Source organism: Balaenoptera ricei, chromosome 8, assembly GCF_028023285.1.
Source record: "Balaenoptera ricei isolate mBalRic1 chromosome 8, mBalRic1.hap2, whole genome shotgun sequence".
NCBI classification, from domain to species: Eukaryota; Metazoa; Chordata; class Mammalia; order Artiodactyla; family Balaenopteridae; genus Balaenoptera; species Balaenoptera ricei.
In genome coordinates, this window is record NC_082646.1 from 60,556,158 (window position 1) to 60,688,309 (window position 132,152).

A 132,152-nucleotide genomic window follows, 5' to 3' on the forward strand; every position below is an offset into this window, starting at 1 on the left:
CATTTGGGTCTGAGGGGGCACAAGAGAAAAAGACCCCAGCACAGCCCTCCAAGAGCTCATAGTCTGTCCGGGAAGATGGGATTCACACAGAACATAATCACCACCGTTTTGGGGAGCACCTACTCTATGCCGACGCTGTGCGGTGGGCTCTATACATGATATTTCATGGAATAAATCAACCCCCTCAGGTGGCTGGTATTATCCTCAGTCCACAGATGAGAAATTGAGATTCCGGGAGGCCGCTGGGAGGCTTGTCCCATGTCGTACTGTTAGTGGCAGAGAAACTGGGCTGAGCCCAGTAGGAGCTGCCTCTGAGTGTGTGGTCTTTGCAGCATCCCTGGCTGCCTGTGGATGTTATCGAGAGGGGTCTGGATGCAGCAGGAGGTGCTGCCCCCTGTCACTCCCTGATGTCTGCTCTGGCCGGGCCTTGTGCCAGGTACTGGTGTCCAGAGCAGAATCTTGAGCTATTAGCCCTGAAGAGCATGTGGCGTGGCCAGAACTGCCTTTCAGCTCCGCACCTCTGGGTGTTCCCTCCCAGGACATCTGCTCCCATTCTGGCACATCTGACCCCTCACCGGTAAGAATCGCAGCTCCTGTGTGTGCACGCAGCTAGCTCCTCAGAAAGACTGAGCTCTGTGTTTGACAGGTTAGAGAGAACGAATCCCCCTCACCTTTGACCCTCCATGGGGTCAAGCCCTCGGTGGGGAGCGCTTAGCAAGGTCCAAGGAATCAGGTGCAGCTCAGGGTCTTGGCAGCAGGAGCCAGTGGGAGCCCAGGCCATCTGCAGAAGTCACACAGGTGCCACTTACTGCAGGCAAGTGTGTGTGGGCCAGGCCCTGCACTGGGTGCTCGCCCTGCACCGTCTTATTTAACCTGCACGTTAAATGTTATTGTTATCCAATTTTACAGATGAGGACATGGAGGCTCAGGGACATTTAGTGACTTGCCCAAGGTCACACAACTAGTAAACGATGGAGCTGGGCCTCCATTCTGTCTCCTGACTCCCTGCATCCCACAGCATCCTTTTGGGTAAAGATCAAGTTCATCTGGTGTTCAAGACTTTTTGCAGAATGACCTCAAAACCATCAAGCAGACTGGTCTCTCTCCTCACTGTACTCAAGCAGAACTGCTCATTCCCACCAACACACATCTGTGTCTCAGAAAACAAGACAGAGGGGACACGTGAACACAGGAGGAGAGGCCATGTCTCCTTGGGGCTTGTGGGTTTCTTTCTCTCTAACTGCATGCCAGTTTGGGCAGACAGTCAGCGGGAATCAGGCGACGGAACGCCACAGACTGCACGTTACCCTGGGCAAAGCAGAGACCCTCTGTGCTCCGGCTTCGTTCCGTCTGGAAGGAGTGGGCTCTGGATGATCTGAGACCCCACCAGCTCTGACCCTCTTCCCCTGAAGAAGGGAAGGTGCCAGGTCTCGGTCCAGCCCTCTCACACCCCTGCTGCAGGTGCTCCGTCACTCCAGATGGAACAGTGGCAGTCACCAGCACTCTACCCCCAACACACAACACACCAGTTCCCTGCAAGCAGGCTTTGGGGAGTGGTCCAGCCCTGGCGGGTGCTACTTAGTAAGAAAGCTTTCAAGAGCACTGGGACAAGAGGCAGGAACCCCCGGTTCTGGTTCTTCTCTGTCGTCCACTCTGCAGAGCGATGTGGGCCGATCAGTTCTCCCCTCTCAGGCTATTTCCTTGGCTGTAAAGTGGGGGGAAGAGGGGATGCTAAATGGCCTCTAAGTGTACTTCCAGCCCTGATAATCAAGAAGCTAGCTTAAGTGGAGGAATTCCAGGCATCAGCGGGGAAGATGGGAGGGACTTTATAACCCTCGGGCAGCAGGGCTTTCACCAGGAAGCAGAGCTGCTCTGTGCACCTGGGCAGCTGCATAGTCTGGTTGAGCATCACAGTAGAGGAGGGGGAGCGGCCTAGATAAGGAGAGGTGCCAGAGACAGGAGGTGGGAAGACAAAGGAAGGGACTGACAGGAGAAGGCAGTGAGGCTGAGAGGGGAGAAAACAGAGAGGTCGAGCCCGAGAAGGAGGATGGAGAGCACAGAGGTCAGACAGGTGGGGAGGGGGTGGGGAAGGGGTCGCACTGAGCCAGGTCCTCAACTGCACACCTGGGGCAGGAACCACCAAGGGTGGCGTGACATCGCTAGGTCACCAAGAGCCAGACGTGTGGAGGTGGAGCCAGTCCAAAGCCACTTTCTATTTTCCATAAGAAAGAAAAAGTAGAACCGCTGACTGAGGGAGGGTTGGGGATCCTCTGATGTTTATTCTGCACTCTTCTGGAACTGAATTGTAAAATCACAGTGACATCAACTAAGTAAAAACAATATGCATAGAGAAAAGCCTGGAAGGACCTCTTGTCAGGGAAGGAAGGAATACAATGGGAAACGGGTGCACCAGACTTCGATTATATACATGACAGCTTATTTCTCAAGATGAAGGGTGGGTACATGGATGTCAATAATATTACTCTTATACTTTTTCATATGTAAAATATTTCACTTTTAAAAGCTCCCTGTAAGGAAATTTGCCAAAATCTTAACAGTGATTCTTTGGGAGTATGGAATTATCATGATTGTTATTTTCTTCTTTTTGCTTTTGGTATTTTCCAAATGTTCTACATTGAGCAGATATGGAAAAAATAGCTAAACCTTTTAAAATAAATAGATACACTCCTCCTGCCACGACCATAATTTTAATCCTCAGTGGAAACTAAACACAGCTATTTGAGCCACCTCATCCTCATGTTCTTTCCCTCGCAGATTCCCAGGCTCAGTAAATCACAAGCGTCCTTTTTCACTCTCCATCTCTGCCCTAAAGCTGATGTTTCTCCAAAGTAAATCTTCCAGTCCTCTTAGTTCCCCAAGCCCAGTAACCCTCTAAGTTGAGAGGGAAGACATTAGGTTTATAATAAGAAAGATATGCGTTTGAAACTTAGCTTCAGTAGCTTCTGGTTGGTCACTTAACTAAATCTCATTTCCCTATTTGTAAAATGATGGAAGATTTCCATGAAGATCAAAGGAGATGATATAGGGACTTCCCTGGTGGTCCAGTTGTTGGGACTCCAAGCTTTCACTGCCGAGGGCCCAGGTTCAATCCCTGGTTGGGGAACTAAGATCCCACAAGCCGCTGGAGTGGCAAAAAAAGGAGATGATACATATAAAATATTCAGCACTAATTAGCAGTGCCTAGAATATAGAAAGTATTTAATAAATTGTCATCATCATCATCTTCATTACCATCATCATTGATGACTGTCTACTGCTTCCTCTAGGAAACCTTGACTTGATGAGAGATTTCAGTCTGAATTGGGCATCAAGCTGGCCTCCTCCTCCTGGCAAAACATCTGGATTCTAGTCTCAACTCTGTCACTAACTGTGTGACAGGGAGGGCAAGTTCCTTCTCTTCCCTGTGTCTTAGTTTCCTCATCTACAAAATGGTAGGATTGGACTTCCTGCTCTAATAGTCTGTGACTGGGGTAACCATACAGTTTATCCTTCAAACCAGGATACTTCTGAGAGTGAAAGGGGGTGCTATCAGTAGTTACCCTGGGATGACAGGTTTAAGCCAGGACAGTTCGGGGAACATTGTCAAGTCCAGTCACTCCACCCTCGACAGATCCATTACCTCCTTGCCCACCAGTGTGGTAGGCAGAATAATGCCCCCCCCCCCCCAACACACACACACAAACAGCCACTTCCTAATCCCTGGAACCTGAGGATTTGTTAGATCACATGGCAAAGAGAATTAAGGTTGCAGATGAGCTGCTTGAGATGGGAGATTATCCTGAATTATCTGGGTGAGCCCAGTGTAATTGTGAGATTCTAACACATTGAAGAGGGAAGCAGAAGAGGGAGTGACAGAGTGACGCAGTGCAAGAAAGGCTTGACCAGCCATTGCTGGCCTTGAGGAAGGAAGACGGCCGTGAGCCAAGGAATATGGGAAGCCTCTAGAAGCTGGAAAAGGTAAGAACATGGATTCTCCCTAGAGCTTTTAGAAAGGAATTCAGAGCTGCCAATGTCTTGATTTTAGCCCAGTGAGACCCATTTTGAACTTCTGACCTCCAGGACTATAAGATAAAATACATGTATTGTTTTAAGCCACTAAGTTTGTGGTGATTTGTTACAGCAGCAATAGGAAACTAATACGCCTAGTATGGCTCAGTGGGTCCATTTGGCTGGCTGTTCCAACAGTGCTGTCCTTGGACCGTAAGAGAACTAGTCTAAGCTCCAGGAGAGCTGGATTCTAGTCCCTGCTCTGATACTAACTCACCCTGGGACCTTGAACAGCTCAGGTAATTCCTCTTGGGCCTCCGTTTTCTCTCTGTAAAATGGGGGTTAACACTCCTGCCTCATCTCTCTTTGTGGGGGAGGGGGAGGTGGGGTTGTCGAACATTCAGTGATCCGTGCTATGCTCAGTTCTGTGCTGGGGGCTCAGCTCTGTGCTGGGGAGGAGGGCACCTAGGTGAACCACACTAATCCCAACCCCATCCCTGCTCCTGAGAAGCTCCCATTCTGGATGGAGGAACAGACAGACACGTAAGTAGATAATTAAAATACAATGCGATGAACACAAAGATAGATCGTTATGAGCATGCAGAGAGGACATATATAGACCCACCTGCTGGGAGGATGGTCAGGGAAGGCTTCCTGGAAAAGGTGACACCAGAGCTGGGCCTTAAAGGATGAATAGGAGTTAGCCAAGTAAAGGAGACAAGGAAATTGGGAAGAAGGGGAAAAGAACAATCCAGACAGAGAAAACGGCAGAAGCAAGACCCCAGCGATGTGAATCAGCACGGCCTGGGGGACAGAGGTACAGACAGCCTGGTGGTGGTGACTTGGAAAGCCTGAGTGTAAACGAGATGCCACAAGGATTAAGTGGGATGATGGGCGAAGGCGTGACATGAGCATAAGGTTGCATTATGGGTCTGTGTGTTCCCCAGACCAGTGCTGGGTCAGGAGATGATTTGTAATGTACAATTCCTCTTGACCTGGCTTGAAGTGATCCCTTCTGGTTGTCTCATCCTCGCCTTTCCCCCAGACATGTGCCAAAGGCCTGGCAGCTTCCCCAGGGGGATGGGGCCATGCAAAATTATAGCCACTGCAAAGAAGCCGGTGTGACCTCAGGAGCTGGGTTTCATCATTCTGAAATCATGCTCCTGGCCTAAACAAGAGCCAGAGAGGAGGGGAGGAGAGGGTGGGAAAGCAGAGTGGGTGGCAGCAGGTTTGGGCAAGGTGCCGGGGCTGGAGGAGAAAGCAGCTGGGACCAGCAGGGGATGAGATTCCAGCTTGGGTGCCATCCGTCATGCTGTGTGACCTCAGGCCAGGTCCTTGCCCATTCTGGGTCTCTCTGGGCAGCACGAGTCCTTGGCGTAGTTCCCAAGGCCCATTCCCACTGAAGCCTCCTTGCAGAGGGCAAGAGCCTTCAGCTTTTCTGGTCATTCCTGTAGATGTGGCTCTTTGTGGGTGAGTAGGAGCCCAAGCCAGGCCCATTAGGCTGTATGGCAGGGCTGTTCTGAAGCATCCACATTTGCAGGAGAGGCATGCCTCTGTGAACCCATGTGAAGCTAATTGACTCCTGTCAGGATCAGACCTATGGCGATATCTCTAAGCTTTGGGTTACCTAGCACACACTGCCCAGATGTCCTTCCCGCTTCCATTCTCCATATTTGGTCAGTTCTTTTTTTTAAAAATTTTATTTATTTTTTTATACAGCAGGTTCTTATTAGTTATCCATTTTATACATATTAGTGTATATGTGTCAATCCCAATCTCCCAGTTGATCACATCACCACCACCACCCCCTCGCCGCTTCCCCCCTTGGTGTCCATACGTTTGTTCTCTACATCTGTGTCTCAATTTCTGCCCAGCACACTGGTTCATCTGTACCATTTTTCTAGGTTCCACATATATGCGTTAATATATGATATCTGTTTTTCTCTTTCTGACTTACTTCACTCTGTATGACAGTCTCAAGATTCATCCACGTCTCTACAAAGGACCCAACTTCGTTCCTTTTTATGACTGAGTAATATTCCATTGTATATATGTACACATCTTTATCCGTTCATCTGTTGATGGGCATTTAGGTTGCTTCCATGACCTGGCTATTGTAAATAGTGCTGCAATGAACACTGGGGTGCATGTGTCTTTTTGAATTATGGTTTTCTCTGGGTATATGCCCAGTAGTGGGATTGCTGGGTCATATGGTAATTCTATTTTTAGTTTTTTAAGGAACCTCCATACTGTTCTCCATAGTGGCTGTATCAATTTACATTCCCACCAACAGTGCAAGAGGGTTCCCTTTTCTCCACACCCTCTCCAGCATTTGTTGTTTGTAGATTTTCTGATGATGCCCATTCTAACTGGTGTGAGGTGATACCTCATTGTACTTTTGATTTGCATTTCTCTAATAATTAGTGATGTTGAGCAGCTTTTCATCTGCTTCTTGGCCATCTGTATGTCTTCTTTGGAGAAATGTCTGTTTAAGTCTTCTGCCCACTTTTAGATTGGGTTGTTTGTTTCTTTAATATTGAGCTGCATGAGCTGTTTATATATTTTGGAGATTAATCCTTTGTCCGCTGATTCGTTTACAAATATTTTCTCCCATTCTGAGGGTTGTCTTTTCATCTTGTTTGTAGTTCCTTTGCTTTGCAAAAGCTTTTAAGTTTCATTAGGTCCCATTTGTTTATTTTTGTTTTTATTTCCATTACTCTAGGAGGTGGATCAGAAAAGATCTTGCTGTGATTTATGTCAAAGAGTGTTCTGCCTATGTTTTCCTCTAAGAGTTTTATAGTGTCTGGTCTTACATTTAGGTCTCTAATCCATTTTGAGTTTATTTTTGTGTATGGTGTTAGGGAGTGCTCTAATTTCATTCTTTTACATGTTGCTGTCCAGTTTTCCCAGCACCACTTATTGAAGAGACTGTCTTTTCTCCATTGTATATCCTTGCCTCCTTTGTCATAGATTAGTTGACCATAGGTGTGTGGGTTTATCTCTGGGCTTTCTATCCTGTTCCATTGATCTATATTTCTGTTTTTGTGCCAGTACCATATTGTCTTGATGACTGTAGCTTTGTAGTATAGTCTGAAGTCAGGGAGTCTGATTCCTCCAGCTCTGTTGTTTTCCCTCAAGACTGCTTTGGCTATTCAGGGTCTTTTGTGTTTCCACACAAATTTTAAGATTTTTTGTTCTAGTTCTGTAAAAAATGCCATTGGTAATTTGATAGGGATTGCATTGAATCTGTAGATTGCTTTGGGTAGTATAGTCATTTTCACAATGTTGATTCTTCCAATCCAAGAACATGGTATATCTCTCCATCTGTTTGTATCATCTTTAATTTCTTTGATCAGTGTCTTATAGTTTTCTGCATACAGGTCTTTTGTCTCCCTAGGTAGGTTTATTCCTAGGTATTTTATTCTTTTTGTTGCAATGGCAAATGGGAGTATCTCCTTAATTTCTCTGTCAGATTTTTCATCATTAGTGTATAGGAATGCAAGAGATTTCTGTGCATTAATTTTGTATCCTGCAACTTTACCAAATTCATTGATTAGCTCTAGTAGTTTTCTGCTGGCATCTTTATGATTCTCTATGTATAGTATCATGTCATCTGCAAATAGTGACAGTTTTACTTCTTCTTTTCCACTTTGTATTCCTTTTATTTCTTTTTCTTCTCTGATTGCCATGGCTAGGACTTCCAAAACTGTGTTGAATAATAGTGATGAGAGTGGACATCCTTGTCTTGTTCCTGATCTTAGAGGAAACGCTTTCAGTTTTTCACCACTGAGAATGATGTTTGCTGTGGGTTTGTCATATATGGCCCTTATTATGTTGAGGTAGGTTCTCTCTATGCCCACTTTCTGGAGAGTTTTTTTATCATAAATGGGTGTTGAATTTTGTCAAAAGCTTTTTCTGCATCTATTGAGATGATCATATATGGTTTTTATTCTTCAATTTGTTAATATGGTGTATCACATTGATTGATTTGCATATATTGAAGAATCCTTGCATCCCTGGGATAAATCCCACTTGATTGTGGTGTATGATCCTTTTAACGTGTTGTTGGATTCTGTTTGCTAGTATTTTGTTGAGGATTTTTGCATCTATATTCATCAGGGATATTGGTCTGTAATTTTCTTTTTTTGTAGTATCTTTGTCTGGTTTTGGTATCAGGGTGATGGTGGCCTCATAGAATGAGTTTGGGAGTGTTCCTTCCTCTGCAATTTTTTGGAAGATGTCTTTTGTTATTTATAACAAGCCCCTTTCAACCACACCTGAATTGTTGCCAGGGGACCCCCACCCTGGATTAGAGGGTTGGAACTTTCAGTCCCACCCCCCCTGCCAGCTGACCTCTGACCTCTGGGGAGGGGCGAGGGGCTGGAGTTTGAATCAATCACCAGTGACCAATGATTCAATCAATTGTGCCTACATAATAAAGCCTGTATAAAAAGCCCTAAACTACAGGGTTTAGGGAGCTCCTGGGTTAGTGAACACATCCACCTGCTGGGAGATGGGGATGGGATACCCCAGTTCCATGGGGACAGGAGCTCCTGCACCTGGGACCCTTTGAGACCCTGCTCTTTGTACCTCTTTATCTGGCTGTTCATTTTTATCCTTTATAATAAACTGGTAAATGTAAGTAACTGTTTCTCTGAGCTCTGTGAGCCACTCTAGCAAATTAACCGAACCTGAGGAGGAGGTTGTGGGAATCACCAATTCGCAGCTAATCAGCCAGCAGCACAGGTGGGGGTGGTCTTGTGCCCAGGTAGAGGACATCAGAATTGCGGTAATTGCTTGGTGATGTTGGAAAACACACTTCTGACCTGCCTTCAGGCACCTTCACCTGTGGCCTCTGCCAACCCCTGAGCCCTACCCCTGCTCAGCCTGCGGGTTAAGGCACGGGAACGCCAGCACTGTCCCCTGAGCCTGTCTCCCTCCTCACCGCAGAGTGGGCTTCCGGGTATGCCTCTCCCCACCTTGTCTGCCCAGGAAATGTCTCCTCAAGTTCCCTTTGAGCTCCAGGCCTTCCCTGACCGGCCCAGGCTGGGGGTGGAGGGGGCATCCCCTGGGCCTCAGGAGTCCCCTCCCCTCGTTTCCCTCCCTCCTATACTGGTCACTCTGGTGGCAGGTGCCCATTCTGGTGTCTCCTCAACCAGACCGGGAGCACCCGAGGGCCAGGCGGAGCTGGTAAGTCGTGTCTGTGCTCTGGCGTGTGCACAGGACATGGTGCCGGGCCTAAGTCCTTAGCCAGGTTTCAGGGAATGAGGATGAATGTTGAAGGGAAGAACAAATGCTCCAGAAGGTTGCGTCAGGAGGGGCAGGAGGAACTCCAACACAGGGCCGCAATGGAAGAGTCGTTTTGCAAAAGGTGACATTCTTTCTGTGCCCGCTGCTACCCATTAGTGGCAGAAGTGGACCTGGCATTGCGGCTGCTGACCCCCTTCCCTCCCCTGTGTCCCTGCCCCCTGCCTAGGGAGTCCGGCACAGAGCAGGGGCAGGAAGCAGAGGCTTAGCCTCAGGTGGAAGCCTCAGGCCGGTAGGGCTGGCCAGGCAGCTCAGGGAGGTGAGAAAGCAGTGGCCTTGAGGGGAAGAGACTGGAAAATAACAGTAATGGGGAGAGGTGGATGGCTGGGAGTCTTGGAGTCCTGATTTCTGCTCTCCGCCCCATCGCTCGGCCTCAGAGAAGCTCCCCTTTCTGACCTTTCAGGTTCTTGTCTCTCCGGGCCTCAGGTTCTTCAACTGAAAATGGGCAAACAGGCTGGACGAGGTAGTGGCTGAGGTTCTCCCTCGCCCTGGCCAAGAAGCTTTGAGAAGACTGTGGCCGCCTCAGAGGTGCTGTATGAGGGGACTGTCTCCAGGCTGGCACACAAATTGCCGGGGCTCACATCTAGCCAGGCACTGGGGAGACGTGTCTCTGGGCGTGGAAAGAACTGGAAGGAGCTTCCCCAAGCCTCCTGTGCTGGACCTTGTCCCGCAATGCTAGCAGGCCCAGTGCGGCCCTCAGCTCTAATGAGGCCCGCCACCTGGAGAGCCATAGAGGCCCAGCTTGGCCTATTTTGTGGTGAAGCCATGGTCACTTCTCTGCCTAACCCTGAGGTGATACTCCCAAACGTGGCCTGGGGGCTGGGCAGCACCCTTCATGGGCCACCTGGGACTCTAAGGGGTACATCTGGTTGGTCAGGGCCTGAAGGAAGCTCCAAGCCACAGGGGCCCAGGGACCAGGTCTCTGATCATGTGGACAACCTCTGTCGGCCCCGCATTCCCTGGGTCCCGCCTGGCCAGGACAGGGCCTGCTGTCCTGGGCCCGTGCCTGCAGCCATTCCCTGGGCCCTGATTTCAGATTCAACTGGTGAAGACAGGCCTCCTGGGATGAGCCAGTTGGCCCCTCCCTGTTATTTGCTTCTCAAAGTTGGAAAAACTACGCTGTGCACCTGGCAGTGCTTGCTGCTGCTGGTTTTTCTTTCTCCCTTTTTTTTAAGAAACAGAAAGTAACCCCTGTGCTTACTGCAACCAAATCCATTTTACTGGTCTTCTGCATCTGCCACTGCAATAATAATAATCCCTTATATCTGGTGAGTCTTTTACAGTTTACAAGCACTTTCTTATGCTTTCTCCTTTTTCAGTCCAGGCAACAGTTTGGGGAGGGAGAGAGAGCTGGCATTATTGTCCCTGATTACAGGTGAGGAAACTGAACCTCAGACAGTAAGATCAGCTGCCCAAAGTCATGAGCAAGATGAAACTAAAGCAAAGAACCTGGGTCCTCAGACCCAAGTCCTCAGTTCTTTCCCTTGCACCACACACCCCTCTTGTCACTTGAATACTCAGGGTCTCAGACAACCTCTTCCAAAAACCAGAAAGGGCAGAAGGCTCAGGTGCACCCCTGCCCCTGGCTCTTTTTATTTCTCAACTTTTTCCCTTGGTAAACTTAACCATCGCCTCACCTTAACTATCACCTCTAAGCCGATGACTCAAATCTGTGCTTCCCTCTGAGACCTGAGATCTTCAGAGCCTACCTGGCCTCTCCAGGTATCTTTAATGTTCCCACCTGCCCCTCGCTCACCCAGTTTAGAAAACTCAGCATTACTTTAGTTTCTTTGTCTTTCACCTTCTAAATCCAGTTGGCCAGGTCCTGGCCATTTAACGTAATTCATTTATTCATCCAACAAATACTGATTGTATGCTACACCTTTCCAGTCTACTCTGCATCCCATTGTTACATAATACGCAGTCTTGTGTGCCTGGCTTCTTTTGCTTAGTATAATTTTTTTAAGGTTCATTCATGTTGTAGCATGTGTCAATACTTCATCCCTTTTTATGGCTAAATAATATTTTGTATAGATATACCACATTTTATTTATCTGTCATCAGTTGATGGACATTTGGGTTGTTTCTACTTTTTGGCTATTACGAATAACTGCTGTGAACATTTGTGTACAAGTTTTTGTGTGGACATATGCTTTATTTCTTTTGGGTATATACCTATGAGTAGAATTTCTGGGTCATGTGGTAACTATATGTTTAACTTCTTGAGGAACTGCCAAACACTTTTCCAAAAGGGCTGCACCATTTTACATTCCCACCGGCAAGGCATGAGGGTTCCAATTTATCCACATCCTCAGCTACACTTACTGTCTTTTTTCATTATAGCTGTTCCAGTGTGTGTAAAGTGGTTTCTCATTGTAATTCTGATCTGCATTTCTCTAATGACTAATGACGCTTAGCATTTTTTCATGTGTTTATTGGCCATTTGTGTATATTCTTTGGAAAAATTGTATTCTGATTCTTTGCCCATTTTTCAGCTAGGTTATTTGTCTTTTTACTGTTGAGTTGTAATAGTTCTTTATATATTCTGGATGAAATTCCCTTATTAGATAAATAATTTGCAAATATTTTCTCCTATTCTGTGGGTGGTCTTTATTTTCGAAAGCATCCTTTGAAGTCCTATTTAACTATCTTTTCTTTTGTAACTTATGCTTTCAGTGTTTTAAGCAGGCTTTGTCTAACCCAAGATCACAAAGTTTTACCCCTGTTTTCTTCTAAGAGTTTTATCTCTCATGTTTAGCTCTATGATCCATGTTGAGTTAAATTTTTTTTTTTTGTAATTTTATTTATTTATTTATTTATTTATGGCTGTGTTGGGTCTTCGTTTCTGTGCGAGGGCCTTCTCTAGTTGCGGCAAGTGGGGTCCACTCTTCATCGCAGTGCGCGGGCCTCTCACTATCGTGGCCTCTCTTTTTGTGGCGCACAGGCTCCAGACGCGCAGGCTCAGCAATTGTGGCTCACGGGCCTAGTTGCTCCGCGGCATGTGGGATCTTCCCAGACCAGCGCTCGAACCCGTGTCCCCTGCATTGGCAGGAAGATTCTCAACCACTGCACCACCAGGGAAGCCCGAGTTAAATATTTTTATTAAAAACTTTTAAATTGTGGTAAAATATCCATAACATAAAATTTACTATCTTAACTCTTTTAAAGTACGCAGTTCAGTAGTGTTAAGTACATTCATATTGTTGTGCAACCAATCTTCAGAAGTTTTCATCTTGTGAAATTGAAATTCTTACTAAAGAACTCCCCATTCCCTCCTACCTCCAACCCCTTGCTTTTATGTATAGTGTAAGAAAGGGGCCCAACTTTATTTCTTTGTGTGTGGATATCCTGCTGTTCCAGCACCATTCGTTGAAAAGACTATTCTTTTCCCATGAAGTGTCTTGGCACCCTTGTCAAACATCAGTTGACCATAAATATAAGGGTTTAATTCTGGACTATCAATTCTGTTCCATTGATATATATGTCTATACTTATGCCAGTATCAGCCTGTCTTGATTACTGTATCTTTGTAGTAAGTTTTGAAATCAAGAAATATGACAAATCCAACCTTCTTCTTTTTGAGACTGTTTTGACAATTTATGGTCCCTTACATATCCATATAAATTTCAGGATTAGCTTGTCAATTTTTGCAAAAAAAAAAAAGCCACCTGGGATTTTGATAGAGATTGCTTTGAATGTGTAGATCAATGTAGAGAGCATTCCCATCTTAACAATATTAAGTTTTTTGATTTATGAACATGAGATGTCTTTCCACTTATTTAGGTCTTTAAATGTATTGTGGTTTTCAGAATACAAGTGTTGCACTTCTTTTTTTAAGTTTATTTCTGAATATTTCTGTTCTTTTTGTTACTATTCTAAATGGAACTATTTTCTAATTTCATTTTCAGATTGTTCATTGCTAGTTTGTAGAAATATAATTGACTTTTGTATATTAATCTTGTATCCTGAAATCTTGCTGAACTAGTTTATTAGGTCTAATAGTTTTTTAGTGAATTCCTTAGGATTTTCTACATAGAAGATTATATCATCTGAATGTAGAGATAGTTTTACGTCTTCCTTTCCAATATGGGTCCCTTTTATTGCTTTTTCTTGCCTAATTGCTCTGGCTAGAACTTCAGTACAATGTTACATAGAAGTGGTAAGAGACATCCTTGTTCTTGATCATATGGGGAAAGCTTTCAGATTTTCACCATTAAATATGCTGTTAGCCATAGGTTTTCATTGATGCCCTTTATCAGGTTGAGGAAGTTCCCTTCTATTCTTAATGTTTTAGTGTTTTTTTTTTTTTATCATGAAAAAGGGTTGGATTTTATCAAATACTTTATCTGACTCTATTGACATGATCATGTAGTTTTTATCCTTTGTTCTGTTGATGTTATATTGAATATTAACTGATTTTCAGATGTTTAACCAATCTTACATTCCTATGATAAATATCACTTGGTCATGGTGCATAATCCTTTTTATATGTTGCTGGATTCAGTTTGGTAGTACTTTGTTGAGGGTTTTTGCATCTATACTCATAAGAGGTATTAGTCTGTAGTTTTCTTATGATGTCTTTGGTTTCTGGTAGGGTAACAATGATCTCATAGAATGAGTTGGAAGTGTCTTCTCTTCTAATTTTTGGAAGAGTTTGGAAAAATTGGTGTGAAGTCTTCTTTAAATGTTTGGTAGAGTTCATTCCTTTCTATTTCTGAGTTGTATTCCATTATGTGAATATAGCATAATTTGTTTATCCATTCACCCGTTGATAGATATTTGGATTGTTTCCAGTTTTGGAATAAAGCTGCTATGAACATTAGTGTACAAATCTTTATATAGACATATGTTTTCATTTTCTTGGGTAAATATTTACAAGTGGAATTGCTGAGTCATTTGGTAGGAACATGTTAACTTTATGAGAAAGTTCCAGACTAATTTTCAAAGTGATTGCATCACTACACTTTACACTCCCACCAGCAATGTATTTTGCTTATTCCGCATCCTCACCATGTTAGGTGTTGCCAGTCTTTTAAATTTTAGCCATTCTAGTGGGCATGTTGTGATATCTCAATGTTTTCACTTATATTTTATTGATAAATAATGATATTAAACACATGAACATGTGTTTATTGGCCATTTGTTTACCTTCCTTTGTTCAGAGTCTGTTTGTATCTTTTGCCCACTTTTAAAAAATTGGATTTTAGTTGGGTCTTCTTACTGTTGCACTGTAGGAGTTGTTTATATATTCTGAATAAAAGTCCTTTGTCAATATGTAGATATAGAGATAGATAGGTAAGTGTATAGTGACTATTTCCTCTGTCTATGGTTTTCCTACTCATTTTCTTAATGGTGTCTTTTGATGAGCAGAAGCTTTCAATTAAACTTTAAATTTTGATGAATTCTATTTTATTGACTTCTCTTTTATGGTTATTTCTTTCTGGGAGTTGTCTAGGAAACCTTTGCCTATCCAAAGATCATTAAAATAACTACATTTTCTTCTAGAAAACATTTTCATAGCCAATTGTTTCAGCACTGTTTGTTGAACAGACTTTTCTTTCCACATTGAATTCCTTTTGCACTTTGGATGAAAATCAATTAACCACTATTTCTGGACTAAGTATTCTGTCCCATTGATCTATTTTTTCCATCTTTATACCAGTACCACACTGTCTTGATTACTATGGCATTACTGTAAGCTTAGAGATCAGGTAATGTAAATTCTTCAACTATGTCCTATTTCAAGACTGCCATTTGTGACAACATGGATGGACCATAGATTATTCTAGATCTTTTAAATTTCCATAGAAATTTTTTCCCAGTTTTACTGAGAAATAATTGACGTATATCACTGTATAAATTTAAAGTGTATGGCATGATGGTTTGACTTACATATATTGTGAAATGATTACATTTCATTAACATCTATCATCTCATATAGATACAATAAAAAGAAAAGAAAAAAGTAAGATTTATTATTTATTTATTTATTTATTTATTTTTGGCTGCGTTGGGTCTTTGTTGCTGTGCGCAGGCTTTCTCTAGTTGTGGCGAGTGGGGGCTACTCTGTGTTGCGGTGCGCAGGCTTCTCATTGCAGTGGCTTCTCTTGTTGCGGAGCACGGGCTCTAGGCGCACAGGCTTCAGTAGTTGTGGCACACAGGCTTCAGTAGTTGTGGCTCGCGGGCTCTAGAGCACAGGCTCAGGAGTTGTGGTGCACGGGCTTAGTTGCTCCGCAGCATGTGGGGTCTTCCTGGAGCAGGGCTTGAACCCATGTCCCCTGCATTGGCAGGTGGACTCTTAACCACTGCACCACCAGGGAAGTCTCTGAAAAAAGTAATTTTTTTTTTTGACATTAAATTTTGCTCTTCATTTTATTGCACTTCTCAGATGATGCATTTTTTACACATTGAAGTTTTATGGCAACCCTGAATCAAGCAAGTCTATTGAGAATATTTTTCCAACAGCATTTGCTCACTTCATGTCTCTGTCACGTGTTAATAATTATCACAATATTTCAAACTTTTTCATTATCGTTATATTTGTTACGGTGATATGTGATCAGTGATCTTTGGTGTTACTACCATGACTTGCTAAAGGCTCAAATGATGGCTAGCGTTTTTTAGCAATAAAGTATTTTTTAATTAAGGTGTGTACATTTTTTTAGACATAATGCTATTACATATGTAATAAACTACAATATAGTATAAACATAATTTTTACATGCACTGGGAAACCAACAATTTTGTGACTTACTTTACTGCAATATTCACTTTATTGTGGTGGTCTGGAACAAAACACACAATATTTCCAAGGTATGCCTGTACTGTGAACAACATTGTGGCCATAAGATCAACAACTTGGATCAGCACACTTTTCCTATAATGCGTCAGATAGTAAATATCTTAGACTTTGGGGGTCCCTATTGGAACTACTCAAAAAAGTAATTTTTAAATTTATAAATGTTATAAGAGATGAAGAATTAATACCTCCACCTCTCCTTCCTCATCCTCTTCCCCAAATTTTATCATACTTTTAATTATATTGATAATTAGCTTTTGCATCATTATAACAATGTTATTGTTCACTGCAGAACATATTAGAAAACTGTGATTACACATCTTTTTTTATTGTTGTTGTTAATTGAAGTGTACTTGACCTACAACACTATGTGAATTCCAGGTATACGCCATATGATTTGATATTTCTATCAAATCATACATTACAAAATGATCATGATAAGTCTAGTTACCATCTGTCACCATACAAAGTTATTACAATATTATTGATTATATTTCCCATGCTGTACATTGAATCTCTATCACTTCTTTATATTGTAACTGAAGTTTGTACCTCTTAATCTCTCTTGCCTATTTCATTCATTCCCCTACTGCCTCCCCTCTGGCAACCACCTTTTTGTTCTCTGTATCTATGAGTCTGTTTCTGTTTTTTAGATTGCACATATAAGTGAAATCATACAGTATTTGTCTCTCTCTGTCTGACTTATTTCACTTAGTATAATACCCTCTAGGTCCATCCATGTTGTCACAAATGGCAAGATTTCATTCTTTTTCATGGCTTAGTATTCTGTTGTGTGTGTGTATTTGTATGTGTGTGTGTATATACATATACACATACACAGACACACACCACATCTTTATCCATATATCTTTCAGTGGACACTTAGATTGCTTCCAAATCCTGGCTATTATAAACAATGCTGCAATGAACATTGGTGTGCATGTATCTTTTTTAATTAGTGTTTTTATTTTCTTTGGAAAACATCCAGAAGTAGAATTGCTAGACCGTATGGTAGTTCTATTTTTAATTTTTTGAGGACCCACCATACTGTTTACCATAGTGGCTGCACCAATTTATAATACCATCAACAGTGCACAAGGGTTCCTGTCTCTCCACATCCTTGCCATCACTTATTATTTGTTGTCTTTCTGATGATAGACATTCTGACAGGTGTGTGGTGGTATCTCGTTGGTATCTCATTTCCCTGATGATTGGTGATGTTGAGCATCTTTTCATGTGTCTGTTGGCCATCTGTATGTCTTTGGAAAAATGTCTATTCAGATTCTCTGCCCATTTTTTAATTGGGTGGTTTGGTTTTTTTGATGTTGAGTTGTATGAGTTCTTTGTATATTTTGGATATTAATCCCTTGTCAGATATATCATTTGCAAATATCTTCTCCCATTCAGTAGGCTGCCTTTTCATTTTGTTGATAGTTTCCTTTGCTGTGCAAAAGCTTTTTAGTTTCATGTATTCCCATTTGTAATGGTAATGTAAATTCTTTACCTCTGTTCTATTTCAAGATGGATTTATTCTAGGTCTATTATATTTCCATATAAATTTTAGAACCAACTTGTCAATTTCTTAAAAGAGGACTACTAGAAATCTGATTGGTATTGCTTTGAACCTATTGATCAATCTGGGGAGAATTGGCAACTTAACAATACTGGGTTCTTCCAATTCAGGAACATGATATTTCCCCATTAATTTTGAATCTGTTTAATTTCTCTCTTCAGTGTTTATGGTTTTTGATGTAGAGGTCTTGCACATATTTTGTTATATTTATTCTTAGATATTTTGTTTTCAATACTACTATGAATAGTATTTAAATTAAAATTTTTTTCAGTTCCTTATTGTTAGTGTATATAAATACAGTTGATTCTTATAAGTTAACCTGGTATCTTGTCACTTTACTAAATTCACTTATTAGCTCCAATAGTTTTTTTGTTTTTCTTGTTTGTTCGTTTAGATTTCTTAAGTTTTTCTATGTTTGTGATCATGTTTTTTGGAGAATAAAGACGATTTTACTTCTTCCTTTTTGAAGGCATACTTTCCTTTTGTATGTCTCTTATTTACTTTTCTTGTCTTATTGCATTTGCCAGAACCTCCAGTAATATAATATTGAACAAATAATGGCAGATATCACTGCCTTGTTACTAAACTTAATGGGAAATGTTCAGTATTTCACCATTAAGTATATAATTAGCCATAGGTTTTTCATAGATTCTGCTTTACAGATTTAGAATATTTAGTTCTATTTCTAGTTTTTGGAAAATTGTGTTTTTTCCTTTTCATCAAGAATATGTGTTGAATTGTGTAAAAATATGCGTGGTTTATTTTCCACATGCACTTGAAAAGAACAGGTATTCTGCAGTTACTGAGTGCAGTGTTCTGTAAATGGCAATCAGGTAAAATTGGTTGATAAGATTTTTCAAATCTTGTGTATTATTATATTGACTGCTTTTTCCCCCTGAATATGGGTCACACTTTCCCATTTCTTCACATATCTCATTTCTTGTATTTGTTAGATAATCTATTCTAGCAATTTGGAAATCTGTTCTTTCTTCTTTTAGGGGTTGTTGTTGCATTTGGTTGTTTAGTAACTTGCCTGGAATAAATCTGTGGAGCCTGTAGTGTGCAGCCACTAGTGTCTTTCTTATTATTTTTTAAAAATTTATTATTATTATTATTATTATTATTTTTGGCTGTGTTGGGTCTTTGTTGCTGTGTGCTGGCTTTCTCTAGTTGTGGCAAGCGGGGGCTACTCTTCATTGCGGTGCACAGGCTTCTCATTGCAGTGGCTTCTCTTGTTGCGGAGCACGGGCTCTAGGCACACGGGCTTCAGTAGTTGCAGCACGTGGGCTCAGTAGTTGCGGCACACTGGCCCTAGCGTATGCAGGCTTCAGTAATTGTGGTGCATGGGCTCAGTAGTTGTGGCCTGTGGGCTCTAGGGCTCACGCAGGCCTCAGTAGTTGTGGTGCACAGGCTCATTTGTTCTGTGGCATGTGGGATCTTCCCGGACCAGGGATCGAACCTATATCCCCTGCATTGGCAGGTGGATTCTTAACCACTGCGCCACCAAGGAAGTCCCGCCACTGGTGATTTTCTTATTTTTTGTTTTGTTTCTTGAATTCTTGTCTTTATTTTTAAGCCTTGCTTCCTAGGGATTGCCTCCGTGTCAGCATTGCTAAGTAGTCAACCAGTGACTGGTTAGAGTTTGCACTCAAACACCTTAAGCCCATAAGATTTTTCTTTTCTTCAATGGCTCTGTGATGAATCTAATGTATGGGTTAGAGAGCACATTCAAAATCCTGGCAGTTTACAAGTCTGTTGGGCACTCTCACGTCCCCTGTACCTGCATACATGGCCTCAAGTTCTACCAGGAATATGTAGATAGCCAGAGCACTCTTTGGTATCTCCTGCACATGTGCTTTGCTGAAACTGTTTGGGAGCTTATCAAGACCCACAATAGCTGGCTCATTCCTGGTATATCCCTGTTAAATTTCTTTGCTTGCCCCAACCAACACCTCAAAATCAGGCTACCTGAGTTGTTGGCCTTCCTTGTTTGTTTGTTTGTCACCAAGATTGCTACTGTTTCTCTCAATGCCCCAGGCATGGGGTTTTTCAAGCTGTGCTCCAAATCAAGTGAGACCCTTCCTGAAACAAAGCTGCAGTTTTTCATGGCTTGCCTCTCCCTGTAGAACAATTACCACAATGACTGAGCTGGGGCAGTGATGTGAGGGGAAAGGGTTAGGAGCAGCCACAGGCTAAGATGTCACAGACTGCTTACGTTTCTTACCAAAGGTTCAGAAATATTTCATGAATCAACACTTCTCAGTTTGTTGTAAGCCTTTGATCATTTTCGTTTTTGCCAATTTTGTCCAGTTTGATGTTTTGGTTTTTTGGTTTTTTTAAGAGCATCTTCTGAGTTTCTTACTTTGCCATTCCAGAAGGCCTGTCCTCATCATTCTATATCCTTCTAAATTGTGGATTTATCTCTTTTTTCAGTTCTATTAGGTTTTTTTTAATATAAATTTATTTATTTTATTTATTTATTTTTGACTGTGTTGGGCCTTTGTTGCTGCAGGTGGGTTTTCTCTAGCTGCAGTGAGCGGGGGCTACTCTTTGTTGTAGTGTGTGGGCTTCTCATTGTGGTGGCTTCTCTTGTTGCAGAGCACGGGTTCTAGGCATGCGGGCTTCAGTAGTTGTGGTGCGCGGGCTCAGTAGTTGTGGCTCGCAGGCTTAGCTGCTCCGTGGCATGTGGGATCTTCCCAGACCAGGGATCGAACCCATGTACCCTGCATTGGCAGGCGGATTCTTAACCACTGCACCACCAGGGAAGTTCCAGTTCTGTTAGTTTTTACTTCATGTGTGAGTAAAGCTGCCCTAAACATCCATGTACAGGTTTTTGTGTGGACATAAGATTTTCATGTGTGGGCATAAGTTTTCAACTGATTTGGGTAAATATCAAAGAGCACCATTGTTGGCTCGTTATGGTAAGACTGTTTAGTTTTGTAAGAAACTGCCAGACACTGTCCAAAGTGGCTTTACCATTTTGCATTCCCACCAGCAATGAATGAGAATTCCTATTGCTCCCCATCATTGCCAGAATTTGGTATTGTCAGTGTTTTGGATTTTGGCATTTCTAATAGGTGTGTAGTAGTATCTCATTGTTTAATTTGTAAATCCCTAATGACATATGATATAGAGCATCTTTTCATATGTTTATTTCAATGCATATTTCTTCTTTGGTGAGGTGTCTGTTTAAATCTTTTGTCCACTTTTTTAAAAAATTGGGTTGTTCATTTTCTTACTGTTGAGTTTTTTTTTTTTCTTACTGTTGAGTTTTAAGAGTTCTTTGTATATTTTGGATAACAGTCTTGTATCATATATATCTAGTGCAAATGTTTTCTCCCAGTTTGTGACTTGTCTTCTCATTCTCTTAACAGTGTGTTTCACAGAGCAGAAACTTTTCATTTAAATTAAGTCTAGCTTATCAATTCTTTCTTTCATGGATTGTGTTTTTGATGTTGTGTCTACAAAGTCATCCCCATACCCATAATCATCTAGGTTTTCTCCTATGTTATCTTCTAGGAGTTCTACAGTTTTGCGTTTTATATTTAGGTCTATGATCCATTTTGAGATAGTTTTTGTGAAGGGTGTAAAGTCTGTGTCTAGATCCATTTTTTTGTGTGTGGATGTCCAGTTGTTCCAGCACCATTTGTTTAAATGACTGTTTTTGCTCCATCGTATTGTCTTTGCTCCTCTGTCAAATATCAGTTAACTATATTTATATGGATCTACTTCTGGGCTCTCTATTCTGTTCCATTGATTTTTTGTCTATTCTTTTGTCAACATCACATTGTCTTGATTACTATAGCTTTATAGTAAGTCTTGAAGTCAGATAGTGACTTTGAACTTTGTTCTTCTCTTTCAATATTGTTGGCTGTTCTGGATCTTATAAGCCTCCAAATAAACTTTAAAATCTGTTTGTCTATGTCCACAAGATAACTTGCTGGGATTTTGATTGGGATTGCATTGAATCCATAGATCAAGCAGTGACATTTAAAAAAATTATTATATTTTCCAGTCTATCATTTCTATTTGTCTTTTTTATAACTTTCAGTTCTCTTTTGAGGTTCCTTACTTTCCCTCATTATGTTTATACTTTTCTCTAATGCCTTGAACACGTTCATAACTATTTTAAGCTCCTTGTCTGCTAATTCCAACATTAATATCATTTACAGATCTGTTTCTATTACATTATTTTCTTTTGGTTATGAGTCATATTTTTCTGCTTCTTTGCATGTCTACTAATATTTTATTTTATGCTGGACATTATGGATGCTACATTGTTGGGTGTCTGGATTTTGTTGTCTTCTTTAATGGGGTGTTGAGTTTTGCTCTGGCAGGCAGATAATTTACTTGTGGATGAGCTTGATCCTCTTGAGGCTGGTGTTTGTTAGGGTGCATCCAGAGTAGCCTTTACTCTAGGGCTAGATTAGCCCTGACCTTAAGGCTTGGCCCTTCTGAGAGTTCTATTGAATGTGCGGAGTACCCAGTGAGACCTCTATATTCTGACTAGTTACAACTCAACCATATCTTAGCTCTCTGCATGCAGTGGTAGTTGTTCAGCTCACAGTTCTCCAGTAGTTGTTCCCTGCCTGGACTTATGGCGCGTCTTCCTCTGCATGTGTCAGGGACACCTAGGCATACTTCTGGAGCTCCTTTGCTATGCAGCTCCAGTCTCTCTGAAACACTGCCCTGCAAATTTCAGCTGCCACAGTAACCCTGAACTTCACTTTCTGTTTCTTCTTCTTAGCAAATGTTCTGTTTAGCAACCCCTTCCCTGCATCAGGGTCTAGAAAATGCCTCCAAATTGGGTGATAATGAGGCACATCATATTTGTTTTCTTTCTATTAGGGATAATATTCCTACTTTGCCTGTTGTCCAATGTCTGAAAACAATTTTTTCATATGTTGTATCCAGTTTTGTAGTTGTTCATGATGGGGCAGCTAATTCAGTACCAGTTACTCTGTGTGACCAGAAGCAGAAATCTGCCATTTTTTAACTGTGTGATCTTGGGCAAGTCAATCTCTCTTAGCCTGATTTTGACATGAGAAAATTGTGGCTTATAATAGCTAAATCAAAATGTTGTTGCATAAACAAATGGGACCTAATGAAACTTAAAAGCTTTTGCACAGCAAAGGAAACCATAAACAAGACCAAAAGACAACCCTCAGAATGGGAGAAAATATTTGCAAGTGAAGCAACTGACAAAGGATTAATCTCCAAAATTTACAAGCAGCTCATTCAGCTCAATAACACAAAAACAAACAACCCAATCCAAAAATGGGCAGAAGACCTAAATAGACATTTCTCCAAAGAAGACATACAGATTGCCAACAAACACATGAAAGAATGCTCAACATCATTAATCATTAGAGAAATGCAAATCAAAACTACAATGAGATATCATCTCACACCGGTCAGAATGGCCATCATCAAAAAATCTAGAAACAATAAATGCTGGAGAGGGTGTGGAGAAAAGGGAACCCTCTTGCACTGTTGGTGGGAATGTAAATTGATACAGCCACTATGGAGAACAGTATGGAGGTTCCTTAAAAAACTAAAAATAGAACTACCATACGACCCAGCAATCCCACTACTGGGCATATACCCTGAGAAAACCATAATTCAAAAAGAGTCATGTACCAAAATGTTCATTGCAGCTCTATTTACAATAGCCAGGACATGGAAGCAACCTAAGTGTCCATCATCGGATGAATGGATAAAGAAGATGTGGCACATATATACAATGGAATATTACTCAGCCATAAAAACAAACGAAATGGAGTTATTTGTAGTGAGGTGGATGGAGTTAGAGTCTGTCATACAGAGTGAAGTAAGTCAGAAAGAGAAAAACAAATACAGTATGCTAACACATATATATGGAATCTAAGGGGAAAAAAAAAAAGGTCATGAAGAACCTAGTGGCAAGATGGGAATAAAGACACAGACCTACTAGAGAATGGACTTGAGGATATGGGGAGGGGGAAGGGTAAGATATGACAAAGTGAGAGACTGGCATGGACATATATACACTACCAAACGTAAAATAGATAGCTAGTGGGAAGCAACCGCATAGCACAGGGAGATCAACTCTGTGCTTTGTGACCACCTAGAGGGGTGGGATAGGGAGGGTGGGAGGGAGGGAGACGCAAGAGGGAAGAGATATGGGAACATATGTATATGTATAACTGATTCACTTTGTTATAAAGCAGAAACTAACACACCATTGTAAAGCAATTATACTCCAATAAAGATGTTAAAAAAAAATGTTGTTGTTAAGATGAAAAGAAGTAATACATATCAATTCCTGATCTTAGTGCGTAGAGCATTTGCAGAAGCGTCACAAATGATTGTTGTTTATCACTGCAGTTATGCTACAGTGTGTTAAAATCTCTGTTGGACAGATGTGATGGAAAAGGCGAACAGATCAACAGACAGGTGAAGAATCATATCTGAAGCCACAAGCTCTCACCATCCCACACAGTAATGGCCCAGCCTGTAGGCTTGGGGTTGTCCTAACCAGCTAGTGACATGCTTGGCTAAAGGATGGTGTTCCTGGCACCAAGGACCAGGTGAAGGCCACTGTCCATAACAAGAAATGAAAGTGAGAACATCAGACACAACGGAGGCAGTGGGATATATGGGAAGAATACACAGGCTTTGGAGTCAGACAGGCATGGATTTCAATCCCACATGTGTTATTTGACTTTAGGTAAACCACATAATCTCATCTATAAAATAGGGGATAATATATTTTGTAAGGTTGTTCTGAAAATAAGAGATGCTATATGTAAAGTCTCTGATATACAGCTGACGCATAATAACTATCATCTGATTATATCACTTCCTTGCTTAATAACTTTCCTTGATTTCTTATTTCCTTTAAGAAAAAAATCCAAACTCCTTAGTATAAGACCTCCTTTTACCTCTTCAGCCTTGAATCTTGCCACTCTGAGCTTCTTTGACTTTCTTCGGCCACATTGAACTATTTTCTTAATCTATCCAGGCCTTTACACTGCCTTTATCTCTATATGGAACATTATTTCTATCCTTGACTTGGACTTCTATCCTTTCTGTCTTACCAATTTAGATATCGGCATAACTTTATTCACTCATTCTTTTGTTCATTCATTCATCAAACATTTATGGAGGAACCATCATGTAGCAGGTACTGTGATCCAGCAGTGAACAAGGTATACATGGTCCCTGTCCTCATTGGAATTCACCCTGCACCCTTACCATATCCACCAGGTCTGGACTTGGGGCCCCTTCTGATATATTTTTATGATGTCCTGTACTTCTCTCTCATAGCCCTTCTCTTAAATATTATAATTAGTTCTTACCTATAGTTAACCCTCACTAGATTGTAAACTCTGCAGGATCACAAACCATGGTCATCCTAATCTTCACTTTATTTCCACTTCCTAACACATTAAATATTTGTTGAATTAACAGCAAATTACTGAAAAGTCCCCTTGGCCCTGAAACATACCCAGAGCACGGACTCTGTGCAAGGCCCTGTAGGAGATAAAGATACAGGTCTATCACACCAGCCAAGTGAGGGAAATGACCGGCAAGATCTCTGACTCTTGGGGTCACTCTTGTTAGTGACCCCACTCGGTGAACTAACAAGCCCATTATGATACTCTCTCGAGTCTGCTGGCAGTGATAACTCATGCTGCTCTCCCTACCGACTTAGCTTCTGCTGGAGTTGTTTCTTCCTTCTCAGGACTTTTAATGTCCCCAGTCCACAGGGCTCTATCGGCTTCATAGACCCTCTGCTTACGTCTCCAGGAACCACACCAAGTTCTGAGCAGCAGCAGTTGCACAGGAGTGCCCTGCTGTCAGCAAATGACCCGACCCCATGTGAGGTACCTTTCGGCTTCCTCCTAGGCCTTGGGGAGTTTCCTGCCTCCACTGGACACCATCTCTAACGCTTCATCTTCTTTCCTCATTAAAATTGTCAAAGTCTTGTTGTATTTCCTGTCTCTAAGCGAGAAAATTAAGTATGGCTGGCAACTCAGTTTTTTTTTTTTTTAATTTTTATTGGAGTATGGTTGCTTTACAATGTTGTGTTAGCCTCCACTGCACAACAAAATAGATCAGCCATACACATGGCAACTCAGTTTTATGTTATTTGAAGCAGTGAGAAGGTCATTTTCATGTATTGACAATGAACATCAAATCGGTACAGGCTTTGAGGGGGCAGTCTGCAACGTGTCTTAAAAATGTATATCCTTTGACACAGTAATTCTATTCCTAGGAATCGATCCTAAGGATAACTTAAAATACATCAAAGATTTGGTTGCAGTTACCCCAAATGCAAGCATAATGCTCACAAGAAGTTGGTCTCTATCAGACTTGCTTAAAAGTGGCTTATGAGACATTCAATTTTCAGAAAAGAGTTACTATTACAAGGTATTTAGGTCCAAATCCTAGCCATCTGGAGGATTTTAGAGGGAGAAAAAGCTCTCAGCTCTGTAAAGCGATGATAGGGTATTGAGAGGAGTGGACTGAAATGTCTAAGATGAGGCTCTGCCCCTGACCTGCCCAGTGGTCACCTGCCCTCTCTGGACCTGTTTTCTCACCTCTAAAATGGGGTAAAATCTGCCCATTATCTTGGACAGGCGTATAAGGAGGGCATCCAGTTTTCCCCTTTGTCTGTACTAGGGCTCTCTCTGTAATGACATGGATTGTCTTCCACGGCTTCTCTCTGCCTTTAGAATGACACAATCCTTCCCACAGCCTCAAGCGTCCCAACAGTCTGGCTCAGCCTACTTCTCTGGCCTCATCATGGGTACAACCTCCCTGTCAGTCACTGTGCTCCAGCCACATTCCTCCCCCAGGGTCTTCACGTGTGCTCTTCCCTCTGCCTGAAATCCTGTACACCCTTTGCCTGGCCAACTCCTACTTATCCGTACAGTCTAAGCTTAAATGTCACTCTTACCAGGTTATCTTCCCAGATGATCCCCAACATGGTTAGGTGCCCCCGTTACATCCTGTCATAGTGCCTGCTACAGATCCTTCGTAAGGCTTATCACAATGGTCCTTCAATACCTGTTTACGCCATAATTTATTTGGTTTCCTCTCCCTTTCAAAACTTCAGGAGGGCGGGTTCCATTTCTGACTTGCTCATGACCGTGTAGTGTCAGGGCTTGGCAGAGTGCCCAGCCCAGAGACACAAGGTAATTTTTTTTTTTTTATAAATTTATTTATTTATTTTTGGCTGCATTGGGTCTTCGTCGCTGCACATGGGCTTTTCTCTAGTTGCGGCGAGTGGGGGCTACTCTTGGTTGTGGTGCGCGAGCTTCTCATTGTGGTGGCTTCTCTTGTTGCAGAGCATGGGCTCTAGGTGCGCCGGCTTCAGTAGTTGTGGCTTGCAGGCTCAGTAGTTGTGGCTCGCGGGCTCTAGAGCACAGGCTCAGTAGTTGTGGCACACGGGCTTAGCTGCTCCACGGCATGTGGGATCTTCCCAGACCAGGGCTTGAACCCGTGTCCCCTGCATTGGCAGGCGGATTCTTAACCACTGCGCCACCAGGGAAGTCCCAAGGTAATTTTTTAAATGAATGAATTCTTATCATCTTAGAGCATCAGGGATAGAGATCTAATGGCTTCATTTTACAGCTGACAAAATGAAGCCCCAGAGAAGATAAATGACTTTTCCCAGATCACATGGCCAATGAGTGGAAGAGGCAGTTTTAGAATTCATTCATTCATTCAAAAAATCTTTTCTAAGAGCCTACTATGTTCCAGGCACTGTCCTAGGTGCTGGAGATAGAACGACAGCCAAAGCAGGCCCTGACCTCCTAGGACTTACTACCTGTAGTGGAGGAGATAAGCATATAAACAAATAACACTTATATAACATCTGAGATGGTGATATCTATGAAGAAAGAGATGCTCTAAAGACAAGATCACATAACCGGCGAGGACTCAAACCCATGTTTTCTGCTTCCAAGTGCAGGCTCCTTCCACTACACCACGCTGCCTGCCCTAAGTAAACAAACAAAACCATAATTTATGAGGCTCCTTCAGCTGCCTGTGTGTGTGCTTGGTGGGGTGAAACCCTCATGAAGTCCGTGAAAAAGGGCCAACATCATCAGAAGCAGCAGCTGACTGGCTTGCGTGCTAAAGCAGGTGTCCCAGCATTAGCCAGCCTGGCCTCTACTGCCTTGAAACTTCACATCTGGCGCCCGAAGAGAGAGGGAGTGTGTTTAAATAAGACAGCTATTGACCAAGTGGATTGAGGAGGGTTGGAGTTGGCTTGCGTCTGGGAATGATGCAAACCACAAGGGGACAGTACTCAGGAGGCGGACAGAAAAAACAGATGGGCTCAAACTGCAGGCGTGACTATTGCCTGAGCACCCCACCCCCATCCCTGGGCGAAGCAGAGGGAGGCCTCTTCGTTGCCGAAGATCTGTTTATTTTTTCATTTATAAAGGCGCCCTCTGATGTCTGTACTTGGAGAAATCGAATGTGCACTCAGACCACTGACTTTCCTCTAAACTGTTTCAAGTAGAAATGTGGTTGAAACAAGAGTTCAGAACATATGCAGAATGACACAGCAGCCCACTGAGAGGGAGGGGTGCTGGTGGATCAAGGGGGCCATGGTTTGGACAGGTGAGCAGATCACAAGGCTGCCCACTGAAGCACTCCCTCCTCACTTTGGCAGAGCATCAGTTTTGATAGTCCAAAGTGTTGCTTATAACATAAAGTAGATACTCTAATAAAGATTAGTTGAAAAACAAATAAATGAAGGATGACAACCTATGTTTCTCACATAGAGAAGATTAAAGCCCAAAGCACTGCTTTGAAAATAATGATGATAGTTATCATTTACTGACCAAGCACTATGAACTGGACATTTCATGATCTCTCATCCTCACACTAATCTTGACATAGATATTATCTTCATCTTAGAGATGAGCGAACGGAGGCTCAGGGAAGTTCAGTGACTTGCAAGAAGTCACCCTGGTGGTGAATGGGCACTGAGCTCCAATCTGTCTCTAAAATCCAAGTACTTCCTACAAAACCAAGAAGTGACAACCACTTGCTGGAGAGCAAAAAGCGACCCTGTCTAGCTGCTCTGCTGCTACTCATGTGTTACTGGCTGGGAAGCCACGTAATTCATGTTGTGAGTTATGTACGATTCTAAGTAAGGGTGGGGGGCTTCATGCAGAGGCTTCAGGATAGCGGGTCCCTTATTTTAGGGGTGAGCTTAGGAGTTTGCAGCAAAAACTCACTGCTAGAGTAGAAGCATATCATTGTACAATCCCAAGTATAATGGCTGTTCAGTGAGTACCTGATGTGAACCCTAGTTACAATAAGCAAGACTGCTTACCGCGCTCCACCCCACTGGAAAAGAACTCATGTCAGGAGTGGATGACAACGGGACACTCAGTCTGCCCCTCAAATCCCCCAGCTCTACCGTATGCTAGCCTGGTGGTAGCCTCTCTTAATTTCCTAACTCACAAAATTGGGCTGATATCTACACTTCACAAAATTGTGAGGAATAAATGATAAAGTATACGGAAACACCTGGCATGGAATAGGTGTACAATAAATATGACTTTAGTCATATTTATTCATTATTCATAGGATGAGTTTGGTTGACCAGTGTGGGACTATGGGTCATTGTGGCCCAAAGAATTCCAGGGAGATGCAGTCAGTTCCAGGTCTAAATCAGAGTGTGTGTTCGTGCGTCAGAGAACGGCCTACATGGATCCTTAGTGGAACCGTGGAACCAATCCCATCTCCATGGTTTAACGAGGACCATGGCTCAGGCAAGAGCCAGAGGATTTCCAAGCATGAGATGAACCAGCAAAAGGCTAATCATTCCACATTTGAAGTCACTCCCAATTCTCTCCTGTCCTGAGTTTCCAAGGGGATCAAAGGAATCATTTGCCTAAAACTGAACTAAATCCAACTTCAAGCTTGTTCATCTTGAGATAGAACAAGCTTTTCCCTGGCTTGTTCTGTCTCAAGATGCAGGTGCAATTTGGCCTTTATGACCTATTTCATACTGGTAATTCTCTCTTTAGGCTACAAATGGCGATTTTTCTAATGTACGAATCTGAGATGTTAAACTTCTTCAATGGCTTCCTATTGCCTGTAGAGTGAAGTCCAAACTATTTAGCAAAGAATTCTGTGATCTGGCCCCTACCTACTTATTTGTCTCATAACCCACTATTCCATCTATCAATCACTAAACCACTTATAGCTCCCTAAACACTCTGTGCTTTCTCATGTGTCTATGTCTTTTATGTAGTATGTCCTGTTCCTTTTGCCTGGGGTGCCCTTCACTTTCCCATTTGGCAAACTTCTATTCTCAATTTAAGCACTTCATCCTCTGTGAATCCTTAATCCCTGAGGTAGTCACAGACAACCCTTCCCTGGGCTCACCCTTACGCAGGGAAGGAAGGACATGGTACAGTGGAAAGAATATAGGTTTCAAGTCAGGAAGCCTGGAGTTTAAACTCTGGCCCTCCTCCCAGGCCAGCTGGAACACCAACCAGAGGGAAAGACATAGTCTTCTAGCCTAATGTATAGTCCACTGGTGTGGTTTTCCTTATGTAAAGACAGATGCAGGGGCTTGTAACCAAAAGATTCAGTGACCTGAACCACTGGTGAGATTATCCCTATCTGGGATTGACAATTCTAAAGGTGTAATTCATTTAACTCCTTTTGTTCCAACCTCCATGTTTGCTCACACACCCATATGACGGGAAGTCAGCTTCCTATACAGGTTTGCTAATCACAACCACTTGAGTATTCTAGTTCCTCCAATTTTTTGTTACAAATTTATTATTAAAAATAAATGCGGGGCTTCCCTGGTGGCGCAGTGGTTGAGAATCTGCCTGCCAATGCAGGGGACACGGGTTCGAGCCCTGGTCTGGGAAGATCCCACATGCCGCGGAGCGGCTGGGCCCGTGAGCCACAACTGCTGAGCCTGCGCGTCTGGAGCCTGTGCCCCGCAACGGGAGGGGCCGCGATAGTGAAAGGCCCGCGCACCGCGATGAGGAGCGGTCCCCGCACCGCGATGAAGAGTGGCCCCCACTTGCCGTAACTAGAGAAAGCCCTCGCACGAACCGAAGACCCAACACAGCGAAGAATAAATAAATAAATAAATAAAGTAGCTATAAAAAAAAAAAAAAAAACTGTATAAAAAATAAAAAAAATAAATGCATCTCACCTTTGCCACTTACTGGCCAAATCATTTAAACTCTGAGCCTCTTTTATCTTCATTTGTAGATGAAAAGTGTGGGGATTAGAGAAAATGGATTGAGCACAAATTTGGGCCCATGGTAAGCACTAATATTATTGTATCATTATAGCACATTTAAATTATTTATCTATGTCTCTCCCTCCACTAGATAGTAAATCCCTCAAGGGCAAGAAATTCATCTTTATATCCCCCAGCATCTAGCACAACAGTGCTGGGCACATAGAAACTTCTGGCAAAAGTCTGTGAGATGCATAACATGCACACATTTTGCCTTTCCAATGCCTGTCAGTTGCAGGAAGGCAGAGAACTTGTTGTCTGCTTTTCTTTTATCTTTCACAGCAGCCACCATGGTTGTGGAGCAAATCAGTAAGCAGTCATTCAAGGCAAACTCATGAGTAGACCAACACATTCTTCTTCTTAGCAGTTGCTCTACAGTGGAAAAGTTACATGTTGTGAAGTCTGAAGACCTTGGTTCTAGCCCTGGTCCACTCCCTTAATGTGAGGTGTTAGGCATACTCGTTAAATGACCTATGCTTGTTTTCTGCAAAACAGGGGACAGAAAAACCTTGAGGGTTATCACAAGGATGAAATAAGATGAAGTAAAGCACCATGTAAAGGTGCTTTAAGAGGGACAAAGGAAACACTCCTATCAGGCTTTATGGTTTTCAGGAAAATGGTTCTGCTTCCTGTACATCCCATTCCAGGAGAGAATAAAAAAGCACAATAGGGCTTCCCTGGTGGCGCAGTGGTTGAGAATCTGCCTGCCAATGCAGGGGACACGGGTTCAAGCCCTGGTCTGGGAGGATCCCACATGCCGCGGAGCGACCGGGCCCGTGAGCCACAACTACTGAGTCTGCGCATCTGGAGCCTGTGCTCCGCAACAGGAGAGGCCGCGGCAGTGAGAGGCCCGCGCACTGCGATGAAGAGTGGCCCCCGCTCGCCACAACTAGAGAAAGCCCTCGCACAGAAACGAAGACCCAACACAGCCAAAAATAAAATAAAATAAATAAATAAAAATTTAAAAAAAAAAAAAGCACAATACCATGATTATGCTATATTTATGTAATCTTCACATATCTTTTAGGAAAACCTGGTTTTGAGAAGACTCCCTTGGCCTAATTCAGAGCAATCAGTGGCTAACAAGCATCCTGGGGCCACTTTACTACCTGCATGGCTTAAATAGGGCAAAAAATGCCAAATTTCTTTTTGATTTTCTTACAAAGCTTAAGTCAAAGGCAAGGCCAAGAGTTGGACAATCTTTTCCAAGGAAAAAGTGTTCTTGATTTAAACTAAAAGCAACCAAATGGATTACTTAGGGAACTATGCTCTGTTCAGAAGAGTTTCCTGATGATCTAAAATTAATTATAAAACTTTATTCTAGCCTCTCTTTACCTTCTTCTTAACATTTATTAGTCTACTTATCTAACTTTGTAATTCAGTAAGTATGGTATACTGAACATAATTGAATCTTTGTTTACAGATTCAGGACCACGTGGCGGGGATGCTGTAGAGAGGACTCATGCAGCAGACGGGTGGCTGAGTTAGATAAACATTAAGATCACCTTCAAATCTGACAATCTGGGATCTGAACAACTTAGTTGTACTTTCACTTGTAAAACCGAACATGAATCATCATTGGGCAGTGTAGCAATGTGAACTAATATATAGCCAAGAGCAGTATAGCACAGTGGTTACGACTGCAGGCACTAAAGCCAAGTTGTCAAGACTGATATCCTGGCTCTGTCACTTGCTAACTCTGTGACCTTGAACAAGTTTCGTTATTTCTCTGCTTCAGTTTCCTCATGTGTAAAACGGAAATAAAAGTACCTGTCTCTTAGAGTTGCTGTAAGGATTAAGAGTTAATATATCTGGGGGGAGAGGCAAAATAGGGATAGGGGATTAACAGGTACAGACTACTAATATAAAACAAATAAGCTACAAGGACATAGTGTACAACACAGGGAATATAACCAATATTTTATAACTATAAGTGGACTATAACCTTTAAAAATTGTGAATTAGTGTGTTGTACACCTAATATTGTACATCAACAATACCTCAATTAAAAAAAGAAGCTAGGGGCTTCCCTGGTGGCGCAGTAGTTAAGCATCCGCCTGCCAATGCAGGGGACACGGGTTCCAGCCCTGGTCCGGGAAGATCCCACATGCTGCCACAACTACTGAGCTCATGTGTCACAACTACTGAACCCTGTGCTCCAAAACAAGAGAAGCCACCGCAATGGGAAGCCCTCGGCAACTAGAGAAAGCCCGCGCACAGCCACGGAAGATGCAACGCAGCCAATAAATAAATAAAATCTATTAAAAAAAAAAAAAATGAAGCTAATACCTTTAACATTCTTGGAACAGTGTCTGGTACATAGTAGGTGTGCAAAAAAATATGAGTTATCCTGCTTTCTGTTAGCTTAATATATGTCAGAATACTAGGGACTGACTGCCCGTGCAACATTTCATTAAAGCCTGAAAACAACACTTTAAGGTAGATGGTGTAGCTCATTCTAATGAGGAAACAAGTTCTTGGAGGATGAGTGTCTTACCTGAGGTCAGTGCCTTAAACAGGGTTTGAATCCAGAGCCCTCTGCCTCCCAACTTGTGTTATTTCCATCACAGCACCCTGCTTCCCCAGTATGTCAAAATTGTTGAGTGTGTGCAAAACTGAGTTGAATTCATGCCGATCCAATATACGTAGATCCTGTAAACTGCCTTTTGGAATAATGCTGGGTACCTGCTTGCTATCTTGTCAATACTCTCATTTTTAAGGTAGGGCAGAAATAACCCCATTAAGGATTCACTTTATCATGGTTTACTTATACCATGATTGTATAAATGGTGATGTTCAAACAGCTAGATAAAAATCCACTAAAGGGGGGCTTCCCTGGTAGTGCAGTGGTTGAGAGTCTGCCTGCCAATGCAGGGGACACGGGTTCGAGCCCTGGTCTGGGAGGACCCCACATGCTGCGGAGCAACCGGGCCTGTGAGCCACAACTACTGAGCCTGCATATCTGGAGCCGTGCTCCGCAACGAGAGACCACAACAGTGAGAGGCCCGCGCACCGCGATGAAGAGTGGCCCCCGCTCGCCGCAACTGGAGAAAGCCCTTGCACAGAAATGAAGACCCAACACAGCCAAAAGTAAATAAATTAATTAATTAAAAAAAAAATCCACTAAAGGGACTTCCCTGGTGGTCCAGTGGTTAAAACTCTGCACTCCCAATGCAGGGGGCCTGGGTTTGATCCCTGGTCGGGTAACTAGATCCCACGTGCCGCAACTAAAGGAGCCCGCATTCCACAACTAAAGATCCCACATGCCACAACTAAAAGAGCCCACATGCCGCAACTAAAGATCCCACGTGCCGCAACTAAGACTCAGTGCAGCCAAATAAACATTTTTTTTTAAATCCACTAAAATGGTGAACCTTCCTTAGCCTGTTTCTCGTCTTAAATCCTTTGTTATTCTTTACACAGGACTATAAGTTTTCACCCATTATGATTATCCAGGTTCTCTTCTGAACTAAGTCCCTCTTACCACTCATCTAAGCATCATCTCAGTTGCTATCTAATGCTATTTAGTGTGCCTGTCCTCCACTCCAAAATGATAGCCTCTGAGCTCTTGCAATCCCTCAAGTATCTTATCCAGGACTAAACATAACTAGTATTCAACAACTGTTTGACCCTTTGGATTTGAATGACCCAAAGTAGATGCTAAATAATGTGGTTTTTCCATTCTTCAAGAGCAGTTCAATAAAAGACATAAGAACCTTGAGAAAGAAAGCCTTAAAAGACTGAAAAAAAAAGAAGTTAAAGAAGGACTAGCTGTGAAGAACTTTGAATATTAAAAAAAAAAGAGGGGGAGAAGCCAAAGTGAAGCCTCAAGAAACAAGGAGTCTGGCAAAAGCAAATGAGAAAAAAGAAGGGGAGAGGTGGCAGAGGAGCCACATATTAGGGTTTGAAATGAAGGGGAATTCTAGAGTTAAGGTGGGTTTGGATCAGAAGCCTTTCCAAGTTTCTCAGGCTAAAGAGCCTGGGTGGCAATCTGTGGGTGGCCCACACTTAAGAACACAAAAAACTGGACATAGATACAAGTGGTGAGAAGTGTCATGCAGCAGGGAGTGGCAAGAGTCCATCCTAAATGCAGTCATTTGGGTACAACGTGCCCTTCAGAGAGGGCATAGTGACAGCATGGGCTAATTTACAGAGCCGCCAGGGTAATAACTCAAAAAGCAATACTGCCTTCTCACAACAAAACGAGGCAGCCCCAGAATGTTTTGTGGTGGTAAAAAGCTGCATTACAGCATACTGAGATCCCGGAACCAATGAAAGGAGACAAGTTTACCAAAACGAGTCTTGACACAGAGTACGTTTCTGGCAAATACATTATTATGCACTCACTCTACTCAGGTCCTGGAGCAACTATTTCGTTTCCTTATATGGCCCTTCTCTTCAGCTCTCTCCTGTATAATAACTAATGTCTTCTTAGAGAAACAAAGAAAAGGAATAGAACTGTTCCACTCGTCCTCCTCCGTTTTTTTCAGGGAAATGAGTAGAGGCTCATATCATTGAGAGTGTCAGAGAAGAAGTACCAGTATTTGAAATCACCTTTTAAAAACTGAAATCATTTCTGCTAGAGAAAGCTGCTTTGATGGGGGGAGGCAAGGGAAAATACTGCAACTGCCTACCCTGACTGCCAGAATTAAGCAGTCTTACTTTAACCAGAACATTTTTCTTTAATTCCATTAGAACTTTAATTTGAATACTACTAGAACTAAGATACGATGGGCAAGCATGGGTAGAAACACTCCCCATATGGCACACAAAATCAAAGAAAATGCCAGCTGTCACGCTTAAATAAAAATCAACTTCTAATGTTACTCCTCTTCTTAAAATTCTTTGATTGGCCCTCATAGTCTTCAAATAAAATCCAAACTCCTTAGCAGGACCCCAACTTCACTTCCCAATATATTTCCCTCCCTATTCCCAAATTCTAATAGTCCATTTCTCCCCAAAAGTCATGTTCCTCTACCTGGAAAATCCTTTCCATTCCTCTTTGCTTGGTAAAATCCTACTCATCCTTCAAAAACACTGCTTGGCTTTCTCTCCTTCAGGAAGACGTCCTCAACACCCCCCCTCCTATGAGCTCTCTGAGGACCCTGCGCTTATTTATCATTGCGCTCACCATGTGATGCTATGATTTCACTTTACTTTCTTGTCCCTTCCACTAGTTCCTGACGACAAGTGCCAAATTCTAGGATTCTACCTTCTAGTGCTCAGATAGAAGCATGACATATAGGAGATACGCAATAAATGTTTTAATGAATAGTAAATATAGCCATCTACGAATCTCACTTTCTCTAAATAAGAAAATATACTCTCTAAAACCTTTCATAAAATAGGGTAACTATCTTCCCTCTTTGACCACACTGACAGCCAGAATGATGATTTTGAAAGAGTGTAACATCTGGGTCATATCCTTGATAACATTTCAGGAAGTTGGTGGCTGACTGCATCATTTATGACATCAAGAAGGAAGCCATCATTTGCAGAGCACCTATGTGTGCCGAATTTATTCTGTATACACATTACTTCACTCTTGGTGGCCCATGGTAACTTGTTTGAGCTCTATTTTGATAAAGAATCTGAGGCTTAGAAATCTGCCCAAGGTCACAGAGCCAGCAAGTGGTGAAGCCAGACTAACACAATGTGCAAGATCAGGACTAGATTTTCTTCTAAAGAAACTAAAAAATGAGGTTGGCTGAATCTAAGATTTCCCACAGGACTGAAAAAATGATGAAGACAGCAAATAACTTGTCCATCTCAGACTATGGGTATGCAGTTTGAACAATATAAACTGAAAACCAGCCTTGTTCCTGTTCAGAGTTTAAATAATTGCATACACTGTTGCCATCCTGTCAAATAACAGATTCATCAGACAATCAGTTTGAAGCACTGTTTTAAAACAACTTCTCAAATTTATTTAACTCATGTGGATAACATGGTAGAGTTGTTTTTTTTTTACAAAAAGAAGGAAACAGCCAGCACTTACTACTCACTAAGCCTTGCCGACGGCTCAGAGTGTAGGCAGCATACCGGGCACAGTGACCACAGGATTTGCATTATGCTTGCAAAGACAGAACTCCACTAGCACCAGAGTTTTCCAATTCAAAATGTGATTTAATTAGAGATCCCAGCATGATAATTTTTTTAAAAAAAGGCTGGATTGTTGCTTTTTTTTCTTTAATTTTCCATTTCTATTTAGAAAAATGACTAGAGGCAATGGCGAAAATAACCATTTAAAAGGGATTCCTCTCCAGAAGTTTTTTGTAAAGTTAAATCCAGCCTTTCCACCCTTCTCTCCATCCTTTTACATTTTAAAAAGAAAGGAGTTTGGAATGTGTCAACCTTTACTCAGCTTGCTGCACAAAGCCTCTGCCTTCTCAAGTTGTAGACGTAATGCTGGGACTAATCTCCCAAACCTCTGGTTTTAATCAAGTCCATGGGGTGCCTGGCTGGAGGGCCGTGGGTGACAGTTGCTAAAGAAGCTCCTATTAATCTAAGGTCAGTCACAACACAATCCTAACCTTAAACAGTAGACGGCTGACTGCATCACTTACGACATACACCAGGCGAAGGCAGAAGGAGCAAGAGGCAAGTCAGACGTCCCTCGTCTGTTAGTCATGAGTCACGCCAGCAGCTGAGCCTGTGTTCCTTTCCCCAGAGCTCACTGTGCAAGGTCACTGCCACACCACCTCCATCCCCTGAGCTCACTCTCCAGCCATAAAGGAAGGTGCTTCCAAGTTATCACTGGAATAAATGATTTTCCATAAGTAACAAAAGAAAATGTTTAGATCTACCAATGACTCAGGCTCTCCATCTCTTCTTGGGGAGCCTGTACTTCTAAGCATGTGAGGAAGTTAAAAATACAGAGGTGCAGCATCAGTAGACAATGTGCTTTACCTCTTCCTCATTACCTTCCTGGAAAACTGTTGTTTCTAACATTCAGTTTCCTTGAAAAGGAGAAATTTTACTTAACTGTTGTACATTGCATGTAAGAAGGAACTTCTCTTTTTAGCCTTCATTTCACTGTATGGGTTTCCCTCTCTAGGTACTGAGAGTGGGAAAGGGAGAGAGAGGAGGAGACAAAAATCACAAAGTGTCGTATAAAGCACACCCTGTGTCAGCAACATGACAAGTCCTCTAATGGCATCAATGTTGACTCTAAGTAATTTCTGGCGGGGTTGAATACATCATTACATTTCTATTTGTGCTCTGCCTAAGGCTTTTCCCTAACCACTACTTGCAAATAAAGGGCTCAAGAGTAAGAGCTTTTGTGAAAGGGCTAGAACACAAGTAATGTGCTGGTCTGTGGCCAGGTGTCAGTGTACTTTATAATGGAGGAAAAGAGGATTACCGGGAGATTTTTGTTTCAGCCTTTAGTCCAACCAAGATTTAAAAGACTTACAGAAAATGCTTCACACAGAAGTGTGGTAGTGGGGAAGGGAGGATGGGGCAGTGGTAAACACATCCAGTAAAATTCAGGCATAAAAGAATACCCACACAAGTCCACAAAATACAAAAGAACAAGGAGGATCACTTCCTGAGCCATAAATGGATGGATAAGGGCACAGGGTGGGTAGGGCACAGTGGATTAGCCACTAACGGCTTCAGTGATAATTCTGAAACCTGTTCCAATTTATTTTTGGAGTGAATTCTTCTCCTGGACAGGTCAAAATTGTACTTAAAAAATGTCATTAGAAGATAACAGCTTTTGAAATATTCTTTTGCCTCTTGCTTCCAGGTGATTTCCTTTTTGTTGAAAACCAGAAGCCGTATAAACCTTACAGGATGGAAGAACAGTCTTTTGATAAAGATGAGGTGAGGCACTGGATGAACTTACACAGTAAGTGAGAGTCTGTATGTCTTGGTCTTGTCCCTTGACCACTCCACATCTCTGACCTAACAGAGATGGCAGTTCACTTCCTCTGGAAGAAGCCAGTAATGGACACTTGTCTATTGGCTTTGCCCAGAGCAGCAGTTCCTTTCTTTGGGCCCTTTCGTTCCTCTTTGGGTTCCTTTTTCAGAGTCATGGCGGGAGGCCTATGTACAGAGGAAGTCTTCATCTTAAGCTCTTCTTCACTATCTGTGCAGGATTCACTCTCGTAGACCTTTTCAGTTACTGGAAGAACACAGAAAAAAATGGGATATGAGTGGGTTGAGTCATTTAGAACACTGCTCTCCCGAGAGGATGAGATGTCTGGTTCACTCCAGTCCCCTCAGACCCACTGACCAAGGGAGGTGTGCTCACTGACCACCGCAGCTTAATCCCGCTGGGAGATCAGATCCCTCCTCAGGGAGGAAGCAGTATTTTGAGCTCACACAGGCCTCTAGCTGGGGCTCAAAATCAACATTTACCCTTACTCTGTCACTGCTATGCCCCATGCCTTTAAGTGGGCGCTTATCATGCGGTTGCCCAAATCCTGCATTTGGGCCTTGGTCTGTGCTTAGCTAACTTGCTGAGCTCTACATCAGAACTGTCTGCATCTCAAACACCTACTTCTACCTCCATGCTTTGACTGACTTCTTCAGTCTCACCTCCCTGACCCCCAGTGCCTGCCATTTCCATCACTGGTTTTCCTGGTCTTAAGCTCTGCTCTACCAGCCAGTCCCCATCCTGCCTAGCCAGACGCATTGCCATGGACCCTCCTGGCTAGTCCTATCCTGATGTCACCCACTGTGAACTGGAGATTAGCTACTCAACTATTCAGTTCTTGGTTCTCAGTGACCCAGGATTTAGTAATGGTCTACATCATGAAGATGACTATCTCAAGTAAACTTGGTCAGATGACAAACTTGATAGTTTTAATTTTTTTAATTTTTTTTAAAATTAATTAATTAATTTATTTTTATGGCTGTGTTGGGTCTTCGTTTCTGTGCGAGGGCTTTCTCTAGTTGTGGCAAGCAGGGGGCACTCTTCATCGCGGTGCGCAGGCCTCTCACTATCGCGGCCTCTCTTGTTGCGGAGCACAGGCTCCAGACGCGCAGGCTCAGTAATTGTGGCTCACGGGCCTAGTTGCTCCGCGGCACGTGGGATCTTCCCAGACCAGGGCTCAAACCCGTGTCCCCTGCATTGGCAGGCAGATTCTCAACCACTGCGCCACCAGGGAAGCCCAAACTTGATAGTTTTAAATAAGGACAAAGATAAAATGAGAAAAAGTTCCCAGTGTTTTTACTCCCTGTCAGCCAAGGGTGTCTTTTGCCTTTTCTCCTACCAATAAAATTCACTGATCCCTCCCCATTGGAAACTTTAAAAAAAATTATACCAGTGAGGAGTCACTATAAGGAAGCCCCAAAGGACACAGGCACAGACAATCGCTTCCAACAATGATGTCCCACAACTGATGAGGGTCTCTTCAATACTACTGCAGTGCACACACCAACCGCAAGAAGCAGTACAATGCCACCCTCCTGTGACTTTAGAGAGATGCAGCAGCTGTACAGTCAACGTCATCTAAATCCTTTCTCAGCAAATGATGGAAAAAGGAAAACACCTTTTCTTAGCTGAATAGAGTAACCTAATATGCATAATACTCAAATGAGTAAAGTGAAAGGTATTTTTTCCCATTAACAAACAATGATAGTTTTAAGCTCTCAATTATTGATCATTTCTTTCTAATAAAATATATACGCCGAACTGTTGTAGAGGCATAGGCTTTGGAATCAAATACACCTGTGTTCTAATACCTAGTCTGTCACTTACACAATCTCAAATTTTAATGTGTATCAGAATTACTTGAAGGCTCATTTAAACACGTATGGCTGGGCTTTATTTCCAGAGTTTTAGATTCAATAGGTCTGGGGTGGACCAAAGAATTTGCTTTTCTAACATGTTCCCAGGTGATGCTGATACGCTGCTGGTCTGGGGACCACACCTTGAGAACCACCATTCTTTGCTCCCCTGTAAAAGGTGATATGCTGCCCTACGAAATGTACAAATACACCCAGTAATCTTTGGCAAGCACTCTTCAGTGCTATATTTTCCCCTTGCAATGGGCCACGCTGGAGGTCAACTGGCTATAACCAGTGGAGTATTCCTTCACCTTATTCATCTATTCTTATTAAGGTTGCATAATCAACAGTCCCCTCCCTAAGAGTTCCTAGGATTTGTCATTACTTTCAACAGCCTAGAATTCACTTTGGCTGACCCCTGTCAACTAAGAGGCTAAAAAAACACTAGTAAGCTTTAAATATATACTAAGCATTCTTGAAGGTCTTAAGGCTCCACAGACCAGAGGCATTAGAATCTCCCATGAGCTTATTAGAAACAAAGAATCTCAAGTCCTAACCTAGGCCTACTGAATCAGAATTTGAATTTTGTCAAGATCTTCAAGTAATGTATCTACTCAGCAAAGTTTAAGAAATGTTGCTCTAAGATACTTGAGGAATTTCCATGCTGTACCTGTTAGTTCAACAATTATGATCCCAGAACATCAGCCCCATCCTGATGCAACTTCAAAAGCATTACATAACTGGATTTTAGAACAAAATTATGAGCTGTTATTTACTCAATATCTCAAATTAGGGAATTCTAAAGAGCCACCTACAGATATAGAAAAGACAAGACTTGCTCCTCCATAAGCTATATTATGTATTCAAATGGCGGCATGTCTGTAATATTAAACTTCAGCATCAATTAGCTCATTATTTCATGACTAACCACTGGTTGTTTCATTGCCAATTCTGTGCAATGCACTGCTTGAGGGAGTTAAAAACCAGTCAGGGCAGCACCAACAGAATTTCTTAAGCAGAACACTTTGTATATACCTTAAGAGCTAAAAGGAGCATTTCTATATTCAAAGCTGTGGCTACTTCAAACTACAGAACAAAGGAGATTTCAACTTAAAAATACAGGACCTTTATTTTAGCTGAACAACACGCCACTTTTCTGGGCTGCCATAAAAACAGGCCCAGTTTGCATGGGTAAAAGAATTCTTTTCCACTCAACTGTTTTGCTCTTAGAAATCTACCCTGTCCAGAAGTCCACCCCAAATTTATCTCAGGGGCCCAACTCCCCAGTCCCTGTAGTAAACTCACAGAAAGGGAAAGATCAGCTTTTTAAACCCACAGACCAACTCCCACCCAGCACAGGACAGGAGAAGCCCCCTGTGCTGGTACGTTTGGAACAGTCTGAGCAAAGAGAGGAAAGCAGAACTCCTTTGTTGGTTACAGGAGCCAAGATTCATTAGGTTGAGCTTGGACTAAAAACCTTAAAAAAAAATGTGCTATGTGAGCACAGTTTTCATTGTTGCATCCAAGGCTCTTAATAGTCCTGTCTGGAGACAGGAGTACAAAAAAGTTCACATCCCATACCTGGCCAAAACTTGAGTACTATGTTTTGAACAAAGCAATAGGTAATTAGCCACAAATTCCCAATGAACGCTCATAAAGATATTTTTGACACTTTTCTTTTGGGGTAGCAGGAGGGAAAAACTGACACTGATGCTTTTGTCCTCTTAAGTTTAAAAGAAAAAAGACTGCGCACTGCGATGAAGAGTGGCCCCCACTTGCCGCAACTAGAGAAAGCCCTCGCACAGAAACGAAGACCCAACACAGCCATAAATAAATAATAGTAAAAAAAAAAAAAAAAGAATAAAAAATTCAACAGTAAATACGTAAATTACCATTAACAGTCAAACCAAGAGGCTTGAAATTCATTACTAGAAGACTAAAAGCAAAAAACAAACAAATAAAACAAAAAAAGACCAAAATCTAGAATTCATAGGCACAAGAAAGTTAGCACTGAAAAGACAGAAATTTCCTGTGTAAGGAATTTTATTCCCAATCACCTGCTACAATTAAAATGGCAGAGGCCTTTTCAGATGAGTGGGAGGTGGGGAAGGGGAGAGGGCTCAAGACTGATGAAAGGTCTTCACTAGTTTTAACAACCACATTGCCTAGGGAAAGTTGATTCTTCAGAGCCTATCAATCGTTTTAAGACAAAAATTTGAACCAGAAAAGGAAAATCAAGAAAGGGAAAAACTTCTTCTCTAGGAGAGTCAGCGTGTGGCAGGTGCCACAGGAAAGGAGAAATGACAATTCTGGGCTATCTCACTAACAAGAGGTTGAAGAGCCTAAACCCACAACTTTTTACAAACACAAAAGATAGTACCAGGATCTGAACATCTCATCGGGCTTCAAGTGCTAAATCCTAAAAGCCCCACAGAAGTCGGTCAATCGTGGTAGAACAAGCTAAAACATGGCTGAAGAATCAAGCAATGACTCAAGGCCTGAATTCTAATTTCCCTCTAGGCCTCCATAAAAAGCACATGCTTTTACCTAACATGGCTTACAAGCAGGAAACATAAAGGAAGTGATTTGGAAGAGTCAGACCCCTCTACAGAACAAATGGGACAAAACACAAAGAAGACTCTTGACACTCTCTTCAGAGTCTAGTCATCTATAGGAGCTTCTTTTCCACTGTTCAAATGTATAAAACAAACATTCAAAAAAACCCCAAATGTTTCTCAATGTCTATGATTTAAAATTGGTATTGTGGTTTCCATCTTGAAAGTGTTTTTTAAATATATTACTTCACATGAATCTTCACAACAATCCCACATGTAGGCAAAATGGTATTTTCCCTCCACTCCACAGATCAAGAAACTCCCCACCGAGATGATGTGACTTTTATGCAAGATCTCAAGCATATGACCCAAACAGGAACCCAGGTATTCTGACTTTAGTTGTAGTGTTCCCTATATTCCACTACTAAAAGTGTGGGCCACAGGAAAGCAGCCCAGCACCACCTGGGGATGAATCATGTGCATATTAAAGTCTGAGGCACCCTGCTCTGTAAGGGATTAAGGTGCTCTCCACGGTAATAACTCTATCTCTGGATTTGGAGTCAAAAAATGTTCTTACCTATGCAGCCCTCCTCGTCCACAAAGGCTTTAGATTTTAGCACACGTTTTCGTTTTCTTTTGTTTTCTCCACTTGAGCCCTAAAAGATCATAGGAAGATCAGAGGATACAACATTAAATTGACCTATCAAGCTATAGAGAAAAATAACAAAAGCTTTTTACTCTATAACAATCACCCTCCAATATTCTATGATGATAAAAAGTTAAACAAGTTATCTACAAATTTCCCCTTAGGGGACCAGCCCAACCACAGACAAGTTACGCTCATTGATACTTCATTGTGAGAAGAAAAGTAGCATGTTGAGCAAAGAACTGTGTTCATTCAGTCAACAAACTTTTGTTGGGTAGTGCAGGCGTCAAGGTTAAAAAGACCAATAGGACAAGGGCCTTAGTGGAGGAGAGAGACAAAGAAAACAGACCATTGCAATCCACTGTGGTAAGGGCTTTAATGGAAGGCCACAGCAGGTACTATGGAAGCGCTCAGGGAAGGCCTCTAAACCAAACCAGAGGTCTCCACGGCATCCACCCTTGCTGTGGATACCTGCTAGTTCAATCTCGACACTGCAACGTTACAACTGTCTAATTTAGTATCAAAAGGTATTACTTATACCAACTTCCTTTTCTCTCCACTGGTCTTCCACCCCATTTTCTCTTCAGCTAATGAGGAAATTAGTGCAAAATTTAAATGACAGTCTTAACACAAAGAATTAAGGAAAACTAATAGTCATAAAGGAAAAAAAACGCCCATCTTCTCAGTCCTTCATTATCTACACTAACAGATGCAGACAAGAGCCAGATGAAGATCATTGAAAACTGTATGTCCCCATTTGCAGCCCTTTTCTGGAAGAGCAACAAACCTGCATAAGTTGTTTGTTCTACCCTGTCTTTCACATACTCTGCTGCAAGACTTCACTTTGCACAATGCCAACAGGAGTTGGGTGGCACAGGTGCCCTAAAGCTGGAGGGAATGAAAAACAAAAGAGCTCCCAGGATTGACTTCGGCCACATTCCTGAGATGACACCTAATGGCTGAACTCCCTCTTCAGGTGAGAAGAGAGGGAATGCCCATTCTGCACTACCTATAGGAGAGCAGGACGAGACAGGAGCCGGCTACTGACATCTGTGAAGTGTATAGCAGTGAACTAACGTAGCAGAGTAGTTTTATCCTTGGGTGATAAAGGACACATCCCAGTAAAGTTGTACCTTGACAGAAGGAGGCTCTGGCTCAGTCTTCAGCACTGGTTCAGGAGATGGAGAAGCAGGAGGAGGTGGGGATGGTGACTCAGCTTCATAAGCCCCAGGAGAGTCTGGTATGACTGAAATAAGGAAACAAGCTTAGATAAGAGAACTACAGCAGTGTCTGGTACAATGCCTTCTCCACTGGCTCTCTAAAATTCCATGTCCAACAAAGGGTATTTTGCAAGCAGTAATTCATGACAACCAAGGACTCTGCAATTATATAACTATAAATACCTTTAAAATACATATTTTATTAATTTTCATACAAAGAGAATCAAAGAATCAAGAATTATTAGAGCTGGAATATACCTTAGAGATCATCTTAGCTAAGCTCCTAATTTTATAGATAAGTCAAAGTATGATGTTGTTTTATAAATATCCACTGATCATCTACCATGTGTCATGTATTTCACTTACATTATTTTACTTTATCCTCACAACAAACCTAAGAGACAAATACTATTATTCATACATTAGAGTTGAGAAAACAGAGGTTCAGAGAGGTTAGTTAACTTGCCAGGGGCACAGAGCTTGCAACCGAGGCAGGAAGTTTTAGACCCCTGTCAGTCTGATTCCATAGCCTTACTATTCCAACTATCCCATGCCACCTTACCACTCAGGGCCAGACATTTTCTCTTAAGATCAAGTAAGTGGAGATAATCCTCAGATTATACCAAATGTGAGTACCTTTCATCTGAAGAGCTACAAATCCGTTAACAAATATATTTAAAATACACCGACGCATCCACATTCCTTATGCTTATGTCACTAAAAATATATTGAGGGAGGATGCTTGACTAAGGCAGACAGACATGGATTCTAGCATATGAATGTGGGCAAGTTGTAAAAAAATCTCTTTGAACTTCAGTTGTATAAAACAGAAATAATAGTAACAGTGATTTTGTGACTGTGATCTGAGGATTACTTGCCATCACTTGAGATGTATGTTAGACTGAAATTTTCCAGCTGATATTAAGAGCATAAACTGTGGGGTGGGGGAATCATCTTTGACACGATGATCACAATTACAGCTCTAACAGCTAGTACTTGCCTGTTAATATGTGTTTGGGAACTACGTCTCACTTGCCTCACTGATGAGGCTTATTTTGCTACACTGAGATTATCAGGAAAGAATATTTTAAGGAGAGAAATATTGCTATGGAAGTGGTACCACCTGAAAAGAGAGTACCACCAGAGGGATCCCATCATTTCTGAATAGTTCCAGAAATAGTATAAGGCCCATAAGAGAGGAAGTGAAAATCCTCAGCTGACCTATTGCTTAATTACCACAAAGAAATTGCTGGTCAAGGGACTGGGTAAGCTGCTTAGCCTCACCTGCTCCCTCAATCTCCTGGCTGTATTCAAATTCTTAGCACAAGTCTTGGATCTGAAATTCTCCCAACCGATTAGGTCAGTGCTAAAAATTATGACAGTGGAGGGTTCAAGGCCAAATGACCTGAAGAGGTGAAGCAGAACAACAGCCAGAAAGAAACAATAAATTATACACTTCAAGTATGAAATGGGCCCCAAAACTTTATAAGCTCTAGGAAATAAAAACATAAAAGGAAAGTGGTCCAGCTATCAACCAGCTCTGGGAGGCTAGAACATGATGGGAGCTCAAGGAAGCAAAAGTCCAGTCAAACCACAGAACCAAGCACCTGTTTTTCTGAAGGTATAGCTATTAAGAAAGCTGTGTCACAATGTATTACAGTGGTAGGAGTGAAGTTTATGTGGTGAGGATGCCAAAAAAAAAGGAATTTTGAGTACTCTCAGTAATAAGTTTAAGAGTTCTTACTCTATTTCCAGTTCTGTAACGACTTAACGACGGAGAACACAATCCCAGTGGCGCCCTCTAAGATCCCTCTCACTGCACTGCATGGACTGTTTATCTACACTCCCCCTTCAGACTCTAAGCTCCACACAGGCAGAGGCACCACGATTTCCCTAGAATTGAATATACAGTAACAATTTCTTTTAAATAAAGGAAAAGAATCATTTTCTGAACTAAATCTCGGATGATGGGCTTCTAGGTCAAGGAAGATTCAGCATATACCTCCTTCTCCCTTCCACACACCCCCAAAGAGAAACATTATAAACGATACTAAAGGAAAGAAATGTTGTAACCCTCTCATAATAGGGAAGAGAAGAACACCAGAGGAGCCAAGGGCTCCTAATGAATAAGAAATTTCAACAAATCCCTGGAAGATGGAAGGCAGATGGGAAAAAGTTGACAAGGGAAGCATCAGTCAATTAGGTGAGTCTGATAGGAGAGGTTACTATACATTATAAAACTTGTATTTTATCTGATTTTTGAAATTGTGTACATGTATTACTTTGCTTAAAAATTTTTTTTTAAACAAAATATTTTAAGAAAGGAAGGACAGGGAAAACAACTAGAATTTTCTGGGCTTTACAAACATTAATCATTCATTTTCATAATAACCCTACAAAATCACTATTACTATTTCTGTTTTATATTGATACAACTGAGGTTCAAAGAGATTTTTTTAAAACTTGCCCACATTCATATGCTAGAATCCATGTCTGTCTGCCTTAGTCTTTATTACCAAGCCAAGCATTCTCCCTCAATATATTTTTAGTGACATAAGCATAAGGAATGATGGCTGCATTGGTGTATTTTAAATATATTTGTAACGGATTTGCAGCTCTTCAGATGAAAGGTTCTCAAGTAGTGAAACATCACTCACCCCAGGAAAGCAACCTTTGTTGGGGCAGAATAAGAGCTGTGGTAAAACTAATTGCAGGGATCCAGTAATGCAACCACTGTTTATCAGAGTTTTCTGGAAGAGATGGGTAACTAGAATTCCTGAAAATCATTCATAGCTTCCTAGGAAATTTTTTTAACTACTTATCTTAACCTTTAAAAAAGGGGTTGTGGGTCATTTGCTTAACATTCTCTATAAGCAATTTGCAAGGACTGAAAATGGTAGCAAGGACTGAAACATACCATTTAAAACTACTTTTTCCTAGCAATATAGATATTATTCTTAATGTTATTTCTCTCTGGGTCTGGCCTTTTCTTGCTTTACAAAGAGAGTATGTAAAATAGAACTGCTAAAGGTGCTTATGACTCTGCCAGGGAGAAAGAGAAAGGAACAGTCCCTTGGGTAGAGAGTTAAGGATATGAAGTTGACGGGAATTTTCTGAGAGAAGGTACTTTCAAGTGTGTTTATTACCATTAAACGCTTACTGAATTTCAATAGGAAAAGTGGGGTGAATAATAAGAAAACTGACTATATGTTAAGCTCTGTCCCGGCACTTTTGACGCAGCATCTTATTTAATGTTCATAAAAGGCCGGCACAGTTTGTGATAACATCCCTATATTAGAGATGAGAAAACAGGAATTGATTAAGTTATCTGCCTAAAGTCACATGGTCAGTGGTAAAGGTTACGATTTAAACCCAGGTCTGTCTAACTGCAAAGTCTCTGCCATTTCCTCCACTCCTGCTGCTCATGTACTAACTTCTAGCTGAAGACAGCATATTGAACTAATAGTGTAACAGAAATAAAACAATAATAGGTTAGAGACTGTATGAAGGTTTAAAATGAAATCCCACTGGCTTTGAGACAAAGAAGAAATTTAGGAATAAAATGGCAAAGGTTTATAAATTTAGTCAGATGCCAAAAATTACCTTTGCCAGAAAAAAAAATCTGAGAGCCTCTGCTTTATATCATCTGCTATTATACGTTGTCCACCTCTTTCACATTTCTTCTCCCTTCCAAACTAAATAACCCCACTCATATTTCTAATCACTTAAGGGTATTATTTTTGTGAGCTAAGGATCAGAACTACAGAGAATATTTCAGAAGTATGTAAAGAGTGTTCAATCAACCACAGTAATTCCTTGACTTAGAGCTGACTCCTTCACTAATACTAGAGTATCTAGTTTACTTTTTTAATGTACATTAGGATGATGGCTTCAAAGACTTTTCTAGAATCTTCCTCAAGTTCTTTTCCTGGTTGGAATTTAGGGAAAACTGTTCCAATTAGCACACATTCCTAAGTTACTTGCTAAGTTATTTTCCTGTGTGTCTGCATAGATTTGCCTCTATTTCCTCAACTCTTAACCAGTCAGAATGTTCCTTGATGGTTGTTTCATCACACACTTGGGAATCTTCCTTTCTGTAGTCTTGGTTAAAGCATTTTGATAAATGACATGGAATTAAGTATACAGCAACTGCCCCACTGGGATGCTCACAATACCCTATCCCTATCCATTCCACAGTCAATGGAAACCCTAAATCCATGGAAGAGTCAAAGATGTACCTCTGCCATAGACATATTCAACTTTCTTGTACAATTTCTTAGATATATTCATTTCCTTTGCATTACTGTCACCTGTATATGTAATTTGTTTTTTCACTCAGTTGAGCTAATATCCCCCCACTTTTGGGGAGCCTCTGTTACCATTTTCAGTGCTTCTTACAGTAGTTTCTGGTAAGAGTAGAGTCTAACAAGTTTAGCTTTGTCCTTCAACAGCATAGCAGGTTCCTTTTTTTGCATTCATTTTTCTTTAATCTCTTTTTAGTGTCAGTTTGTTTGCTTTTGTCTACCTTTATATGATGCTGAATCCCTTTGGACGAGAGTTCCCCTGGCCATTACCTAAAATGTTTATACTCATTAGGCCATGAATTCATGGAGGATCAATCACAGCAGCTCAAGCTTTTCACCACTGGTTCTCAAACCAGGCTTTTCAGGATCGAAGTCGTCTGGCATATCAGTCCAACCCAGGTATCGTTCTCTTTGGTCTCCTCCTTTTTCTGTACACTTTCATTTACACATTTTGGGAAGGATACTTGATACTGGCTCTTAGAATAATTGATATTCTTTTAAAAGGCACATTAACTTTTCAGGCGAGACTCTTGCCCTTATTCTGTTTGCTTATTGTACAACAGTGTCTACAACTTAAAACTGGAAGGGTTCACAGTGTCATTCCCTCTCAACAATGACCATACAGATTCTTCATCTTAGCATGGTTTTACTTACGTGGTACAAAACACCACCAATACCCCTGATGCCTACAATATCACCCATTTTATAAGATTCACATGAAGGTACCCAAAGGAAGAGCTCCATTTTATTTTTTAAAAAAGAAAATGTCTTTGATAATAAATGTAATAATCCTTATTCTCTTTCCCTTTGTATTTGCTACTTTGACAAATTACCGTAAGATTATGGCTCTTGTCAAAAGGTTAAAGCAGGTTTTAAACAGAAATAGGTACACTGTATCTCTCAGTGCTTGGATTACTATTGTCACTGTGACCCATAATAAGTAACTTTTTAGCTCCTTGAGCCTAAAATCATCATAATAAGAACTGACCCTTCTGTGGACGGAATGTTTGTGTTCCCTCAAAATTTATATTTTGAAGCCCTAATCCCCAATATGATAGAAGTAGGAGGCGGACCTTTGGGAGATAATTAAGTCTCGAGGATAGGGCCCTCATGAATGAGATCAGAGACACAAGAAAGATGATTTCTCTCTTTATCATGGAGGATACAGCAAGAAGGTGTCCGTCTACAAATGAGGAAGAGAGCTCTCACCAGGAACTGAATCAGAAGGCACCTTGATTTTGGACTTCTCAGCCTTCAGAACTGAGAGGAGTAAATTCCTGTTGTTTAAGCCTCTCAGTCTAAGGTATTTTTGTTATAGCAGCCCAAATTGACTGAGACAATCCCACTAGCCAAAAATTAAAATTAAAATCTAAAAAATTAGCAATGCCCACCTTCATCTTCACTGCTATCAGACTCAGGAAGTTTGATTCTTCTCCTCTTTTTCTTCATGTTTTCAGTTTCTTTTGTCTCATCATCAGATAACTCCACTTGCTTCCTCCTGTTGCCGTTCGGGAATAATTTAAGCATGTTACACAAAATAAAAATGTAAGTATTCATGTGCTACTATCAGCCTTGCTTCATAACTCATGATCTTAATTCCAGAGGGTAGAAAGTAAGAGTCGTAATAGACCCATAAGGATACTCTGCTAACTGACCACAGCTAGGTCACTTCATGGGGTAACCAGAATAAAAACTTTCTCTAGCTCTCTAAAGACCACTGTAAGCTACTTACCAGGTTATTGAAAAATTTTCCAAATTCCTTCTTACTTCCCCTACTGGCCCTTCAATCATTCAACAAGCATTAAATAAGCAGCTACTACCAACATAAAGGCTTTTTGCTAAACACTCAGATGCAAAGATCGAGAAAATACCGTTGTTCTCAAGAAGCTCTGGCAGGAAAAACGGGTATAAATACCACTAACTATAAAATACAATGTGATAAATTTTACTGGACAAATAACCTAGATCCATCTTGACATTATTTAGCTCCTCTGTCTGGATACTCCACCACACTATTCATTCAATCAACAATAATTTATCAAGGGCCTAGTGTGTGTTATAGACACAAATAAGTACAAGACATAGTTTTTACCTTTAATCTTATTTCTTATGTAACTAAATATCAACTTATTTTTCTACCTTAAGCTAAGAAAATAACAAATTAAACCCAAAATAAGTAGAAGGAAATAATAAAGAGCAGAAATCAATGAAATAGAAAATTTTAAAAGGTAAAAGTTATTTTTCAATAAAAGATTAATAAAATTAGTAAGACTTTTATAAGACTGATAAAGAGAAAAGTATACACTACCAATGTTAGGAATGAATGAAGAAATCTATAGTGATACCTACAGATTCCATAGATACTCAAAGAATAAGGCTATATATATTATAAACAATTTTATGCCAATAAACTCAACAACTCAGATGAAATAAATTCCTTTAAAAACACATTCAAAATTGACCCCAAAAAAATAAGAATATTTGAATAGCTCTATTTAAAGAAATCAAATTCATAATAAAAATTTTCCCCCAAAGAAAACTCCAAGCCTGGATCCACTGGTGAATTTTATCAAACTTTTAAGAAAGAAACAATATATACCTTACACAAACTCTTTGGGAAAACAGAGGAGGAGGAAACTCCTCTCAACTGGTTGTATGACATGAGCATAACTTTGATACTGAAATCTGACAAAGACATTACCAGCAAAGAAAATAACTGATTATAGCCCCCATAAATATAGATGCAAAGAATTCTTAACATAACATTAACAAATCGAATCTAGCAATATATAAAAAGGATAATACATCATGACCAAGTGGGGTTTATCTCAAGAATGCAAGGCTGGTTTAACATTTGAAAACCAGTCAGTGTAATTCACCACATTAACAGAAACACCATACGATCACCTCAATAAATGTGGAAAAAGTATCTGTCAAAATTCAACACCCATTCATAAAACATTTCCGCAAACTAGGAATAGAAAAGACTTCCTGAATCTGGTAAAGGGCATCTACTAAAAACATACAGTTAATGTCCTACTTGGTGGTGAAATCCTGAATGCATTCCTGGCAATAACCATCAACAGCGAGTGTCGTACCCATGGTTAGAAACATTTTAATCCATCCCAGTCATATGTTCCTAGGAGGTGAGGCCCACTGGACAGAGAGCTCTGACCCTCTGAAACATCAGCATTTTGTTGATGTTCTCTAATAGCGTAGCCCCAACCTTGCCACAAAAGTCAAGTATGTCTGAGCCTATCAGTGCTGACAGTGTCCTTTAGAATTTCTTTCAACAGACTAGCTCCTACCAACTATGAGGTAGTGTCTCAAATTCCTGGATTCATTTTTAACAGCTTGTGTGCTTTTTATTTTCTTTTCTAATTACATTTTACCACTTGAAAAATAAACTCATTGATATAAAAAGAAAACAAAGAACTTTTTCTCTTAAATTTCACTGGAAACAGTAACCCCTCATTTGGCAATCTGAGGTGAAAAACAGACACAGAGACATACAATCAGGCACACTTATGCCATGTCCACAAATATAAAATGAAGTAAAGGAGAAGACAATCAATTTAAATCAATGGGGCCCAAAAAACTGGCTTTGGGCTCTAAATCATCTGAACTGGCTGATTCAAGTTCTGCTTCACTAGGCAAGCTATGGAGCTTCTCTCTTCATTTTGGTTATACAGCTGTATCCCTAAGGCTATCCCTAGTAGGATTTAGTGCTCAACTGAAAACTGCCTGCTTGTCAATAAGCCCAAAAAGACCTGCTCACCCCCAGCAGAGACACTCTTCCCCCACAAATAACAAAATTTTCCTACCTTTTTTTTTCCTTCTGCTGCATCTTAACAGGCTCTGCTTTTTTGCTAGATTTCTTCAGGCCCACAGGGGCTGCCAGCTTTGGTTCAGTGACAGACAGTGGAGGTTGCTCCACTTTTTTTTCTTCTTTCACTGCTTGTTCTGAATCCAAATTTTTAATTTTATCTGTAAATAAAGTATAGCAGATGACATATAACCCCATTGTGCAATATTAATCTATCATTCCTTTGACAGTTTACTAAGTGCCAGGTAATATATTAGGAACAGGGGCTAAAGGGATAAAAAACAGTCCCTGTCCTAACAGAGCTCATGGTCTACTCAGAGAACATTTCTCCTTTCCAACTACCACTCTAGCTATAACTGTTTTCATTTCTGCCTCCTGCTAATCCCTCATTATATCAAAGCCCCCAAGCCAAATGATAGTAAACGTAGCACTTAGAAAAAAAATGAATACAACTTTATGAAGTACCAACATTCTCATTTGTTAGATGAGGAAATTAAGAGTCAGAGGGATTAAAAGATGTTTCCCAAGAGTATGCAGCTTATGAATTCTGAAAACAGAAAAGCATCTCCTTTGTATACGCAAAAAAATATGAAACACCCTTTTAAGCAAAGAATGATAACAGATGATGACTTTTTAATTGTCACCAGTGCTGTAATTTTTTGGAATATATAAAGCATTAAGGTTTTTGTTACTGAAACAGAATTCATATCATAAAATTTACCCTTTTCAAGTGTACAATTCAGTGGTTTTTAATTGCAACACCACCTCCAATTTTAGAACATTTCATCACCCCTAAAAGAAACCCTATACCCATTAGCCATCACTCTCCAACCCATCCCTTAACAACCACTAATATACTTTCTGTCTCTATAGATTTGCCTATTCTAAACATTTTGTGTAAATGGAATCATATAACATGTGGCCTTCTGTGTTTGGCTTCATTTATTTTGCATAACATGTCAAGGTTCATCCATGTGGTAGCATGTATCAGTATTTCATTCCTTTTCATGGCTGAAAAATATTCCATCATATGGATATATCACATATCATTTAACCATTCATCACATGATAGACCTTTTTGGTTATTATGAATAATGCTGCTATGAACATTTGTACAAGTTTTTGTGTGGACACACAGTTTTAATTCACTTGAGTAGATACCTAGTAGTGGAAGTGCTGGGTAACTATGTTTAATTTTTTGAAGCACTGCCACACTGTTTTCAAAGTGAGCACATCATTTTACATTCCCTACAGCAATGTATGAGGGTTCAATTTCTCCACATTCTTGCTAACACTTGTTATTGTCTGGCATCAAGTTTTAAATGGTTCAAATACCAACAATCAACTCTTTTCATCCAGCTCTCAAGCTTCATTTTCATTGCATTGATCTTGTCATGTGTCAAATACAATAAAAACATTCATAATTTTACTCTAAACATTAAGCCTTGAAAAAATCATCTGTTAAATAAATCAGCTTTGTAAGCCATTCTTTTAATTAAGTGAATATTTCATTCCTTTATTTTATCCAGGTTTCCCCCCTCCCTCTATTACATTCTATCATAATATCCTGTTACTCTCTGCCTAGCTATTACAATCATTAAGTATTTTATTTTTTCTGTATTTATTTGTCTTTCTATTCCAGTAGAATATAAGGGACATGAGGACATTTTCTGCATTGCATCACTAGTGCATAATAGTTCCAAGCATTTAGTAGGTGCTCAATAAATATTTGCTAAATAAACACATGAATAAATAAATGTATACTTCTGTTTGACTTTTACAATTTGCAGTCATGTTTTATGTATTTTAGAAATAATAGTAATTTTAAAATTCACTGGCTTTTAAGGTTACAAACATATTAAAAACAACAACAACAAATAAACATGTGGGCCTCATCAAAGTTGCCAAGAAACCACACAATCTGATTGGGTATGGTGGACTAGCACCAGCCGTGCAGGCCAGTGACATAAGCATGACATATTTTCACAGAAGTAGGGAGCCCTCCTTATGCACTGTGCCTGCAGTAATACAATCATGCCTCCCAATAACCTGACAGTAGCAAACTTTCAATATTTTTTCAGAACATAAAAATGTTCTCTGATAGCTTTTATGGCAAATAAAAATACTATTACCCCAATCTGTCCCCTGACTACCATTTTGACCATCACAGAAAAGCAGATTTCTGACTAATTTTGCTTGCATAGGCATGTAACAAGTGCTATGCTCCAAGAAGTGTGCCATAATTATCCTGCAACTCCTGCATTCTTCCTGGTATTCTGGCCACATACCCTTAGGGGATGTGTACTTGATATGAGAAGTACAAAAATATGTGGTTATTGGTTCTTTCTATATGAAAGAATTCTCATCTAAATATATTTTTTTAAATAAAGGAGATTTGCTTTCTCAAAAACTAAATATTTATAAATGGCCATTATAAATAAACTTCCCTTTTATTTTAAACACCCATTTTCAAGAACACTATGAAACAAATATTTAATTCTCTTTTCAAGGCAGGAAGTAAAAAACAGAAATAAGTAAACTACCCTCCAGGATATCTCGACTGAACCCAGCTCACCCATAAAATCTACTGTTCCAGTTGGTTATATTGGTTATATTCATCAACATATAGGTCCGTATACTACAAGTTTATGTTAGGATGTGGGAATGCCACATGGTAGTGTGTTAGATGGGTAAAAACTGGACAAGGTGGCTTTCACCTCAGATATAATGTTATTATATTAACATTCATATATTAGTCAAAGGAAGGTAAGAACATGCTTACTCATAGCAGCTTTTCCAAAAAAATTGCTTATCGCATTCGCTTTCCCTGGTGCCTTGTTGCCTACGGAAGATGCCTAAAAGCATAGAAAAAGAAAACACACATGATTTTTTTTCTAGTGTTTAGGCTGTTCTTCAAGTAGCAGTCAAAAAATCTCTTCAATAGCAGAGCACACTCTCATGATCATACAGTCTCTATATTATCATGCCAAAACGTGTAGGCACTAGATATAAGAACAAATCCAGACCAGATAGTATTTGGTGTTAATTGCCATAGCTTAGTTTCCCCTGGTTTTTATAAAATTATTATCCATGAATATGTCTAAACTTTTTTAGAGTATATTTAAAAACTACTTAGTTTGACAGAATTAAAACACATCAGAGGCAACATGGTACAAAATGGGGAAAAACCTCCAAAACATTACATTTGTAATCATCCTAAGTGGAACTGAATGCTGGTTCCACCACGTAATAGCAATATGACATCCAAATTACTTAACAAGATGATAATATCTCCCTCACAGAAGTGATAAGAGGATTTAAACAAAGACCAAACTATTGGCACTCAGTAGGAGCCCTATAATTGTCAGTGCTTTCCCTCTCCCTCTCCTCTCCTTTCCCAAAGTGGAAGCTTTAAAATGACAATAATGGTAATAATAATAATGGCAATAATTATGCTTTTCTAGATTATTTTTAATAGTATCTTATGAGACTTTTCTTAAGTCAATGCACTTTAGTTCAGATGACTGAACAATAAAAAACTAAGGAAAGGGATGAAAGAAAAAAATAAGAAAAATTCATTAAATAGAATGAGAATGTTAAATACACTGGCAAAGCCCAAAATATAGATGTTCCCAAATAACATACTGCTAATATACAATTCCTTGCATTATTTCAACTGGGTCTCACAATAATCTTGTGATGTGTACAGGGCAGGCATTACATTTTACAGGAGCATCTGAGTTTTGGTGAGAAGCATTAACGAAAGAAAAAGGACTACTTCAGGTGAGAATATCAAGAATTAAAGGATTAAAAAAAAAAAGAATTAAAGGGTTTACACTAAAGCAGAAAAAACAGAATTAAATATCAGACCTTAAATAATTAAACTACTACCACTGGAATTGTTAAATGCTTTTCTAGTTACCCATTCTGAGCTGTAAAAGCATATTTTTAAAGAAGACTTACATTCGTTACTTCTTTAGCCTCTGCTCTGGTTTCCTTGTTGGCATCTTGGGTTTTAGAAGCAGCTTTAGAAGCAAACATGCCCATGATTCCTTTGGGCTGCTGGGAACTCTGTTTGGGGATAGATGGGCCATGACCATTGGTGGTCAACTCATTACTGGCTTGTGTCTCAGGTGATACCGGAAGATCTGACTGCTCAAACTTTTCAGAAGATGAGGATTCAGCAGGAGCTCTAGGGACAGCAGCTGCACACTGGATGGCACTAAACCTGAGGACAGAAATGTTACATTAAATTAATTGATGTCAACATCAAACCTTATTTTTAAACTCTTGCTTCTTCCCCACAATACTTTCTAACCCTAATACTATAAAATTAGAAAATTTTAGAACTAGAATGGATTTTAGAAATTAGTTTGTGCAACAAGTACTGGAGAGGAGTGAGTGAAGTCCTAGATTATACATCTCGTTAGTAATAAAACTAAGATTGGAAGGTGTCTTCTACCAAGCCATATGGGTATTCTTGCTTTTTTGAAAAAAGCATCCTAATTCAAAATAGTAAGAATACACCAAACAATAATAAAACATTAGTAATTTCACCATCTTTGGTAAACCAAATGGTTATCTCTTGTTTTTAAAGACCTTCAATGGATAGGGCTAACAATACCATAAATACTGACAGAATCAAAATTAAGAGCCTTAAATATTAACAAATTTCCTGGCAACTCTCCTGGCCAGAATGGATCATGCTTTAAAACATGGAATAAGCTGGGAACAGAGCCACTGGCTTCTATAACCTGTGGTCCTTTATAGTCACTTGTTTAATAATTTATAATAATCCCAACTAACAGCACCAGACAAGTATGCCCATCGCCAAGTGAAGAAATTTGGAACAATATGCATGACATATTAAAGGGAACATTCATCTCTTCTTCTCTAATCACTGTAGATGTGCCTGTTTCACAAAGATCCATAATGGAATGTCCTACATTGTGAATGGGTAACTGATCCAGCCTTGTCAAACAGTTGTACTTAAAGCAAAGTTTCCAACGTTTCCTAAGAAAGAAGAACATTCTATTTCCCTCAGTCTTTTGCTTATTGAGGGTAGGTAAGAGCTCCTTGAAGGTAAGTATATTATTCATCTTTTGTATTTCAGGCACCCAGTACAAGACCTGGCACAGAGAAATACAGGTTGAAAGAAAGATTATTTAAGTCACTGAAAGTGAGGCTTCTGGCTTCTCTCCTTTCTTTAGTGTATCATCTCGACTTGGAGTGGGAGAAGGTGGAGGTTAAGAAACTATGTGGTGATAGCAATTATCTTACAGATCAACCAGGCACAACTCTGAGATTAACTGGCCTAAGATAAAAAATCCCTGATAATATCACTTAATTTCTGAAGTAACTTTAGGCTGAACAGCCCTGAGCTAGAGTCCACAGTTCCAAAAACCTTCCACTGATTTATTACAGTCCACATAGAAAACCCCATATTAACACAAATATTTTGTGCATCAGAGTTAAGAACAGACGGAAATCATTTCCTTTCACTCACCACTCTTCCTCTCTGGCCCTGCAGTGCCTCCATGTACAAGGAAAGAGAGCAATGTTTTATTTCATTGTCAACATCTAAAGTTGGCCCCGAGACAACTCTTTCTCCATTCGGTCTACATTCCACACCTTAGGGTCAGAACCAGGAATTGGCAATGAGGAAGAGACCAGGTTAGGCTGGGAACATGTCCGAAGAGAGAAGAATCTGCTCAATCTAAAATTTCAACTTTCTTCCTGTCACAACACTTCTTAAAACACATGAAACAATGTGTCAGGTCTCAGTTGGCCCATGATTCTCAGGACCAAATACAAACTTCTTTACTGGAGATAAATTCCTCACATTTCTACTGAGGATACTTTAAGTATTTAAAGTTTCATTAAAGTGCTTCCTACTATCACATTTCTACTTGCCATGTTTATTTTAGCGGTCCCTATGCAAATTTCATTTTGGACTTTTGAGTCACTTTTATTCTTGTTTGCTTACTAACTAGATATAACAGAATTGATTTTTAGAGTTTGACAAACCACAACTAGATTTTAATACAGATTATTTTTGAAATCTAATAATACAACTTACAAAAACATATCTGGGTATTAATGTTTTCTTATAATCCTTCCCTAAAAGACACCAGACATAAATTACTCTTTAGCTGTATATTCATTATTTATCTAATAAATATTTGTATGCCTATTATACTCAAGGTTTTGAGCTGAAGAAAAAAAAAGAACCAATGTCTACCATTAATTCACTCAACAATTATTTACTGAATGCTTACCATTTGCCAGGCACCATTTTGGGTATACACTGGTTAACAAAATAGACATGATCCCTATGCTCATGGAACTTACAGAAATTATTTTTGGCAATCCTATATCTATTTCTCCTCAAGGACCCAACTTTATCAGTTATCCCATCCCCCCCCAGTATCTTCAACCATTTCTTCTTTTTATAGCTCTTTCCTAATAATACAAGTTCAAGGCATTCTCAACTTTAAAAATGTATATATCCTCCCTGAGCCTCAATTCCTCTGTAGCAGGTTACCTCTCTTTTTCCTCCATCTTACCGTCAAATTTCCTGGAAAGTTGTCCCTATCTGCTGTCTCACTTCCTTATATCCCTATCTACCCAGCTGACCAGAAGCTGGTTGCTCCACTGAAACTGCTCTTACCAAGGCCATCACTTTTCAGTTCCTGTTTTACTCAGCTTCTCAGAAAGGTTTGATATTGTCAACCAGTCCCTCCTTCTTGAAACTCTCTTCTTAGGTTTTAGAACTCCAGACACTCTCATGATTTTCCTCTTATCTCTGGCTGCTCCCTCTTAGGTCCCTCTTTTCTGCCCACCCCTTAAAAAACAGCTGTCACTTAAATAGTGCTTACTGTGTGCCAAGCATTGCTCTAAGTGCTTTACATATATTAATTCACTTAATCCTCTACAACCCTGAGGCTGATACTAATTTTATTAGTTACATTTCACTGATGAGGAAACTCAAGCAGAGAGGTTAAATAATTTGCCCAAGGGGTTACACAGCTAGTAATTGTGGCTGGAGTTTAATAACTTTCTGCCCTTCAGTCTATGCATTCTCTCTGCATGACTGTATCTACTGCTGTAGCCCAATTAATTATCTATTTTCTCTGATTCCAAAATCTCTATCTTTACCCTCAGATTTCTCTCCTTAGCTCTAGACTCCCCTATCTATTGCAAAGGACACCTCCACTTGGACTCCCGACAGGGTACTAAAACGCAACATGTCCAAAGCCAATTCATCATTTTTCTCTTCTCCCAAAGCCTGCTCCTCCTCATATATTCCTCTTCTTAGTGATGGTACCATTATCCATCCAGCAATTCAAGCCAGAAGCATGGCCATCATCCTTAACACCATGAACCCCACCCCCATCCCCACCATACACACTCTCCTGGTCCCTAACCACTACCACACCATCCAGGTTTTGATGGTATGACTCTTTAACCTCTGCACCTCTCCATTTCCAACACCACTACTATACTTCAAATAACTGTCATCTCCACCCTGAATCACTGCAACATTTATCCTTCCTGATGGCCTTGCCTTCAGATTACTCCCTTCAGATCCATTTTCACCATCACAGTCAGAGTGATATTTTTATGATGCAATTCTGATCATTTCAATCATCTGCTGCAAAATCTTCAGTGGCTCCCCTGTGCCCTTGGAATAAAGCCTAAACTCCTTATCCTAGTAGTCAAGCATACAGTCTGACTCCTTGTATCATTATTTCCAGCCTCTCACTCTAATTTACAACCATAGAAAACTACTGTGGTTCTGCACAAGCACCACGTGTTCTCTCAGCCTTGTCCTTACTCTCCCACTTCCCTCTGACTGGCTGCTTCTACTAGGCCTTCAGGCCTCAACTTCAATGCCGTACCCTTCAAGAAGCCATCTCTGTCTTGCCTCCTCACTACACCCCAACCAAAAAGGGGGTGATGAGTGTCCCCCAACATCCTCCCACACTCTTATTCATATTGTAGCACTGTCACACTATACTGTAATTGCCTCCCATAGGATCATCAGTTCCATAAGCAGGTACTGGGCCTTATTCACTCTATAGTATGTGGCATGTCACACGTACTCATCAAGTCTTTGTTGAATTAATTCAAATTATCCTGCTTAGTACCTATCAAAGTAGTAGGTGTTCACTATATGTCTGAGGATCTGGCCTGAACCATCCATACAACCTCACAAAGTAGGCATTTGACCAAAGCTCAAAAGAGTTTAAGTAACTTGTCCAAAGCTACTGGGCCATGAGCAACAAAGCCAAAAATCAAGCCCATGGTAATCAATTTCCAAAACCCATGTGCAATATAGTCCACCTCCTCCCTGTGCTGTGAAAGATACAAAAGATGAACAAGATCTGATCCTGGCTGTGGAAGATCAACTGATTTTGGATGGAAGGTAGAGGAATATTAAATTAGGAATAGTTTTTTGAAGGATAACATTTGAACTGGTTCTTGACAGATGGGTAGGATTTAGACAAGCAGAGACTGGGGTAAAGGAGTAATGAGGGGGCCCAACAAACAACATTTCTGGTAGTAGTGACAGGATAAATACATGAGAAATAGATTTATGGGGAGTCTACTGAGGTTTTCAGTATGGGTTGTGGCTGCTATTTTTCACCTTATGATGTACTAATAAAACCAGGCATGTGTCTTACTGCAAGATAAATGGGGTTTTACTAGACTTGGCGTTCACTCTTAAGACGCAGCCACTGTGTAAACATCTTACAAAATCAATTTGTAAAGAAGCCCACAAGAAACATTAAGGAGCTCACTTGCTGCAGTTCTGCAAGTTGCTTTTAAGGATGTCATAGTCGGTATTGAACAGAGGCCCACTGTCCTTTAGCATGGCTTTCTGGATGCTGTACACATGTACACTGGCAGTCACAGCTAGCTTGGACTTCACTGCTACAAGTCAACAGGAAAAGCAGTCTGTTAATACACAAACTTCATAACATGTGGGGAGTTTAACAAGAAACCCTTCTGCATTAAAACCATTTGTAATCTGTGGTGGTCCAAAAAGCTCTAAAAGGCCAAACAGTCTTATATACAGTATAATATCAACTCTTCTGTCTGTGACAAGGACATTAAGAAAGGTAGGTGGTGGTGAGTCAGTTCTAAATACAGTACTGTGAAGGTATCACTCATCCAGTGGACATTCAGTAAATATTAATGAATAATTGATGATACTATGATGTGGTTTTTTTTCCCCCCTCAGTCAGGGAAGAATCTTATACTCTAGCATATAAACATAGCAACTGAAGAATAAGTAATTTCTGAGAAGTCTCGCTTATATAATTCAATTTTAGTTTACAAAAAGAAACTCTATATAACAAAAATACTACTAACCAGATAAGTCTGCAAAGGAAATACACAAAAGAACATCACAAGAACAAATTTTAGGTTCCATGAAGGAAGGAACCATGCCTAACTTGTTCCAAGTCTCTAGTGCCTAGCACAGAGCTTGACACAGAGTAGATACTCACTATGTATCTACTGAATGAATAAATCTACCACTGTGGGAATTCAGAAAGAAAATACTGGACATTTCCACCATCTTGAATACCTCAAAGTTAATTTATAAGAAAACAACTCCACTGGTAGGCATCTTAATATACAAAGTACAACAGTGCAGGTTTTGTCTTGAGACATAATCCAAGATCGTGTGGCTGACTGTTACAAAATTCCTTTGAATTGGGTATTAAAAAATAGAACAGTAGCATTAATAGTCTTGAAATGGGTAGACAAATTTAATTTAGAAGTTATACTAAGTTTTTCTGACTTCAGAAAAGCATTCTTTAATTTTCTTCCTAAAAAAACTGTTATGGAATACAACACAATAGAGACCACTGTCTTCTGGCAGCTGATGAGGTGTTCCATATGGTATTCATAATAGTTTTATACGTCTGTCACGGTTTTGAAACCCCGTGATAAAAGCGCTTTATAAATGTCAGCAGCCATTGGCCTTAAAAATGGGAAATTAGTGTAGTATCATCTTTCAACATGTTTCAGAAATTACTAATAAAAAGAATACATGGCTCTCCAGTAAAACAGCTAAATATATATGAGATGTTAATGACACTGATGCCATAAGAGGAAAAAACTTGCTAAATCGCTAAAATACTTACCTTCCAATTTATCTTCTCTCACTACTGCAACCTTGTGGCACTGTAACAAAATAACACTTCATTGGTATTTAAAATAGTACAACTTGCAATTTTAACGTTTCCTTGCCAAAAATTCATTTGCACTTGGATGTGAAATTAGCAACATTAGGTACCCCTGAAAATGTATGTTACAGTTTAATAAAGTCAGACTCATTTTTAACTTGCTTACTTTGAAACTTCTCAATCAGGTTAAGGAAAGTGAGAGAGTGTAGATATCAGTACCAAAAAAAACCCCCAAAACTCAAAAAAACACAGCAGCTCAAAATAGTGTGAGGAAAAGAGGACTTTTTACTAAGTAATGTAATGAGAATTACTGTATAATCATATGGAACCAGATAAAAATTGGATCTCTCACACCATACAAAAAAAATAAATTCTAAATGGATCAGAGATCTAAATGTAAAGAAATATATATATATATATATATATATATATATATATATATAAAAAATATGCACAGAAAGAAAATATGGGTGAATTCTTCTATAAACTAATATAACCTGAGAATGAGGAAAAGTTTCTTGACTATAATTCAAAATCCAGAAGTAACTGAAATAATCCATAAAAACTAAAAATCACTTTTGGATGATAAAAAAAAAAACTTTAAGCAATGTAAAAAGACAAATGATAAAGTGGGAAAAATATCTGCAACTTACATCACAAAGGGTTAATATATAGCTCCTAAAATAGAGAAAACAAAGACTAACTATCCTTTTGAAAATCGGCAAGAGGTATGAAGAAACAGTTCACAGAAGAGAAATGCAGAGGACCCTGAAACAGGACCACATGTGCTGTGTAGAAACAGATGCTCTCCTACATTGCTGGTAGGAATGAAAAATGGAGAGGTATTTGGCAATACCCAACAAAGTTTATATATATCCTACTTCTAGGGACGTAACCCTAAAACACACTGGCAAAAATATACAAAACACATATACACTGAGCTATTCACTGCAGCACTATATGTAATAGCCAAAGATGGTAAATAACTCAAATAACTATCAATAAGGGACTGCTGAATAAACTAAGGTATATCTATCAATGTAGGATCATGTGGCTGTAATAAGGAACGAGAAACATTTCCATAACTGCAACAGAGTGATGCTCGGGATAACTTAGAGACCTTAAACTGTTTTCAGTCATCATATGGTTAGTAAAATTGTTGGTTTTGCTTTTCTAAATCACATATATTTGGCTAAAGCAAATAAATATTTATTTTAATGTTAGGAACAACCAAAATTCACAACATAAGAAAAAAGAACAATATAAAATCAAGTAAGTTTTTAAAAAATATAATTGTAAATTTGAACTGGGAATTTAGCGTGTCTTCATAATGCATTTTCTCTTAAAAAAAGCGTTCTTAAAAATGTCATGTTCTGCAAAATTGTACAATAAAAATTACAGAGCTTATGAGAAAAAGAGCGTTAGGAACTAATCACTCAAACCTATGTAATAGGAGCCCTAAAAACAATAATTGGTACCCTCAGGAGAAAATATCGCAGCCCAGACAGTTCAGTGTGACTAAACGCTGCCTTAGGGGATATAAGAAATGCATAAAAACAACGCAGTGGAAATGCCAGTGCTAAAACAACGTAGACCAGAGTAGAGCTCTGGTTCAGGGGGATCCTATTAAGGGGGACACAGGAGTTGAGTTCAGAATCCATAAACCCAGAGCCTGGCTGGGGGCAATCCCCTTGAGCTTTTTATCAGTTAAAGAAAAAGGGAAAACATAGCTAGTTGATGAGAGAAAGTTCTTCTTTATAGAAACATTCCAGCCAATAAATCCAGAAGGAATGACAGAATTAGAACATCACTATTTTGTAACTCCTAGTGAATTAATGATCTAGGCAATGATAAAAATCAATCTCAGCTAAAATCATTAGATGAAAAGCTAATGGGGGACCTAATAAAGAATGGATCAAGCTAATAACCTCTAATATCACAAAAAGAATCAACCAAACATTTCCTTGAAATTTTCAATAATTCTCTGGAAGACTCTCCAGGATGAGATTAGAAGGAGGCTTTTACTTTCTATGTATTATCAAGCATTTTTTACAATAATGATCATTAGAAAAACAGAAATTATTCGTATGTTTAAAAACCCATACAAAGCCTATGTATCTTTTTTTCTTTCTAGAAACACTTAAAACTTAAAAAAGAAATGAGAAAGAATAAGAACAAAACCTGACATTATGCTTAATAATCTGCCTTTTCTTAGCTTGGCTCTCTTAAAAGAAAAAAGCATGGATAAGCATCCACACTTGGTCAGTAATTAATTCTACAGGGTTCCACAGGGCTCTAAAATTCTCACAACCACTTCAACCACAGGAACCCTACTCTTAATATATTTTATATTTTAGGATTCCAAGATTTCATTTGATAAAGCGTTCTGCTGCTTTAAAAAAAGGTGGGCAGGGCTTCCCTGGTGGTGCAGTGGTTGAGAATCTGCCTGTCAATGCAGGGTACACGGGTTCGGTCCCTGGTCTGGGACGATCCCACATGCCACGGAGTAACTGGGCCCGTGAGCCACAGCTACTGAGCCTGCGCGTCTGGAGCCTGTGCTCCGCAACAAGAGAGGCCGCGATAGTGAGAGGCCTGCACACCGTGATGAAGAGTGGCCCCCGCTCGCCGCAACTAGAGAAAGCCCTCGCATAGAAACGAAGACCCAACACAGCCAAAAATAAATAAATAAAATAAAAATTAAAAAAAAAAAAAATCCAAATTGCCCAATAGCTGCTAATCCACAAGAACAATTCCCCTTCTTCAGAGAACCATCTTTGACCAACCAGCCGTGAAGCTAGCTGGACTTCTGCGTACTCCCTCCTGCTAAGGCCCCATAAAATAGTCCACCGTCCTTCTCCAAGTTAGAGAGTCTGACACCTGGCATTCTAAGTGAAGGCTTATGTTAAAGGCGTTCTTGCTCATTTAAAAAAAAAAAAAAAAAAAAAAAGGTGGGCAAAAAAAAAAAAGGTGGGCAGAATTTAAATGCCCTCTTAAACTTAGAAACAGAAGGCTTTATACAAGCAAACCACAGCACAGAAGTTTTTAATTGATCATGGGTTACACATCATTTTGAAAAATGGTCTCAAAAAAATGCAATGAGGAACACAATTTGAATGTACTTTCAAGGGTTCACCCAAGAATCCCTTGAATCCTAAAGACCATCCAAGAATCTGAAATTAAGAACCTCTGTCATATGGGTTAGAATAAAAATCTACCACTTTATCTTAAAACATAAATTCTTAACCTTGGACCCTTGTTCAAAAGATCTGTGAACACTGAAAATTTCATGAATATGTCAACATATGCATTTTTCTTTCAGATTCTCAAGGAATCAGTGACCAAAAAAAGAATAGAAACCACTGCTTTAAAGGTACACAGTGAGTCCCAGGTAAAGAATTGACTATGACTAAATGGAAGGCTTTGACTAAACTCAAGAAAGAGACAGAAGGGAGCTGATTAACCCTGGAAACAAAAGAAGGCATTCAGATGCAGACTTTGGCAGAATCCATTCAAGGGCCATACAGGGAGAGGATTCTGGTCAGGTTTATTTCTGAGAGCAAATGAATCAGGTCTGCTTAATCTGGTTTCAGATATATAATGACATCTGATTCCATCTACACTTGCAAATATCTTAATTAACATCTGGCTTGCCAAACAGCTTACCAACAAGAACAGAATATGCTAGTCAGGGAATATAAGGATCTGATACCCCTAGCAGTTTTGTTTCTCCTTGTAAATTACTAAATCGCCATTCCAGTTTTGAATCTCACATGCTTGGGACTCTATTGATACAAGACAAATACAGTCAGTATTTTGATAAATCTGGCTTCTGAATTTATGAATCTTAGGGAAAGTCAAAAGGGAAGAGGAAAACAGGTATCAGTGGATCTCTGAGAAGGAGTCTTGATCCTTGGGCTAAATTCTCTAGGGCTGGTGGTATGGGAGCAAAAGAACCTTCAGGTAAGAAGTTTGGGAAGTAAGAACAGAGGAGGTGTGCCTCAGTTTGGGGAGGAAGCAAAAGAGGAGGAATTATCAAAGTTCCAAAGATCAGTCTGGTACGGGAGAAGGAATGGAGTTATCTTAGCAGAGCTTCTGGGACAAAAGCTCAGATTAAAATCAAGTTCACTTAAAAAAAAAAAAATTGTACTTGCTGACACCTGAGTTTGTGGCTTGACATTTGAACGGGCTGAAAATTAACCACCATTGCCCCCAATATACCTTCAAAAGGAAGAAAGAGGAATAAGAGAAGCAGTTCTGAATGTCTTGTTGCCTAGGAAAATTGCACAATAATGAGTCTCTGTATCACAGCCGAGATATTACCCAAACTTCTCAAGAGTTTTAGGTTTAGTCTAAAAATCCAAAATAATCACCATCTTCAAGTAGCTTTTTAAAATTTCCATAATACTGAATCTTGTTGTTTTTGCCCTGTGTTGCGTTATATAACACTATTCATAGCTCAAACACATTTAAACTCATAATAAGATTCTGAGAACTTACGGAATGTCCATTCTGAATGAGACTGCCAGACACTAAATAAGTGACATGCAGTTGGGCTCCTGAATTTTCCTTTCGCTTCCTTTCAACATAATCATACAGCATCCTGTTACAAACAAAAGGCACAAGTAAGTCATTAGTAAAAGTTTACCTCATCAACTCTTAATCCATGACTTAAAAGTTAGATATATTAAATCTGACAGTCCATCAAATATTCTACAGAATATTTTTGCTCTGTCCATGGACAGAGAGTTAAAAAAGATGAATGGAACATAGGGGTTGGGGTCAACTTGTATTGAGCTGGCACAGTGACCAAGCAACTGAAATAAAAGAAATCTAATAATTGGTCAAGTGGGACTGAGCCTGCACTAAAAGAGGCGAAGACATATAATGGACAGAATAATCAATCAAGGATAAGTTTAGTCAGTCACTATCTAGCCATTTGATCCTGGATAAATTAATTAGTTTTTCTAGGCCTCTTTCTATCCTGAGGTATAATTTGGGAGGGCTGTACAAGATTGGCAATTCTCTGTTAATCTGGGATTCCTGTGGCCATCCATAACCCTCCATCCCGGACTTCCATGGCGGTCCAGGGGTTAAGACTTCGCGCTTCCAATGCAGGGGGTGCAGGTTTGATCCCTGGTCGGGGAACTAAGATCCCACATGCCCCGCGGCACAGCCAAAAAGAAAAGAAAAAAGAAAGAAAGAAAAAAAGAACATAAGCCTCCATCCCTCAAAACTGTAAGCAAAATGTAGGTGTTTTTTTGCAGGGAAAGAGGGGAGAGGGTAGAGATGGTTCAAGGTTTTCAACAGATTTGCAAAAGGCTTACTCCAGAACATTAAGAACCACTATGTAGATGACCGTAAGTGCACAGCTCTGAAGTTCCAATTTTATGATCATTCAGAATCAATGCTGTTTCAACACTGCAAATGTAACAGCTTACTCACACTGTCCAGTATTCATTAACCCGAGACTGCCAAACACTCAATAATGTTGCTTTTATAACATTCCCTAAATTCATTTTTATCCTTATGATCCACTTAGTATCAGAAGCTGATTCCCCCCAATAACTTACAGCTTAACAAAAACATCAACCAGGAGACATCACTTGTGTCGTTTATTTCAAGAAACATTTACCGAGCCTCTATGACATGTCATACTTCTGGCAAGAATAAGGGAAACTCAACCTAGACTGTTGACTACTCTCTTAGCTTCCTTGATCCAATGCCTCACTGAGTCTCCTGCCACCTCTCTAACTGCCTCTGATCCATTTCCTGCACAGACCTGACTACCGACTCCTTTTCTGTACTGCTGGGGTTGTCTTCAGCTATCTTTTCTCTCTATATATTAGAGTGACCAATGATCCGGGTTTGCCTGGATCGGAGGGGTTTCCTGACATGGACTTTTAGTTCTAAAACCAACAGTCCAGGGCACACCAGGATGACTGGTCACCTTACTAAATCTTCTCCTTGATCCATTTCATTCATCCCCATGGCTTCATTCATTCCCAACAACATCATCTGCTCAAACCACCCAAGCCAGAAATCTGGGAGTCGTTATCCCTCACTTTTCCCAGTCTGGTGAGTTGCCAAATCTTGTCAGTTTTCCATCCCAAGTAATTCTTGACTCCATGCCCTCCAAATCTCTTGGCTGGACTATTTCAATTCCAAGTGTCAATGCCTTCCTCACACCACCTTCCCTTTCATTATCCACAAGGCTGCCAAGGTGAAGTTTTAAAAATGCAAATCAAGTCATTCGGTCAACAAAACCTTAATGAGTGGCTAATTCATGCTCTATGCCTTGGGGATAGAGCAGAGAACAAAGCAATCAAAGTTTCTACACATTCAGAGTTTGCACTGCAGAAAAGAGAGATACAATAAACAAACAAGTAAATATATGTCAGATGGTAGTAAATCTATGGGGGGAAAAAAGATTAGGAGAATAGAGAGTGCCTGAGAAGTTTTGCTATTTTATATAAGATGATTAGGGAAGGACTCCTTCCCTGCAGGAAGTTACAGAGCCACCAATGTGAATATCTCAGGGAAGAATGTTCCAGGCAGAAAGTACAGCAAATCCAAAGGTTCTGAGGCAAGAATGTAAGCAAGGTGCAAGGAACGGAAAAGAGGTGAGTGTGCTGAATAAGGAAGAAGGGAAGAAGAGAGCCAAGCACCAGACATGCAGGGCTTTGTGGCTCTATGTAGGAAGGAAGTCCTCAGAAGGTTTAGAACAGAAACAACATGATCTCACCTTTTAGGAGGATTCCTGACTGCTGTGTGGAGAATATATTGTTAAGGGGCAAGGAAGGAAGCAGGGAGACCACTTACAAGGCTACTGCAATCATCTAGGCTAGAGATGATGGTGGCTCAGACTATAGTGGTAGCAATGGAGCCAGTAATCAGTGGATGAATTCTGGGGACACCTTAAAGGGAGAAACAACAGGATTTGCTGATGGACTGACTGTGGGGTATGAGAGAAAAAGAAATCAAGGATGACTGGATTAAGCAACTCAAAGAACAAAGTTGTCATTCACTGAGATGGAGAAAAGCAGGAGAAGGAGGCGATGTGGGAAAAATTAGGAGTTAAGTTTTGGGGCATGTTAAATCTGAGATGCCTATTAGTCATTAAGTGCTGTTAAAAAGTAGCTGAATGGGGCTTCCCTGGTGGCGCAGTGGTTGAGAATCTGCCTGCCAATGCAGGGAACACGGGTTCGAGCCCTGGTCTGGGAAGATTCCCACATGCTGCGGAGCAACTAAGCCCGTGTGCCACAACTACTGAGCCTGCGCATCTGGAGCCTGTGCTCCGCAACAAGAAAAAGGCCGCGATAGTGAGAGGCCCGCGCACCGCGATGAAGAGTGGCCCCCACTTGCCGCAACTAGAGAAAGCCCTCGCACAGAAACGAAGACCCAACACAGCAAAAATTAAAAAAAAAAAAAAGTAGCTGAATATTCTTAGCTGAAGTATTATTCCTTGTTCAAAAGTTTTCAGTAGCACCCCATCCCCTAAGGAGCAACTCCACAGGTCTATCAGTGACATGTAAGACCTTTTTTGTTCTGGCCCCTGTATCTCTCACCATTCTCCCACACTCACACAATTTTCAGCCTATGAAACATTCTGCAGTTCCCCTGGCTCTTCTGTATGCCCCTCCTTCTGCCTAGAATGCTCTTCCCAGACCTCATCCACCTGATTCCTCATCAAGATAGCAGCTCCGTTATCACCTCCTATGTGAAGCCTTCCCTAACACCACTAGGCCAGCAGGGCAGCCTTGCCGTCTAAGTTCTGACAGGACCTATCCCATATCTGTTATTATAGTTACCACACCGTATTCCAATTACTTAGTTTATGTATCTGACATCCCCACTAGACTATACACATCTTGAGGAAAAAAATCAACATTTTTGTTGATTCCTCTATCTTGTTCTCTTTAGTGTGTCCTTCCATGCAGCAATTATGTTAGGAAAGATGAGGAACACAGAGTCATGAACGTTTTGGTTTATTTATGCTAGTTAGGACCATGCTAGCGGAAAAATGGTAGGAAGGGACCATGCCCAAGATGCTTTGAGCTTGCTGGCGAAACACGCTGTCTTTTATCAGCAATTCAGTCTTGCTTGTATCATCAGTCATTGTCCTCTGTGCACTTATCTCCCCAAATCAGGCCCATTTCTCTTTTATATTAACAAGATGGTCAAAACGGCACAAATTCTTAAAAAAATTTCTGCATACCTTTTGAATCTCTAAGACATGTTCATCTAATTTGATTATGCCAAACACCTTACCAACAAAACACGCAAAGTGTTCTTAAATATGAGTAACAATGCATATGACTTCTTACAAGATGCACTTCCTACACACGATTAACTATACCTTCGCATCTTCTCATCCCTCCTGATCAGTTCCACCCATAATTTTCCCATAGGATGAACACAGTGTATACCTATATTGTCTTCCCTAATCTAATTCCTTCACAGCATTTTTAAAACCTGAAATTATCTTGTTTAAGTCAATGATGGGAAGGGCCTTGTCTGTCAAGTTTGCTGTTTTATGACAGAGCCTAAAATAATGCTAAAAACTGAAAAAATATTTCTCTGTTGCATCCAAGAAAACAGTAACAACCATGCCCAGTCACTGCCCTCAGTGCCAACAGTGAAACTTTAAATGCTCTCACTATAGTTAAAAGAAAAAAGGGTGACAGGACACTCTAAGTCTCAGTTTTCTCATCTGTTAAAAAAGGTTGATAGGGACTTCCCTGGTGGCGCAGTGGTTAAGAATCCGCCTGCCAATGCAGGGGACACGGGTTCAAGCCCCGGTCCGGGAAGATCCCACATGCCATAGAGCAACTAAGCTCGTGCGCCACAACTACTGAAGCCTGCATGCCTAGAGCCCATGCTCAGCAACAAGAGAAGCCACCACAATGAGAAGCCCGCGCACCGCAATGAAGAGCAGCCCCCGCTCGCAGCAGCTAGAGAAAGCGCACGTGCAGCAATGAAGACCCAATGCAGCCAAAAATAAATAAATAAAATAAATTTAAAAATAGAAAATAATTTATTGCTAAAAAATGCTAACTATCATCTGCCTTCAGCAAGTCATAATCTTTTTGTTGGTGGAGGGTTTGAAACATGATGAGAATTACCAAAATGTGACACAGAGACAACAAATAAGCAAATGCTATTGAAAAACTGGCACCCACAGACTTTGTCAACACAGGGTTGCCACAAACCTTCAATTTGTAAAAACAAAAACAAAAACAAACAAACAAAAAACGCAGTATCTGCGAAGTGCAGTAAAGTGAAGCACAACAAAATGAGGTAAGCCTATACACATTTTAGGGCTTCACTTATAAATAAGCTTGAACCAACACAGTGTATTCTTACTGTGAGGACTGAAGCATTTTTAGTATAACAAGCACAAGATACGTAGAAATGTTAAAGTGATAATTATTGATTTAAGAGCTAAAACTACAGAACTCTCAGAAGAAAACACAGAAGTACATCTTCATGATTTACTTGGGTTAGGCAAAGCCTTCTTAGATACTATATAAAAAGCACAGGCAACAAAAGAAAAAAAAAACGGACTCCATCATCAATAATAAGAACTCTTGGGCTTCCCTGGTGGTGCAGTGGTTGAGAGTCCGCCTGCCAATGCAGGGGACACGGGTTCGGGCCCTGTTCTGGGAGGATCCCACATGCCGCGGAGCGACTGGGCCCGTGAGCCACAACTGCTGAGCCTGCGCGTCTGCAGCCTGTGCTCCGCAACAAGAGAGGCCATGACAGTGAGAGGCCTGCGCACCGCAATGAAGAGTGGCCCCCACTTGCCGCAACTGGAGAGAGCCCTCGCACAGAAACGAAGACCCAACACAGCCAAAACTAAATAAATAAATAAATAAATTTTAAAAAGAAAAAAATAATAATAAGAACTCTTGCGCTGCAAAGGGCACCATCAAGAAAGAAATCATTATCTGATCAGGGACTTGTCTCTAGAATATATAAAGAACTCTTACAACTCAATAATAAAAAGACAAACACAATGGAAAAAATGGGCAAAGGATCTGAATAGGTATTTCTCCAAAGAAGATACACAAATGACTAATAAGCACATGAAAAGATGATCAATGTCATTAGCCATTACAAAAATGCAAATCAAAACCATGATGATACTGCTTCACACCCACCAGGATGGCTAAAATTAAAAAAGACAGATAACAGAAAGAGTTGACAAGAATGCTGAGAAATCAGAACCCTCACACCTTGGTGGTGGGATTGTAAAATAGTGTAGCCACTTTGAAAAACAGTTCCTCAGCTCCTCAAAATGTTACATATGACCCAGAAATTCCAATCTTAGGTGTATACTCAGAGAACTGAAAACACATGTCCACACAAAAACTTGTACACAAATGTTCATAGTAGCATTATTCATAACACGCCAAATGTGGAAACAACCTAAATGTCCATCAACTGATGAATGGATAAACGAAATGTTATATATCCATATGTTACAGGTTGAATGGTGTCCCCCCCAAAAAAGATAAGTTGAAGTCCTAACCACCAGTACCTCAGAGTATGACCTTATTTGGAAATACGGTCTTTGCAGATGTAATAAGTTAACATGAAGTCATACTGGAGTAGGGTGGGCTCCGCATCTACTATGACTGGTATCCTTGTTTTGTTTTTTTTTAACGGTATCAACTGCTTTTTATTGAGCACATATTAAGTACTTTCCATAAAATTCAATCTGCACCCTAACCTTAGAAGCTACATGTTTTTATTTTTAATTTTTTTTATAAATTTATTTATTTATTTTTGGCTGTGTTGGGTCTTCGTTTCTGTGCGAGGGATTTCTCTAGCTGCGGCGAGCGGGGGCCACTCTTCATCGCGGTGCGCAGGCCTCCCACTATCGCGGCCTCTCTTGTTGCGGAGCACAGGCTCCAGACGCGCAGGCTCAGCAGTTGTGGCTCACGGGCCCAGTTGCTCCGCGGCATGTGGGATCTTCCCAGACCAGGGCTGGAACCTGTGTCCCCCGCACCGGCAGGCAGATTCTCAACCACTGCGCCACCAGGGAAGCCCTACATGTTTTTATTATTCCCATTTTTCAAACAGAGACAGAAGCTCAGAACCTAAGAGTGGTGACTCAAGTGGGTAACTCAGCTAAATGAGTGGATTCTGATTCTGGATGCATGGCTTCCAAAGCCAGTGTTTGTAATCCTAAGGCTCCTGTGCCTCAAACTCTGCTCTGCTGGCATTGGCTGGAGGGAGCCAGGATGAGCCCTCTAAGGGTTAGGCCTTCCAAACAGGAGCCACCAAGCCTGGTGTCTCATCTGTCTCTCAGTTTAGCCTGACTGGTATCCTTATAAGATGGCTATGTGAAGATACAGACACACAAGGAGAATGCCATGTGCTATGAAGGCAGATACTGGGGTTATGCAGCTACAAGCCAAAGAATGCCAAACATTGCTAGCAAACCACCAGAAGCTAGGAAGAATCAAAGAAGAATTTTTCTCTACAGGTTTCAGAAGGAGCATGGCCCTGCCAATATCTTAATTTTGGACTTCTAGCCTCCAGAACTGAGACAATAAATTTCTGTTGTTTTAAGCCACCCAGTTTGTAGTATTCTGTTATGGCAGCCCTAGAGAACTAATATACTATATAATGGAATATTATTCAACCATAAAAAGAAATGAAGTACTGATACATGCTACAACATGGACAAACCTTGAAAATATTATGCTAAGTGGAGGAAACCAGACACACAAGATTACTTATTATTAATAAGTAATCTTAAGTATTAATAAGTATTAATAATTACTTATGATTCCATTTATATGAAATGTCCAGGATAGGCAAATCTATAGATGGAGAGTGTATTAGTGGTTGCCTAGTGCTTGGGGGGTGAGGGGAGCAGAATGATGAGGGACTACTAACGGATATAGGGTTTCTTTTGGGGGGTGATTAAAATGTTCCGAAATTAATTATAGTGCTAACTGCACAACTCTGTAAATATATTAAAAATCATTGAATTGTACATTTTAAACGGGTGAATTGTATGGTATATGAAATATATCTAAATAAAGCTGTTTTTAAAAAAAATAATTATGAAAGAAAGTAACAGGGTGCATGACAGAGAGAGAGGAGTAGGGACACCGGAAGTAGAGCATTAGGGAAGAGTTGCTATATGAAGTAATGTGTGAAATTTGAGCTGAAACCTTAACAATGAGGACAGCTGTGAGAAGAGCATTCCAGGCAGAGGAAATGGGACAAATTTCCTTGAGTGAGAATGGGCTTGGCACATCTGAGGAACAGAAAGGCAAATATGGCTAGAGTATAAGTGACGTAGAGAGTGGTATGGGATGAAACTGGTAGACAGGCAGGGGCTAGACAGCGTATTAATTCCATAAAAATTATAGGAAATAATTCCATAAAAATTATAGCTACAGTAAAATTGCCGGCAACTTTATTTCATCTCCAGTCCTCAATATGCACCTTTAATCTCAATAGGCTTATATAGTAACAGTTAACTCATTTCATATTTAAACATCTATAACCATAACAAATAATTACTCTTATGGGTGTCTAATCCCAAAGTTACCTAAACCTGTTAGGTTTGGGCCAGGACTGGTCTCAGCAATGGCAATCTCAAATAGTCAAAATCAGTCTGAACCCATCCCTGGGCCAAGAGTTTCAGGTCTTGAAGGCATAAACATCACAGTCAAAATTAAACTCCTGGATCTGCCAAACAGTAACCCAAATCAAGCCAAATCAACCCATTCTACAGATCAGGAATTTTTTTTTAAGACTCACAGAATGTTCCTATGACTCAAGGAATAGGGAAAAACCAAACCACCTTTAGGAATAAAGCAAACAAAATGAGTATTTAACTCAATATATGTTAACAGGCTCTCAGCCTGTTCACCAATTCCTACCCATTGGACATAGACAACACCTGCACATTTTCAGGTGAAGAAATTCCGAAGTTAATTCAAAAGCCTGCCCCTTCCATTTTGGCCCCAGGTCGGACTACAAGTTTCAGCAAGGAAAGGTGATAGGGCAAAATTCAAGAAGGGCAATGCTCTGTCATCCTGAACATTCCCTTTTTAGTTTCACTTAAATAGTTCTACCCTGTCTTATACTGTTACACAGCTGTGTCAAACACCTGTTGACCTCATTATGGAAGTTATTTCAGTAACACCCAGAGATGGGCCTAAGGAGCACATGTGAAAATGTAATGAAGATGTTTAAGATAACAGACATATAAATCTGAGATGTAAACAGAATTGGCTAGCCCATTTAATAAATTAGAAATAACAAAGTGATGTTAACCAGAGGGCAAGGCTACAAATAAATTCAGTAAACATATCACCACACATTTGTATACAAGTCCACTTATCTCCTAAATAATAGACAAAAGCATTAAAGGTAGTAAAAAAAGGTATTCTTTCCCATTCCCCCTCAGGGTGGGTGAGGTGTGGGTTCTAACCTAGAGACTATCTGTAAAGCTAACAGAGCAAAAGAAAACAAACAAACAAAACCAAAAATTCCAATCAGATTAAAATTAGTAATAAATTGTACTTACTGTTTGGCCTGATTAACATGAACTCCTAGTGTATAGCTCAGCCATTTGTATGTCACCTGCAAGAAGAAGGAGTTTTATTTTAATGTTTTATTAGATGACTCCAGAGTGCAGGTCAGTCCCAAGGGCTCCTAAAGATTCTTACTCCTAGATGATTAAGCCTTATAAATTACATTAGATGCCACCCCAGTTTTGCCAAGAACCATACACCTAGGCAGGTAGGACTCAGATATTTATCTTACAAATACTAAGAAGTCTGTATCACAGATTAATGCAAGAATCTAAAAAGAAAGCCTGAATATACATAGAAAAAAAAATCTCATTTTTCTCACACTCCTTGTTTTACTAAGGCCCTTTTTTTCACATTCTGTCCTTTTTTGGGGCCACCACCAAAAACTATCCTCAAACTCACCCAGAAGCTAGGTTACTTTGGAGTGTATAACTCAGAAACTTCTGAGGAAAGTTGCAGCCATACAAACATTAAAGGGCACAGGTGGTGCAGGGGTCAGGGAATGAGTGAAGTTGTTGAATACTGTATCAAGAGGTTAGACTGGGAACTACTGGCATCAAGCTTTGATCTTCCTTCCATCCTTCGTTGAACTCTCCTGTCATTTGCCACCTCCTTATAACCTGTCACCCTCCTCTCAAAGTCTTCCAATTCTAAACGCTGAGTTTCCAATAATTAGAAGACTTATATAGGTTAGGCAAAGGCAGCGTGATGTAGAGGAAAGCACTAGCAAAAGAGACAGACCTAGGCTGGAAAACTGATTATCCCTTACTAACCACAAATAAATTATTTGGTCCCTCTGCTTCAACTGCCTTTTCTAGGGATACTTCCACCGACCTCCAGGTGGGTCACTGTAGAGACTAAACGCAATAATGCGTATCCAAAGCTCACAGTAGGCACTCAGTCATCACGATTTGCGAAGCGCTCTCACATCCATCGTCTCACTTGATCTTTACTCCAACCCTGTGAGGCAGGCCAAGCCTGTATCAATACCAAACTTCCAGGAGGAGGAAACCAACTGACGGCCGGAAGGTTACATGTCACTTAACCCGGTCAAAACACAATTTCCTCAACTGAAAACTTGAGACTTCAAACGCCAACCACGTCGTCAGACAAGTGTAGAGACGCCTTAGAAACACTATCAACCAATGTTCCTCCCCGCCCCCCCGCCCCCGACCTCCGGGGCCCCGGGCCTGTGCACAGAACCCAGCACGCCCACCCTAAGGACGCGGATTTGCGCGCGAGCCACAGGTCCTCCCCGGCGAGTTCTCGCTCGCCCTGGGGCACCAGGCGTGGGGACCGTGTCCCCTGGGCCAGTCCCCACGCGGCACACGCAGACGCGTCAAGGCCCCCGCCGCCCTCGCTGGGCCCAGGACCCCAGTCGCACGCCCGCATTCCCCAAATCCTAGCTCCTCACGATCTTGTTCTGGTCCGTGACGAACTCGTCTATATTTTCCAGATAAAACTGGTCCGCCATGGTGCCGCTGCGCCGGACCCGCAGCCTCCGAGCTCCCCTGGCCACCACAACTGCAACTCCCGCCGGCGGGAAACGTCTTTCCTCCCTCGCAGGTCCCGGGTCGTTTCCCACAGCAACGGAGGCGACGCGCTACGGCGGCCGCCCGAGGGTCAAACTAGTCTCGGAGACGGCGCAGGCTGAGCGAAGCGGAGCTAATAGGAGCGGACGGAAGTGAGGTCCTAGCGGCGCAGGCGTGCTCTGGAAGGGCTGAGTGTAGAGCCCTAGTTTCAAATCCCAGCTCTGCCTCTTAGTGAGTGACCCAGGGCAAAATACCTCACCTCTAGGAACCACAGTCTTTCCAACTCTAAATTGATAAAATAATCCTTACCTTTGCATACATTTATTCAACAAATATTTATTAAGTACCCAGTCTATTCCAGGCACTTCTTAGGCACTGGGACATAGCAGTGAACAATAAAGACAGAAATAAACAAGTATTTTAGTAAAGTCCTGCCAGCTGGGATAAAGTACTGCCTGCTATAATCTCTCAGAATTGAGAAATCAGGGAAAGTTTTCCAGAGAGGATGAGAGAGGGGGAGTATTTGCTGGGAAGAGAATAGTTTTCATTATGGTTGGAATGCCGGGAGAAAAGGACAATGAGGAGGGATGAGACCGAAGAAGCCAAATCATGCTATGCCTACAAGGTTGTGTGAAGGGGCACGTGCACTTTATTCTCAAGAAAAGTTTTCGAATTGGGGAATTTCAGCTAAAATTTCTCCTAACATCAGCTAAAAAACCATTCAGCAGAAGCCAGTGTATTTCAGTAGGGCAGCATAGTGGATAATGGAGCAGGCTCTAGAGTTAGACCCTGGATTTGAATCCTGGTTTTGATATTTGTGTGTGAACTTAGGTAAGTTATTTAACCACTGCAAGCCTGTTTCCCCACCTACAAAATGGAAATAGTGGGACTTCCCTGGCAATCCAGCGGTTAAGACTCTGCCTTTCCAGTGCAGGGGGCGCGGGTTTGATCTCTGGTCAGGGAACTAAGATCCCACATGCCTCAAAGCCCGGCCAAAACATTAAAAAAAAAAAAAAAGATGGAAGTAGCAATAGCACCCATTTCAAATGTTTGTTGCAACATGCATTCATTCAAGACATAGTTAGCAAAAGCCTAGTAAGGGCCAGGCACTGTCCTGGGTACTGGGGCCCTGGGGATACAGCTGTGATCAATAACACACAGAGCCTGTTCACATGTAGCTTACATTTTCTTGGAGATTTTTAAGTGAGGGACGGTAGCAGCTTAAAATAGGATCGTACGTACTGGAAATTGAGAACTGAGTAACTTGGGTTTTCTTTGAGTCAGCAAAAACTGCTAATGAATTAGATGAGTGGAGTATGAGAAAGACAGTAATCAAGGAAAATGCCTAGATTTGGAACCTAAATCTTTAGGTTAATGGTGATGCCTTTGACTACTGAGATATGAAGACTGAGAGAAAGAGCAGATGAGAAAATTTAAGAATTTTATTTGGCCAGAGTTATAAACAGGATAATATACATATACCCCTCATGCCATGCCTGCACACAATGAAATCAACAATTAGTATCTGTACTTGGAATTGGCAAATAATAAAATGACTAAAGTTAGAAAACAACAACAACAAAAAAACAGTTATTACGTTACTATATACCAGGCACACTGTACCAGGCTTTCAGAGTGAGATTTCATTTGATTCTCATAGAATCCCTGCAAATGGATTGTGTTTGTCCATATTTTATAGACTAGATTGCTGAGGCTCAAGAGAGGAGACACGGATTTTCCAGGTCACAGGGTTAAGTGGTAGTACTGGAACTGGAACTTGTTTCTAGTCATTGCTCCACAGGATTGGAAAAGAAGTCAAAATTGACCAAAGAAGAGTCTTGATACTACCTCCCTGCCTAAAGGGAGCAGATGATAATACTTATAGACTACCTGGCCCAACATGGTCCTAGGTCTGCCAATATTAAAAGAGTTGCATATCTTTTAGAAGCTAGATTCGTGGTTGTCTTTCGGAAGATAGAAACTGAAAGGGAGTAGGAGGAGGCTTCTGAGAAAAAGGTAATGTTCTGGTTCTGGATCTGTGTGCTAATCCCATGGATATGTCAAGTCTGTGAAAATTTGAACTGTACACTTTTGATATATATGGTTTTCTATATGTATGTTTACATCTATAAAAAGTTTAAATGATTATTCAGGAAATCTTTAACTACTGTGCCAGGTCTTCTCAAATCAGTAAAACAGAAAATAGGTACAGGTAAGGATGGGTATTAGAAAGGATGGGTTCAGTCTTAACCTTGGAAAAAAGAAAAGAGATTCTGGGAAGAAAGGATAAGGGACAAATGGACCCCAGGCAAGACAGTAATGGAATTATCAAGTTAAGATAAATGATCAAAGGCATCTCCAAGACTGGGTTGGAATAATGAGACTAGAAAGGAATGACCACCGGCTATGCCCGGGAGGGGGCAGGTTGGGAGTTGGGCTTGTACGTTAAGGGCAGGGAGCTGGAGGGGGAAGGGAAAGCTCTACTGCTTATGTCTGAGGCCTACCCAGCCTTGAACATTCCTACCTCAGGGGAGGGTAGCTGACTGGAAAGCACGTGGGCTTTGGAAATACATTTTTCTTTTAAAAAGCAAGCAAAGCAAACAAACAAAAACCTAGGCTTGAATCCCAGCTTCACCACTTTCTAGCTGCGTGGCCTTGGGCAAATCATTTAACCTCTCTAGTCCTCACTTTCATCATCTTTAAAGAAGGGACAGTGATATGCAGTGATGTTCTGATAAATGATTAAGAACCAATTTACCAAATAAAAAAAGCCCTGATTTGTAGTGGTTGCCAGCTTCTGTGGTGTAAATATTCCCACCATAGCAGATTCCAAACTACAGATAGTGACGTCACAGAATGCAGAGTCAGGAAGAGATGCACACTATCACACCATTATTTCCACTGTACAGATACAATAAGCAAATAACCTCAAGAGCATAGATGATAGTAAAATGTAGTAATATAATTGAGAAATAAGATTTGAATATTATCTTTGTTTTTAATATAATTTATTTAATAGTAAGTTATGTAATTTAATTTTTAGTAACAGCTCTGTTTAACAAGTGACTTGCAAACTTTCTGAAACTTTAACGTTCAGCTCTCATAAGCAAGTACATGCCATCTCTAGCACATTACTATAAATATAATTTAACTTGCATGATTGAGGGGATTGAAGGAAACATGTTCTGTGCCTGGCAGATAGCTAAGTGCTCTAAAAATGGTAACTATTATTATATAACTAACACTTGCATACAACTAACTATATGCCAGACTCTGTTCCAAGTGCTTCACAAATAGTAACCCATCTAACCTCCATAAGAGTCCTAGAAAATAAGGTGTATTGTTAGCCCCTTTTTCCAGATAAGTAAACATTGGCACAGAGAGGTTAAGTAACTCGCCCAAGATCACAGAGTAAGTGGCAAAGCCAGAATTATAACCCAGGCAGTCTGGCTCCAACATCCATGATCTTAAACGTTTGTATTTTGCTGCCTCATTATTAGTTTACAACTGCATATAGGAAAATAATAAGTACTGTGAAAGTCTAACACACTTTATTGCAGAATTTTGGAATCCCTGTGCACATCAGTCAAGTGAGAATTGCTTTCAGTGGAAGCCAAGTAACAAATGATATATGTTGAGTATCTAAAGGATGTGGGAATATAGAGTCCAGGTAAACAGGAGTTAATCTTAGAAGTTTTCAAGGCAATTGTTGCAGGGGGGGAACAAGGTGGAGGGAGGAAAGTTGGTGTGGGGGGGGAATGGATCTTTGATTAGGTTTATGGAGGAAACCACAGCCAGCAAATGCCAGTGTACAAGCCTAGGACTGTGGTCAGGAGATTAGTGTTTTTCTAAATAATGCCTGAAAGCTTAGTTCTAGGGTCAAAAGTAAATCAGAAAAGAAAGGAGCGCTCTGCACTTTCACGCCCATAAATCATAGGTGTGAAACTCCTTCAGCTCATGTGCATCACTGGAATGTTAATAACTATCATTTATTGAGCACCTACCATGTTGTGGGGACCTTGCAGAGAATGACTCATTTAATCCTCAAACAACCCTGTTAAATTCTATTATCCCTTCACCAAAAAAGGACCCAAATTTGAAATCAATTTTATGTTGTTGATAGGAAGAATGAATGGGAAATGATTTCATATAAGTTCCAAGACAAGTTTTGCTTAAACTAATAACTAAGTAGGATTTTAGAACTGGCCTCCTTCTAATATAATAACAACAACTTCACCAGCATCTAATAGGTTCTCAGTGATGTTTATTGACTTAAATTCAATTACACTGAAGGAAGTGAGATTTGAGGGGGAAAAACACTGGATTAAGACACAAGGTGATCTGAGACAGTGTTCACTCTTACTTATCATTCTTGGAGTGTGGAAAGTGTACAGACACCATGCTAGGCCTTTTACTTTAATATTCTCATTTAATCTTCAAAATAATTCTATATACTAAATAAATATTATTACTTACCTACTATTATCCCTGTTTTACAGATGAAGAAACTGGAGCTCAGAGAGGTTAAGTAACTTGCCCCAAACCATCCAGGTAATAAGTGGTGGAGATAGGTTTCCACCCAGGTGTGCCCAGAGCCCATGCTCAAACACTGTGGTTGTCTTTGGAGGAGAGCATTGGACTGATTTTTATTCTTTTCCTTATTTTATTGTTTTCTGTGCATCTTTGAATTTTTATGAGTCATTTTTACAAGCATCATTTTTATTGTTAGAAAAAAATGAACATATTTTCACTTTGAAGAAAAAGTGCATTTAGCAACGTAAAATTAACTCATCTTCCTACTCCAGGCATGGTGTTTTCCCTATTTGAAATGTAAAAGGCGAATCTCCCAAAAGGAAAAGTACCACCATTCCTTCCTTCACCTCAAATGCTGCTTCTTTTAATAAGACAACTCACTCCCTATTCCTTAAGGATGAGGCTTAAGATTAGTTTTAAGAACACGAGCAGTTCTGGGGATGGCAGTGTCAGGTGATACCAGCAGTGGGAGCCATAGCATCAAGGCTCCATGTCTCAAAACAGAACCTAAGGTTGATGTTAGAAATAGAAGACTGACCCTCCTCTTCATCCCACTTTACCCCAGAAATGATTGGCTTCGGAGAGTCTAATGATTCTGACAGAGCGTGGGGTGGGAAATCTGGACAGGGCTCAATATTGGGAGGGAATGAGGAGCCGTCAGCCTGTACGTGGGCAGGATCCCCAGACCGCAAGCAGGGGAAGAGGGCCTGTAAGAGCAGCTCAGGAGCCCCACCAGCTGGCTGGGCTTCAGGGCTGCTATAGGTCTCTGGGGGATAGCATTCCAGTCAGGGTAACGGGTTAGAACAAAGGAGAATAAGATTAAGAATTATGACTCGGAGGCCACATAACTGTCCAAGGGCCACTCCAGAGTCCCAGAGGCCCAGGACTTATTAACACCAAGGTATTTAGCATTAGATCATTCGTACATTCATTCATCAAACGTTACTAAAGGTCTCCTACCTACTAGACCCTGTGTGACCAATGGGAACACAGCATGGTCTTCATCCCTGGGGATTTTAGAGTTGGGGGGAAATAAACAGCAATACAGTGCAAGGGAAGCACAGGGTGCCATGTGAACCCACAGGAGGCAACCAACCCAGCCTGAGGATCAGAAGAAATGTGGTCTTGGGTTTCCAGGATTAGATACCGCGTAATCCCTCCTCTCACTTTAGGCAAAATATAAAAGAAATGAACTCAGGGTGCTGCCATTTTTATAGTTTTTAACAACGCAAAACACACCTGTATTTCCTCTTAAAAAAAAAAAAAAAGAGCTGTTTTATGAGAATACATATACCTTGTGCAGACTGTCCTGTGGAATGTACAGCCACCAAGGCCAGGACACATCAACCTTCCTGACAGCTGGGGAGTCAGGAGCCCAGGGGACGGTGAGATAAGGCTCCAGGTGCTGTTTCAAAACACTTTATCAGTTCTGTAAAAATCAATGTAAAACCCCTCAGTTATCAAAACAAGGTGGATGAGGCAAGAGGACACTCAGACACTGGTTCCCTTGTTTCATACCCACGGCACCAAACCACACCTCCCCCCAGCCCACACTCACACCCCAGCCCGTTCATCCCTCAGCTCAGCCACCGGAGGCTCACGGTGCCATCTTTGTTGCCGCAGACATTCAGAAGAACAGGAGGACCTCACCCCCGCCCCATCTTGCAGTTGCTTTGTACATTGTTTTCCTTTGTCCATTCCCTTGAGGGCTGGAAGGGGGCTGGGGGTGGAGGGGATGCTGAAGGTAAAAGTTAATTGGAAATTGGCTATGAGAAGTTTTGTCTCAAGCATATCATTTCTGAATTATTAAAATTGGGGGCAGGGGGCATTGGCTTTTAGGGCTGAAAAGAAGCATATGATCCTTCTCTTACAGACCATTGCTCTCTGGCTCCCAAACCCTGCTGGGTGGGAATACTTCCTGAGGAAACGCTGTGTGGCTTCAGCTTTAGTTTCCGGTGAAGAAGGGGCAGAGGCCATTCTAGACACAGTCCTGATGGAGTGGGCTGCTCTCTTTGCTCAGTCTGTCTCCTGACATCGCTGCTTCTCTCTCTATGACTATTCTGTTTTCTTCTTTGGCTTAACCACTGTCTCTACTTCCTCAGAATTTCCGTTTAAACACAGCCATAGGTTGCCATGGCTCATCTCTCCCACTGCCTCCAGTTTTTGCCCGTCACTACAGATTTTCTCAACAATTCCCCATTTTGTAATTCCTAAATTGTTGAACCTGATATGCTCAGCTTATCTCAGGCTTTTGTTTCTTTTAAATCTCAGATTAGCAATATCTTTCTCAGGATACTGAGCAGCCAGTGGAAAGATTCCTCTGGGATAATTGCTTCTTCATTCATTCTCCAGTTGTTGATTGAGTTCCTTCTATGAGCTGACTATGTCTGTGAGCTACGATAGAATACAAGAGACATGTGGCCCTGGATGGAAACAGAGAAGTTGACGAAAAGTTACGAGATCATGGTATGAGAGGAAACAAACAGTGTGCACCCATCGGAGATGTCCGGTAGACTGTGGGGTATGCCTGCGCCCAGATGCAGAACCAGAGTGGGGACCCACACATGTAGATGGGAACTGAAGCCACTGGAGGGGATTAGATGAACCAGGGACAGAGCCAAAGGCAGAACCCCAGGGAACATCAGCAGTTAAGGGACACATGAAGGAGAAAAGGCCTAAAAAGAGAACTGAGAGGGAGAAGGAGCACTTAGAGGGTTCAAAGTGGAAACAAGAGGAGAAGTGAGTTTGAAGGAGGAATTTTTGACAGTGTCAAATGCTTCCCCAAAGTAGCGCTGGGTAGGGATTGAGAGGAATGCATTGGATTTGGCAATTAGGGGGCCTCTGGTGACACTGGCCAGAGGAGTGAGTGGCACAAAAGCCAGATTGCAGTGAGTTAAGGAGTGAGGAAGAGTGAAAAAAGGAACTGAAGATAGAGGGTAGTGACAACGTTGGCCAACTAAGTCTGTGAAACAGAGAGGTGGGTGGGGGTGAGGGTGGTCATGAATTTCACAACACATCTGCCTAAGCAACAGGGGTGGGAGGTGGTGATGGGTGTTAGTCTGAGAAGGAAGTATGATAGGCATCCTGGGGTCCTTTCTATGTAGAAGGTCCTCAGTCAGGGGTGCCTCAGAAACTGCAGGCCTGAATCTGCAGGAGGAGAGCATGTGGTAGATCCTCGGTTCCCGTGGAATGGGGATTTTTCAAAAGTCTTTTCATCCCTGGATTCCCAGCACCCAGCGTGGTCATAGCTGGCATGGCGTAGGCCCTTAGCAAATATTTGTTGACTGATAACTGAATGGCAGAATGAGTAGATGGATGGATGAATGGAATTGAATTAAATATTGTTCTGCTCTATAATCCCTTTTGTTGATTTACAGAACATTGTGGAAGGTGTTGTCTTTCCTTTCCCTCCACCACTGAAATTGTTACATAGTCTTGTTATCAGGGGGAGCATTACTGATAAGTTAACTGGGGAGATTCAGCTGCCTTCAAAGGCCCAGTGATCAGAAATAGGGGGAGAGGAATGACCTCTTATGGACAAAAGTCAGGACCAAGTCCAGATCCTAAACAAGCTTGAGAGTTGCAAAGAGCACTGCTGCTGAAGACCCTGAAGGGAGGCTCCATGCATTCCTATATGTACAATCTTTATAGACAAGATTTTACCTAGTAAACACTCCATACATTTTGGGTTGACTAATTTGAAGTATCTTACCTTTCAATATTTTCTTCCAAGACTCTAGAGAGTAAGAGACAAAATCAGATAGTAGACTCCCCCCAGACGAATTCTCCTCATTTCCCCTTTCTCTGTCTGACGGGGAAATGCCTCCATCACCCTTCTGATCTCCCTGGACCTGCCCTATTTCAGACCCTCCTTATCATCAGTCTTTTTTTTTTTTTTTAACTTGTTTCTCGGCTTATAAAGGAAATCATGCTCATCTACGTCTTCTCTAGCCTGATCTCTGTTCCAATCTGCCCCTGCCCCCCACTCCGGTCCATCATTAACACCAGTTCCACGATGACATTTCTAAAACACAGAACTGATGATATTGCTCCCTGCTTAAAAACCACAGTGCTATTTTAGAACACTTCCATTGCCCCCTAAAAGTTCCCTTGTGCCCTCATTCGCTGCTTACACAATCAATCCCTATTCCCACCCCCAACACCAGGCGACCACTGATCTCCTTTCTGTCACTATAATTTTGTCTCTTCTAGAAATTTCATATAAATGGAACTATAAAATATGTAGTTTTCTGGGTTAGGCTTCTGTTATGGGCTGAATTGTGTGCCCACCCCAAATTCATATGTTGAAATTCTAACCCCCAGTAGCTCAGAATGCGACTATATTTGGAGATAGGGTCTTTAAAGAGATAATTAAGTTAAAATGAGGTTATTGGGGTGGGCCCTAATCTAATATGACTGGCGTCCATATAAGAAGAGGAAATTAAGACACGTGTACACTGCAGATGGAAGACCATGTGAAGACACAGGGAGAAGAGGGCTATCTACAAGCCAAGGAGAGAGGCCTCAGAAGAAGTCAACCCTGATAACACCTTGATCTCAGACTTCTAGCCTCCAGAATCGTGAAAAAATAAATTTCTATTGTTTAAGCCACACAATTTGTGGTACTTTCTTATGGCAGCCCTAACAAATTAATATAGCTTCTTTCATGTAGCATGATGTTTTTGAGATTCTTTCATAATAGTGTAAATATTAGTAGTTCTTTACTTTTTGTTGCTTGGTAGTATTCCACGGATGTACCGTATTTTGTTTATTTATTCACCAGTTGATAGACATTTGGATTGTTTCCAGTTTTGGTGCTAAAACTCCTGCTAAAAAAATTTTCATACAAGTCTTCACATGAACATATGTTTTCATTTCTCTTGGGTAGATCCCAGAGCTTTTAAGATCAAGTTTAAGTTTCTTACTTCTTCAACCTCACTTCTCACCCTTTATTGCTTCTTACCTTTGCTTCAGCACCAGAGATTGCTCATAAGTAGATTGCATATACTATGCTATTTCTCACTTACAAGTCTTTACATATGCTGTGTCCTCTCTGGACTTTCGTTTCCTCATCTGTAAAATGGAGATAATAATCAGACATATTGAGCCTGAGATGTTAGCGGAATATAATCTAACAGACAGTACCTCTCATCTAGACAGTGCTTTATAAAAATTTACAAAGCTTATTCATATCCTTTATCTCCTTTGATCAACTCTGTCACATAGTCAGGGATTATAGTTTAGCAGCTACGGCAGATTGTAAAAATGGCCAGGAATTATTCACTCCTCTCTATCTACACCTTTTAAGAGTGTCCTTCCACACTGACTGGTTTGGCTTTGTTGTTCACTTTGACTAGAAACGTGCTTGAGTACAGGGGCTTCCCTTCTCTTGCCACACGTGGAGTCGAGAGACCACCATGTGAATGAGCCTAGGCTAGGCTGCTGGAGGACAAGAGGCCACATTGGAGGAGAAAAAAGGTGCCCCTAATATGTGAGTGAGGCCACCACCCAACTTGCCAGTTGACTACAGACCCGAGGGGGAGCTCAGCATAGATCGGCTGAGCTGACCAAGACCAGGTGACCTATAGAATATGAGCTAAATAAAGTTATCATTGTTTTAAGCCACTGTGTTTCAGGGTGAGTCATTTTACAGCAAAAGCTAACCAATATGGAGATTCAGTGCAATAAAGCTTTAGAGCTAAGCAGCCTGGGTTTGAATTCTAGCTCTGTCATTTACTAGCATTGTAGCCATGGGCAAGCTACTCCATCTTTCTGAGCTTCCGGATCCTCATCTGAACAAAGGGGATAATGGTAGTGCCCATTCCCTGGGGTTGTGAAGATTCAATAAGATGATAGATGTCAGCCATTAGCTCATGTGCCACTGGGCTCGACATAAGTGCCTAATAGAGGGAGCCATTGTTCAGATGAGTAAACTAAAGATGAGAAGACTAAACTCCCAGATGTTTAGTGTCTTTCTCCAAGATCACACAGCCAGAAAGCGACTGAACTTGGCACTCACACTGGGACTTCTTGACCCCCACCAAGTTTAGGATTCATGATAGACTAGTGGGGGAGATTGACTGGGGGTGAGGAGGAGCATTCATTGTCCACTTTGCATATCGCCTTGCAGTATGAAAGCCAAATAGGCTAAAGTTAATGAATGATCAAACTGAACTTCTATGAAGATTAATTTGGTAGCACAAAGTACAAGTCATTGGGAGGCATTGGTAGTCCTATCCCTTCATCCTCGGGATCCCATGTCTCCCCAGGTCTGGTTTTCTGTTTGTACTGTTTCTCAAATCCACTCTTTTCTCTCCACTCTATTTCCTTAAACTGTGCCCCTTTCTGGAGCTTCCAGCTTCCTTTGGTGTCTCCTGTTCTAATCCTTTCTCCTCTCCCTGCATCTTCTACTCTTTGTGCTCTGTGCCAGCACAGATGCTGACCAGAGGAGAGAATCTGCTCGTGAGTTTTACCTAGGGGCTGGCTAGATGGCTTCCAGGTACTGAAATGAAAGACCCCCAAGTGCCTCAGACATCCCATCCCTAGAACGAAGGGCCCACGAGAAGACCTTCCAGATCTGATCAATTCTGCAGGCAGTGCCCAAACCCTAATAAAGGACTGGCAGGTACGTACTGTCACTGAGCAGCAGAGGGCAGCACCAGCTGCTCCTTTGTCATCTCCCATCAGGAGCTGCTGGTGCTCCTTCACAGAGGAAGAATAACAATGAAGACAGGACCTCAACAACCAATTAGAAAACGCTCTGTGGGCCAGACTTTAATTGAATTAATTGCCTGAATTGAAAGAATAGGGGATTTTATATTAAAATAGGATTTCAGGCTTTAATTATTAATCCAAACATCTGGCTGCCATCCTTTGTCCAGGCTGTGCTCTCCCGTGGGCCTTAGTCCTTGCCACTCCCTATGGTCTTCCCAACATTTAGGCCAAATGTCTTTTGCCATTGATCAAAGTCCTTGTATTGTCATTTTTCTTAAACCTTTTTCTTATAAGTGAAATCTTTCTTAACCATGTCTTCAACAAAAGAAAATAAGAGCTAGATTAAGAGAACCACAAGTTCCAAAAAATGGGGGAAGAACCCATTTCTTTGTGAAAATGAAGTAAGCAGTGTGTCTGTGTTGAAATAATACAACTTAAGGTGACATTACAAAAATAAAGCACAATAACGGGACTTCCCTGGTGGCGCAGTGGTTAAGAATACTCCTGCCAATGCAGGGGACATGGGTTTGAGCCCTGGTCCGGGAAGATCCCACATGCCGTGGAGCAACTAAGCCCGTGTGCCACAACTACTAAGCCTGCGTTCTAGAGCCCGCAAGCCACAGCTACTGAGCCCACATGCCACAACTACTGAAGCCCAGGTGCCTACAGCACTGCAATGAGAAACCCACGCACCACAATGAAGAGTAGCCCCGGCTCACCGCAACTAGAGAAAGCCTGTGCGCAGCAACGAAGACCCAACACAGCCAAAAATAAAATAAATAAATAAATTTATAAAAAATAAATAAATTTAAAAAATAAAGCTCAATAAGAACCAAAAGGAATATAGAAAAGATGTGAGATGAAAAAGCAACCACGGAAGAAAGGACTGATATTTCAACAGACTTTATTCCTTTGAATGCAAATAAATGTTTCTGCTATAAAATGGAATTAAGGGAATAAATTATAAGTGTATAAAATATAATTCAATAAGTGAAACAGTAACACCCACAGGAGGCTGTAGGCATTTGAGATTGCACCCTCTAACCCAACCCCTCCCCCCAGTCCCCAGCTTTTATGGATAAGATAGCTGAGGCCCAGAGAAACTGTAACTTGTCCAAGGTCACAAAGCCAGGAAGTGGCAAAGCCAGGGATAGGAATCACATCTTTGGACTCTATACCCTTTGCTTCTTCCATATATTTTATGGCCACAGAGCTTGACAACATTTGCTGGGTTGATGAAGGGCAGCATAGTGTAGTGGAAAGAACATTAAATCGGGATGGAGAGTCCTAGATTCTAGTCCTAGCTATACCAGTGACTGACTGTGTGACCTCGGGCAAGTCACTTTCTCTCTCTGGACCTTATTCTCCACATCAAAGTACAGAGAAAGCTAAACTCAAGACTTTGAAAGTTAGTTGGGAACTGTGTCATATTAGCCAGTTATAGCCTTTTTGTCCTGGGGCTAAGAATTTAGCCCCAAGGGAAAGGCGTAAAGACCTCACTTAAAGAGAAGAAATCAACTCTGACTGATTAGAATAAGAAATAAATTTATTAAGATAATCTTCTATAGCTCGTGGAGTTACCAGAAAGCCTGGAGAATTAGGCTCAAAAAATGGGCAGAAAAATGAAAGCATATATGCACACAGACACCTGTATACAAATGTCTATAGCAGCTTTATTCATAATGGCCAAACTATGGAAAAGACCTTTAAGAAGCAAAATTCAACAGAGTAAATCTGAAGATCGAATTGGCTTTATTCAATGATTCATGAATCTGACAGCATCCCATCTAGTAAATAATGTATTTACAGATGGGATGCACTCCAAGGAGTTGTACAAAACGGAAGGTTTTTATAGGCAGAAAATGGGGCAGGACAAGGAAGTTATTTGCGAAAGAGAAGAAAGAATTGTTTCAGGCTAGGTCACCTTCCCTAAGTGAGCAGCAAAGGGGGGGTCTTATCACGCTTATTACCTCACTAGTGCTGACAGGAAATTCCAGACTGATCGGTTTACAGTTCCACTCCTGGGAGTGGCTGAAACTGCATTTAGGTTAGGTATTAAGTCTTGGCGAGGTTTAGGAGAAGTGACTCCATTTTGGGCTTATTTCTTTTTAACAGACCCAAATGTCCATTAACAGACAAATGGATAAACAAAATCTGTACTACAGTAGAATATTATTCAGCTGTAAAAATGGAATGAAGTACTGATACTTCTGATACAGCATGGATGAACCTCGAAAACATTACGCTAAATGAAGTAAGCCAGTCACAAATGACCACATACCATATGACTAGTATGAAAGTCCAGAATAGGGAAATCTAGAGACAGAAAGTAGATTAAGGGTTGCTGTGGACAGGGGAGGGACAAGGAGTAGGGGAGTGATAGTTAAATGGTATAGCGTTTCTTTCTTTTTTTATATATAAATTTATTTATTTATTTTTGGCTGGGTTTGGTCTACATTGCTGCGTGTGGGCTTTCTCTAGGTGCGGCGAGCGGGGGCTACCCTTCGTTGCGGTGCTCCAGCTTCTCACTGCCGTGGCTTCTCTTGTTGTGGAGCACGGGCTCCAGGCACGCGAGTTTCAGTAATTGCGGCACGCGGGCTTAGTCGCTCCCCGGCACTTGGGATCTTCCCAGACCAGGGATCAAACCCATGTCCCCTGCACTGGCAGGTGGATTCTTAACCACTGTGCCACCAGGGAAGTCCCTGGTATAATGTTTCTTTTCGAGAAGATAGAAGTATTCTAAACTAGACTGTGGCAATGATTGCACATACTTATGCATATATTAAAAAGTGAACTGTATAGTTTAAATGGGTGAATTGTGTGGTATGTGGATTATACCTCAATAAAGCTGTTAAAACATTAACAGAAACAAAGGGAGCCAAGACAGGTACAACCTCAGCCCAAATCATGCTACAGAAGCAATTCAATAAGAACACCTCTGCCACCCCTACTCCTGCCCTGAACACTGGACTCAGAGGCCACTACTTGCTCTGCTAGCATTCCTACCCCAAAATCTAGATGTGAAGGCCACTGCCCCCACCACTACCAAAATGAATTCTCCATTGTCCCTGCTTCTTTGCAACCCAAATGTCTTATTCTAAGTTCTGGCAGAATGTACCTGATTGATTGAGTCTGGATCATATGTGCATACCCTAGCTGTAAGGGGGGATTGGGAAAGCAAATATCTGGCTGTCATCACTTCTATAATGGGAGATAAGATCTGACCCCCTGCAAGATGCATACAGTAGAGAATTCTCCAGATATATGAAAGGGGTTTCAATGTTGGACAAATGAGCAAACCAACCAAACAACAAACAAAAACAAACATCCTGACCTCTATACATATATATAACCACAGTTAAAACGCAAATATTCCAGACTAACCTGTGCTTTAAACGCTCATTCTTTCATGTACGCCTGCAATCACCGTGAGCATTTATGAAGTACCTAAAAACTCTTTGCCGGCTCTATGCTAAGCCCCACAGAATCAGAAACAAATAAACCTGGCCCTCAAGGCGATCACAGTGAGCAGGAGAAAAAATGGAGTGTTACGGGTTGCAAGCTAAAATTATAAGGAGTAAAACGGGGGCTCAAAGACAGACTGATCAACTCTCCTTGAGGAGAAGGTTAACGTTCATATCCTAGCCCTTCACCTATGTCTAGTTGGCTCAGGCTGCTATAACAAAATACCATGGACTAGGTGGGTTAAACAGTAGAAATCTACTCCTCATGGTTCTAAAGGCTGAGAAGTCCAAAATCAAGGTGCCAGCTGATTCAGTTCCTGGTGAGAGCCCTCTTCCTGGTTTGCAGTGTCACCCTCTTGCAGTACCCTCACACGGCAGAGAGAGAGTTGCTCTGGTCTCTTCTTCTTATAGGGGCACCAATCCTTTATAAGGGGCTCCACCCTTATGCTCTCCTCTAAACTGAATTACTTCCCAAAGGCCCCACCTCCAAATATCATCACAATTGGGATTAGGACTTCAATATATGAATGGCCGGGGGTGGCCATTTAGTCCTAGCAACCTATTCACTGAGTGACTTTGAACAAGTTACTCATCTTTCTGAACTCCAGCTATCTTACCTGTAAAATGGGGATGTTGAGTTTTACCTCCTTCATAGGGCTATTGTAAAGATTAAATGAAATAATAGGTACAAAAATACTTTGTAAACTATAAAGTGAGTTCTACAAATGTTTGTAATTTACTCTAACAGGGCCAAGCACACAGTGTGGCAGGCAGAGGTGCTTTTTAAATATCTGAAGTAAGAAGAAAAAATAATAATTATTTTTAGAGCTAGTACTGTGTGCCAGCCACCATGAGTGCTTTACTAAAATAAACTTCCTAATAGCCTAAGGTGAACAACCTTCCCAGTTTGCCAGGACTCCCCTGAAAGTCACACATTCTGGGAATCCCCTGAGATCTGAACATAGGTTTAAGGATCATGCCTATTTTTCAGATGAGAAAACTGAGGCTTAGCGAGATTATGCAACATGCCCAAAATCACATTTATTAAGTGACAGGGTCAAAACTTGAACCCAGAGCTATCAAAGAGGAAATATAAAAGAAGACTTTTTTAGAATGAAAGATGGAAGGTATCAAAACCCTGCTTTTTTAACCATATGACTCTAGCCCAGTTTGGTCTCAGGGGCTGGTGCTGGGAAACTGTTTAGAGAAGGTCATAAACTGGGCCCAGCCCCAGGTCATCTGCTCCCCCAGGGCAGTTCCTGGCAGATCATGGTACTTTGTTCTGTTTTTCACTTCATAGAAACTCTCCTGTTTCTATAGGGTAATTAAACCCTCATGCCTCATCCTGTTTATATTTTGCCTTTGTCTTTTGTTTTGCTTATGAATGAAAGAACAATTCAACCTTCCTAATCCAAACTGCTTAACCCCTTAAAGCAGGTGTTTGGGGTCTTGAGCTACAGCATTACTATAAATATGTATACAGAGGTAAAAGGATCCTGTGCCCAGACAGTGTCAGAAGCAAAGCATTTCTCAGATGCTGATGGGTAAGTTTTGCTCAGGGTGCAGAGGAAGTGTGGTCAGGAGAGAAAGTCTGGTTAACCTCAAGATCAAGCTTCCTTTCTGTTCAGATACACCTGTAGTGGCCCCATCTTACCTCTTGTCAATTCACCCTCATTCTGTACTGTTGAACTGAGAGTCCGGAGGCTGGCATGTGGCCCCTAGCTCTGCCACTAGTAAAGTGTGTGCCCTAGATGACTCTCTTTCCTCTCGGAGACTCAGTTTTCTCATCCGTCAAACAAAGGAATCTGATGATCAGATTAGGTGCTTCCCTATAGGGTCCCTGTGGTGTTGACACTTTAGGATACTATAACGGTACACGTAATTGAACTGATTTTTTTTTAAATAAGCATTTTAATATCTTCAAACTGATAAAAGCAGAAAATGTTTCAATTACAAAAAAATAGGGGATTATGGAACAAAAATAGGTAGATATGAAAAAAAACAGCTCGATCTAATAAAATTATAAATGCTAGAAATGAAAAAATATATATATCAAGGAAAGAATTTAGAAAAGATAAACTTTAGGCTGGATCCAGTTTTAAAATTAGTTATTGAACCACTGCTAGGGAATGTACACTTGAATCTTGGTTCTCCCCAGGTGAACTGCTTCTGAAGGCAGGTTCTGGGCTAGGTGGTGTGTGTGGGTAGATGTGAATGTGTGCAAGTGTGTGTGCATGAACGTTTGAGTGTGAGTGTGTGAGTGTGCATGCAGATCATTCTCAAAAAAGATATACTCGGGGCTTGCATGAACTTCCAGATCTGGTGAAAGCCCTTCACCCACCCCTGCCTGACTCTCCTGAATTGCTTTTCCAGACTCAGCTCTCCCATAAAGTGGGAAGTAAAAGCATTTCTCTTCGTGAGACAGCATTGTGGACAGGAATGAGCACTAACGCTGGAGTTAGACTTGGGCTTGAATCCTGGCTCCACCCTGTACTTGCTATGTGACCTTAAGCAAGTTATTTACCTAAGCCTGAATTTCATCAGTGGTGACAAGGAGCTAACAGTCCCTAACTCAGCATAGTTAGAGACTGGAATGGAAGGAGTATGTCAAGTACCTGGCTTAGAACCAGACACATGGGACACCTAAATCAGGACAAGCTGTGTAATTTGCAGGTCCTAGGGTAAAAAGAAAATGTGGGCTTCTTATTCAGAAATTAGCAAGAATTTCAAGATGGCAAGAACAGAGCATTAAACCAAGCACACGGTCCTTCTAAGCACAGGGCCCTGGGCATCTACACAGTCATATCCTCTTGATATTAACTTTCTTCCAGGCAGGTTAGCTAAGATGTTGGGAGAAGAGTGATGGATGGAAGGGGATGTCATAAGTAAGGATCCCCAAGTAACTCAGGAAGCAAAAATTGAGGCTAGGAGATCTCTTCCATCCCAACCCCCTCCCTGAAGCCACCCTGGCCATGGGAAGGCATAGATGAAGGTCAGAGCAGGTGAGTCACTTGCTTCCTTAACCACTGGGAATGTTTTTTCCACTCTGTGAATTCGGCCTCCTTCCCTCCCAGACACGGAGGCTTAGCTTAGGATAAGACAACATGCATCCTTTCCCAGGGAGTCAATCTTCATTTCTTTTACCTCTTTTACGTCACCTAAGTCCTTCTGGACCCCCTGGAAAGGAACTGAGGTCCTGGGGCCCAATGACAAGGAAGGAGTAGCTGAGGGAGGTCACTGTCCATTGGGCAGAAGGGATACTCCAGACCAAAGTATTGTTGAACACTTGGAAGCTGGGAAGTCAGCCAGCGTTTCATCTTTTGTTTTTTCCTCCTGGGGCTTCCTTTCCCAGAGGTGGATGGAGAGGGGTCGTGGGGGACTTCCTGACCTCTACAAATAAACCTTTCCGTTGTGGTTGGCCAGGCAGTACTTCCAGGCCAGACAGACCAGGTTGATGGGCAATAACAGAGGGAGACAGCAATGCTGCCTGCAGAGGAAGCTCACTCCTAGTTCCATCAAAGCTCCCAGCAAGAGGGGGCTACACACTGCTGGGATGGAAAACGTGGTCATGGGAAAGGCCAGGACTGACTGCCTACAGTGGGGGTTGGGGGTGTATGGAAACTGGCTTGGGGGGAGCATCAGAGAATGTGAGGGCTGAAAGGGCCCCCAGAGGTCATCTAGTCTGTTCTCTGCTGATTCCCAGTACCCAGACAGTTCCTGGCACATAATAGGGGTTCAGTTGGCATTTCCTGCATAATTGAATGAATCTAGTCCAACATCTTTCTTTAACTGAGCCAGAGAAGCAAGGCCCAGAATGGAAAAGAAAGTTTCCCAAGGACACACAGTGAGTTAGTATCAGAACCCAGACTAGAGCTCAGAGTTCCTGAATCCCAGACCAACGTTCTTTCTACCTGGTGACAATTAGTGCATAGAGGAGGGGAGGGGTTTCCTCCTCCTTCTCTACGTTGAGGAAGACAGGGGATTTCAAGAAAACTGCTCAGAGAGCTTGATGTAACCCTAAAGTTCAGTGATCATAAGACACAGAGTTTGATACATGCTTGAAAAACCTAAAGATGAGAGACTGATGAACTTGTAGGACAAGGAGAGAGGTGGTTATGCTGACAGCGACTGTCCTCTCACTGGCCATGGGGCAAAGAGAGGTGCATCCTGGGGACTGATGTGGACCTAGAAGAAGGGAGATTACCTGGATCTTCTTAAAAATGACTTGCCCTCAAAAGAATTGCATGGAGGGCACTGTGACCCCAAAAAAGAGGATGGACTGCTAGAAGCTCAGGAGCTAACCTGGAGGAGAGGTCTTGCCTTATCAAGGGAAGTGCAGGTGGAGCTCCAGGGTAGGATGTCCATAGGACCTTCTAAAGCCTTCTAAAGAGAAAAAATTGGTTTTGGACATCTGACCCTCTCCAGACAGCAGCATCATATTGCAATTGGTGCCCTGTGTTTCTCAACTTCTCTCTTCCTTGGAGGCAGAGATGATGTTCTTTGAAACTAACAAAGCTTATATTTTAGGGCCTCTCACTTGCATAGGCCCCCTTAGGCCCATAAATTTTATATTATAATGTTTATTCTTTTTCTTCAAGAGTGTATTAGTTTTCTGTTGATGTGTAACACATTACCACAAACTTAGCAACTTAAAGCAACATAAATTTATTATCTCCCTTCTGTATGCTGGAAGTCTGGACATAGCATGCATGAATCAATTCTCTGCTCAGGGTCTCACCAGGCTGAACAAGGTATTGGTCAGGTCTGGGGCTCAGTGTCCTCTTTGAAGCTCACTGGTTATTGGCAGAATTCAGTTCCTTATGGTTGTAGGACTGAGATCCCTATTTCCCTGCTGGCTATCAGCTGGGGACCACTGTCAGCTCCTATAGCCTACTCCCAATACTTTGCCATGTGGCCCCTTGTTATGAACTGAAAAGTTTGTGTTCCCTCCTCCCCAAATTCGTATATTGAAGCCCTAAACCCCAGTGTGAATGGTATTTGGAAATGGGACCTTTGGAAGTTAAAATTAAGGTTTAGTGAGGTATCCAACAGGATTAGTGTCCTTTCAAGAAGAGACATAAGAGCAGGCTCTGTGTGCCATGTGAGCACCTAAAGAGAAAGCAGCCATCTACGAGCCATGAAGAAAGCTCTCCCCAGAAACTGGCCATGCTGACACCCTGATCTCAGACTTCCAGCCTTCAAATCTATGAGAAAATAAATCTGTTGTTTAAGCCACTCATTCAGTGGTATTTTGTTAAGGCAGCCTGAGCTGACTAATACATGCCTCCCCACCCCCACCCAATGCAGATCACAACACAGATGTTTGCTTTCCAGACCAGACAGAGTACATCTCTCTGACTTCATCTTCTTTCTAATGTCAGTACTTAAAAGGAATTGGAGAAATTTCATGACCTGAGGACCAAAAAATACCTATGGATTTCATCAAGCAGCAAGGAAAGACCTATTTAGTAAACTGAATTTTAGGGAAACTGGTGGGAAAAAATAAGGTATTCTACCTGCAACAGTATGAGTCCAGTTTGTTCAACAAACTAGTTACACTTATAAAGGAAGAGACATAAATACAGTAAAACAAATACACAGCACAGCAACACAAACACATAATGCTTCAGGAAGTGGCCCAAGTGGAGAAATTCCCAGACTGGAAGTTGAGAGATTGGACTGTAGTCCTGATTCTTTCACAGACCACTTAAGTTGCAGTGGGGAATGTATACAAGACAAACAACCCACAGAGAAGAACAGACAAATGATAATAATATGAACAGGCAATTCATAGAAGAGGAAATGAAATGGACAATAAACATATGAAAGGATACTCAAACCTACTATTTGTCAGGGAAGTGCACATTTAAAAAAACAGAATATAGCTTTTCAACAATATATCTAACAAAAAAATAAAAGATTGAGAACATCCAGCCCTTGTTAAAGAGTAAGGAAACGGACATATTTCACATTGCTGGTAGAGGTATTACATTGTACCATAATCTGTTTGGAAAATATTCTGGAAGAATCTATTAAAATTTTAAATGTAGATACCCTTTGGTCCAGAAATCTCTTGTAAGACTCTATGCTATTAGAGTAAAAGTATCAGTACCTAAAAATATATATGCAAGAATATTTATGGGTACATTGCTTATAGTGGCAAAAAAGAAAAAAAAAGAAAACTGGAAGTAACCTGAATGTCCAACAGGAGAGAAATAACTGAATACATTTTTATGCATTTACATTATATTATGGAATATGATCTAGCTATTAAAAACATGAGTTAAATCTATCTGTACCAACCAGGAGGAATGAGTATGAAATATTGTTAAGTGAAAAAGCAAGTTGCACAGTAATGTGTATTGCATGTCCCTATTTTTGTTAAGGAAAAAAAAAGGAGAAAAGCACCCACTTTTTATGTTTATATATTTGTATCAGCAAAAAGAAAGTCGTGGGAAGTTACACAACACAGCGTTAATGTTGGTTGATTGAGGTGGGGTGGAGGATGGTGGTAAGGGAGTGGTGAAGGCATTAGAGGGAAGAAAGGGGAAATTATTAACATGTGCTTTTTTTATATGTTAATTTTTCCACTGTTTGACCTACTATAAAATATATGCATTACTCTAATTTTTTTAAAAAGTATGTTTAAAAATTAGAAGAAAAGAGGGACTTCCCTGGAGGTCCAGTGGTTGAAACTTCTCCTTCCGGTGCAGGAGGTGTGGGTTTGATCCCTGGTCAGGGAGCTAAGATCCCACATGCCTCGTGGCCAAAAAAATCAAAACATGAAACAGAAGCAATATTGTAACAAATTCAATAAAGGCGTTGAAAATGGTCCACATCAAAAAAATCTTAAAAAAAAAATTAAAAGAAAAGAGAGTAAAAGCATAGGTTTGGCAGTTCAAAAAACCTAAGTTTGAATCCAAATTCTATCTTTCACTAGCTGGGTAACCATGAACAACTTACTCAAACCTCTCTGAGCCTTTTCTCATCTGTTAAGATGGGCATGATACCCAGCCCCTAGAGTTGTGAGAATTAAAAGAGATTATGTATTTAAGTGCTGAGTTCATAGCAGTCATTTTAAATATTTATTTATTTATTTAGGCTGTGCCAGGTCTCAGTTGCGGCACGAGGTATCTTTTAGTTGTGGCATGCAGGCTCATAGCTGCGGCATGCGGGCTTCTTAGTTGTGGCATGCGGACTTCTTAGTTGTGGCATGTGAACTCTTAGTTGTGGCATGCATGTGGGCATTAGTTCCCCGACCAGGGATCAAACCTGGGCCCCCTGCATTGGGAGCATGGAGTCTTACCCACTGGAACACCAGGGAAGTCCCCATAGCAGGTATTTTAATAAACGGTAGCTATAATTAGCCCCACTCAAGATTGGATTGACTTATAGGAACTCTGAGCAGGTTAATGCTCTGGCAGCTTTCAGCAGTTTTATTCCTTCAGGAAAACAAAATTCACACTAGTCATGTTAGTAGAATTTTAATATAGAGACTTAGTTAAATGGGCGTTTGAGGACTGAAAGAAGAGAAAAAGCAGAGAAGAGAGAATTAACTGCATTAGTGGCGACCTCCCCCAGGCCTGGGGGAATAGAGAGGGAAGAGGATGGGGTTATCAAAATCTAGAAGTTTGGAGTTCAGGCTTGTTCTGAGAAGGCACCTCTCAGAGGGCACCTCCCCTAGAGGTGCCCTCTAGAGGCTAGAGGGCACCTCTAGCCTCTTCTTCATTCAGTGGGTTCTGGTCTGAGAAGTGGCTCAGGATCATCAAATTTTAATTGGGGCCATAACTTTCAATGGCTCATTAGAATAATTGTATCCACCTGGTTTCTAGTTACCTCTATAATCCAGAGGTTAAGTACTGCCACCTGGCTTCTATCATTTTGCGGTTCTACCATCCTCATTGTTGTTTAGTGTGCCTAGTTCTATAACAGTTTCTCCTACCACCAGCTCTGGTGTATACAGGAGAGCCACCACTGAATTTTTCAGTAATGCTGGTGCCCCTCTTCCAGATCTGGAAACTGGCACCAACTGCTGCTGTCAAGGTCAATGGCCTTTGCTAGGGTGACACTGACAGGAACAGGAAATAGACCGAAAGGAACAAGTCCCATCTCCCTCCTGCAGTGTTCCAGTCTTCCTCCAGTGCCCCTTGCAGGGAGAGCTTAACAGAGGACCAGGCTGGCAAAGGAGAAATGTGGTTTGCAGAGCCCCACCCAGCTCAGGGTTTGGAAGGGTAGATTGGAGGCTAAGAGCTACTAGCACACTTTCTTCAAACCAGGTTTCTTTAACTTTTGTTCTACAATTAGATAGAGGAAGGGTAGAAGGGAGGACCGGAGGTGGTAGGCTAATCCTCACCTTTATTTTCCAGGGCAATCCAGCTGTGAGCCAAATTTGCTTACTCCATTCCACAAAACAAAAGCCCTTTGTTTGTCCATTCCAGACTCCTTAGGAAGCTGCTGAGTGAGAGTTCATTGTTATTCATTCTCATCTTAAATTACTAATCAAAGTCTCTCTTACAACAACTGGAGTTCACTGCCCCAGAAGGGCTCTCATATACATACACAAATTTTCCTACCTTGTTAAATTTCCTGCAGTGTTTTGGTACCCAGAGATGTTTGGGCACCCCTTATAAACTGGAGTCTTATAAACTGGAGCAGCTGCCTACCCCTTACTCTAGGTCAGATCACCAGCAGGTCACTTTATGTCTTTGGGTCCTGAGTTTCCTCTGGTATAAAACAAGAATTTTAGGCTACATCATCCCTAAAATTCCTCACAATTCCAGCATTCTATAATTTTGCCTAGCTATGAACAAAATGAGTCATGGCTCTTTTTTATTTTTTATTTTTTTTTAAGATTAATAAACTAAAAATGGGTTTTCAAAAATGTTAGATTTTTGATGACTCTGAGGCTAAGTTTGGGGTTTATTATTATTATTATTACATTTAGGTTAAAACTACACCTTGACATTAAAGAGTTTGATACTTTGGACGAATCTAGTTATCAAACGTCAATTAAGATTTATTAAGGGCCCATTATGGGCCAAGTTCTACAATGGAGATCCAGAAGAAAGATAAAATACCACTTCAACTCTTGAGGAAGCAATAACTGTAAGAATAATTAACTAATAAGATGACAAAGCAAGGGTTCAATACTTGAGTAGTGTACCAACTTTTTGTTCTGAAGTGAAATTGACTGGGTGCGTTGTACTGCTTTGTTGGTTGGTGGTACAAGGGTAAGGAGGCTTCTCAAAGGAAACGAGCTGAGTTCTCTTGAATTCCATATATACCTCATTTATTTAAAAAGAGGGGGGGGAAACCCGCTGGCTACTAATAGGGCAAGGAAACTTGATAATTGGCTCAAAAAGGCATTAAATGTGGTAGAGGCAGTGAAGAAGAATAAGAAAATTAACACTGACCTACCAAATAGAAATTCTGGGTGGAGTTTTATTAGGTACTTATGTAATATAACAAATAGTGCTTGGAGATGGATGATCAGACTGAAAGGGTAGATTAACCATCCCATCCCAACTCTGTACTTGTAGGGCTATGTGCTGCATGCTAGGAATGTATTTTGGAAGTGAGGACCCTATAATCAACACTCCCCAAAATATTTTGGTATTCTCATTTCCACAGTAGTGGGAGGACTGAGAGGGAAATCATTGCCGTGTATACTTGCCAGAATGTCATAGGGTTTTTCCTTCTGGGGACCTAGCCTCTTCTTCATTCAGTGGGTTCTGGTCTGAGAAGTGGCTCAGGATCATCAAAGTTTAATTGGGGCCATAACTTTCAATGGCTCGTTAGAATAATTGTATCTACCTGGTTTCTAGTTACCTCTATAATCCAGTGGTTAAGTACTGCCACCTGGCTTCTATCATTTTGCAGTTCTACCATCCTCGTTGCTGTTTAGTGTGCCTAGTTCTATAACAGTTTCTCCTACCACCAGCTCTGGTGTATACAGGAGAGCCACCACTGAATTTTTCAGTAATGTTGGTGCCCCTCTTAGCAGCACATTCCTTGTAGCTTTGGTAAATGGTGTAAAGTTCCTTTGCAGCATAGTTATCTGGTGAGTCTTCTGGCCTTACATAGTGTATCCACTTCCCTGAACCTTTTAATCCTTTCCTCCACCAGCTGCACTGGCCCTTGTGACATTTTAACTTCACTTAGTGTGAGCCATCACTTTTCCCTTTCTTCCAGGAGCCATCTTAATAGCAAGTTTGTCTACCTACTAAATCAAACTCTCCTCTGTCCAGTCTTATGTTCTGGTTCCCTTGACTAAGCCTCCTCAGAGTCCAGTCTCATGTGTACACCCTGGCTCATGCTAGTAACTGATGGCTGGGCCTTGTAGTTCCTTTGCAGCTCCTTTAGTGAATAGTCCTTTTCTTCCTTTAATAGGCCCAGCACATCCCCAGCTGGATTATGCTATGACTTAACCCTAAGTGTAGGCCTAGTGGCCAGGGGTATAGGTGGGGGCAGTTCCTGAGGGAGGCACACTTTGTCTTAAGGGTCTGAGTTCTCTGCATTGCCTTCAAACAAGCAGGATGTGCTAACTCTTAAAAGGAGAAGAGGGGTACTTCTGCATGCTCAGAGGATTTAGAGGAGTCTGGGAGTTCAAAATATACACAGACATCCCCATCCTAAGTGTCAGAGTCCCATTAACCTTGGTATATCAGACCTGCCTTGGTTAGTCATTTACCATCTCTGGAACTTGACTACTTTATTAAGTCCCAGTCCAGGTCTTCAGCTTTCTCTGCCCTCCTGCTGCAGGAGATGAGAACCTCTTTGTAAGCTTTCTCACTTGGCTTTCATTGCCTGTTAATGGCCTGCAGCTGGTTATTATCTTTTTCTAGAATATCCATGGACTTTGCAATAATCACTCAAGTCTATTATCCTTATAGTTACCATTTCTCCTATATTTCTCAGATGCTTAGTACATCGCACCAGCTAGTGCATTCCTCTCCATGGACATACCACCCTAATTCATCACCAGTGAGAACTGGACCACAACCTTTTATGCTCTACCTATTACCAGTGATGAGCTCCTCATTGCCAACCAGGTGGTTAGTGATCTAGCTTTAAAATCTCATCTTACCACCTGCTTCTTTGGACCTCTCCTGGCACAAATTTCCACAGGTTGCGTTCTCCAGATGCAGATGCTGATAACTGTAGGAGTTCGGCCTGCAGAATATTTATCAGGGATCCATATCTGTGCAAAGGAGGGAAAGGAAAACAAAACAGAACTGGGCAGAGGGAAAAGCCCAAATGCCATGCAGGTCTGACAAAGCTTCAGCCAACCCATGAGATCTCTGAAACATTTATAACCCATCAGAGTTGTCCCATGGTGGGCCAAAATGGCCAAGCCTTTATACCCCTGCCTCACTCCATCACCTAGCATGGGCTGCCCCTGGAAGGACAAGACCTTGGGTAAGGTAGGTCTCTAGATAGCTGAGGCAAATCCTGAATGAACTGACAGATGGAGGTTGTCTTGGAGCAGCACTCCTAGCAATGGGGGCAACAAATTCTCCTTGAAGTGAGATCTGAGGCAGCGTATCTCTAATGTTAAATTAGGCTGCAGGACAGTTTACGCCCCAGGGCATTGATGAGAACAATAGAGCAATCAGCCAGCAATTAGTGGAGCCTAACATCTTGGTGTGATACCAGTGAGGTAGACAGCTTAACAGAGAAATCAGAGAAAGACAAAAAGAGCCCTGATAAAACCACTGTAAACGCAGGGTGACTGCACACATACTTAAGGCTGTGTCATCTGAGGAGTGACATCAGAGGCTTCACACTGTGGGGGAAATAGACTTCACTAAAATAGTGCAGCCAAGTTCTTAAACAAATGAACAAGCAAAAATCAACAAAAACAAGCCTCAGAGAGGAGAGAAGGGAATTAGGATCCAAAGTGGCTACAATATGTTATCTAAAGTATCCAGTTTTCAACAAAAAATTATGAGACATGCAAAGAAACAGGAAAGTGTGGCAGATACACTGTTGTTGTTGTTTTTTTCCTTAAAGCAGGCAACAGAAACTGCCTATGAGGAGGCATAGATGTCACACTGAACAAAGACTTCAAAGCAGCCATTATGTTTCATACATTCAATGTTCAGCATTCAGAGTTCAAAGAACTCAAAGAAACATGTTTAAAGAAGCAAAGGAAGATACACTGACAATGTCTCATCAAATTGAAAATGTTAACAAAGAGATAGAAATTATTAAAAATAACCAAATGGAAATTCTGGAGTTGAAAAGTACAATAAGTAAAATTAAAAATTCAGTAGAGTGGCTCAACAGTAGATTTGAACTGGCAGAAGAATTGGTAAACTTGAAGATAGATTGATAGGGATTATGCAAATTAAAGAACAGACAGAAAAAAAGAATAAGGAAAAATGAACAGAGCTTGTGGGACACCATTAAGTACACCAACATTGTGTAAAGGAAGTACCAGAGAAGAGGAGAGAAAGAAAGGAGCAGAAAAAATATTTGAAGATATAATGGCTGAAAACATCCCCGATTTGATGAAAACCACTGATATACACATCCAAGTAGTTCAATGAAGTTCAAGTAGGATAAACACAAAGAGATCCACGCTCAGATATATTACAGAAAAAATGCTGAAAGACAAAGAGAGAATTTTGAAAGCAGCAAGCGCAAGCGGCTTGTCATACGCAAGAGAACCCCAGTAAGATTAACAGTTGATTCCTTGTTTGAAATAGTGGGAGCCAGAAGGCAGTGGGATGACATATTCAAAGTGCTGAAAGTAAAAAAATTACATCCAGCGGTGAAACTATCTTTCAAAAATGAAGGTGAAATAAAGACATTCCCAGACCAATAAAAGCTGAGAGAATTTTTTTGCTAGCAGACCCACCTTACAGGAAATGCTAAAGGAATTCTTTAGCCTGAAAGCAACTTAACCCACATGGTAATTCAAATCCACATGAAAAAACAAAGAGCCTAGTAAAGGTAATTATGTTACCTTTATAATTATAAAAGACAAATAAATACATATTTTTTCTCCTTTATTCTATTAACTGATTTTAAAAGCAATTGTAGGGACTTCCCTGGTGGTGCAGTGGTTAAGAATCCGCCTGCCAATGCAGGGGACACAGGTTCAATCCCTGGTCTGGGAATATCCCACATGCTGCGGAGCAACTAAGCCCTTGCACTACAACTACTGAGCCCACGTGCTGCAACTACTGAAGCCCACGTGCCTAGAGCCCATGTTCTGCAACAAGAGAAGCCACCGCAATAAGAAGCCCACACACTGCAATGAAGAGTAGCCCCTGCTTGCCGCAACTAGAGAAAGCTCACGTGCAGCAACAAAGACCCACACAGCCAAAAAATAAATAAATTTTAAAAATTAAAAAATAAATAAAAGCAATTGTATAAAGCAATATATATACTTTTTGAATATGACATTAAAAACTAAAACAACAAAGAAAAAATAAACTTGACAGCATCAAAATTTAAAACTTCTGTGCTTCAAAGTACATCATTAAGAAAATGAAAACACAAAACACAGAATGGAGGCACAATAGTTCCTTTCACTCTTATGATTCTCTAAGTACTATTTTTATTTACTTTTGTTTTTATTTTTCTTTATATATTTTAAAATTGGTCCTGATTCTCCATAAGGGCAGGAAGTGTCATTTAGCATAGTTCAGTGAGTACTTTGATAAATAATTGTTGATAGTGAAGGTAGTATAAACTTACCACTGCAGATAAAGAAAATTTTGAATAGGAGAATGGTTACATGTGGACTTGGTAGAGTACTTGGGAAAGTTAGCCAACCCCTACTGTAATCTCCTGTGGGATCCAGAGAGGAGGTACACTGGAGCCAGCTAGGACTCCATTAATGTTAATGGATAATTTTCTTAAAACTCCACAAGCTAAGAAATCTTTCCTTCTTGATAGCAATCTGTCTACTTTAGTTCCTGATAAAATGCTCTTCCTAGTCCAGACAGGAATAAGGGCATCGGCCCTAGGATCCTGGGAGTATTTAACAGCAGGTGCCCTGACTTCTTGGTGGTGTCAGCACCTACCCACTTATCTGCAGCACTCAGCACAAGCATGGCACCATGCAGGCAGGCTTGTGAAATGAATGAATGAAAGAAACATCAAGGGAAAAGAATTACAGGCCAGAAACAGAATCTTCAGCAGAAAGTTTTATAATAGAAATATTTAAGCCTACACCAGAGAACATCAGGAGAAGATATAATAGTCATCTTTAGGTCTTTATAGCCTGGGACCAGTGGTGCTGGTAAATGTTTAGTCTAAGAAAAAAAGAAAGCCCATATTTGTAGATTTGCTGATTTCCTTGGTATAAGTACTCCTACAATGGCCAATTTCAAACTACTAACGTGCATACGATCAGCTTTGAAAGCCAGTTCACTATTGCCTGCCTGCACCACAAAGTATTTCAACACTGGAGCACACCTGTGTGGCCACATTATTTTTCTCTTCTTAGTTTATACCTCCCCAGACTCTCTCGCTACTTTGCACTTTGAGTTCCATGATCTCTTTAGCATCTAACCTTTTCCCAATGCTTAACTTCCCATGTCTTTTAACTTCCTCAGTTCAGGAATCACCTCCTTTGAAAGAGGCCATGTTTTGACTATCTCCACTGGATTAGATACCTCCCTTTGCACTCCCACACTCCCCTGCTGTTCCAGTGGTCACAGGACTTATCACATATATATTGTTTTGTTTGCTTGCCTCCATTTCTTGCCTCTCCCTCCATGCCCACCATGTAGTCCTATCAGGAGCTGCCTATTACAGTATACCTTCCCCTCAGTTAGTCCAGGGGGCAGATGTACAACCCAAGTTAGATGAATTTGAGTCTGATCATAAGAGTTTTTGAACTGGAGCTGCAGAATTAAGACTGTAAGGTATGAGATGGGGATTTAAGCCATCAGGGGGGAAGTTAATCTGAGAAAATAAATCCAAAACGCAAAATAAATCAGAAATGGGTGGACAGATATGTGATAAATTAAATATAGCAAAATGGTAACAGTTGTAAAATTTAAGTTGTGGTATATATATGTACAAATCTTTCAACTTTTCTGTATATGAAATTTTTAATAGTAAATTATTGAAGGAGGGGGTAAGAAATAAACAAGGGTCAGAGAGTGGGAGAGTCCTGGGGAGATTCCAGCCTCTGGGTCCAGTTCTCCTAAGGGCCCAGCTGATTTCTTGCCCTGCTCATCATGACTACCTAGGAAAATTTTTTCTCTTTTTACTATGCTAGGTCAAATTGGAATTCTGTCACTTGCAATCAAGAAGGTCCTAACAAAAAGAACAGTATAATGCAACTAATACCTATCTCCTCTGTTAAACTATAAACCCTGAGAAGGCAGAGATCCTGCGTTATCTTTTTTGTCATTCCATATTCTCCAAAAACAGGCAATTTAGTGGAGTGGTAAATAGCATGCGTTTAGCAGTCAGGCCTAGGTATAGTCTAGGTCTGCCATCTTACTGTAGGATTGTAGGCAACAACCTACTTAAATCTTTCTCAGCCTCAATTTCTTCATCTATAAAATAGAGATAATATTTGCTGAATAGAATGTGAGAATAAAATAGGTAATGTATTCAGAGCATTCAACCAAATGTCTGGCCTGCAAAAAGTGCTTGGTAAATGTTAGCAATACTTATGGTTATCAGGCAATTCATATGACCTCACATTCCTTAGTCTCTATCCTCAGTTTTTTTAATTCTTAAATTTCCTCTATTCTAAATTGCCACTGATTATAGACCACACCTTAGATTTAATAGCAACTCATCATAAAAATAAGGAAATAGGGGCTTCCCTGGTGGCGCAGTGGTTGAGAATCTGCCTGCCAATGCAGGGGACACGGGTTCAAGCCCTGGTCTGGGAAGATCCCACATGCCGCGGAGCAACTGGGCCCGTGAGCCACCCCTACTGAGCCTGCGCATCTGGAGCCTGTGCTCCGCAACAAGAGAAGCCGCGACAGTGAGAGGCCCACGCACCGCGATGAAGAGTGGCCCCCGCTCGCCACATCTAGAGAAAGCCCTCGCACAGAAACGAAGACCCAACACAGCTAAAAATAAATAAATAAATAAATAAAAATTTAAAAATAAATAAAAATAAGGAAATAATAACATAAAATATATGGTAAGGCAGTACAGTTTGATGGTTTAAATTGTGAGTGCTAGAGAGAGATTACCTGTTTTAATGACCTGTGATAAATTACTTAACTTTCCTAAGCTCAGTTTCTTCATTCAGAAATTGTAACTGTTCAATAAATGTTAATTAATATTCTTATTAATATATTCATTGATTATAACATGCAGTTATTTTTCAAATTTTCAACAGGGAGGAATGGCTAGAGTTCAAAAGGCACTGTATAGAGAGGTGAGAACTTCACACAGAGAGAACGCCAGAATATCTTACTTGAGTCTTTCAGCTGAGTAATGATCAGCATATGCATGTGAGGAAACTACCAGGGCCAGGGAAAGAACCACCTGAACAGACTAGAGGTGACAGTGGCCAGTACTGTCCAGGAAGTGTCTCTTCCCACCAGCCAGATTAGGAAAACTCATATTTAATGGGGTATTGGATGAAGCAATCAGGAAGATCTTGACTCAGTAGTGGCATGCAAAGAGGCAGGAAAATGTGACTTATGGTGAGAAGAATATCAACCCATTGAAACACCCAGAACTGACAAAGATGGTTGAATTAGCAGAGCAGAACATTAAAACAGTTGTTATGACTGTATTCCATATGTTCAGAAAGTAGAGCCATGGAAGATATAAAAAGACACAAATAAACTCTTTAGAGATGAAAACCTCAAATGTCTGTGATGACAAATACACTGGATGGAATTAACAGTAGGATAGACGTAGCAGAAGAAAATATTAGTGAATTTAAAGGCATAGCAATATAAACTATACAAATGAAATACAGAGATAAAAATGAGTTAAGAATAATGAAAAGAACATGAGTGAGCTGTGGGACAACCTCAATCAGTCTAATATACATGTAATAGCAGTTCCCAAAGAATAGAACAAAGAGGAGGACAGAAACAAATATTTGAAAAAAACAACAGCTGAATTTTTTTCAAATTTGATTGAAACTGTAAACTCATAGAACACAAAGTTCAATGGAGGGACAAATTTGGAGTTTGGGATTAACATATACACACTATTACATATAAAATAGATAACCAACAAGAACCTACTGTATAGCACAGGGAACTCTACTCAATATTTTGTAATAACCTATAAGGAAAAAGAATCTGAAAAAGAACATATATATATATCTGAATCACTTGTGCTGTACACCTGAAACTAACACAACATTGTAAATCAACTGTATGTCAATTTTAAAAAGGTGAATTTTTATTACACGTCAATTATATCTCAAAAAAGTTGTCATTACCAAAAAAAAAAAAACCTCAAGAAACATGGAGAAGACTACAAGGCGCATCATACCCTAATTGTTCAAAATCAGTGATAAAGAGAAAATATTGAAAGCAGCCAGAGAAAAAGCCAAGTTATATACAAAAGAATAAAGATAAGCATGACAACAGTTTTCGTATTGGAAACAATTCAAGTGAGAATATAGTGCAGCAAAATCTTTAAAGTACTGAAAAAAAATTGTGAACCTAGAATTCCATACCCAGGGAAAACATCATTTTAAAAAATCAAAATAAAGATGTTTTCAGACATAGAAAAACTGGAAGAATTCATCACCAGGAGACAAACACTGAAAGAAATGCTAAAGGAATTTTTTCATCAAGAAGGAAAATACCAGATGAAAATATGAATCTACACAGAGGAATGAAGAGCACAAGAAGGGGTATCTGCATGGGAAAATATATAAGAATTCGCATTATTTGTATCTCTTTAAAAGAAAATTAACTGTTTAACAAAAAGAACAAGGTAGAGTTTACAACACATGTAAAAATAAAATGTATGACAGCAATAGCACAAAGGGCAGGAGAAGGGAAATGAAAGTATACTATTTTACAATTCTTATATCGCACTAGAAAAAACTCAGTTTTTCTTCTTCTGTGTAGGAGAAAACCTAGCTCTTCCTTACTGTGTTTCTCTTCTTGTATTTTCTTTACTCTTCACACAGAACAGCGCTTCACTTCTGACATTTCTGGTCACTAAATGTGTGGAGGTTTTCCCCCACACCAGCAAGCAATTCTCGAACACCAGGAGGGTCTCACAATACTGCCCCCTGTCCCACACACACATTTCAGATGCCAGGCCGAAGCCCAGATTGTCACCCAGGCTTCTGACCAGCTGGCTGTATATCAGATGTTCCCTTGACCCCCTCCTCAGGTTCAATTAATTTGCTAGAGCAGCTCACAGAACTCAGGGAAACACTTAGTTACATTTAACATTTTATTAAAGGATATGATAAAGGATACAGGTGAACACCCAGATAGAAGAGATGCATAGGATGAGGTATGTGGGAAGGGGCATGGAGTTTCCATGCCCCCTCTGGGTGCACCACTCTCCCAGCACCTCCATGTGTTCAAAAACCTGGAAGCTCTCCGAACCCCATACTTTTGGGATTTTACGGAGGCTTCATCATAAAGGCATGATTGATCATTAACTCCATTTTCAGCCCTTCCCCCTTATCAAGAGAATAGAGGATGGGACTGAAAATTCCAAGCTTCTAATCATGGCTTGGTCTTTCTGGTGACCAGCCCTCATCCAGGAGCCATCCAGGAGCCTACCCAGAGTTACATCATTAGAACAAAAGACACTCCTATCACCCAGGAAATTACAGGAGTTTCAGGAATTCTGGTCAGGAACAGTGGTCAAAGACCAATATTTGAACAAGAGATGCACCTAGTGTTCTCATCACTTAGGAAGTTATAAGGGTGTTAGGAGTTCTGTGCCAGGAACTGGGGGCAGAGACCAACATATAGTTTCTATTATCTCACATAGACAATATGCGAAGTGGCATAATATCACTTAAAGGTAGACTGAAAAATCTAAAGATGTATAGTCTAAATCCTAAAGCAATCACTAAAATACAAAACAGTTACAGCTTATTAGCCAGCAAAGGAGATAAAACAGAATTATTTTAAATAATTTAATTAGACCAAAAGAAGGCAGAAGAAGAGCAAAAGGAAACAAAGAACAGATGGGTAAGTGGAATACTTAGAGCAAAGAATAATATAAGTACAAAGAGGATCACTTAATAATGATAAGGGAGTTAGTTCATCTAGAGGACATAACAATCCTAAACATTGACACCTAATAAAGTTTTAAAATATGAAGCAGAAACGGATATGCCTACAAAGAGAAATAAACAAATCCACAACTGTAATTGGATTTCACTCTCTCTCTCTAAATAATTTAAAAAAGAATAGACAGAAGATCATTAAGGATATAGATTTAAACAATAATGTTAAACACCTAATTGATATTTATAGTACATTTCATCCTGAACAGTAGAATATCCATTCAGTTCAAGTTCACACGGAATATTTGCCAAGATAGATTGCATTTGGGGCCATAAAACAAGTTTCAATAAATTTAAAACTAAACTATTGAGATCATAAAGTGAGTGTTCTCTGAATGCAGTGCAATTAAATTGAAAATCAATAATAGAAAGATCTCTGGAAAATCTCCCAAGTATTTGAAAACCAAGTACACTTCTAAATAACCCATGGGTCAAAAGAGAAGTCAAAAGGGAAGTTAGAATTTTTTTTTAAATAAATTTATTTATTTTATTTATTTATTTTTGGCTGTGTTGGGTCTTCGTTGCTGTGCGCGGGCTTTCTCTAGTTGCGGTGAGCGGGGGCTACTCTTCATTGTAGTGCGCGGGCTTCTCATTGCAGTGGCTTATCTCGTTGTGGAGCATGGACTCTAGGCGCGCAGGCTTCAGTAGCTGCGGTGTGCGGGCTTCAGTAGCTGCGGCATGTGGGCTCAGTAGTTGTGGCTCACGGGCTTAGCAGCTCCACGGCATGTGGGAATCTTCCCAGACCAGGGATCGAACCCATGTCCCCTGCATTGGCAGGTGGATTCTCAACCACTGTGCCACCAGGGAAGCCCTAGAAATTATTTTGAACTGAATGAAAAGGAAAACACAAAATACCAAGATTTGTGGGATGTCACTAAAGCAATACTTAGGGAGAACTGTAATATATATATATATATATATATATATATATATATATATTAGAAAAAGAAGAGAGGTCTCAAAAGAATTATGTCAGTTTTCCCCTAAAAGCAAGAAAAAGAAGAGCAAATTAAACCCAAAGAAAGTGAAAAAAATTAAGAGCAGAAATCAATGAAGTCAAAAACAGAAAAATAGAGGTCAATGAAATCAAAAGAAAGTTCTTTGACATCAATAAAATTGATAAACCTCTAGACACACTGATGAAGAAAAAAGAAATATGACAAAATTACCAATATCAGGAATGAGACCTGTGACATCCTTATAGATTCTACAGATATTAAAAGGACAATAAAAGAATATTATGAACAACTTTATATCAACATATTCAACAACTTGGATGAAATGGACGATTTCCTTGAAGGCACAAACTGCCAAGCTTCACTCAAGAAGAAACAGAGAGAAAAAAAAATTAAAAAAAAGAGAAAAAAGAGAAAAAAAAAAACAAAAAAAAAAAAAAAAAAGAAGAAACAGACATTGAAAATACAACCTTATCTATAGTTTCAGAGAGCAGATTAGTAGTTGCCTGGGAATGGATGAAGGGGTCAGATTGCCAAGGGGCATGAGGAAATTTTGGAAAGTGATGGAAATGTTCATTATTGTGATGATGATCTCAAAACAGGTATGTCATATGTCAAAACTTATCAAATTATAAACTTTAAGTATGTGTAGTTTATTGTATGTCAATTATACCTCAATAAAGTGTTAAAGAATAAAAAGTGAAATGTACCAATTCTTCTTGCTGTATAGTGCAGAAATTCAGATCCCTCCTCCACATCTCCAAGGGTTTGGAAAGGTGTCTTACCTTCTTCTCAGTCAGTCCAGGTTGCACTGAATTGTTTCAGCAGCTCTGCTGTATCCTGTTTCTGACCATTGCCCTTGGTCCTTCCTGTACTCTGTGGCTGACCCCCTTTGCCCTATGCTGGCCACCAACCCCCCTGCCCCACTGTCCTTTTTTCTCCCAAAGTGGCACTAACACGTGGCTATTACTGAAGACTTAACAGGTGATGGAGAGTAATTACATCACAGACAAGAAAGAAATCGAATGTCAAATATTGCTTCCCTAAAGGTTTATTACCCATCCCCTATCACAGGTTTTTTTCCCCACTGGCTGCATCTTTCTGTATGCTCTTTCTCCCTCTCTCCTCCTCTTTCTACTCTTAAACTTCTTACTTTCTAGTCTTTCAAGCTGTCCATGAACAATACCTAAACTCTCATTATTCTCTTACACAGTGCAATTTATATCTTTCTTTGTTTTGCCCTCCCCTTCCAGATCAGACCCTATCCAAGGGGTGTGGGAGAAAGACCCACTTTTCATATCCAAAAAGGCTGATCATGGTATTTTTCTAAACAAATAAAATCTTTTCTCTACTGATGAATATGGCATTCCCTGGAAGGCAAACAAGACTATGCTAAGTTTTGTTTTCAATATCCATTTTTTCCCCTTCTTGCTACAATTCACGAAGATATACTATGATAAATGTTATCACAGGAAATGCCCTGCTCCAAGAAACTTAACCTGGCCACAGGTCTCATATTGATTCTGCGGCTACAACTTTAGAAATCATTGAGTGTTGAAGCTAGGTAGGACTTCATCAAGCAGTCATTTCCCACAGACATTCCCCTACCCTCATTATACAGAGTGTGAGGCCCAGACAGTTCAAATGACTTGTCCAAATTAAACACTGTAGTCACAGGGCAGGGACTGGAGCCCTAGTCTCCTGGCTCAAGTCAATTCCATTCAGTATAACAAACACCAAGTGAGCCCCTGGGAGCCCAGCCAAGGGAATGGAGTGGTGAGGGTTTTCTGGGAAGGGGCTCTGTGTGTAGGTGACTTCACTAGGTTGGGGCTCAGAGCCAGAGAACATTTGATTGTTCCCAGACCCCAAATAATCTGTCCCCATCCCCCAACCCCAGCGGGTTGTCCTGGGTAAACTGACCCTGTATAATACAAAACTAGATTAAATTCCTGCAATCCATGAGACCAAGCTAAAGGTATGAGCACACAGGAAGAGAACTTAACTCTGGCAAGAATTTTTTAAAGGCAGGCAGGATTTCCACTTGAACCTGGCAGGGTGTGATTTGGGCAATGGTCACAAGCAGAGGCTATTTGCATGTTTGAGAGTTAGGTTTGAACCCCAGTTCAGCCATTTGAGCAAATTCCCTTCACCTCTGTGAGCCTGTTTCTTGAGCTATAAGACTGAGATAAACCATCCCCATGCAAGACTTGTTGGGAAGATTGAATGAGATAAAGGAGGAAACATGTTTAGCATTAATGGTGACTATTAGAACAGCTATTACTGCATTCCAGGCACCTGCCCAATTAATCCTCACAGTAGCCCTGAGATGTAAAGTTTTATTAGGCTGACTGTTTTACAGGTTAGGGACCTAAAGCTTGGAGAAGTTAAGGACCTTACCCAAATTGCTCAGGAAACACTGCTAAGGTATCAACCTCTGCAGCACGGCTGCAGCAGAAGGTACATGTTGGGGGCAGCGGAAAATGGTAAAGGAAATGTCAGATGTGCCTAATCCTGGAAGACGCAGTTACATCCAAGAGGCCCTGTACACCTTTTCTTGGAACTACATGATAATACATTGTGGTTCATCTTTTTGGACGTCATTTTGACCTTAGGTGGCAGCAGGCAAGACTCCCATTAGACTCAAATAAAATTCTTAAGTATGAGAATGTTCACTAAGCAGCTAACAGAATGTTTTTCAAACTCAAGTAACGGATGGGCCCCTGTTTAAAACTCTCACAGACTCACCCCAAAGTTGACTTATTTTAATTTTAATACCACTTACATATTTATAAGCGTAGCGCTCAATATATATATTCCTTATGCTTATAGCTCTTCTACAACTCTAAACCAAGACACATGGAAAATAAAACTATAAAACCTACGAAATTCAAATAAACACTTCAATTTAATGTGACAGAAGATGTTGTTTTGATGAAATTAGACTGCTATTTGAAACCTGACCGTGACACACACAGCTCTTTTGAGCCTGGCACCCATCGCACTGTGTACTACAGCAGCTCCCATCATGCTTCCCTGGTCAAACTCCTGGAAAATCTTCATTTTGACAGCGCACCAAGACCCCATTTGACTTTCACTATGCACAGGAACATCATTTACATTAAGTCCACCTCGCTATTTTCCTGATCAGGCTACAATTAACATAGCACTATTGGGCACTAGAGCGATCACAAACACAAAGTAAATGCCAAAGTGGCAAGGCAGGTGGTGGTCTTTCAACCAATTCAGAACACGTTTGTTTTAACTTGTTTGGATTATCACCAAAATGAAATATAACATTTAGAAGATCTCAGAGACACATCTCAGGCTCCTAAAAATACATGTATTGGCCTCAAGGGGTCTACAGACTCAGGTCTGAGAAACTCTGGTCTAATCATTTCCAAAACTCTGGGATGTCTTTTCCTGAAGAGCTATAACGCAGAATATTGGTCTCCCGGGATTGGAATGACTGGGTCACACACGTGTGCATATGCTAGTCTGCTGTTTCCTCCTTTATCTGCCTGGTGACCTCCTACTTGTCCCTTGAGCGGATTCTTCCTCTGGAAGCCCTTCCTGGATTCTGCAAGCTGAGCGAGTCTGGCCCACTCTGCACTCCTACCATACCCTCCACACTCAGTCCCCAGGCTCATAGCCCCTGGTGGTATAATCATTTATTTACCCTTTTGCTTTGCCTCACATCATCTCTTCTATCTCTTAGACTGCAAGCTTGGTCTGATCCATTTCTGGTCTTTACTTCCCTACCAGGGGCCAGGAACAGGGTATTTGCTCAGGTAGGAATATGAATGGATGAATGAATGAATGAATGAGTGGATGAATGAATGAGCTAGGCAAACTCTCTTCTAGCTCTGGGATATTCAGCTCCACCATTCAGCTCAGCATTTTTTCCTCTCTCCAACTCCCATGATTGTTCTCTTCAAGGGCTTGAAAAAAGTATATCCTAGACCCATAGCATATTAGCGATAGAGGTGCCCTACAACTGAAGTGCAGAGAGGGGAAATGATTTGCCCCAGGGTACCCAGCTAGCATATGAAAGCATCAGACCAGAGGCCATGTGCTCTGATTCCTATTTCAGTGTTTCTCCCAGGACATTATTTATTTATTGTTTATTCATTGATTTATTTTTGGTTTGGGCTGCCATGGGGGAAAACCTTGTTACCTTGTGACCTCACCTCCCAGTGGCAGTGTTTTGGGAACAAACTGGATTCTCACGGTTCTCCCAACGGTGGCAGGGTGCCCATATCAGGCAAGGTATTTTTCATAATGAAAAAGAAACAAACATAGCGTCAGACCTCATTTGTAATTTCCCCATAGCAGCCAGAATCTAGAAATATCTTTGTTTCCCTTCTCAGCTTATTATGCTGCCCTTGTCCTTGGTAAAGTGGAGCAAGAAGGTGGATTTGGAGGCTTGAAAAAAAAATCTGTACTCTTTTGTTCATGTACGTATTTACTTCCAGAAGCATTTATTTTTGCCACATAGGCCAATATGGACATCCTGCAATTCCCGCCCGCCTTTCATCCTTAAGAGTGAGATATCTCACTTTTCTCCCATGGCCAAAAACACTAGTGTCACCCCTGACCTCCGGACACCCTCTTCCTTCCAGGCAGGGAGGCGTCCCACCTCCTCACGCCTGGCCTTCCCAGTGGGCCGTCCTGGCTTTGACCTCACAACCACCAGATCCTCGTTCAACGTTTAATCACTTCCTCCCTCCCTCCCGTCATGCACTCCCTCATCCTGCCTCTTGGCCATGGCCCTGGAACCCAGGTGAAAAGAAATCCAGAAGGAAGGAAGAAAGAAGCTCAGACACACAGATCACCCACTGGGTACCTGGGACCATGCTTTTTGTGTGTGTCTGGCTTCTTTTATTCGGGATATTATTTATTTATTTATTTATTTTTACTGTGGTAAAGTATACATAGCATAAAATGTATCATTTTAGCCATTTTTAAAAGTAAGCAGTTCAGTGGCATTATTGCATTTACTTTGATGGCACAACCATCTCCACTGTCATCATCCCAAACTGAACCTCTGTACCCATTAACAATAACTACCACTCCCCCTTCCCGCAGCCCCTGGTAACCACAGAACACTTTTATAGACACTATTTCATTCAATCCTCATATCCACCTTATGAGGTAGGTATTGTCACCTCCATTCTTAACACCTGAGAAACCTGAGGCTCCGCGAGATTAAGTAACTTTCCCAAGGTCACTCAGCTCATGAGAGTCCAGGCTGAGAGTCAATTCCATCTGACCAGGCTCTTCCATTCTTTTCATTTGTGGGCTCTTTCTCAGGCTGAGAGAGAGTGAGGAGTGATGTGGAAGGAGTGGTCTTTGCCTTTAAGGTTTAAGGAGCCTATTCTTTTTTTTTTTTTTTTTTGGCTGTGTTGGGTCTTCGTTTCTGTGCAAGGGTTTTCTCTAGTTGCGGCGAGCGGGGGCCACTCTTCATCGCGGTGCGCTGGCCTCTCACTGTCGCAGCCTCTCTTGTTGCGGAGCACAGGCTCCAGACGCGCAGGCTCAGTAGTTGTGGCTCACAGGCCCAGTTGCTCCGCGGCATGTGGGATCTCCCCAGACCAGGGCTCGAACCCGTGTCTCCTGCATTGGCAGGCAGATTCTCAACCACTGCGCCAGCAGGGAAGCCCAAGGAGCCTATTCTTTTGAGAAGAGCAAGTTAATTTGTCTAAATGTGTGGCTCAGCATGCACAGAGGTTGTGCAGTGAAGGTGGGGCTGTGGTGAATACAGTTGGGACTCTGTATTACCATCCACTCCTTCAGTATTTACTGGAAGATTGCTCCATATCAGGGTCTCTGCTGGGCCCAGAGAGCCACCAGACCCCATCCTGACCTGGAGGAGCTGACATCCTAGGACGGAAGGCAGGGATCTAAACAGAAGTGCACAAGGCAGAGTACTCTCCTCTACGTGGAGGGCTATGGAGGGCAGACAAGGAAGCAGGAGGCTTTGGGAGGAGGAGACATGTGAGCTAAGCCCTGAAGGATGAGGAGGAGAATGACCAGTAGAGAAGACAAGGTAGGGCATTCCAGGCAGGGGTCCAGGAATAGCATGTCCTAGAACACAGAGTGATCAGGAAGGAGCAAGATGGCAGGGGTCCTGGCAGGGAGACGGCAGGAGATGGAGCTGGAAAGATAGGTGAGAGCTGGATGATAACCCTAAGGGAGTTTGGACTCGATTCTGTTGGCAATGGGGAGCCAACAATTTCCATCTCCTGCCCAGACCAGAGAGCCCAGACCTCTCTTCTCATCTTCTGTCCATTTACATAATATTGTGTTGACATTTCCACTTGGATATCTTATAGTCATCTCTAACTTTGCATTTCCCAAGATGAACTCTGATTTACATGCTTCCTTGCCCAATCCCACCAGCAGTGATATTAAAAATATTTAGGGCACAGGCACCAACAGGTCCCCAGGGCTTGGTGTCAGCATCCTGAAGGCCCATAGTTGTGCCAGGTATTAACTCTTTAGATGCTGGAGAGTGGGAGGATCTGAGGGTCCCAGGGGAAAGTCCAGCCAGCTGGGATAGCAAAGGGGCTCAGAGCAGCAGCAGTTTTCCCAATGGATCTGGCCAGTACCAGCTGCTTATCAGTCCTGCCCCAACAAAGCTAACCCTCCTGTGCTTTCCCCATCTCAGTAACGGCACCACCACCTGCCCAGGTACTCTTGCTGGAAACCAAGGGATTATCCTTGAGGCCCAGGCCAAAAATACAACGGGGCTTGTATAGTATAAGTCTAAATATTTAAAAGTTATACACCACATTAAATCAATTACTTATTAAGAGATAAGGTCTTCTTAACTTTATCCAGGTATTTTTTACATATAATAAAATGCACACATTTTAAGGGCACGGTTTGAGGAGCTTTGACAAATACATTGTGTAACCCCAACCCCAATCACTCATGGCTATAGAATATATCCATTACCCTAGAAAGTTGCCTTATGCCTATTTGCAGTCAATTTCCCCTCCCCTCCACTCCAGGCAACACTCATCTAATTTCTATCATCGTCATAAGCTTATTCCAGGACTTCATAGAAATGGAATTATCCATACACTCTTTTGTTTCAGGATTCTCTTGCTCAAAAGCTATGGATTTTTTTATGATTGAAAGTTGGCAGGGACTTCCCTGGTAGCGCAGTGGTTAAGAATCCGCCTGCCAATGCAGGGGACACGGGTTTGAGCCCTGGTCCGGGAAGATCCCACGTGCCGTGGAGCAACTAAGCCCGTGTGCCACAACTACTGAGCCTATGCTCTAGAGCCCGTGAGCCACAACTACTGAAGCCCGCGCGCCTAGAGCCCGTGCTCCGCAACAAGAGAAGCCACCGCGATGAGAAGCCCGCACACCGCAACGAAGAGTAGCCCCTGCTTGCTGCCACTAGAGAAAGCCCATGTGCAGCAACAAAGACCCAATGCAGCCAAAAAATTAATTAATTAATTAATTAATTAATTTTAAAAAGTAATTAACTTAAAAAAAAAGAAAGTTGGCAAAATATCGAAGATGACTGAATTTAATGGTGTCCTATTGATGGACAGTAATATATGAGTAAAAAGAAATACGACTCATAAATGATTATATATTTCATAAAAAATTTTCTTGCTTTCACTTAGCACAATCACTAATTATGCATTATCATCAACATTTTCAAATAATTTTGTTTAATTGACAGTAAGGTCCAAAATTAAATAAACTTTGTTGAAGCCTATGTTTTAATTTTTTTTAACTTATTAATTTCCATTTAGAAAAACTTTTCAGTAGCAACTGGAATTATCAACAAAATTCTTGAAGTAATATTTTAGATTAAAAATGTATATTGTGAATTTTATAAATTATGGTCAACTATTATGGGAACACACAATAAATTACATATTTCATAATAATATTTTTATATTAAAATAAATTTATAAAAATCATTAAGACAGATAATAAATTATGAGAGAATTTTCCAAAATATTTTAATTTCATCATATAAATCACTACCAGTTATACTGTGATTTTCATCACTCCTTAAAGCAATCTCTAAGTCCACAAAGAATCAGTATCATGCTATGAGCAGACCTACTTAAAAACAAATGTAAGAGTGCTATGAATTGTTTAATATTATTAGCTGCCACCTGCAACCATTGCAAATACCAAGCAAATCTTCAGTTCCTCCTAGACCATGAATTGGAACTCAAAGAGAAGCAAGAAAATGGACCCTGCTCCTCTGGGAAATGACGCCTCATGATGCACTCATGCTATCTGAGAGAAAAGATTCCACAGGACCAGTTCATTTGTTTGTCTCTTCTCTCATCAAAGAGCTATGCCACTCACATGCCCCCTGTACTCCAGAGCAAAGTGTCCAGCTCTGATGTGGGCAGCAGCACAAGACACAGAACTTCAGACATGTGGAATGGAAATGGTTTGCATCCATGACTGAGTGGGATGGTTGTTACATAGGTGGATACATTTGTCTCCTCAAACTATGCACTTGGTGGGAAAAGTGTTTCCCTGGGGCCTGAATGGGGTTAGGCACGAGAGGGAATGTTTAATGTACAAGACTCGCAGGGCCAGTGCAGCTCCTGAGCGTCAAGGCAACCATGTACTCTTTATTAAACTCTTGTGTGTGGTGGGGGAGGGGTGTATATAAGGCCTCTAAAGCACAGGGCCCAGGTCCATGGGTGGAATTGCCCTTGATCCCGCCTTTTTCCTCATCGCCCACCCCCGCCACCGCTTCCAAACCATCGGCTGGTCCCAAGTGTATCTTAAATCTCTCTCCTCTCCATCTCCACTGCCCCCTCCAGCCCAGGTTGCCATCATTTCTCACTTGGACGATCTCTTCTTAACAGGCCTCTCTGCTGCCACTCTTGTCTTCCCCCTGTCTGCTCTCCACATAGCAACCAGCATGATCTTAAAACATAAATAACAACAAGTTGCTATCTTGCTTAAAACTATTCAACTGGGGACTTCCCTGGTGGCGCAGTGCTTAAGAATCCGCCTGCCAATGCAGGGGACGTGGGTTCGAGCCCTGGTCCAGGAAGATCCCACATGCCGCAGAAGCAACTAAGCCCGCCTGTGCGCCACAACTACTGAGCCTGCACTCTAGAGCTCACGAGCCACAAATACTGAGCCCATGCCCACAACTACTGAAGCCCACGTGCCTAGAGCCCATGCTCTGCAACAAGAGAAGCCACCGCAATGAGAAGCCCGCGTACTGCAACGAAGAGTAGACCCCGCTTGCAGCAACTAGAGAAAGCCTGTGCGCAGCAACAAAGACCCAACACAGCGATAAATAAATAAATAAGTTTATTTTTAAAAATCACCTTTAAAAAACAAAAAACCAAGTAAAAACCATTCAGTTGCATTCTCTTTGCTCTTAAGATAAAGATCAGTAACCCTAGTGACCTTTAAGGCTCTTGGAGCACTGGTCCCTGAGCAGATGTCTGACCTCAGGCCATTCTCCGGATTTATTTTTGATCAGCACATCCTATTCAGAGATTTGAGTAATTGCCCACAGATTTCTTGTCTCCCTCACCCACCCCCACCCCCCGAAAGCAGGCAGGGACTATCTGTTCTGTTCTTGGCATTCTTACCTTGTACAGCGAAAGCACTTAGTAAGTATTGTTGGCCAAATAGATGAATGGTAAACTGAAGGGTGGCACAGATGGGTCTGGGTTTTTGAAAGGTCTCTGGCTGCAGTGTGGAAGGTGAAATAGGTGGAAACAGGCTAGAGGGAAGCAGCTGCCATCTATGCATGGGCTTAAGATCTCACTGGACCAACTTCCACTGTTGAGAGCTAGTGATTTAAAAAAAAAAAAAAGTGACTTAAAGGCTGAGACAGCGAGGGAGAAACCAAGAAGCAGAGGCTTTCTGCTTTATGTAATGGGGATCTGCATAAGATTTCCATTGGAAAGTTTCCATTACTAAAAATGGATTTCAGAGGCCCTAGTGTAAAGGAAAGCACACAGGCTGGTAGTCAGAAGCCCTGAGTTCCAGTCATGTTTCTTTCCCTAAATGCCCTTCAGTAAGTCCCTGACTCCATCCAGGCAGAGTTAGTGGCGCCCTCTTTTGTGTAGCTCCTGTCATGCTGTACTGCCATTGTCTATGGACATATTTGTCACTACTGTGCCAATTCATTTTCGTATCACTGGCCCCCCCTGTGGGGTGGGGTAGGACAGTAACTATTCATTGAATGGATGGAGAGATGGGTGAATGGGTGGATGAAGGATGGATGAATGATAAGTGGATAGATGGATGGACTGAACCACATACTAAGCCCATATGTTGGAGAAAGACTGGGGCTCAGTAAGCAGATGGATACTCAGGGGAACCGCATACCCTTCTAATACCCAGCTTCTCAGTTTACTGCTTTTATTTATTTATTCAATAGACATTTTTACTGAGTACCTACTATGTGCCAAACTGAGATTTTTGCTATGGGGTGTTTAAAGAGGAATAAGACAGAGTGCTGGTTAAGGACAAGGATTCTGGACCCTGACTACCCAGATTTGAATCCTGTCTCTGCCACTTACTAGCAGCCTAATGGTAAACAAGTTACTCACTCTGTGCCTCTAGTTTTCATCTGTGAACTGAGGGAAAAATAGTACCTACTTCATGGTTGTTAAGATATTAAGTGCATTGATGATTTTAAAGCTTTCAGAGTGCATGACACATGGTAAGTACAACATAAGTATTAGCTTTACTCTGTATTCTCAGGTCACAGGTCAAGTGGGGGGGGGATGATGAACCCAACACACAGTAACCTGGGTAGACTATGTACTAGAAGAGGTACAATTTGTTGAGGGAAGGGGTAGGGAGGCATTGTGGAGGAGGCAGTCTTTGAGCTGAACCTTGTGGGTTGAGTTTAGATTTGATGCAGCATGCTATGGGATGCACACTTTTTAAGGTGATGGTAGCCAAGTATCAGTCCTCCTGTCCAGAAAATTTGGGGTCACTAGGGACCTGAAGGCCACATTGACCCAGTGTTTCCTTTTATGGTTGATACCCCTGGTAAAAGGTCCCAGTTCAAGGACACACAGCTAGTTATTTATTTAACAAATCATTCATTCATTCTACAAATGTTTACTAAGAACTTACTTTGTGCCAGGCTCTAGGCTAGGTGGGATCCAGGGATCCCACCTCATACATATTTACTTATAGACTGTAGGTACCCTGGGACAGGGCCTTAAGTAATCCAACCTCAGTTTTTCCCTCAGAGCCTGGAGCTATCTAAATGTTATGTTTATTTTTAAACAACAGCACTGCCATTGATGACTCACAGGGACTTTTGTAATCTGCTCTGAAACCTACCATTGCATATGTCTGTCCAGCTATTTTGTCTCCTTCCTAATTTCTTGGCCCTGAGCCTCATTTTGGTTGTTATGCCCTGTCCCCACTCCAGTTCTCACTTCCTCCTTCCCCACCTCTGTGGATTATTCCCCTACATAAGGATTAGTTGTGGACTAATCAACTACATAAGGATTAGCTGATATTTAACGTTTAAGTGTCTGTACTCCGTTAGTCTCACAAACTGCATACGGAATCTGGGCACACACCCTTTGAGGGGCTACCTTCCTGTCTAGGAGGGGGGCTGGAGCCAAGAGAGATCACACCCACTCTGGGTTCCCTCTTTTGGTTAGTGGACTCATCATCCTCAGAGACCTTGTATCCACTGGGCCCCACAGGCCCAGCACCTGGTACTGACAAGATTTTCAAGGGCCTAGAGAAAAGTTTCAGACTACCTCCTCCCTTTTTTTTTTTTTTTACAGAATCCAAAATACCAAAAGAGAACGATAAAATCAAAATCAATAAATATTTAGACAAACGTCTACCAATGTAAATTTATATCAGCTTCATTGGCTGTTCAATTTAATTGTGATAGTGACTGCCACATATGCCCTCCCTCCTTTATTAATAGATCACCTGAATTTTAACCAGGCACAAGATCACCCAGCAAGATATACTTCCCAGCACCTCTTGAAGCCAGATGTGGTCATGTGACTAAATTCTGGGCATGAGAAGTAGCGAGTACACTTGATACCTGCTACTTCTGGTTGTGCAGTGGATGGGGGCTCTTCATCTTTCCCCTGACTCACTGGCCAGAGTTATTGCATTGGACAACTCCAGGGGGCACATTTGCATTGCAGTCTATGAGAATGGTGTTCTCTGCCATTGTGCAATGCAGCGGCCCCGCCCCTGGCTGAGATGCAGACCTTCAGGCAAGAGCTGGAGTTGGTATTCATAAACATTTGATTACGTTTAAAAATAATTTGTAGGGAATTTTCTGGCAGTCCAGTGGTTAGGACTCCAAGCTTTCACTCCCGAGGGTATGGGTTGGATCCCTGGTCAGGGAACTAAGATCCCGCAAGCCGCGTGGCATGGCCAAAAATAAAAAACAAACAAACAAACAACAAAACAAAACAGAATTTCTAAGTTTGATTTTCTCACTTTGCAAACATTCCATGTATGGACTGTGACTGACAAGAAATCAAATCTTGTCATAATTTAAGTAGACATAGCAAATGACTTCAAAGTAAAATTAAAAAAATCCTTTTAAATATTTTCAGCAAAGGAACAATACTTTATATGGGATATAGAAACATTTTAATATAGGATAGGACCTAAAAAATATATGTATGGAGGACCAATGAAGTTCTTAGAAAGGCCTTGATCATTTTCAGTCCCCCAAGCTAGAAATTTCAGAATCATTTTTGATATTTTCCTAGTAATTTATTCATTCAGGAAATAGTGAGCATTTACTTTTAGACAATATATATAGTGGAGGAGTATCAAGATTGTGGTCAGACATACCTAGGTTTGAGTCCTGGTTTTGCTACTTACTAGGTGTATGACTTTGAGCAACCTCTGTAGGCCTCTACTTATCTGTAAAATGGGGGCAATAATAATGCCCATCTCTTATGTAATAAAGAATTTGACTGGCCTCTGTCCCTGATTACTGGGAAGGTGAATTTCAACCCCTGGAATTTCCGAAGTAATAGGAGTATCTTTGTTATCATGAGCTCTTTGGATCATAAATGTGAGTTTCTGCTAAGAGATGGGATGACTCAGGATGGGGGCTGGTCATCGTAAAGACCAACCATGTGGTTAGAGGGTTGGGACTCTGAGCCAACCTGATCTCTAGGGACAAGGGGAAGAACTGGAGATTGAGTTCAAGCATGTGACCAATGCTTCAATCAATCATGCCTTTGTAATGAAATTCCAATAAAAACTCTGGACACCATAGCCCAGTAGAGCTTCCTAGATGAGGAACACATCAGTGTTCCTGGAGGGTGACATATCCTGATTCCATGAGGAGAGGTCATGAAAGCTCTACATACAGAACTCTCACAGACCCCACCCTGTGTGTCTCTTCATTTAACTGAAACTGATTTGTAACCTTTATAATAAATCTGTAATCATAAGTATAATGCTTTTCTGAGTTCTGTGAGTTGTTCTAGCAAATCACTGAACCCAAGGGGGTCATGGGAACCCCAGAATTTGTAGCCATTTGGTCAGAAATGCTGGTGGCTGGGGAACCCTCAAAAGTGCAACTGGCATCTGAAGTGAGGACAGTCTTGTTGGGAAGTATGCTCTTTTTTTTTTTTAATTAATTATTTAGTTAGTTAGTTATTTTTGGCTGCTTTGGGTCTTTGTTGCTGTGCATGGGCTTTCTCTAGTTGCCGAGAGCGGAAGCTACTCTTCGTTGCGGTTCACGGGCTTCTCATTGCGGTGGCTTCTCTTGCTGTGGAGCACAGGCTCTACACAAGCAGACTTCAGTAGTTGTGGCACACAGGCTCTAGAGCACAGGCTCAGTAGTTGTGGCGCACAGGCTTAGTTGCTCCACAGCATGTGGGATCTTCCCGGACCAAGGCTCAAACCTGTGTCCCCTGTATTGGCAGGTGGATTCTTAACCACTGTGCCATCAGAGAAGTCCCAGGAAGAATGTTCTTGAACCTATGGAGTCTGCTGCTAACTCTGGGTGGTTAGCATTGGAATTAAATTGTATTTCAGTATATCAGCTGCTGGTGTCAGAATACTGCCTCATAGGGTTGTACAGGATCAAATTAGAAAATATATGCAAGGCACTTAATAATGATGATTACCCCTTAGGGCTGGAAGGATTAAATAAGATAAACTGCATGAAGCACTTAGCATAGTCATAGTACTTGAGACTCCTGTGAGCCGCACACTACGCTACTCATGGAAGATAGTTTGTCCATTTTAATTGTTGAGCAGTAATCCATTGTATGAATATATCACAGTATATCAGTTCTCTTACTGATAGGCACCTGGGCTGTTTCCAATTTGGAAGTATTGTAAATAAAGTTGCAGTGGACTTTGTTGTACAAATCTTTTTGTGGTATAAATGTTTCCATTTATCATGGATAAATTCTTAGGATTAAAACTGGGTCATAGGATAGGTGTATATTTAATTTCATGAAAAATGCCAGACCTTTGTCAAAAGTGTTTATGCCATTTTACACTACAACCAGCAATATGTGAGAGTTCTGGTTGCTCTGCAACCTTGCCAACACTTGATGTCTTCAGTCTTCTTAATTTTAGCCATTCTGGTGATCATGTAATGACATTTCATTGTGGTTTTAATTTACATTTCCATATGATTAATGATATTAAGCACAGGAAGATGGGGAAAAGAAAACAGAAATAATAAACAGAGAGAACAAACAAAAACAAAAAAAAGGGTCAGGCTTAAGCCTTAATATATCAATAATTACCTTAACCTAAATGGTCTAAATACACTAATTAAAAGACAGAGATTGGCTTAGTGGAAAAAAACATAACCCAACTATATTATGTGTATAATAAACTCACTTTAAATGTAACAATAAAGGCAGACTGAAAGTAAAAGGATGGAAAAAGATAAATCATGCAAAATTAATCAAAGGAAAGCAGGAGTGGCTAAAATAATATCAGATAAAGTAAACTTCAGAGCAAAAAAAGTTATCTGAGACAATAACATTATAAAATTACAAAGGGTCGATTCACCAAGAACACATAGCAAACATAAATGGATATGCACCAAGCAACAGAGCTGAAAAATATGTGAAGCAAAAACTGATAGAACTTAAGGGCAAAATAGGTAAGTCCACAATTACAGTTGGCGACTTCAGTACCAATCTCTGAACAATTGGTAGAACAACTAGAGAGAAAATCAGCAAGGATATAGAAGAACTCACCAGCACCATTGACCAACAGATTCTAATTAACATTTATAGAACACTGCACCCACCAACCACAGAATACACATTCTTTTAAAGTGCCCACAGAATATATACCAAGACAGACCACATGCTGGGCCATTAAAATATTTTTAAAGAATTGGAATCATACAGGGACTTCCCTAGTGGCACAGTGGATAAGACTCCACGCTCCCAATGCAGGGGGCCCACGTTCGATCCCTGGTCAGGGAACCAGATCCCACATGCATGCCACAACTAAAAGTTTGCATGCCACAACTGAGGATCTGGCAAGCCACAACTAAGGAGCCCTGGAGCTGCAACTAAGGAGGCTGTCTGCCACAACTAAGACTGGTGCAACCAAATAAATAAAAAAATATTAAAAAAAAAAAGAATTGGAATAATACAGAGTGTGTTCGCTGTCCACAATGGAATAAAACTAGAAATCAGTAACAGAAGGATAACAGGAATACAACATACTTCAAAGTAATCCATGGGTCAAAGAGGAAATCTCAAGGGAAATTTTTAAAAATACATTGAACTGAATGAAAGTGAACATAGAACATACCAAACTTTGTTGGATACAGCTAAAGTCACACTGAGAGGGAAAAATTTATCACTAAATTTAGCACTAAATCCATATACTAGAAAAGAGGAAAAATCTCAAATCAATTATTTAAGCTCCCATTGAGAAAACACAGGAAAAGAAGAACCAAATATATCCAAAGCAAGCAGAAGGAAGGAAATAATAAAGATAAAAACAGAAATAAATGAAACTGAAAACATAAAAATAATAGAAACAATAAAACAAAGGGCTGATTCTTTGGAAAAAGTAATAAAATTAACAACCCTCTAGCAAGACTGACAAATGAGAGAGAAGATACAAATTATCAACATCAGGAATGACAAAAAGGACCTCACTATAGACCATGTAAACATAAAAAGGAAAATAAGTGAATACCACAAACAACTCTACACACATAAATTTGACAACTTAGATAAAATGGACTAATTCCTTGAAAAACACAAACTACTACAACTCACCCAATATGAAACAGATAATTTGAAGAGATCTATACTATGAAGAGATTTGAATTTGTAATTTTAAAACTCCCCAAAAGAAATCTCCAGGCTCAGATGGTTTCACAGAGAATTGTACCAAATGTTTAAAGGAAATGAAGACAATCTACACAACATCTTCCAGAAAATAAAAGAGGACAGATACTTCACAATTTATTTTATGAAGCTAGTATTACCCTAAAAACCAAAGAAGGACAAAAAAAAAAAAAACTATAGACCAATATCTCTCATAAACTTAGTTGTAAAAATTCTCAACAAAATACTAGCAAACCAAATACAACAATGTAAAAAAAGAATTACAGCACAACCAAATAGGATTTATTCCAGCTATGCAAGGTTAGTCAACATTCAAGAGTCAGTCCAAAAAAATCAATCAATGCAATCTACCACATTAACAGGCTAAAGAAGAAAAATAACAAGATCATAGCAATCATTGCAAAAAAAGCTTTTGACAAGATTCAACATCCTTCATAATAAAAACTCTCAGGAAAACAGGAATAGAGGGAAAACTCCCTCAACTTGATAAAGATCATCCACAAAAAACCTACAACTAACTGTATACTTAACAGTGAAAGACTGAATGCTTTCCCCTTAAGATTAGAAAAAGGCAAGGATGTCTGCTCTTACTACTCTTATTCAACATAGTACTGGGTGCAAAAAAGGCAAAACAAGGGAATTAAATGCATACCTATCAGAAAGGAAGAAAATAGAACTGTCCCTATTTGCAGATGACAACATTGTCTAAGGAATCTACAAAAAACTCTTAGGACTAATAAGTGAATTCAGCAAGGATTGCAGGATGCAAGATAAACATACAAAAAATCAGTTGCATTTCTTTATATTTGCAGTGAACATATGGACACAGAAATTAGAAGTACAATACCATTTAGAATCACTCAAAAAAGGGAAATACTTAGGCAGAAATCTAACAAAACACATACAGATTTGTATGCTGAAAACTACAAAATGCTGATGAAGGAATTTAAAGAAGATCTAAATAAATGGTGAGATGTACCATGTTCATGGACTGGAAGACCCAATGTAGCAAATATGTCAATTTTCCCCAAATTGATATATAAGTTTAATGCAATTTTTATAAAGATCTCATCAAGATTTTTTAGATATAGACAAGATTATTCTAAAATGTATATGAAAAGGCAAATAATGAAACCATTTTGCAATAACTAAAACAATTTTGGAAAGAGAAAGAATAAAGTAGGAAGAATCAGATTGATTTTAAGCCTTATTATATAGTTACAGCAATCAAGAATATGTGGTATTGGTGGAGGGAAAGACACACAGATCAATGGCAGAGAACCTTGAAATTGGCCCACAAAAGTATGCCCAACTGATTTTTGACAAAGCTGTAAAAGCAATTAAATTAGGAAACATAGCCTTTTGAACAAATAGTGCTGAAGTAATGGGACATCCATCCATAAGCAACACACACACACACACACACACACACACACACACACACAACCTGCAAATAAACAAAACAAAACAAAAAACTCCGAAGTTTCAAAACTTAGGGAAAAAGAGGAGAAAATCTTCAGTACTTAGGGCTAGGCAAACACTTCTTAGACCAGTAAGATCCATAAAAGGAAAAGTGGATAAATTTGACTTTATCACAACTATAAACTTTTGCTCTGCAAAAGACCCTGTTAAGAGGATGAAAGTACAGGCCATAGAGTGAGAGAAACTATTTACAAACCATATATCTGATAAAGGACTAGTATTTAGAATATACAAAGAACTCTCAAAACTCAAGAGTAAAAAAATGACCATCAATTAGAAAATGGGCATAAAGCATGAACAGATATTTCATTGAAGAGGATATACAGATGGAAAACAAGCACATGATAAGATGTTTGACACCATTAGCCTTTAGGGAAATACAAATTAAAATCACAATGAAATACCACTATACACCTATCACAATGTCTAAAATAAAAAGTAGTGGTAATGCAAATGTTGGCAAGGATGCAGAGGAACTACATCATTCATATATATATTGCTGGTGGGAATGTAAAATGGTACAGCTACTCTGGAGAGCAGTTTGGCAGTTTCTTGAAAAACTAAACATGCAGCTACCATGTGATCCAGTAATTACACTCTTGGGCACTTATTCCAGAGAAATGAAAACTTATGTTCACATTAAAAACTTTTACATGAATATTTGTAGCTGCTTTATTCAGAATATCTTAAAACTGGAAATAACCTAGTTATTCTTCAATGGATGAGTGGTTAAACAAACTATGGTACATCCATATCATGGAATACTACTCATCAATAAAAAGAAATGAATATTGATACATGCAACAACCCAGATGAGTCTCTAGAAAATTATGCTGAGTGGAAAAAAAAAAGCCAGTTCCCAAAGTTTACATACCGTATGATGCTATTTATATAACACAGATAATTGTTTGCTGGGA

At 40.9% G+C, this 132,152-nt stretch overlaps 1 protein-coding gene across 4 annotated transcripts; it reads right to left on the reverse strand.

The window, feature by feature from the left end:
- Positions 1-15,324: 15,324 nt before the first annotated feature.
- POLD3 (DNA polymerase delta 3, accessory subunit) lies at positions 15,325-84,433 on the reverse strand. Of its 4 annotated transcripts, XR_009504477.1 has the most exons (13): positions 78,431-78,584; positions 77,010-77,065; positions 67,952-68,054; positions 63,413-63,452; positions 62,060-62,192; positions 57,219-57,483; positions 56,038-56,110; positions 53,254-53,416; positions 50,821-50,927; positions 45,039-45,151; positions 43,837-43,915; positions 38,816-39,094; positions 36,859-37,722 (listed from the first exon to the last, which is right to left on the reverse strand). XR_009504477.1 is itself a non-coding variant. In XM_059929464.1 (12 exons), exons 1-12 carry the CDS (start codon positions 78,488-78,490, stop codon positions 15,516-15,518), a joined length of 1,317 nt encoding a protein of 438 aa, XP_059785447.1. In that variant the 5' UTR covers positions 78,491-78,584; the 3' UTR covers positions 15,325-15,515. The 4 variants fall into 4 exon arrangements, 3 of the variants coding, with proteins under 3 accessions (XP_059785447.1, XP_059785448.1, XP_059785446.1); XM_059929464.1 differs by lacking the exons at positions 36,859-37,722; positions 38,816-39,094 and adding an exon at positions 15,325-15,640; XM_059929465.1 differs by lacking the exon at positions 78,431-78,584 and adding an exon at positions 84,376-84,433 and having other exon boundaries at positions 36,859-39,094.
- Between the last annotated feature and the right edge of the window lie 47,719 nt (positions 84,434-132,152).

Bases quoted from the DNA above. Each gene is read 5' to 3' on its own strand.
- POLD3 (XM_059929463.1), bottom strand. From the start codon at position 78,490: ATGGCGGACCAGTTTTATCTGGAAAATATAGACGAGTTCGTCACGGAC. The intron at 77,066-78,430 runs GTGAGGAGCTAG...TTCTTCTTGCAG, and splicing joins TCACGGACCAGAACAAGATC to GTGACATACAAATGGCTGAG. The intron at 50,928-53,253 runs GTAGGAAAATTT...GAACGGCAACAG, and splicing joins CAGCAGAAGGAAAAAAAAAG to GAGGAAGCAAGTGGAGTTAT.